Source organism: Arvicola amphibius, chromosome 12 (assembly GCF_903992535.2).
Source record: "Arvicola amphibius chromosome 12, mArvAmp1.2, whole genome shotgun sequence".
NCBI lineage: Eukaryota > Metazoa > Chordata > Mammalia > Rodentia > Cricetidae > Arvicola > Arvicola amphibius.
Genome location: NC_052058.2, coordinates 3,840,361 through 3,982,713, shown reverse-complemented (window position 1 = coordinate 3,982,713; position 142,353 = coordinate 3,840,361). Strand labels below are relative to the sequence as shown.

General features: G+C 47.4%; 5 protein-coding genes across 7 annotated transcripts; 2 read left to right on the top strand and 3 right to left on the bottom strand.

Moving 5' to 3' along the window:
• Nucleotides 1–32,988: 32,988 nt before the first annotated feature.
• Nenf (neudesin neurotrophic factor) lies at nt 32,989–42,125 on the bottom strand. The gene is made up of 4 exons (XM_038349467.1): nt 41,929–42,125; nt 37,315–37,375; nt 35,762–35,865; nt 32,989–33,525 (listed from the first exon to the last, which is right to left on the bottom strand). The coding sequence occupies exons 1-4, from the start codon at nt 42,100–42,102 to the stop codon at nt 33,349–33,351; spliced, it is 516 nt and encodes a 171-aa protein (XP_038205395.1). The 5' UTR covers nt 42,103–42,125; the 3' UTR covers nt 32,989–33,348.
• Nucleotides 42,126–49,333: 7,208 nt separating this feature from the next.
• Pacc1 (proton activated chloride channel 1) lies at nt 49,334–73,673 on the top strand. 2 transcript variants are annotated; one of them, XM_038349258.1, is made up of 8 exons: nt 49,334–49,466; nt 51,601–51,697; nt 63,340–63,549; nt 64,930–65,081; nt 68,348–68,490; nt 70,042–70,186; nt 71,109–71,216; nt 72,225–73,673. In XM_038349258.1, exons 1-8 carry the CDS (start codon nt 49,431–49,433, stop codon nt 72,384–72,386), a joined length of 1,053 nt encoding a protein of 350 aa, XP_038205186.1. In that variant the 5' UTR covers nt 49,334–49,430; the 3' UTR covers nt 72,387–73,673. The 2 variants fall into 2 exon arrangements, with proteins under 2 accessions (XP_038205186.1, XP_038205187.1); XM_038349259.1 differs by lacking the exons at nt 70,042–70,186; nt 72,225–73,673 and having other exon boundaries at nt 71,109–71,220.
• Nucleotides 73,674–74,471: 798 nt separating this feature from the next.
• Nucleotides 74,472–122,806, bottom strand: Ppp2r5a (protein phosphatase 2 regulatory subunit B'alpha). Its single transcript, XM_038348498.1, has 13 exons — nt 122,487–122,806; nt 96,209–96,405; nt 92,593–92,694; nt 84,271–84,363; nt 81,251–81,381; nt 80,209–80,268; nt 79,525–79,633; nt 78,803–78,856; nt 77,633–77,683; nt 77,163–77,282; nt 76,951–77,078; nt 76,418–76,519; nt 74,472–75,432 (listed from the first exon to the last, which is right to left on the bottom strand). Exons 1-13 carry the CDS (start codon nt 122,665–122,667, stop codon nt 75,297–75,299), a joined length of 1,464 nt encoding a protein of 487 aa, XP_038204426.1. The 5' UTR covers nt 122,668–122,806; the 3' UTR covers nt 74,472–75,296.
• On the top strand, nt 108,016–108,477 carry LOC119827045 (PCNA-associated factor-like). 2 transcript variants are annotated; one of them, XM_038348499.1, is made up of 2 exons: nt 108,016–108,142; nt 108,306–108,477. In XM_038348499.1, the coding sequence occupies exons 1-2, from the start codon at nt 108,016–108,018 to the stop codon at nt 108,368–108,370; spliced, it is 192 nt and encodes a 63-aa protein (XP_038204427.1). In that variant the 3' UTR covers nt 108,371–108,477. The 2 variants fall into 2 exon arrangements, with proteins under 2 accessions (XP_038204427.1, XP_041911936.1); XM_042056002.1 differs by having other exon boundaries at nt 108,016–108,477.
• LOC119827046 (small nuclear ribonucleoprotein F) lies at nt 114,313–114,653 on the bottom strand. The gene has a single exon (XM_038348500.1). The coding sequence runs from the start codon at nt 114,616–114,618 to the stop codon at nt 114,358–114,360; it is 261 nt and encodes an 86-aa protein (XP_038204428.1). The 5' UTR covers nt 114,619–114,653; the 3' UTR covers nt 114,313–114,357.
• Nucleotides 122,807–142,353: the final 19,547 nt, after the last annotated feature.

The window sequence follows — 142,353 nt, the reverse complement described above, 5'->3', positions numbered from 1 at the left end:
AAGCTTGGTCTGTACTTAGTATCAAATCAGGAAGTAAGAGGCGTGAGTGGTGGCTCAGCTTCTCTGGGGTGGCTGCATGAGTCTCTTGTCACACACAGGGTTAGGCCAGAGCAAGTTCCCTGGAAATGGCCCTGCAGAACCATCCTAGGCTTAGAAGCAAGAGCTGAGACTTCCTGTTCTCTTTCTCCCATCAGTCAGAGGTGCCAGTGAGAGTGGAAGGCACTGGGCAAGTCAGGGCAGACGGGACTCAGAGGCTCGGGCACCAGCCACGGCCGTGGGCATGCTGGGGAACTGCCTGTGCCGGTGACATGGGACGGACGTCCCCTTTGGGGTTCCCCTCAGGCTGCTCCAGTGAAAGGCCTTAAAAGCTGAGAAGATGAAAACATTCAGGAGAGCAAGGGTCATATCCACTTAGAAATGATGGTTTGACAAATGCACGGACAGAGGGTGATGGGAAGTGGCCTGGTTGATAACAGAGTCTATAAGACCTCTGCTATGGTTTGACTGTCCCCACCAAAGCCTCATGTCACAATATCCACTGTCAGGTATTTAGAGGGACCATGTGGTGCAGTGTCGTGAAAGCTTGGTCCTTAGTAGGTTGTCCCGTCCATGGGTTCATGTCTTTGTCAGCTTTTTCTACCTACAAGAAAGAAGGGCTTATTTGGGTTCACAGTTTCAGAGACTTGGTCCCATCACCTTTGGGGCTATTATGAGCCAGAGCATCATGGGTAGTGTATGTTGGAGCAAAGCTGCTCACCTCATGGCAGTTGGGAAGCAGAGAGCTCAGAAGGGCTGGGGTGCTAATGCCCCCATGAGAACATGCCCAATGCCCATAGTAACCACATGACCTCCACATTGGGTCCCACCGCTTAAAGTGATATAGGAGGGTCTTGTATCTATTTGTTGCTTTTATTGGTTAACTAATAAAGAAAACTGCTTGGCCTGATAGGTCAAAACATAGGTAGGCAAGGAAGACAGAACAGAATTGTGGGAGGAAGAAAGCAGAGACAGGCAGACGCCATGAATCTCCAGCCCAAGACGGACGTAGGTTAAGATCTTTCCTGGTAAGCCACAGCCTCGTGGTGCTACACAGATTTAATGGAAATGGGTTAATCAAGATGTGAGCGTTATCCAATAAGAGGCTAGAGCTAATGGGCCAGGCAGTGTTTAAATGAATACAGTTTCTGTGTAATCATTTCGGGTAAAGCTAGCCGGGCGACAGGAAGCAGCACACTGCTCCTTTTTACAACATTAAAGGGTCCTCAGAAGATGGAGCAGGGCCGATGGTGAGCTTTCCAGCCTTCAGAGCTGTGAGCTAAATGAACCTCTCTTCCTTATGAAATGCCCAGACTCTGGTGTCCTGCCACGGCAGCAGAAGACATGACGAAGCTCACAAGACTTGCCAGTGGGCCTGCCATAGAATGAGAGAAGAGAGGTTGTGGTGGTGACTTCTGAGATTTGGGTGACCAACCCAGTAACCAACAATGTCTTATTATAGTGAGAGGTGAAGTGGGATGCAGAGTACGTTGAAGGCGGAGACAGGGTCAGCCTCCATGCAGCTGGGTTCATGAGACGAGGCCCAGACAAGGCGGCACTGCAGGCCAACACAGGACGTACTCTGGGAAGTGACTCTGGGAAGACTGAGACCCGGAGCTTTGATTTCGGACCAGGCCGAGTAGTTGTTAGTCAGCACAAGCTCAAGTCACCGGAGAGAATGTGCCTCCATAGGACCAGGGTATAGGCAAACCCGTAGGGCACTTTCTTATTAGTGACTGATGGGGGAGGGCCATCCCTGGCCTGCTGGTCCTGGGTTCTATAAGGAAGAAGGCTGAGCAAGCCATGGGAAACAAGCCAGTAAGCAGCTCCCCTCCATGGCCTCTACATCCTGCCCCCAGGTTCCTGCACTTGTTGAGTTCCTGTCCTGACTTCCTTCAGTGGACAGTGGTGTGGAAGCGTGAACCTAACAGACCCTTTCCTCTCGAAGCTGCCCTTGGCATGGTTTCCATCTCAGCAGTAGTGACCCTGAGCAGGACACGGAGCCAGGCGAATGCTGCGTGGACGGCGCAGACAGTTCCCAGACACTCTTCATCATCTTCCCCAGCACTGGCGTGAAGACAGTCATCAATACCAGGAAACCAGCACGAGCTACTGACACCACTGCAGCTCTGCCAGACTGCCCCCTGACGCCCAGGTCTGTGGTCCGAGATCCCCCACAGCTGGCTCTTCAGAGACCTTCGTTCTTCTGAAAGGTGCTTACTGGGTTGCTCACGTGTAGAACACCCTTACATTTGGCTGGTATCTGATCATGCTGGACCCTTGCCTGGAACATCATAGCGGATGCTGATCCTTCCAGAATCTCATGGCGATGGGCCATGAGGTCCATGTGTTAGATTACTGCTATGGTAACTCTGGTCACCTGGGTCAGGTGCTGTCTGCCAGGCTTTCCACTGTAAAGTCAGCACCGTCCCCCTTGCCGTGTTAAGCGTCTCATGAGGAGACACTGACATTCTGCAAACATCCTGTTTCTCATCGTATTTCCTCCCACGGATGTTTGTTTCCATTGGTGCCTCTTACTTAAAATAACAGTTGCTGTGCTTGTCAAGCAGCGCGTTTGTTTGTTTCCACCATGCTGACACTATACAGACAGGAGCATCTGTCCCTTCTCACTCGCTGTTCATTCATTCATTCATATGCTCATTCATACGCTCATTCATTCATTCACATACAGTTACCCCCGATGTCTCCAGGAGAGATGGCTGCCGCCAGGACCCATTAAGCATGCTAACGTTCCTAGAGACTCCAAGTCTCTTATCTGAGATGGTTTGCCATTTGAATATAACCTATGCCTCCGTTCCTCAGAGCCTCTCCAGCACACTTAGAATGCCTAACACAGTGCAGCTGCTGCACAGAGAGTTGTTGAATATGTTGCTTAGGGAATGAGAGAAAAACAGTTTAGTAAATATGGGATTTTTGAGGTAATTTTGGTCTGCAATTGGTAGAACCCACAGAGAGAGGCTGGCGCTGCTTCCCTATCAGCAATGTGACTTATTTTATCCCCACTGCTATGTGTATTGTGATAATGTTTTTGTTGTTGTTCAAACTTATTCCTGTCCATGTTCACAGAGGCTCCAGTCTATGGCTGGTTGGCCCCATTGTTTTGGGGCCATGGCCAGGGACACAGTGTGGCGGGATCAGCTGGAAGGCCTTTCAGTTCTTGCCTAGAACCGGAAAGAAAGGAGAGGAGAAAGGAACTTGAGTTCCCAGTATCCCCCATGCCTCCAGCAACTGGAAGACAGCTAGGTCCTGCCTCTAAAAAGCTCTCTTCCAATGGTGCCATTCTAGGGAGCAAGCTTTGCCACAGTTAGGAGGCACTTACCCTATGATTACATTAAATGATTGCATTAAATAACTAATTTCTTCATCTCCTATATTACAGAAAACCTGGTGTGGGTGGGCCAGGGCTTGTGTGGTGGTCCTCTCTACCTTGTATTTAGTTTCCCAGGCTCCTCTGTCCTTCCATGCTTAGGATGTGGTATGCCTTATGTTTTCAGGGTTGCCTTATGGTCACCGCATGGCCACCATGACTCCAAACATCGTACTCTCATTCCAGACTGGAAAGGGGGGACAGTAGGGGCGAAGGTGCTCGTCAGCTGAGCGACATCGGCTTTCATCTCTGACTCCACCAGTCATCTCGAGCATCCTCCCTGCAAGTGAGTCTTCAAAATGTAGGTTCTTAGCTGGAGCATTGCTCCCTAAAGTAAACAGTGGGGCCCCTAACAAAGGAAAGGATGGGTGGTTATGGGGGTGGCTGTGCTTGAGGTGGGACAGTGGGGCTCCAGCACAGTTGAGATAACACACAGAGGAAGGGAGGCTCTGGGAAGCTCTCGGTGTTCTCAGAACACTGCCACGGCCGGTCTGGGTCTCCTCATAGAACAGTCTCCAATTGCTCAGGTGGGAATTTTAAACAGGGAGGGCTTACTTAAGGATTCATTATGAAAATAATCTGTTTTATAATTTTAAAAAGTCACATATTCCGTGAAAAATGGAAGTGGACATTTTCAGAGTTGAGAGCCTTTTTACTGCACCCCGGGTGCAGGGCAAGGAAGGGCACCAGAGGATGGGGCCACTGCTTAGAATCGCCCCTTAGGCGATCTCCGAGGATGCCGGCCATCTGGGAAGCTCAGGTGGATAGAGGAAGATGTGTGAGGAACAGGCTGCTGCTCTGAGTCCTGGGGACATCCCTGCCCAGGGCTGGTGGTCTGCAGCAAAACTCTGGGTGTCCTTACCCAAGGGCCCATCAGTGAGAAAGGACCATGTGTCCTCAGCCCCCACCACACACAGGACTGTCCTGAGAGTGGGCCGAGGGGGTAGGGTGTTGGCCTGGCAGCAGCTGTGGCTGAGCACCCCCTTTGGGCAGAAACTGGGACTGCATGCAGAGGGACTAAGGGTTGGATGCATCTCCCCTCATTCCAGTTGAGTTGTCTGCGGCCTGGTATGACTGAGGACAGCCATGAATGTGACCCAACGCCAAACCATGGACTTACTTAAAACCTTAGGAGGGACTTTTGCTATCCTTTCTGTGACTTAACTGTGTAGTTCTGCGTGCAAACCTTGTAGATGACATCACATGACAGGGTCCAAAGGTTGGCCGCTCCTGGACGGTCCCCATCTGAAAACTGATCTGACTGATCCCACCTTACAAGGTGTATGCAAAGAGACTCTGGGTCCTGACACAGCAGCATAGCTGATAGCTGATGTGGTGATACGGGCCTGTATTGCCAGCACTCAGGACGATGAGCCGGAGGATTGCTGTGAATTCAAGGCCAGTCTAAACTATGTGGGGAGTTTAAGGCCTTATCACAAGACAGACCCTGTCTCAAAATACAAAACAAACAAAAACCAGCATATAACTCCCTCCCTGCTACACTAATTCCACTTATTTAATTATTGTTTGTGGTAGATAATGATGTTACTACAGTGGTGAATCCCAGTACAGAGAAAGTGGGTTGGTGGGGAAGAGGCTGGGCAAAGTCATTTCTGTTTTGAGGTAAAATGGAGCCGTCCTTGACCTCGGGTGATGCTTAGAGCGGTTGAATGTGAAATGCAGGGACCTGGACCCAGTGCTGTCTGGTCAGGTGCAGAGCTGCAGACCCTGCCCTCACTGATACGGCGAACACACAGCTGAGAGCCAGCAAATTGGGTCAGCTGGGACAGGAGCTTGCTGCTAGGCCCGGTGACTTGAGTTCAAGCCAAGGGACTCACGTGGAGGAAAAAGATGCAACTCTTACAAGTTGTCCTCCTGCTTTCATGTGTGTGTGTGTGCGCACACACACGTATAAACGTGTACATACATGCACACACATGATTTTTTAAATTAAAGAAGGAAAGCTAAGCTCCAGCTGATCTACTGGAAGTGTCACATGGGAGTTCCTAGACACCTGAAAATTTACTTTTTAAATTTACGCCAGGTGTGGTAATACAAGCCTTTTTTATTCCAGCATTCTAGAGTCAGAGGCGGGAGGATCTCTGTGTCCAGCCCAGCTTGATTCTAAATGAATTCCTGTGAATTTGATGCACAGTGAGTCTGAAGCCAGCCTGGTCTACACAGTAAGACCCTGTCTCAATACTAATAACAACAATAACAAGAACAGTGCTTTCTACATGTTAGCTCCGGAGGGGAGGTGTTTCCAAGCGTGCCATCCCATCTCTGCCTTCTTGTGGTGTTTCCCTGGCATCATCTCTTCTCCCCACGCCTACGTCCTTGGCGCCATCTTGGTTTTGTGTTTGTTTTATTTTGTTTTTCCAGGTTTTTCCCTCACCTTCAGGTGTCTATGTTAAGATTTCCTGGCCCTTTGTGAGTCCTTCCTTGAAGAGCTCTCACCTCACAACCTCTTTCTTATTTTATTTTGTCTTGGTTTGGTTTGGGTTTTTGAGACAGGCATCTCACTATATGCCCTGGTTGTCCTGGAACTCACTATGTAGACCAGGCTGGCCTTGAACTCACGGAGATCTGCCTGCCTCTGCCTCCCGAGTGCTGGGATAAAGGTGTGTGCTACTATGCCCGGTGTCTTACTGCTGCTCTGGGGTTGAGACTGGACACAGAAGCTTCAGCCCATCTCAGGAGCGAAGGGAACTGTCACACAGTCACTCCACTTCTCTTTCAAAACCGCCATGTCATTTTCTCAACAACCCTGGCAGACAGAAATTTCCATCTCTATTTATAAACCAGTAGACTTGTTATAAATTTATATTTGTAAACTGTTTATAAATTTCTGAGGCTCAGAGAGTTTGGACAACTTGTCTAAAACCACACAGCTAGGTAGTGGCAGCCGAAGCAAAGGGAGGCCCACCTCCTGGAGGCCTGATTCTGATCTCAGGGCCTGTTTTGAATCTTTGCTCCAAAGCAAAAACTTTGGGGAGGGGAAAGGTCCCATCACATGAGTGAAAGATTTCATCACACAGTCCTGTCTGTGTTTGGCTCTCTGGGAGGAACCTGGCTCAGTGGAGAGCACCTCCCCTCATATGACTGGGGCACACAAGCCAGGTCATGTGATTACCTTTGCCCATGAGCAAGCATTTCTCTGCATGACATCATACTGCCATTGCTGGTTGCCCAGGTGTTTCACGGCCTCCCAGGGCCTACCCGGAAGTTGCGTCATTTCTGCTGCTTGGCTTCTAAGTTGTTTGTCTTTGGTTAATAGTAAAACTGGAATGGGGTCTGGAAAAGTTGTCAAGGCAACCAGACAGCAAACACACTTGCAGTGGCCCTCGGGTGAGTCATTTCATAGGCCCGCGGAAGGCCAGGGTTGGGCCAATGAGCAGAAAACCCCCGCACTGATAGAAGAGACCACGGCTGGCACAGTGACTTCCCCAGGCACCTGAATTGAGCACTTGACCCGATTCACTATGTGGCCTCCTCATAGCCTCCTGAGAAGGAGCAGGCAAGGAGCCCATTCTCCAAGCCACAGGTCAGAGCTTGAGGCCTGGTGGGCTTGTGAAAGGTTAATTCCTCCATGTCCCTGGAGGGTCTTAAACCTTGTGTGCCCAGAATTCGCTAGAGGGCTCAAGAGGACACAGCTTGGTGAGCCCCACAGCACCTGAGTTTACCATCTGATAGGTCTGAGGTGGGGTCAGAGAAGTCTCATGCCTAGCAACTTCTCAGGTAATGTAACCCACGGAGCTCAGCTTCTCCACTCCTGTCTGTGTGAGCACAGGCACTTGTGATGGGTGGGACGAGGGGAGGAGTTGTTCTTGACTCTAGGACTCTCTCTTTCAGTCTATTCACTGAGTGTGAACTCAGGCAAGATCCAGCCTCCCTCTGAATTTCACCATTGCATGAACAGAAATGAATGCTTCCAACAAGCTGCTCAGTTTGTGAGCATTATTCTCTGTCTAAGACCCCCCCCCCAAGGCTGCAGGAGCCTCCCTGGCCCATCTCCCTGTTCACACTGGGCCTTCAACCATACTCACCCGTGGTATTTCTCAACACCCCTTGTTCTCTCTGGCAATGACCTCCCCATCATGCAACACATACTACAACAACAACAACAACAACAACAATAATACTATAAAAAAAACTAAGCGTGCTGGAGCTGGGGAGATGGCTTAGTGCACGCAGGAGAGCCAGAGTCTGGATCTCCAGCACCCACACAAACGTAATCCCAGCACTCAGAAGATGGAAATGGGGAATTCTTCCATCAGTCTGGAAGCTAGAGTGGCTGCGTCAGTGAGCTCTGAGCTCCAGCGAGCTTCAGTATATACGATAGAACCCAGTCGAGGAAGACAGCCAACATGAACCTCCTCTGGCCCCCACACATGCACACACCATGTTACATATGCATATATATGCAAAGAAACTGTGTAGAATCATTGACTATGAAGTGCCATAAACTCACTGCAGCACAAGTGCAGTGCAGATTTGCATCACTGGACTCATGGGGAAGGAGGGCAGAGCCGTCCTGCAGTCAGAGAGGACTCCAGTCTGAGGCCACCTGCTGAGTAGCAGGAGGGGTTGTCACTAGCCAGAAGTCTGTGAATACATGCGGAGGGGTTGAGAGGAGGGAAGGGAAGGGGAGGGGAGGGGAGGGGAGGGAATATCTAGAAGGTGGCTGCAGTGGTCACAGCAAGAGGGCCAGGATGGTGGCTGTGAGAATAGATGGGGAAGCCCCTGTAAGTTGCTACCTGCTGTTCCTCCTACACTGGCAGCGGTCTGGACATAGGAATGACTTTAAATATGAAATGATGCTGATATTTTAAGGAAGAGGAGGTATTTGGTGAGTGTGTGGGGTCAGGGGTTTGGATATGCACCTGTTTAATTAGAGGAAGCTAGGACATCCGTGAGAAGCTGCTGTAGAACACTGCACAGTTTATTGTGCATTGGAGCACTCCATTGTGTAATAAATGTGCACGTTTGTTACTTACCAGTTAATAGTGATTAAAAGATGCCCAAGCCATTGCCTTCGCAGAATTATATCAGAAAGCATGATGAGATTTTGGTTTTATATGTGTGAATGATTTCCTGCATGCATGTTAGGAGTTAGGGGTGATTGTGAGTCTCCGTGTGGGCGCTGGGAGCTGAACCCAGGTCCTCTGTAAGAGCAGCCGGTCCTCCTAACCATTGAGCTGTCTCTCCAGCCCCAAGATGATTAGTTTTAAATGTCAACTTGACCAACCTAGAACCACCTAAAAGATAGTCTCAGTGAGGGATGGTCTAGGTCAGGCCAGCCTGTGGGTCTAGGTCGGGCTAGCCTGTGGGTTGAGATCAGGTTGGCCTGTGGGTCTAGGTCAGGCTGGCCTGTGGGTTGAGATCAGGTTGGCCTGTGGGTCTAGGTCAGGCTGGCCTGTGGGTTGAGATCAGGTTGGCCTGTGGGTCTAAGTCAGGCTGGCCTATGGGTTTAGATCAGGCTGGCCTGTGGGTCTAGGTCAGGCTGGCCTGTGGGTCTAGGTCAGGCTGGCCTGTGGGTCTAGGTCAGGCTGGCCTGGGCAGTGTCTGTGAGAGACTGTCTTGATTGTTATTTGAGGCAGGAAGATCTGCCCTGAATATGGGAGGCACCATTTTGTAGGCTGGCCCCTGTACCATGTGTGAAGGAGAACTATCCAGGAGTGGTCTGGAGGGGCTGGAGAGATGACTCAGCAGGTAGAGATTGTCTGCTCTTCCAGAGGACCTGGGAACCGGCCTTGAATGGCACAGAGACACACGTGCAGACAAAGCACTTATACTGCCACCGTAGTAAGAACTTAGAAAGTGAGCAGCGGTAGGCATTGCTTCCCTCTGCTCTGCACTGTATGCGGACTCCTGCCATGATTTCCCCAGATTGATGGATTGTCACCTGCTGTCATCCAGATAAACATTTTTCCCTTACCTGCTTTTGGTCAGGATCTCGTCACAGCCACAGAGACGAAGCTATAACAAGAGTGGGGGTGAAGACTTAGGACCAGAGGCCATGACGAGGGCAGCCCTCACTGTCACCCTGTAATCCCATAGCCCCACGTGTGCCACACTCAGTTCAGGCTTGTTGGGGAATGGAGAGTTCTGATTCACCACACAGAACTCTGCCACCTCCCAGAAGGCGCATCAGCTCTGCCCTGGCTTCCCTGGCTCCCTGACAGGACTTTCCATGCGTGCCCTGCCTTGGCAGGTCAGGGGCATCCTGAGCATGGGCTTCCTTCCCACTCTACACAGACTCCAGGACAGGATCCACACAAGCTGCAGATGCACACATGGGATACTCAACGTCCCCTGGATGGGATTCTTAAGGTCCCGTTTCTTGTAAGGAATCCCATTCCTTCCTGGTGGAGTGTGGGTGAGCTCTGACCTGCAGACTGTGACCCCTGTCCTTCTGAGTTTACAACAGATCTGGCTATTCACCTAGCCTGCTCCAAGCAGGTGAGATGCCTGGGATTCTGGGTAATGGGGCAGGGAAAGAGCCCTGTGATCCAGACCTGCCCAAGCCCACCTGTCCAAAGGCTCCGTGTTGCCCAGTGTTTTCCAGTTCCCATGGTGACCAAAGCACAGGGCAGGATTTGTTATTGTTTCTGGAAGAAAAGGGAAGGGCCGAGTTTGAGGACTGACGTCCATCTGACAGTAGGCAGCTGAGTCACTCTGCCATGGTCTGGCGCCTTCATGGAATCACTTCCCCATGGTCTAAGACTCCCTCTGGCTTCCCCTCCTTAGCAAGAGCTAGTCCTCTGTCCATACTGGCTAACCACACATACCAGTGGTGTACTAAGCACTACCCTCAGCACTATGGGTGGCTGGCAGGGTGGGGAAGGACATAGTGACAGGCCCACCATTCTGCTTCCGGGGAGTAAGAACTGGTGGGCTGGGCCAGGCTCTGTCCTTGCAGCACCCGTGGTTTCCAGGGGCTCCTGTCACGCCTGCCTGACCTTGGCCACCCCATTCAGCCTCACTCTTCATTTTCCAGCACGTGTCCTGCCCCAGAAGACCAGGGGCCACCTCCAAATTCCACTGACACTTGAATGTGACACTAAGTTTCTCACATAGCGTTTTCCCCTGGGTGGCAGGACATGTTCAGAGCCTGAATGAAGAGGCCTCGCTGCACAGACATGGAAGACAGTAGAATCAGAGATGCCACAGCTCAACAAGGGGTGGCCGCAGGGAAATCAGTGAAGCAGAACACTCTGGGTTGTTGCTGGAGCCCATGGTGCACAGCTACTTCCCAGCTCCACTGACTGTAGCTCCCAGGCTGAACTGACCTCCGGCTTTCTCTACCAGAGAGGTTCTGACAGGTAAATACAGATTCTCTATTAGTTCATGCTCACTGTGAGTGGTCAAGTCAACTCTGGTATATACACCGGGATCCAGTGAGACTGTACATCTAACCAACAGGGTTTCTGAGCCTACAATGTAGAAAAATCGCCTTGGGGATTAGTGACTGCAGAAGGACCCACCCCTGCTGATACCTTCCAGGAAAGTCCAGATAGGATACCAAGGGAGCCACATCCTACAACAGCTTTGCAGAGGGACCCAGGCAGTTCTCCATGCTGACTTCTCCCATATGCTTTGCCCACCACCCCACAGAGTTGGTCCCAAAGAGCCTCCCTCACTGTGGGTGAAGACCAAAAAGGTGCTCATAGAATTGGTTCTGTGGGTGAGATGTGTTTGTGTGTAAACACTACAAAGAATAAAGTAATAGGTATCAAAAGGCCATGAAGGGTGGGCGCATGTTAGTTCACTAGTCTCTGGGATGCGTGTGGTGTGGTGTGTGTGTGGTGTGGTGTGTGTGTGGTGTGTATTGTATATGTGCTATATGTATATACACAATAATATTCATGCCACATGGATAATATAAGATTTTATTTTAATTGTTATTGTATATGTATGCGTACTATATATGTGCAGTGCCCAAGGAGGCCAGAAAAGCATGGCTGCGAGCTGACATTTAAGTTTTGAGGCTCAAACTGGGGTGCTCTGAAAGTGCAATATGTGCTCGACTACTGGGCTGTCCCCATGCCTCTAGTGACACAGTGTAATCAGAGCATTTAGGATGAATGTCAAATACCTGTGAATGGGACTTAATAGCTCTCTAAGGCCGGAAGGCAAGCAGACTGCTAGATTCCAGAGTCAGAGTGCTGTGGAGGGAGTTTTGACAATCAGCTGTCAACACAATACAATACAATACAACACAACAACAACACAACAACCTAAGCACCCAGTGAGTCCCACTAGGCTACCCATATCTAAACCCAAAGAAGGCCCAGTGTGCCAGAGTCAAGGCCTGGGGGAAAAGCATCTACCTCACAACTGGTACCCAGCATGCCATGGAAGAGACACAGTGCTTCCCAACAAGAGTCTTGGTTAGTGACACTTGAGATGCAGAGGCAGGAGGATCTCTGTGAGTTTGAGGCCAATCTGGTCTGCATACTGAGTTCCAGGACAACCAGGGCTGTGTAGAGAGAGACCCTGTCTCAAACAAAACAAAATGAAACACCTGTACCTCAGGGACACAGGTGACACTGTCACTGTTGGGAGTTTTCGATGCCCCCAGGCCAGCATCAGGATGGCACCATGTGCTCTACACGCTCCTTTGACAAAGCTGAAGTCAACTTCACCAGTTGTGCTGGTCTGCCAGGATGTGGGCTGAGGGTCAGAGCACAGTGACAGAGGGGCCTGTGTGGGTGGAAGGAACAAAGAAGCCTGTGGTCACAACACCCACACACAGTTGCCTGGGCTCCTCGGGACAAAGGGCAGAGTTCTAATTTGGGCTCCCAGTAGGAGCAAGAGAAACCATGTTCTTGTTTTCTGCACTTGTGGTAGGTTTGTCACCCCTGGAAGTGGGGCTGTTGTTCTGGGTTCCCATGAGACTTGTCTCTAACCTCATGTCCACAGCCCACACGACTGACCACTCAGCCCATCATAGCTTGGTCACATGCACACTCCCTAACTCAGTGTCACCATGATTCTGACACTATGGCTAGATCCCAACATGTGCTATCTCCCTCATGAGGCAGCCTCACAGCTGGGATGGAAAGTCCACGGTGCTCCCTGCGAGCCAGGTCCATTCGCAGAGGGGATGGAAGTCCATGGTACTGCCTGACAGCCAAGCCCAGTTCTCAAAACAGACTCTCTGAAAGGACATTAATGTCCTCTAATAATTAAAAAGGACTGAGGGTACAATAACCAGCATTTGTGAGCAGAGAAATTATTTTAATCTTCCTGTTTCCTTGGGAGGCAGCCCCACCCCTGCCTTGGGCTCCTCCAGGTTCCTTACTTCATCTAGGTGTTTATTTGGGAGTTGCTGAGGTGGACAGCAAGTGCCCTTTGAACTTCCTCCTTCAGACTCTCAACCTCTCTCTGCCACATCACTGGTTGGGATTGGGAAGGAGCCTAGAAGACCTTGCTGAAGGTGGCTCCTGGTCCTTGCTCTCTCCTTCACCAACACAGAGAGCTCCCTATCATCCCCGGATCAGGGACTTGGCTCACCAGCTCGTAAGAAAAAGAAAAGACAGTGGAGGCAAGCCGAGTGGAGTGGTGCTGGCCGCTGTGCCTGGTGCACAAACAGTGACTGGTCGAGGGGTCAACCGGCTCTGCGGAGCTGCACCCACCTTTGATGCTTTCCGCTCTGCCTGAAGCATCAGCTCCCTTCCTCCCACCTCGGAACCCTCCACCACCTGTGATCTGTGCTGACTCGCCATCTCCTCCACAAATTGAGAGGGACAGTCCCCCTGGAGAACAGACGGTCTTTTGGGGAGGGGGACATCAGTCTTTCTAGGCAGTGGCTTTCCTCATGGTCTGCAGCACATTGTTCGGCCCCTCCCACTTCCTCTGGATGAACCTGAGTGTTCCTGCTTGTCTTGAGACACCTTGAGCCGCTCCAAGTCATGATGTAGAACGTGAAACCACACATCTCCCCATCACGTCGTACATGCACTTAGCGTGTCTGGCGAGGCACCCACTGTGTTAGCTTGCAAATGTTCTTCACCTCATGGTCCTTGTTGTGGGCCACGGAAATGGATAACACAGGGCCATTGCTGCTGCTCTCTGATGGCATCTGTGACAGGAAGCTTGCACACTTTAAAAATAGATTTTATTTATTTATGTGTATTCATTTTGCTAGCATGCATGTATGTTTACCATGTATGCTATATGTAACATTAAGTACCCTGGGAGTTCAGAAAAGAGCATCAGATCTCCCTGGACTGGAATTACTGATGGCTGGAGCCTCCATGTGGGAACTGGGAACTAAACCAAGATCTCTGTAAGAGCAACACTGCCCTTAACTGCTCAAACATCTCTCCATCCCCAACTCCACTGCTTTTGGCACTAAAAACCTTTAGTCCAAGAAAATCTCACCTAAGCACCAATGAAAATCAGAGAAAATAAGCAATCTCAAAATGGTTTAGTTAATCAATAAAAATGCAAATAAAGAAAAAATGAGAGCTGAGGAGGTTGCTCAGTTGGTAAAGTGAGTGAGGACCTGGGTTAGATCCCCAGAACCCATATTAAAAAAAAAAAGCCGGGTATGGCAGCAAGAGCCTGTAATCCGGCACTGGGGAAAGTGGGAGTAGGTGGTGGATTCTGGGGCTCCCTGGCCAGGCAGCCTAATGGACTCAGCATTTCCAGACAATGAGAGACCCTGTCTCAATAAAGCAAAGTGAATGACTCCGCTGGCCTCCACATACATTTGTGCAATATATGTGTGCATGTGTGTGTGCGCGTATACACACACACACACACACACACACACCACAAAAGGAAAAGTAGGTTTCTTTCTTTACAGATTAAAGCCAAACATGAGGGTCTAATGCAACCCTCCACATCAGCTCTTTGTTCTACAGTTCAGTTTTTCCAGTACTGGGGACTGAACACGGACTCTTGCACAGGAGGCAGGCACTCTACCACAGAGCTGCATCCTCAGTCCCCTTTGCTTTTTTAAAATTTTATTTTTTTTGTTTATGGATGTTTTGTCTGTGCATGCATATGTTCAGTGCCTGAGGTGGTTGGATCCCCCAGAGCTGGAGTTACAGGCTGCTGTAACTCTCCCAGCATGGGTGCTGGGAACTGAACTCAGGTTCTCTGTAAGAGCAGCAAGTGCTCTGAACATTTGAGCCATCTCTGCAGCCCACCCCCAGCCCCGCCTCAGTCCCACCCTAGTCCTCTTTTTACTGCAGACTTTGAGACCAACTTTCACCAAGATTCCCAGGTAACTTTGTACTTGACAATCCTCCTGCCTCAACATCTGGAGTAGCTGGAATTACAGGTCTGTACCACCAGTATTAGCTTAATTTTGTCATGTGTTAGGGAGACTCTCGCGGGCTAAGTGTCAAACACAGATCCTTTCACCCCATCTTCACTGAAGTCTTCCAAAAGACTTGCCCTGTGGGGACTCCCTGTGGAGACTCCCTGTGGTTGGCTTTCTTTTCCCTTCCTGCTCCAGCCTTCTTCTGGGTGACAACATCCAGACAATTCACCCTGTTCCTGCTGGGTCGATCCTGGTGGCCCCAGGGACCAATGCTGGGCAGAGACCACACCTCCCTGTCTCTACTCCTCCCTCTCAGAAAGCAATGACCGCTGAGGGCCAGGCGGCTTCCTGACATGTGAGCTCCCCAATGCGGTCCAACAAGAGCTCACTGCAGAGGACACAGGAGAGCCTCAAGAAGGGACATGTGTTGACTTTCGTCTGCTCCCGTTTGGGTCCCCCTGTGTGGGGTGTTCCCAAGGGCACCTTCTTACAGGAAGCAGGTGGTCCTCTTGGTCCCATGTGGGTCCCAGGCTTAACCCAGGGCTTATGTTTCAAGCATTGGCTCTGGCCCCAGCTTCCTCCAGCGTGGGACCGAGAGTCCAATAATCAGTATTGTCACAACAGCGATGACGTGTGTGACCTAACCAAAGAGAGTGGCTGCGAAGTTCCCAGATGCCTGGCCTCCAACCAGTGTTATTAAATATGATGCATAGAAGGACATTATTTAGGATTGAGTTTGTACATAACACCCAGCAAACCAGAGCAAAATGGAGCTGGGGTGAGCCACACAACTGAACAGAAACTGAGAAGCAGAGAAGCCCCCACCCCCAACAGACCAGATTGTCCCAACAGCAGGAGGGTGGCAGCAGCTCACCAGAGAGAGAGTCCCTCTGAGCTGGCACCAAGTAGCCTGTTCTGCTTTCCCTGGACTGATTTAAGCAGTTGCTTGGCTGTTGCTCTGTGTCCTTGTTCCTGCTCGGGCTGTGTTACAAAGCCCGATGTTAAATTGCGTGGTCTCTGTTTGGGCAGGATGCTGCCAGGTTGGTGAATCGCCAATGAAAGTCAGTTAGGTCTGTCAAGTACATTGGTTGGGATTTTGTTTGTTTAACTAGTGCCCTGGTTAGTGAAGCAACCCACGTGAGAAAGGTGGGGACTTATGACATCATCAGGTGATGTCACCACAAAGCTGTCTGATCCTGTGTTGCTTCCTGAACATGTAGATTCATGCATCTGTTCTTCTAGAGCAGTGGTCCCCAGCCTTACTAGTGCTGCAACCCTTTAACATAGTTCCTCATGTTGTGGTGACCCCAACTATAACATTATTTTGTTGCTACTTCATAACTGTAGTTTTGCTACCATTATGAATTGCAATATAAATATCTGGTATGCAAGATATTTGATGTGTGACCCCCGAGAAACAGTCGTTAGACCCACAGGTTGAGAACCTTTGTCTAGGGTCATAGCTGGCAGTTCCTAGATGTGTATCGTGGCCTAACAAGAAGAACAAAATGAAAACTGTTAATGTCACCAGTTTCTAGCTCACCGCTAGGGTCAGAAACTTTCCAGGAGGTGGCTACTTGATCACCCAAGCCCTGAAAGGAGGAAATAGCAAAGGAGAGCCCTGCGCCAGCCCAAAGTATCATACTTGTGTTGAGTTAGGCCACTGAGGTGTTGGGGTTCTTCATTACTGCAGCATAGCTCTCCAACCCTGACTAATAACCCTGCATGAACCCAGATCTCCAGAATTTCCATGCGGCCTGAGCTGAGGTGTTTTCCTGTCATTCCTTCCTGTGATTTAGATGTATGCTGGGCGTGGGGAACCATTCTGCCTCCCATGTGGATCTGAAGACCAGCTCTGAACTGCCTCATAGGGGAGGCTGTGGTGAGCAGAATGGTTCCCTCCAGAAAGACCTGGAATCACTGAGGGGATGGGATCTCCGTAGATGTGACTAAGTTAAGACCCCTAAGGCAGAACATTAGCCTGGATCAGCTATGTGGGCCTTAGTGACAAGTGTATTTCTAAGTGTGAAGCAGAGAGGTGACTTAAAGGCAGAGCAGTTTAGCCTAGCAAGCCTGAGGCCTTGGGTTTAGTCCTCGGTCATACACATGAGTGACCCAGAGGCCACTGTGCCCGGGAGAAGACCCTATGAATACAGAGGGTCTGGAGGGACCTAGCCCAAGAAGAGCATCCTCAGCCTCCAGAGGAGTTCCTGGAAATGGAAGGAAGCCAGCGGCCCCCAAAGATGCTGTTTCAGTTGGTGTAGCCCTATGAGACCTTGATTTCAGACTTTTGGCTCCCGAAAGCATGGGAGGATAGTTTCTGTCATGACCCTCCAGGAACCCCCACCTTCCAGAGAGCAGCAGGAGCTGAGGTAGAGGGGAGCCCCTGAACATGGGGTGCAGACTTTGGGAGGGATGCGTGATTGTGAGTAGCTGTCTGGAAGAAACCAAATCATAATGTAGGAGAGGGACAGGGTAGAGCATCTAGAGAAACACTGGGCATTCAGACACCAGGAGGGAGACCTGGCCACTACTCCAGCCTCAAACAGTAGCAGATCTGGGAGCCAGTGGAGCTGCAGTTTGAAGGGTGCATGGCTCACGAGCATAACATTGAAAACCAGACTGACATTACTTAATATTGGTAGTCGTACAGGGTGGTAACTTGAAATAAGAGTCCATAGTTTCAACATGGCCCAACAGAGTAATTCTCATTTGTATTTATGATTTGACCACACCCACAAATACACATGGGAATGCTTGCATAGACAGCCATGTGTGTGTGTGTGTGTGTGTGTGTGTGGTGTGCACATGCAGATTTAAGCAAAGAAAGAAAAATATGAGAAAGTTATGAGTGGATTCATAAGTTTGTTTTATGAGTTTCTATCGGAGATGCAACATTGCTTAATAAACAAGATCCTGAAAACACAGACAGTGGGGTTAATCTGAGAATGTGGAAGGAGGGAGAAGAGAGATAAAAACGAGGGTTCAAGAAGAAGTGGGACCAGCTCTGTGCACAACACCAGAAGCGTGGGAAAGCAGCACGTAGGAAGGCACCACAGAGCTTCACAATGGGGCCCCCTGCTGGGCAGGGGTGGTCAGCAAAGCATCAGGGTAAAGCAAGGTCAAGCATGGGACCCCACCTTTCTGAGGATGTGGGAATTGGTCCCGGAGAGCGACGGCAGACGCTCAGGACAGGTGGGCTTCGCTCTAGGGAGTGTGGAGTGTGCAGCAGCCCTTGGGAGTTAGGCAAAGGTGTTAAATCCTGAAGGTAGGGCCAGTGTGTACTTGAGCAAAGCCTTCCCTCTGTGGGACCCGGACTGGAGCGAGCAGGAATGGTGGTCGGGAAGCTAGGTCTTGCCTGAACAGTGGGACGGGGAGAACACACCTACGATGTGTTTTGTTCTTTCATTTATTTCCCCAGATCTGTCATTGTGAGGCTGTGCTCTGGCCCCAGACAGTGAGCCACGTGGGAGGAGACTACTGACCTGCCCAAGTGTTGGCACCCAAAATCTTGATGGTCATTTGGACAGATCTGCGACATTGGGCTTTGTGGCACTCCTGTGAGAGGCCTGAGGACACTTTGCTAGCTAGGAATTTGCCCTCAGATAACCTTTGCCAACCACTCGCTTAACCACATTGCTCTTTTCCTGGCAGCTGCAGGAGGTGCAGTTGTACCAGCCAGGATCTCGGGGTGGGAGTGAAGAGCAGTGGACTGGCTGTGAAGACATTCTCTTGCATTGAGAAAGTGTGTGTCTTGGCAGAAATAGGATGCAGACCATGATGGGTCTTAAGGGTCACTTGCTGGGCATGGCTCAGCCTAGAGACCCTTTGACTTTGGGAGGGAGTGTTTGAGTTCCACCTTGCTGTCTGTGGCGTGGGGTCCTGTACTAGTCAGCAGCTCTGGGTCTCAACACTGGCTCCCCCTTCTGTACCCCTGGGTTAGTTTCTCGGCTTGTTGCTGTCCAGACTACCCGAAGAAAGTGATATAAGCTTAGGAAGCAAGACTCTGTCACAGTGTTTAAGAAAAGATCAATCCATCATGGTGGGAAGGCAGGATGGACAGAGCAGGAGGCAGCCAGTCACATTACACCAACAGTCAGGGTGCCAAGAGAGGAGAGCTGTACTCAGCTCACTTTCCCAGGGCCTCAGCCTATGACATGGTGCCCCCCACTCATGGTGTCTTCACTCCACTGTTGATTAACTCAGGACACACACACATCGCTGCATCCAGAGGCATGTCTCCCGGGCGATTCTAATTGTCTCCCAGGGGATTCTAATTGTCTCCCAGGGGATTCTAATTGTCTCCTACATAATTCTAAATGTCTCCTGGGTGATTCTAAATATCTCCTAGGTGATTCTCATTGTCTCCTGGGTGATTCTCAGTGTGTCCTAGGTTGTTTCTTAAAGTCTCCTAGGTGATTCTTAATGTCTCCTAGATAATTCTAATTGTTTCCTAGGTGATTCTAAATATCTCCTAGGTGATTCTCAGTTTCACCTAGGTGATTCTAACTGTCTCCTGGGTGGTCCTAATTGTCTCCTGGGTGATTCTTAGTGTCTCCTAGGTTGTTTCTTAATGTCTCCTAGGTGATTCTTAATGTTTCCCAGGTAATTCTAATTGTTTCCTAGGTGATTCTAAATATCTCCTAGGTAATTCTCAGTGTCTCCTGGGTGATTCTCATTGTGTCCTGGGTTGTTTCTTAATGTCTCCTAGGTGATTCATAATATCTCCTAGGTGATTCTTAATGTCTCCTAGGTAATTCTAATTGTTTCCTAGGTGAGTCTTACTGTCTCCCAGGTGATTCTAATTGTCTCCTAGGTGATTACAAATCCAGCAAGGTTGACAATGAAGATTAAGCTTTACGAGCCCACCCTTGTCACCTTGATACCAAGCATTTCTTTACATCAGAGAAGTTACTTCCTAGTTGCCACTCTGGGCTTTAACCTACATCACCAGCCATGGCTGGAGCTTCGCTGTGTGAGCACATTTCTTGTTGAACTAGCATATTGATTAGTTAACCACTGACAAATAGACAGATGTGGTTCATGCCTTTAGTCCCAGGACTCAGGAAGCAGAGGCAGGCAGATCTCTGAGTTCAAGGACAGCCTGGTCTACAGAATGAGTTCCAGGACAGCAAGCACTACACAGAGAAACCTTTTCTTGAAAAACAAAAACAAACAAAAAACCACTAAAGACTAAACACTATTGTGCATTATGATAGTATTATAAATGATTATCAGTTACTTTCTGTTGCTGTGACAAAACACCATGGCAGGGCAACTCATAGAGGCAGAGTTTGCTTAGGCTTACGGTTCCAGAGGGATAGAGCCCATCATGGCGGGAAGTATGGTGGCAAGCAGCATGCATGGCAGCAGGATCAGGAAGTGGCGCGATCACATCTTCCACAGTAAATACAGAAGCGCATGCTGCGAGGGAGGCTATCAACTCAACACCTGCTGCCAGTGAGGTGCTCCTCCAGCAAGCCTCTACTGCCCAAAGGCTCCACAGTCTCCCTAGTCAGCTCCACAACTGGGGACCAAGCATCCAAGCACCTGAGCCTAGGGCACCTTTCTCATTCAAACCACCACATGTCACATGTCACATGTCACACACAGAGACCACATGCACCACGCATATTAATATATACACAACCACATATACATATCACACACCACACACACATATGCATACACTCACACACACACGCACATACAGGCACAGCAGTTGCAATCAGGAACAGACTGGGTTCTTCATCTATCATAGCTCTCCCTCAGGAATAAAGTCCCCCAGGACAGAATGTGCGCCCTCTCCATTGGTCCTTATGTGGACCAGGTACCCACAGACCCTCGGGGTGGTGTGGCAAATACTGGGGCTCTGAACAAAGGGTCTTCTCTTATTTAATTGAGACTCTTTTGGCCTTTCAACACCTTTAGGGGCCAGGAAGCAGGACAGTGAGCAGGTACCAACACGACTGAATAGACCTACAGGCAGCAACATTTCCCTTCAGCTTCCCAATACTCCTTATAACAGTAGATCTGTAACTTACACTTTGTTCAGAGAATCATGACAGAATTTATATGAGCAGTCCACACAGCCAGTGTTGAACAGAGGAACTGGGAAGAGCCGGCATAGGAAGGGAGGCTGCAGGCCGTGCCCTGAACACCACCTCGGGGACCTGGAGTCCCAATTTCCCAGACCTCAGGTAGCATCAAAACCAGACCCAGGCAGTGGCCAGCAATATGATGGATCCGAGCCTGACAGGTGACACCCCGAATGCAGGAGAAACATATTGGTAAGTTGAAACAGCGTCTGGTAAACTGGCTTTGGTTGCACACGCAGCTCTGTAACCCCAGTGCTCCATAAACGAAGGCCAGATAGAGATACATTATGGCTTTGAGACCAGTCTGGCTACACAGTGACACCTAGCTCAAAAAGCTAAAGGCTAGAGGCTGGAGAGAGGCTCTGTAGTTGAGAAAACATATTGCTCTTGAAGAGGACAATAGTTCCATTCCCAGCACCCGATAGGTGGGTCACAGCCAACTGTGGCTTCTGCGGTCCCCTGCATACACACGCGCACATAACCACATGCAAATACATAATTAAAAACACAATATGCTTTTAATCCCAGCACTTGGGAGGCAGAAGCAGGCTGATATATGTGAGTTTGAGGCCAGCCTGGTCTACAGAGTGAGTTCTGAGACAGTCAATGATGATGATGATGATGATGATGATGATGATGATGATGATGATAATAACAGTAATAATAATAAATATAATGGGCTGGAGAGATTGCTCAGTGATTAAGAGCACTAACTGTTCTTCCAGAGGTTCTGAGTTCAATTTCCAGCAACCACATGGTGGTTTATAACCACCTGTAATAAGATCTGGTGCCCTCTTCTGGCCTGCAGGAACACAGGAAGAACACTATATAGTATACATAATAAATAAATCTTTTTAAAAAATAATTCTTTTTAAAATCCTGACACTAGAGAAATTAATAAATAAAAGGTGTGGTGGCACCCAAATCAGTTCTTCTCTTTTATACTTTTCTTAATTAACCCGCAGTTTTACATAAAGAGGTTTTCTGCTTATAATCAGATCACTGCAGGGAACCAGAGTTTTGTTCACCCAGCAGCTGCTGCTGCCCGAGGTGGCCTTTGGTCTCATGAGACCAGAGACCTCTCTTGATGCTAATCTCACAAGGTTGCCTCCAGCCCTCTCAGCTCAGGCCTCTCTCTGACAACCACAGCTGCCCTCCCCGTCCTTCGAGGGTTTTCCAGAAACTCTTTGCCACAGTTCCTTGGCAGGAGAGTATGGCATCACATGGCCAGTGACTGGTGCCTTCTGACTCATGGAATGGAAAGAAACGACACACAGAAACACACAGGGCCTCTGTTGCCAGCCAGGGTGACCACATGGAGTGGGAGGTGATTCATCCGAGCCTGGCATGGGCACTCGCGTACAATCGCCTGGAGCTGAGCAGCTCAGTGACACATGGGGTATCTCTGTCCCAGGGCAGATCCAGCCCCTCCTAGGAGACACAAGGGGCCCTCTGCCTCTGCCTCAGCTGACAGGTGACTGGGGAGGTTCTAGAGCAGCGCTGGACACAGAGGCAATCAGGGTGGGAGAATTTGGAGAAGAGGTTGAGCGTGGCCGAGCTCCTCTGCTCTAAACTCTCCATGCCACACTCGGAGGCTCCCACATAGAGGAGACCATGTATCTCGCCATCTCGGAACAGGAAAGCTGCTTACAGTCCTTACCAAGGCCAAGTTCAGAGGGGCAGAGCACCCAGGACAAGCACAACTGTAGTTCATGGCACCAGCAGGCAGCGACAGGGCCAACAAATTTATTTTATAGATTAGAAAATCTTACCCAGAAATGTAAAGTAGATTGTTCCAGGTGGCACAGCCACTAGTGAGAAGTCTCAGCTGTTGTCTGGTTCATCTCGGCTGTAAGCATTTGTCTACAATACTCCATCCGAGCCCTGTGCGACCCTTCATACCCCCGTCTGTCCACTTTACTCCATCCGAGCCCTGGGCCGCCCTTCGCATCCCCTTTGCATTTGTGATCTCACTTCATCTCAGAGCAGCAATGCAGGGAGGATGTTAGTGTTCCCACATTAATAAAACCAAGAAAGAAAGCGAGGCTCAGAGTGTGCTGGCTAGTGTTGGGTTGTGAGGCTAGCGTTCAACAGCTGAAGCCATCTCTCAGCCCTGTGGTAGTCTAATTGTCAAAATGATTCAAGCTGGACTAACTTGGGAAGAGAGTCTCAGTAGAGGATTATCTGGATCTGGTTGATCTTTCGGGGATTGTCTTGATTACCTTAGTGGAGGTGAAAGCCCCACCTACCATGGGAACCCTCAGCAGGTCATCCTGGACTGTATAAGAATAGAGCCAAGCTGAGCAGTAGTCTGTGTGAATTCATTCTCTTCATGGCTGTGACTGGCTACTTCACCTTCCTGCCTTGGCCTTCCCACAGGGATGGTCTGTAGCCTGGAGTTGAGAATTAAGACAAGCCCTTCCCCGAAGTAGTTTTTGGTCAGGGTTTCTAATCACAGCGGCAGAATGAAACACAAAGAGGTTAGATATTTGCCAAGGTCACACGGATAGTCTTCCAGGTCGGTCTGCTGGCTAAGTCCAGTCCCTATTGTGTCCATGGCATCTGTGTTTATGCTGCTTCTGGGAACTTTTCTAAGTTGGATCCCCATGGTTTGCTGATGTGGGATTTCCTCTGTATGCTGTGAATACCACTGGTTAATAAAGAAGCTTTCTTGGGCCGGTGCAGGGCAGAAGACAGACGGGGAAAACTACACTGAATGCTGAGAGAAAGAAGACAGAGTCAGGGAAGCCATGCAGCCTCTGCTGGGGACAGATGCACTGGAACCTTGCTGGTAAGCCACAGCCATGTGGCCATACACAGATTAATAGAAATGAATTAACCAAAGGTATAAGAGCTAGCTAGCAATATGCTTAAGTGATTGGCCAAGCAGTGATTTAAATGATATAGTTTCTGTGTGATGATTTTGTGGTCTGGGCAGCTGGGAACAAACAAGTGGTCTTCTGCCAACAGATTGGATCGTTTAGTGTTTTATTAGCTGCATATGATATCAGCGTGCACCCTGCACATGTGGAAGGCATGGGTCAGTGTGTGCCCTGCACATGTGGATGGGCATGGATCAGTGTACACTCTGCACATGTGGGCAGGCATGGATCAGCATGTGCTCTGCACATGTGAATGGGCGTAGATCAGCGTGCACCCTGCACATGTGGAAGGCATGGGTCAGTGTGTGTCCTGCACATGCGGACGGGTGTGGATCAGTGTGCACCTTGCACACATGGACAGGTGTGGATCAGCGTGATCCCTGCACATGCGGACGGGCATGGATCAGTATGCACTGATGGGGTAGCTGACCAATCCCTTGTCTGAGGGGCATGACCCCTCTGGGGCACAAAATACCTTTAAAAGATCCGTGTTTTGGTTGTTTGCTCTCTTGATTCCCTGCTCTTCGCTGGAACTCTGGCTCTATAAGTTTCTCCCATTTTCTCCTTTTATTAAAGCTGAGTATTTCATATAAGGCTAGTTTGGTTATTTCCCATTGCCGGCCGACCACTCCCGCTACAGTGCGCCCTGCACACGTGGACAGCGTGGATCAGCATGCGCGCCTGCACGTGTGGACTGGCATGGACCACTGTGTGCTCTGCTTCCTTTGCTTTAGTTCTTTCAAAACATCCGTCCACACTGTGTGTGTGTGTGTGTGTGTGTGTGCGCGCGCGCGCGCGCGCGCGCGCGCGCGCGCACGCGGTGGCGCATGCCGTAGTGTAAGTGTGTGGAGGTCAGAGGATGAAGTTCAGGAGACGACCCTCATCGTCCACCCTGTTTTGAGGCAGACTCTCTCTGTACCGCCAGGTGACTTTCCTGTCCCTGCTTGCATCTCGCCACAGGAGCACTGGGTCGACAGGTGCGTGTCACTGCACCTGGCACTTCAGGTGGGTTCTGTGGCCTGAACTTGAGTCACCAGTGCTCAAGCCTTTGCCCGCTGAGCGGTCTCCCTGTTTCAGCCATGATAGCAGAAATATGGATCTGTTCTGCCATCTACTGAACATCCTGGTTTGTGGCTTTTGTGCCTTTTGCTGATTTTGCTGCTTAAAATGTCTACCAGGTATAGCATTCCTCACATAAGAAACAGGTATGACATGTCATATGGAAGAATCCCAAGTGCGAGGTGAGCTCCGTTCGGGCATAATCTCAAGTTCAGTGTTGATGGATCAACAGCATGCAGTAAATAAGGTGCCTTCAGACAGAAGCATGTGTCAAAGGCCACATGTCGGTGGGAAAGTTGTGTCCAGAGGCTTGTGGGGACCTCGCCTGTGTCCTCCTGAGAGCAATGTTTCCATTGTCACAGCAGATTAATAACTGTGACTATAGTCAGCACGCAGAGACCGCCCTGGACCTGGCGGGTAAGAATCACCCCTCTTTGGCTCCTGGTTTCACAGGTGATGCTGAGGCTGGCCCTGGAGGACCCCTGCGTGCCACACCTCAGAGTAGTTAGGCCGAGCCTGCAGGGTAGAGATCTTAGAACATGACTGGGCTCTGTGAGACAATTGTGCTGTGAGGTTCTGCTGTGAGCACAGGGCCAGCAGCGTTAGGGACCTGGAAACCCTGTGTGTCTTTGAACAAGTCACCTAACCTCAAGAGCCTCAGTTTCCCTACCTATCTCATAAGGCAGCAGTGTGCACTGTGGGCTGTTGCTTGGATATCCAGGCATGTCTGTGTATGGGGACCGTAGAGCTCCGCGGGTACCAGAGACTGACTCATGTATCTCATGAGAAAGAGCTCCCCACGAGAGAGACAGCAGGTGGATTTGATACGGGGCAGCAGGCACCTACCCTAGGAGGGGCTGGAGGAGGAAGGATGTGGAAGGCCACTTGGTGTTGACCTCTGATCTGGAACGTGTAGGTTTGTGCCTCAGGACACTCCAGGAAAAGCTTGCTCAAGAATCTTGTTGAGACCTAAGAATTTTGAAAGACCACACGGCATAGGAAGTGACATCTGGCCCGTGGGACAGGCCTGAGAGGAGAGCCTCTTGTGGTCACACTGCCTGGCAGCGTCCCGGCCCACACCTCAGCTCTGGAGGGCAATATGACCACTGCAGGTGCCACCTCAAACAGTGGGGTGAGGCGGGTTGAACACTTACCGAGACACCCTCAAGGGACCCAGGAACCCTGCGTGGAGGCTGCAGCTGGTACCCACTGAGGAAGATGGTTTGTACCGCCCCCCCCCCATTCGTCCCCCACCTGCTCAGATAGAACTGTTCAGAGGTCAAGTCCCTGATTCTTGAGATTGGCAGAGCTAGTCTCTACCAAGCAATTTGAAAATGGTGCAGGAGGAGCCAGCCCAACAGGATGCTTTACACCAGTCCTCTCGGTCACACCGCGGCAGAGCAGCAAGCACCGTGGACCAACCAGGATCTGGCAGGTGTGCACGTCAGAGCACACTCTGCAGGGCTCTGGTGAATACCTGGGACGGGAAGAAGCATGCTTGAGGTGGTCTCCTCTCTCACGAGTTTACACACTTTGTAAGCCAGCTAGTGCACACTCCCAGCCAGGCTTCCCTGAAATATGACCCCCTGTAATATAAACCCAACAGAACTGTATTCCAGTCAGTGTCTCTTTGGGCTTTGGATGGAGAAACTGGGATTTTTCTCCCTTATTCATAAAAGGCAAGATATGGAAACAACCCAAACGTCTGTCCACAGGTGATAGATGAAGAAAACGTGGCATTCAAGCACAATGGAATATTATTGAGCCTTTAGAAGAAGTGGGGGCTCCTGTCGGTTGCAAAGCACGGAAGGAGAAGCCTGAAGGCTTCATGAAAGGAGAGACGGGGAGAGATGGCCACTGTGTGAGGCCACACATATGAGGTACCTGCAGTAGTTAAACCTTAGAAACAGAGAGCACACTGGTGGGTGCCCGGGGTTAGGATGGAAAGTGGAAACAAATAGGAAAAGTATTTTTGTTACAAAAAAGAGGCAGGTGCTGGGAGATTTGCGGTACAGTATAATGCCTCCCGTGAACAACATGGTGTGTGCCGGGTGCCATGATGCACACCTGCAATCCCGGCACTACAGGTGTGGAGGTGGAGAGGCAGGAATTCAAGGTCACCGTTGGCTACCTGTTGAGTTCAAGGCCAGCCTGGGCTACATGAGACCTTGTATCAGAAATCAAAACAACATGGCATCATGATGTTCTTTATGCTGATGGTTCCCCCTCGGTGCTTCATACACAGAGACCCGCCAAAGGCCATGAACATATTTGGGGAACAACAAATGGATTGTGGGAATGGTGTCATAGGTGGGGTGGTTAGTACCGTCAACACGACAGGTCACAGATCTCTGGGCATTTCTGTGGGGTAGCTGAGGTGCAAGGATACCCTAAAATGTGACTGTGTTGGTGACTCCCCAAACATAGGAACCCAGGTCCTATCTCTGCACACGGAACCTTCTCTGTGCCTTGACTCTTCACTGAGGAAATGGAGACAGTGTCAGCCTCGCAGGGTCCTCAGGACCAAAGTCAACCATGTATGTCAGGCTGGCCCAGGCTGGCCCGGAGTCACTCGTGAGTCAGCTGAGCTATTACTGTAGTTGCTATCTCACTGCTGACGTGGGCAGTACGTCAGCCTCCTGACCCAGGATCTGCTGTTCTTTCCAACACGTCACTCTGAGACCGCGCACTCCCGTGCCTCTGCGGCCAGATGGCGACCAGTAAAGCCACCAACCACCCTTGGGACCCTTTCATCAGACCTGTGGAGCAGGGACCAGCACCTGAGAGCCAAGAGCAGATTTAGTCCTGGGAACAAGGATCCGGCAGTGCGGCGGCGTCCGGGTCCTTTGCCGAGCCACCCGGCTGCTCCTGTTAACAGTTCATTTTGGAAATACTGAGAACCAAAAATAGAACCTCTCCAGCTTAATCCTCCTGGCTTTGAAGACAGTTGCTGGGGCGACTGCAGCCCGGCCACCAGAGGGCACTGTTGCCTGTGCAGGTGCTGGACCTGGGCTATAGCGGGCCATAGCAGGCCCTGGTGGCCGGCAGTTTCCCTGGGAAAACCTAGAGCAGAAGTGACTGCCACCCCAGCTTCCCGGTTCCGTGCTGTGGCCCCTCCTGGTCCTAGGAAAACCACTCAGCAACTCAGCCCACTGCTCTCCCCGCTCTTGGCCGGACTGATCCTGTATTTTCTTGTCCTAGATTCTTCCAGGATCCACCCCAGGACCTAGCCCAGGCCTAACTGCCTAGTAAGTGTGAAATACACATCTAGGTGCAAAAGAGTGTAGTTAACGAATTGTGAGCAGCATCCAAGAATGGTGTTAACAGTTTTTAAACATCCAATTATCTTCAATGAGCCCAGCAGCATCTCATCTAGAAGACAGAAGATGCCCATGAGCCTATCGGAGAGCGTCTTTCACGGGCCTATCAGAGAGCGGCTTTCATGAGCCTATCAGGGAGCAGCTTTCAAGGGCAGAGACAGCAGAGGAAGGAAACAAGCTGCTGGTCCCAGGCAGGTCATTTTTAAACTTCTTTTCCTTCTAGGGAATCTTTGCCTAGTGAGGTTCGTCTGTTGTCTCTCTCCGGCTTCTGTGAGGGGCAGATCTTAGGGTTCCGTCTGGTGATGTGGACTTAGCATTTGGGGCTCCGTTTTGGATTGTCCTGTTGGGACCCCAGCCCAGGGGCTCAGTACAAGTTAATGGGCTTCCCTGTATTTTAGTTAATTTAAAAAACACTTAGCTGTTTTTGTGTACGTGTATATGATACACGTTTGTGTATGAGGTCATGTGTGCCTCAGGTCAGAGGGGAGCCTTGGGCACTGTTTCTCAACCTTGTTTTTGAGGCAGGGTCTCTCTTCTCTGCCACTGTTCAGCGGACTCCAGGCCAGCTTGAACATGAACTTCCAGACTTTTCTGTCTCTGTCTCCCATTCGGAAGAAGGAGAGCAAGAATTACAGACATGTGCCATGTCCAGCTTCTTACAGGGATTCCAGGGGTCAGGGATCCAACTTAGGTCGTCAGGTTTGCCAGCAGGTGCTGTTCCCTTATGAGCCACCTCCCAGCTCCATATTTTATTTGATGAAGAGAAGCTTTTAAAGGGGAGCATGTTGACCCAGAGGAGGCTATGACTGAGTGTAAGGAAAAAACTATGGGTAAATAGAAGGGGAGAAGACAAGACAGGTTTGGGCAGGGAGACATTGCGTGAGTTTTGGGGTCACTTAGCTCAGAGGACACTATCCACTTACCATAATATTGTTGACTTAAGGGTTAAACTAAGGAGGTGGGAGTGTCTGCCCAGAATCCAGAGCCTCTGCCACCGCCCCCTCCTCCACCCAAGCCGTATCCTCACTGCCGTTGCCCTGAACTTGGACTCCATAGGAGGACTCCATCTTTGTACAGCAGATAAGGAGACGCAGCCCGTGTTGCTCGCACTGGCGGCTCAAGCACCGGCCGTCTACCGAGCTGCAGACTCGGACAAGCATATCAGTGAGTGGTGCAGAGCCAGAGCAGAACCGGAGATTTCAGGGGTATTTATGGCTATATCACCCTAGATTTGCCTAATCTCGTCAGAGGAGTAAGAGATAACCAGAGCCAAGACACGCAGGGAGCTTCTCATTCCAGGAGGTGGCGTGTGAGACCAGAGCCACAGCGAGCCAGCGGCTCCAGAGGAGCCAAAGACGCATTGTGTTCCATGTGTACGTACCCAGGGTTAACTCCAGGCTCTGCCTCGAACCAGCTTGGCTCTCAGCTGCTGGCTTCCTTCCCGCAGGTGGTATGAGAGTTCTGCTTTCTGGCCACAGTTGCTACCCTCCGCCTCCTCTTCTGGTAACTGCCGTGGTTCACAACCTACCCCCCCCACATACTCCCCAGGACCTCCAGCACCCTAGGTGACACCCCACACCCTCTACACATTCTAGACAGGAGCAAGGCAAGAACCAGGCTGTGTGCCCTGCTGAATGGCAGGGAGGGCCTAGAGCCAGGGGACTGAAGATTGAGCCAAGACTAAAGCATCATGAGACTTGGGCTGCAAGATGGAGTTGCTGACTGCTAACATCCTTCTGACACTCAGGTAGGTCTCCGGACACCAGGGCAGCTAGAAGTGACCCTCGGTGACCCCACAGGGAGGGGACAATGTGGCAACCCCAGGAATGACGGATGATCTGGCTCCAGGGAGTCTCCTCCCACCCGTTTCCCCTCTGGGCTCCAGAGCAGGTGGTCTGAGGCCAGAAGAGGCAGCCCAGCTGGCTTCCTGGGCAGCCAAGATCACCAGCAAGGGCACTGTTTGTTTTCCTCTCAGAATGCCCAGGCTGGTTACCACTTGCCGCTGTGGTTGCCTGGGGAACTCTTGCTATTTTCATGCAGGCTCCGGATGATGAGCTGTGGAAACACTCTGGCAAGGTTGTTCTGGGAGGTGATACCCAAGTAGGCTCTGCCAGAGAGGAAGAGAGGAGGCTCGGCATTCACACACGGAGCGTGGTGGAGAGGGTGGCTGGGGAAGGCTGTGCCCAGAGAGAAGAGAACCAGCTCATTCATTCCCACTTTCCCTTCTGTTCATAGCATCAAACACTCAGGGTTCTGGGCTTTGTGCTAGGTGGTATGGATATGACAAACCAAGTGAGGGTGTCCAGCCCCGTGAGAAGCTGGAAAGAAGAGACGAATGCAGCACTGCCAGAGTGTACGTTCAATCCCGGGCCAAGTGGGAGCCAGACCAGAACTGAGTCAGCAGGGAGGCTTTGGGGAGAAGTGTGCTGGGGCCACTGAAACTGTTTCTGTCCCACCCAGTCCCGTAGTCGTTCAGTCCCAAAGAAACACACAGAGGTCTACATTAATTATAAACGGGTTGGCCTATTAGCTCAGGCTTCTTATTAACTCTTTCTTACATCGTACATTAACCCATTATTCTTGTCTGTGCTAGCCACGTGTCTCGGTACCTAATATCAGTGAGGCATTCTCACTTGCCTCCTCTGCTGCTGGGGTGATGACTACAGACTGAATCTTTCCTCTTCCCAGAATCCTCCTGTTCTTGTTGCCCCGCCTATATTTCCTGCCTGGTTGTATCACCTATACTTCCTGCCTGGCTACTGGTCAATCAGTGTTTTATTAAAATACAATTGACAGGGTACAGACCATTGTCCCACAGCCTGAAACAGTTGGGATGAGGCCCCGGGTAGCAAAAATGCAGCTCAGGCCATTCTCCGGAGAGAGGCCAGTTTTCCCACTGCCCATGGGATGCAGGGAGGGTCCATAGAGCAACCAAGAGCCCTGAAGTTGCAGAGCCCTCCACCGGGAAAGCCAGGCTAGGGTTCGGGCTCAGGCTGGCACTTGCTGCCCATCTGCACTTCCTCCAAATCCCAGTCTGCTGCCCCAACACTGGGCATGCGCTTAAATGCCTTCTGCCTGCCCGTGGCCATACCACTGCTGAAAGATGCCTGCTGGCCTGGAAGGTGGGGCTGGCATGCAGCAGAAGGGGACAAATATGGAGAAATGTAGCCCTCACAGGTGTCAGGAGCCAGCTGGGCACAACACACATCTGTCTCCCCCTAGTCCCCAGCCAACCTTGTAGCTGTTTTTGCCCTCATCATACACAGTAAGAAACCAAAGCTCCAAGACACTAACTAGCCTCTCCAGAGCTGAAGCGATGAAGTCAGGATTCAAACACAGGTGTGACTCTGAAACCCATCCCTAAAGGCCATACACATCAGCTACATGCCAGTGCTGAAGAGCCCAGGACAGAAAGGTACTGCCTCATGAAAACCTAAAGAGGTAACGTGACAGGGAACCACAGAGGGCACACACACACAGTCACACAGAGACACATGCAAACACACGCATACAGTCTTAGAGACATGCAGACACACATAGACATAAGCAGACACACAGAAACAGATGCACACACACACATACAGTCTTAGAGACATGCACACACACAGACACAGGCAGACACACACAGAGACACATGCACACACAAACGTACTCGTATAGACATTCAATCACTATTGGACTCACTTGTGTGTTTTTGAGGCAGAGTTTTTCTGTGTAGACCTGGCTGTCCTAGAACTCACTCTGTCTCAAACTCAGAGATCCACCTGTCCCTGCCTCCCGAGTGCTGGGATTAAAGTGTGTGCCATCACACCAGGCTGGACTTATTTTATAAAGACTTCTATTTATTGGCGCACGCCTTTAATACCAGCACTCAGGAGGCAGAGGCAGGCAGACCTCTGAGTTCGAGGCCAGCCTGGTCTACAAGAGCTAGTTCCAGGACAGGCTCTAGAAACTACAGGGAAAACCTGTCTCAAAAAAAAAGACTTCTATTTATTTTTATCTTCCATGTGTCTGAGTGTTTGCTTTGATGTGTTTGTGTGCTCTGTGTGCATGCCCAGTGCCGTGGAGCCAAGAGAGGGAATCAGATCCACTGAACTGGAGTCACAGATGGTTTGAGCCATGTGACACGGGTGCTGGACACTGAACTCGGGTCCTCTGCAACAGCAAGTCCTCTTAACTGCTAAGGTGTCTCTCCAGCCCTGTTCTTATTGGCTAACCCTTACATATTAATTTAACCCATCTCTATTAATCTGTGTATGGCCATGTGTCAGTCAGTGGCTTACCGGGTAAAGTTCTGGCATCTGTCTCTGGCGGGGCTACACTTTCTTTCTCCCAGCATTCAGCTTAATTTTTCCTGCCTAGGTCTGTTCCCCTATAGCTCTGCTATAGGCCCAAAGCAGTTCCTTTATTAACCAATGATATTCAAAGCATACAGAGGGGAATCCAAAACCATCTCTATTTAATTATACATTACATTTTTAAATGAGCTACACAAACACAATACCTTAGTCAAGAGCAGAAATACATATACACAGTATAACAAAATTGACCTTAAATTTGTATCAATAAACCAAGATCCATACCAATGCAAAGTGTCCAACTCTACAGCATGCTGGTGCCCGTGTCGCCAGCAGGGACGATACCCTCAGGAGCGGGGTTTCCTCCTGGGCCTGATAGACAGTGTGAGATGTGGCCGCCAGCATTCTGCCGTGCTGGACTCCAGATGCCTTACCACATCTTTGACCATGGTCAGGCCCCACAGAAACTCATTTCCCATCATCCCTCCACCAGTTCTGCTTTGTTCCCACTGCTGCTTCCATGGTCCTCACCTCCCGGCCTCTTGTCAGACAGACAAGGACAGCAGGAACATGAGAGGAACCCCACGCCTAAGCCCTGCAAGCTGGACATATGAAGTGCAGGGACAGAGTTCTTTTGCAGCAATGATGTGTTTATTTATTCTTAGCCTTACTACAAAGTACACATGGTTGTGGCAGGGAACTTGGGGAGCACAGAACCGAATGAAGACGCAGTGAAGGTCCCTTACAGCCCCACCGCCCAGATAGCAATGCTGACCTGTAGTTCCAGCTAGGAGTAGCACCATGGATGCTGTGCAAGCAGGGACACTCAGGCAGGCACAGCCCCGACCAAGGACATTACAAAGTAGTCTCCCATATAAGATCAGCTTTATTCAAATGCAGGGGTCCCAGAGGCTCCCCCGGCTTGTTCCATGGGATATTTAACCCCGCCCCCCCCACCTCACCCTAGAACAGCCCTTTGCAGCTAGACATCAGAACTCATCCTTTATGTCAAAATGGGGCTGGTCTTCAGGCTTGAAGTCCAGGTTGGGGCTGCCGTCCTCGTTGAGAATGCGGCGCGCTGTGTAGCCAACAATGGGGTATTTGGCCTTGTACACCCTGGTGAAGACGTCATCTAGGGCCTCCAGTTCCTTGGCTGTGAGACCCGTCTGGGGGAAAGAAATGGGAGATGGACGTGAGAAAATTGAATTTGGCTACATTGTATCTGGCACTTCCCTCTCTCTGCCCTGCAGTACCTGCCCAAGCCCCAAAAGCAAGAGAAAAACACACTTTAAAAAAAAACATTTTAGGAGCGAGCAAGAACACAGTTCTCACCATCACAGATTCTGTGGTTGTGTTTCTTGCATTTGGGGAATTGCTGGGGTCTGCACATCTGTGGTGCAGGGAATGAGGCTCACCCTGGAAACCACCTTTGTGTTCACAGTGCCCCCGCTTGACAGAAATATATGGAAAAACCATCTTGGATCAAGTAATGGACAATGGACTTTTAAAGTATTTTTGCAGAGGGTAAGTGAGGGTGTTTACAGGATGTGAGGGCAGCATTGTATGCAGGAGGTGCACAGAGTGTGCAGGGTTTATAGTGCAGGGTGTAGATGCAAAGTGTATGTACAGAGGTGTGCTGTGGGACAATAGTCTTGTACTGTTTTAATAAAACGCCTATTGGCCAGTAGCCAGGCAGGAAGTAGAGGTGGGGTGACCAGGCAGGAAGTAGAGGCGGGACGACCAGAATTGGAGAATTCTGGGAAGAGGAAAAATGCAGTCTGCAGTCAGAGGCAGGGGAAGCAAGATGAGAACGCCTCACTGAAAAAGGTACCAAGCCACATGGCTAACATAGACAAGAATTATAGGTTACTGTAAGATGTAAGAATTAATTAATAAGAAGCCTGAGCTAATAGGCCAACCAGTTTATAATTAATATAGACCTCTGTGTGTTTTTGGGGACTGAATGGCTGCAGGATCAGGCGGGCAGAAACTTTTGCAAACAGAGGTGGAGTGCAGGGAGTGTGTGCGGGAGTATGCAGGGAGTGTGTACAGGGAGTGTGTGCTGGGAGTGTGTGCAGGGGAGTGTGTGCTGGGAGTGACTGCTGGAAGTGTGTGCAGGGGAGTGTATGCCAGGAGTATGTGCAGGGGAGTGTGTGCCGGGAGTGTGTGCACTGAGTGTGTACAGGGGAAGAACACAGGGGAGCAATGGCTTCATCAGCTTTGCCTGTCAACTGATAGAGGAATTATCATCCACAGGACACCCAGTCTTGGGTGGGTAGCCTCTGTCTCCCTCTCTGTACTATTACACATTTGAGTACACCGTCTGCTGTAATTTGGATGGAGAGTGTCACTTTATGAAAGGTCCCCAGCAATGGTTTGATCTCCAGGATGGAGCTGGGAGGTGATAGAGCCTTTAAGGGGTGGGGCCTACCGAGAGGTGCTTACATTGAAGAATTATGGGACACTGGCCACTTCCCCTCTCTTCTGCTTCCTCATGAGGAGTATGGGTTTTCTCTGCCACATGCCCTAGCCATGACTTGGCTATAACCAGACCCATTTTAAAAATGCTGTTTCCTTCTACACAAAGCATCCACTAAGCTATGGCAGCTCCTACAACTAAGACTTGGAGGTGGGGTATAGATGGGGTGCAGACCACAGGGGTACCAAGCTTCTGGGCAGGCAGGGGACATGCAGTGAAGTCTGCCAGGTTGGATGACAAGTCCACACAGAGTTTGGACTTAAGTCTGCAAGCGGAAAGGAGCCATGGGAGCTCCTAAGTAGGGGTGACCCAGTAAGATGGTGAATTTTAAGAAAGTGTTTGGCCACCATACAACATAAGCTAGTTAATGGGCTTATTAGGAAGTTTGGGGGGCTAAGGGTCTTATCCAGTGGCAGAGCACTTGCCTTACATGTGGGGGGCCTGGGTTCAAATCCAAAGAAATAAAACAACTTTGTTTAACCGAGAGACTTAAACAAAAAACTAAAATCAGGGGCTGGAGGGATGACCCAGCAGTGGTTAACAGCATTGGCTGCTCATCCAGAGGACCTGGGTTCAATTCCCAGCCCCCACATGGCAGCTCACAGCTGTCTGCTCCAGTTCCAGGGGATCTGACTCCCTCACACAGACATGCATGCAGGGAAAACACCATACACAGAAAATATAAGTAAACACATTATTTAAAAAAATTAGCTGGGTTTAGTGGTGTCAATCTTTAATCTCAGCCGTTGGGAGGCAGAGGGAGTCTGGTGAGTTTGAGGCCAGCCTGGTCTACATAGAGAGTTGCAGCCCAGATGGTGCTACACAGTGAGACCCCATCTTAAGAAAACAACAAACAATAGCCAAGAACGAAGCCCACGGCATGGGAGCGGAGCAGTGCATTCTGACAACACTCATCAGCTTACAGTGTCGTGAGTGAGGTCCGCAGGATCCAGTGACATCTTGGCCACTGCTCTGGTGGAGTCTTTCCCAGTCAAGGCATTGTAGGAGGCTCCTCGCCCATAAAACTCTGCAGGGGGTGGAGGGGGAGAGAGTGGGTGCGTGGAGAGCAGCCAGGACCTACTTGGGAGTTCTACAGGCTTCCCTCATCCTCAGAAAGGGCTGTAGTACTGAGAAGGAACACAGCAGGGCAGATGGAAGGCCTGAGTCCACATGGTACTCCACCAACCCAGAATGGTGCTCCATGAATCTAGAATGGTGCTCCACCAACCCCGAATGGTACTCCACCAATCTAGAATGGTGGTCCAGTAACCCAGAACGGTGCTCCACTAATTCAGAATGCTGCTCCACCAACCCAGAATGGTGCTCCACCAACCCAGAATGGTGCTCCACTAATTCAAAATGGTGCTCCACCAATCCAGAATGGTGCTCCACCAATTCAGAATGGTGCTCCACTAATCCAGAACATGAGGGAGACATACCACGACTGAGTGGTAGTTTGCAGAAAACACACAATGCAATCTCTTTGAAAGTTAAAATGCATGTCACACCTAATGATGCAGGCCTGCAATCACAGCTAAGAAGGAGGCTGACACAGGATTGCACGTTCAAGGCTAACCTGCACCCACCCCAGAGTAAGTATTTTAAAAAGGAGGAGGGGTTTGGTGTGTGGCTCAATGGTAGACTGATTGTCTACTGGTCTACCTTTATTGTTCTTAAACTATGACAAAGTATGACTTTATCATACATAAAGTCCTGGGTTCAATCGTGTGTGTGTGTTATGTATGTTGTGTATATGGTGTGTGCATATGGTGTGTTTGTCTCTATGTATGTATGTATGTATGTATGTATCTATCTATCATCTATCTCTGTGTGTATCTGTGTATGGAGATGTATACACAAATACAGACAAGAAGATCCTCTGGTCTCAAATGCCTCAGGAAGCCAAGTCCCCTACTATGTGGACTTACAGGATGATTCATGAAACCCACCTCCTGGGGCTGGAGAGATGGCTCAGTGGTTAAGAGCACTGGCTCTTGTCCAGGACCCAGGTTCAGTTCCCAGCACCCAGATGATGGCTCACAACCACCTGTAACTCAGTTCCAGGGATCCAATGTCCTCTTCTGGCTTCTGTGAGCACTGGATGCACATGCTACTCAGACACACATGCAGGCAAAACACCCATATGTAAAATAAAAATTAAAAAAATTATTTAAAAATCAAGCCCCTCAGGAAGCAGTGTTCTATTGCCTTCTAGAACAGAACTCTCAGCTAAGGGGCATGTTTCTGCCTTCAGCTATAGTGCTCATAGGTTTGAACTGGATTCCACAGCCTTCAAACAGGAACTGGTATGGCCAGGAAGTACTAAGTAGATAAGACCTCTTTTGGTGAAACACTGTCGGGTTAGCTCCATCCTGGCCTTTCAGAGGGAAGGGAAAGGCTTTGCCTGATAAGACCCCTTGCCTCGTTCCTCCAGGCACCTGCTCCAGCCCTGTGTTCCCCAGAAAGAGCCACTTACCCTTTCCAGAGCTGACATCAAACACCACTCCCTTCACCGCCAAGTAGATGGGCTGATCCTCCTGGAAAGCAGGGGAGAGGCGTGAGGGGCAGGGGAGAAACACTGGCTCTCTCTAACAGGTAGCTAGGAGTGCTTGCCACAAGCTGGGTCAGGAAAGGTGGTGAGCTGCAAGGCTTGGTCCTGGCAGGCTCACCACCTCTCAGACAATGTCATACCCACCCATTCACCAAAGCTGGATGATTTCAGTCAGAACATAATCCCATCACCAATAAACACACATGAGTTTAAACATGCCACTTTTTATTTTGCTTCTTTTAAAAAAAGGATTTATTTGAGCCTGGAGAGATGATGATGAGGATGATGATGATGATGATGATGATGATGATGGTTACAGCTAGAAAAGGCGGCGGGTCATCACAGCACCAGCCTGTGACGTAATTGCTTCCTATCGGCTGCTTTTCTGTTGCCATGGCAATACCATGTATTAGTTTATCTGGGCTTATGGTTCCAGAGGGGTCCTATTGCGGTTTTAGGTAGCCTGGCTTCCCAATAGTCAGGACACCTTTCCTCCAGGGCTGAGCTGTCCCATTGCAGCTCCAGCCTCCAGAGCTGACCTATTGAGGCTCTACACACCCCTCCCAGAGCTGTTCTATTGCCGCTCTACCCCTCCAGAGCTGACCTATTGCAGTTCTAAGTATTTCCTGGCTTCCCAATAAGTCAGGATATCCCAATACCACTACTGTACCACATTCCCCTACAGAGGAAGACATGTTCTTCTACATGTGGGAAGCAACATTGGAATGCCTTTTCCAGTTATTGCTTTGGTCAGAACTCACAAAAGGATTGAACATCATTTTGGTGGCTGTCACTCGAGAGAGATGACGACAAACTGGAAGAGCCTAATCTAAGTTTTAAGATTTGCAAACTCGCAAGCTAGGCAATAGCTCAGTCTGTTAAGCGCCTGGCGCTGATGTGAGCGAGGTCCAGAGTTCGAACCCCGGGCTCATATGATAAAAAAAAAAAGATTTGTAAACTCAAGAAGAATCAGATAACCAAGAAGGAAGACTGGTGTTTTCCTAATGGAAATGTATTTTAAATGTAATTCCAGCTAGGTGTAGGTGTGCCACCTTAAATTCCAGCATCCAAGAGGCAGAGGCAGGTGATCTCTGTGAGTTTGAGGCCAACCTGGTCTACAGAGTGAGTTCCTGGCCAGCCATGGTGGGCTGGCTAGTTTTATGTCAACTTGACATAAGCTAAGGACATTTTGGAGGAGGAAAGCTCAACTGAAAACTATCTACGTAAGACTGGCTATAGGCTGGCTAGCGGTTCATATTCTTGATTGACGTGGGAGGGCCCAGCCCACTGTGGCGGAGCCTGGGGTATAAGAAAGCAGGCTGAGCAAGCTGTAAGGAGCAACCCAGTAAGCCCCACCCCTCTGTGACTTTTGCTTCCATTCTTGCCCCCAGGTTCCTGCTCTGCTTGAGTTCCTACCCTGACCTCCTCCAGCAGCAGAGTGTGAAGTGGAAGAGTAAGAGGAAATAAACCCTCTGGCCATTGTGCTGCATCATAGCAATAGAAACCCTACATACAGGGCCAGATAGCAAGACCTTGTCTCAAAAACTAGAACAATGAAAATTAATTCCAAAATTGCTTACAGGGACTTTGACTTTAAAGCTGGAAGGAGTCTAGAAGATGCTCAAACACACTCGTTATGGTTGAGACTGTTAGTTGTGCGTGTCTGTGTGTCTGTCTGTCTGTGTGTCAGAGAGAGAGGGAGAGAGAGCACGAGAGCTCTCTAGGCTAGCCCTGAACCCGGTTCTCCTGAGGGTTGGGGTTCCAGGCTTGCCCCACACACCCTGCTGAGTAAGGCTGTTTGGTCCCAAGGATAAGATGTGATAAGGAGGAGTAACTCAGAGGGGAAGGCAGGACCACAGGGAGATTTGGAGCACAAGGTTCCTCCTGCCCTCTCTGTCCACCAGAGGGCATCCTTAGCCCGGAGAGAACTTGCCTGGATGTAGGGGGACAGTGAGTAGGGACCCAAAGTTGCTCAAGAGCCAGGGCTCCAGAAAAACATGCATGGCAGGAAGGGACGGGAGCTTTCACTGTCCTTTATCTGAGACATGCGGTGGCCTCACCATCTGGCATTTCTGCCTGTCTCTGGCCAAGCAGAGGTCAATGGCAAGTGCCTCAGGGGCCGTGGAAGCATTGGGCAGAGAGGAAGTGAGTAGACTGTGGGCATAGCTGGTCAGAGTACCCGCACCTCACCATCCTCTGGGCCCAAGTCAGGGCTGAGCCAGACCAGCTCCTCAACACTCCTCTTTAGAGGGAACCTGCTGTGGGTGGGTTTTTTTTTTTTTTTTTTTTTTGAAAACTGCCTTCCTGTAGTACTGCAGGCATTTGTTACCCATGACCTAGCTGAGGGTCACAGAAGAGGGATTTACCAACAAACTAAAAGGGATAGAAGAAAATAATAGAAAGTGGAAGGAAACACAAGTGGCTGGTCTGAGGTTGCCTTCAGCGCTCTCGGTTAACCGTCAAACAAGCTCTATGGCAGGTGGCTTTACACACAGGAAGTCATCGTAGATAATCTGGGTGGGTGTGACCTGGTCCAGCCCACAGAAAGGTCACGAGGTTCCCTGAGGAAAAAGGCATGCTCCCTAGCCGGGCATGGTGGTGCCTGCCTGAGATCAGTGTGAGTTCTTCGGCCACCCTGGCCTGCATAGTGAGTCCAGGACAGCCAGAACTACATAGTAAGACCCTGTCTCAACAGACCCTTCCAGGGAGAAAGGAAGGGAGGGAGGGAGGGAGGGAGGGAGGGAGAGAGAGAGAGAGAGAGAGAGAGAGAGAGAGAGAGAGAGAGAGAGAGAGAGGAAAGACATAAGGAAGGATGGACTTGCTGGAGAATTCCAGCCTCCTTCCTGGTTCAGCTGCCTGATTAGCCAGCCCCACCATCTGAAACCGTTGTAATAATATCTCCTCCCCGATGCCAATACCATTCTGTTGAAAATATGGCAGCTGTGAGGCTTAGTGACTTGGCCTAAATCACAAGCCCAGGTACCATGTAAAGGTTTAAGTTTTAGCATGACCAAATAACGTACCACACAAACCACGATGCTACTGGGGGTGGTGGGGATAATTCCTCAGGACCCATGGCATAGACCAGAGCCATTTCTGGCACCCCACAGCTCCGCTAACTACCCAGGGCACTCCTCTGCCTCTGCTCCCAGCAACTCCTTCCCTGGCTCCTCCCACCTCATGCTATGGCTCTCCACCCTTAAGTCTCAATCCACAGTATGATTAATATGAAACCTAGGGTCTTAGTCCTTCTCCCGTAGTCCCTGGGTGTGCCCTTCCTTGGAATGTGCTGGGGGGGGAGGCTCAAGAACCCCCATACATGGATGAACGCAAACTCTGTAGAGGGCAGTTCACAGATATTAAAGACGAATCCACTCCTGGGTTCTTTACGCTATCTCTTCCCCTTGAATATACCCTTTCCCTGGCAGCAAACAATCATGAGCCAGTCGTCTGCCCACTAGAAACCCTGGGTTCTTCCCCAGCTACACTGGGTGCTCCCATGCGTGGTGCTCCCATGCGTGATGCTCCCATGCATAGTGCTCCACGAAAAGCCCACTGCACACCCCGTGCAAGTTGTGAGGCATCCCGGTGGATAGGGAGGAATACAACGCCTTGCTAAGTGTTCTCTGCACGTGTGAGCATCTGCACCAAGAGCTTTAACACCATCTGCCCCACCACCACCACCATCATGTTCCTATCCTTGTCCTCATGGACCCATGGGTCTAAACCAGTGGTTCTCAATCTTCCTAATGTTGTAACCTTTAATACAGTTCCTCATGTTGTGGTGATCCCCAACCATAAAATTATTTTGTTGCTATTTCATAACTCTAATTTTGCTATCATTATGAATCGTAATGTAAATATCTATGTTTTCCGATAGTCTTAGGGGACCCCTGTGAAAGGCTCTGCGACCCACAGGTTGAGAACTGCTGTCCTAAATTGTCATCCATAAGGACCCCTGCATATTCGGTCTGTGTAAAGCCAGCTAAAACAGAGGTACTAGGGAGCACAGCCCAGAGAGACTGAGCAAAGCAACACAGGTCCCTCCCTCCAGAGCCACTGAGCGCTTCAGTTTCCCTGGCAGTAAAGGCAGGGGACAACGCATGGCTTCCTCCCTACCTAAAGCTGCCGCCCCTATGGGGGAGCGTTGTTCCCCCTCTGCATTCATCCCCACGAGCCCAGACACTAAATGGGGTCTAATGGGAGGGCTCCAGAAGGCCTAGGACTCCGGAGCAGGAAAAGGAAGGGCTTAAAAGGGCTGGACCATCCTGGCCCGCCCCAGTCTCCCTAGCCCAGGGAGCGCGCTCTGGCTGGCCACTGCACAAACCATAGGCCGTATGGCCCCAGGCCACACTCACACTAAAATCTAGAAGGGTCTGAGGTCTGTACTCAAACCACGGCGACAAGGCGGGGCAAGGGAAGCGCGGGGTGGGGCATAAGGGCAGCGCCGGGCCTCCACCAAGGACCAAGGGCCTCGCGCGGGTCCCCTGCCACCAGCTGGGGCCTGGGGACAGCAGCCGGCCCAGGCTCGCCGCCTACCTCCTCGCCGCTGTAGCGGGCCAGCTCCTCCTCCGTGAAGAGCCGCACCGGGGGCCCGCGCTCTGCGGGGCGCGGCGTCTGCCCAGCGCGGGCTGTGGCCACCGGAGTCAGAGCCAGCACCAGGGCGAGCGCCGCCAGCGGCCGCAGCCGCCACCCAGGCGCGGGGCGCGCCATGGACCGCCTGGAGCCGGCGGGAGGACGGCGGGGCGGAGCACAGTCAGCAACTAGGGAGGAGCCCAGTAAAACAGGACCCGGCCTTATTAATTACTCTCTCAGAGAATAAATCCTACTCTGTAGGCTGTAATATTCTTGAACTGGCGGTGATCCTCCTGCCTCAGTCTCCAGAAAACTGGGATTCCAGGCTAGTGGCACCAAGCCCAGATAGCTTGCTTACTTTTCTGTCCGTCCTTCCTTCCCTCCCTCCTTCCTTTCTATGGCTCCCTTCCTCTTTTCTTTTTTTCTCCCTCCCCTCCTCTCCTCTCTTCTCTTCTCTCTCCTCTTTACAGGTTTTTATCTGTAGTTTCGGTAGTATTAAGGCTGACCTTGCAGGGATCCTCCTAGCCTGGCCCTTTTGTGTTGCAACTAATTCATTTGTGACCTTGAAGAGATCTCTCAGGCCAAACACAACTTGACACATCTCTGTCCTCTTGCACTCTGTCTGCTCCAGCCCCTTCTCTTTCTGCAGGTCTCTGTGTCAGGACCCTCTTGAAATTGAAAGATCCTTCCTGGATGTTTGCTGACCACACCTAGCTGCCAACTTCCCAGAGAGGCTAAGGATCAGTTTGTAATTGAATAGCATGTCCACCAGGAACACTGGAGTGAACCTGTACCCACACTCTCCAGATGCCCCAAGTGCCCTCTGTAGACCATGCTGGCCTTGAACTCACAGAGATCCACTGGCCTCTGCCTCCTGAGTGCTGGGATTAAAGGAGTGGGCCACCACTGCCAGGCTGACTCATTTCTAAAAACACTTGGAAGGAATAGTTATCTGTAGAGAAAGTAGAAACTGGAGCCGGAGAGATGGCTCAGTGTTTGAGAGCACGGCTGCTCTTCTAGAGGGCCTGGGCTCAATTCCCAGCACTTACATGGCAGCTCACAACCATCAGTAATTCCAGTCCCAGGGGACCTGACTTTCTGATCTCTGTGGGCAGCAGGCACAAATGTGGTGCACGGACACACGTGCAGACAAAACATCCATACACATAAAATAAATAAAATAAGAAATAGAAACTATTTTCCTCTGCTTTCTACTAGTACTTATGTCTTAATCGTGTCTAACAGTAAAACAGAGGGTCAGATGCAGGTCGCTGGACACACACGTGGCTGAAGAGGATGTGACAACAACCCTGGAAACAACCCCGAGGACACCAGCCACGGGAAGGAAGGAGGTGGCGGTCAGTAGGAGATTCTAGTGCTGTGGGTCACCTGGCTGGAACAAGAGACACAAGATGCCTTTGGAATAGGGTTGGAGTCTCAGGAGAGGAGCTGGAGATTACCATCCGCATTCTCTCCCCTTCTCTGGACCTGCCAGTCTCAGGCAGCACTTCCTGGACTGAATTCAGTGGAAACCCTGATCTAAATGCTTCCTGATGTCTCATTTATCCCCCGAGGGTAAAATGCCTCACCAATATCTCATCAATACCCTAGGCTTCCTTTTTCCACAATCAAGCTGGCAATCAAAATTAACCATCACAAATAGGCACCAATAGTTTCATATCACACATGAGGTAACTGAGGTACAGGGAGGTTAAATGAACTACCAAGACTACAGGGTTGGTCAGAGCAGAGCCAAGACAGAACGGCGCGTGGGGCACCTGGTTCCCGTTTTCACTAGCTGCCATCTGCTGTCTCTGGTGGACACTGAGCGGAGGAGTGGCACAGACAACTGGGCAAGCAAACCGAGGCCTCGGAGAGCAGGCATTTGGGAGTGGGTTTGTTTCCTAGGGCCGCTAGGCTGACAGACCACAAACTGATGATTTACAGGGATGCTCAGTCTTTTTGGCCTTGTAACATGATGATGTCATCCACAACATTCATCTTTGGGAACTATGCAATCAAGTTACAAAAAAATCTCATATCTTAAGTTTGTGATTTTGTCTTGGGCTGAGTTCATAGCTGTACCGGGGCACATGGTCCAGGGATGGAATGGAGACCTGCAGCCATCATGTGGGTGACTGGAGCCACTTTGGCTCCCTGGGCTGTGTCCCTCCAGGCTGCTCTGTCCTGTGTGTGGTAGTTTCAGTGAGGATGCCTCCCATATGCCCATATATTTGAATGCTTTGTCCCCAGTTGTGGGGACCGTTTGGAAAGGATTAGGAAGCATGACCTTGTTGGAGGAAAGGTGTGTCACTGGGGGTGGCTTTGAGGTTTCAGAAGATTTATGGAATTCTTAGAGCTTTCTCTCTGTCGCATGGTTGCTGATCAAGCAATATGTGAGCCTCACTCCACCATCGTGGACTCTAACCTCTGAAACGAAAAGCAAATTAACTGCCTCCTTTTATAAGCTGCCTTGCTCGTGGCGTTGTATCGCAGCAATAGGAGCGCCAATAAGATACTTCCATTTTTTCATCAGGACATGGGGCCTATTGGATAGGGCCCATCCCATTCTACGTATGTCCAGCAAAGTCACATTCTGAGGCACTTCTGAGCATTAAGAGGGGACATAAATTTATTACAAGACTCTAGGATAGAGAAAATAATTGAAGCCACGGCACAGGAGATGGCCACTTCCCTGGCCTTTAGGGAACCAGAGGAATGGAGATGGAGAAGCTAGTTTTGAAGATGGTTACCTTATGGAGCCAGGAGGAGGAGCCAGAGCACAAGACTGGTAATAAAGAGGGTAGCATCAAGGGGTCCTCCAAGGCAGGGGAAAAGTGTGCCCTCAGGAAAGGAGTTTGGGGTGCAGTGCAGCAGAGAGAACAAAGGTGAGAAGCAGGAGGGTTGGTGAGACGGCTCAGTGGTGCTCTCCTTGCCTTGACAGCCTTACTACCTGAGTCCAGTCCTGGAGTCGCGGTGGAAGGAGCAAGCAGACACTAAAGGGTTGTCTTCTGACATCCGTGGACACACCGTGGCATGCACACACACCACCTACCATCTCACACATGCCTACTAATGATACATCAAGCAAACAGGAAGAGACATGAGGAAACAGGCACCTGGTTTGACAAAACAGAAGTCACACTCTTTTGAAGCATGACTGCTCAGGAGGGTGGGAGAAGAGACCTTGGGGACATCAAGGGCTGAAACCCCATTTTATGGTCCCTCTGCACTGGCACAGCAGATCCACAGGAATAGGAGCACTGGGTTGTTGCGGGAGCTCCTTCCGCTCCTTCTCTTTAAAGAGAGACCACGCCCCAATGGGCTGGTATCTCAGCGGCTATTGGCTGAAGGAGCGGAAGGAGCTCCTGCAACACTGGGTGTCTCAGTCATTTCTGGATCCAGTGTGGGCATGGTGCGTTGTGTTTGTTAAACTGGGTTGACTCTCACATTAGCCAGTATTCACTTCAAACGAGTCATTGTACAGTCTGGCTGGGTTAAATTTACCTGGTTTCTTTCAGCTGTAAAACCCTTGTGTGATACATTCCGTCAGCTACCCTTTATTGATACAGTAAGAAATGTCATTAGTTGCTTGTATTTTTGTTAATGTCCTACTTAGGTTTCTATTGCTGTCGTAAAATATGACCAAAGGTAACTCGGGGAGGAAAAGGTTTATTTCACTTTACAACTTCTAAATCCATCGTCTAGGGAAGTCGGCACAGGAGCTGATACAGAGGCCACGGAGGAGGCTGCTTGCTCCTTGTGGCTTGATCAACCTGCTTTCCTAGAGAAACCAGGACCACCAGTGCAGGGCAGCAGTGCCCAAATGAGCCAGGCCCTCCCACGCCCCTCATCAATCAAGAAAATGCAACACAGGTTTGCCCACAGGCCCATCTGGGGGGGCCAGGTATTTGGCTGAAGTTCCCTCCTCCAAAATGACTCCAGCTTGTGTCAAATTGACATAAAAACCAATGAGCGCTGTAGTTCTTCAAGCCAGTATTTTATTAATAAACTTAACCTATATTTGCTGAGCCCCTACACTGTATTAGGTGCCATACACACTGTCTAGAGCTGCTTCTCGGGCTTTGGCTGTGAGCAAGAGTGCACTGTCTACATATCGGCCCATTTAATAGACATAGGGCAGGGGAGGGTGACGTAAGACAAACAAGAAACCCACCCCTCCCTGGTACAGGCAGGCGTTGAGGATGGCTAAGCTTTTATCAAAGATCTGCTGATTTCTTAAGTATTCCTTCTGATGGTCATTTCTGGTGTATATATACATAAAAACAAAGGCATTAATGGGGTGGGGTGAGGGATGCCATAACCAGACCAGGGTGGGCTGTCCTGGCTGTCCTAGGCAGAAAGATCGCCAGTTAGACTACCTTACGGCAGCACCAGCCATTCTGAACAACCTTAGAAACCTATCCAGCTATTGCAACCCATTGCTTTGGCTCTTGAAGGTACAACCTCAGCCAGGGTTGTTTCCCAGGCAGTCACAAACTACTCGTTGTCACAAGCCTGTGGAGCTCTAGGTAACCGACAAACATTTCCACTTAGGCCAGATGAAGGGCCTCCCACCTGGTGACCTAGCAGGGTGATACATGATTGGTGAAAATGCAAACCCTCATTTGCATGTGAAGTTTTCTGTGATTGGTGCCACCCTGTTGTAGATTATTTTAAGGTGTGTTACATTTGTTTATGCTCTGGAACATTGTTTAATGATGTAAAGATGTGTTGCTTTTGTTTATGTTGCATTTGTTTAACTCTGTGAAGCTGTGACTCTTTGCCTGTCTAAAACACCTGATGGGCTAATAAAGCACTGAATGGCCAATAGCAAGGCAGAAGCAAGGATAGGCGGGGCTGGCAGGTAGAGAGGATAAACAGAGGAGGAGGGGACACTGGGGATCAGCCAGCCACCTAGTAAGTGTGAAAGATGCAGAAGTGAGAAAAGGAAAAAAGCCTGGAGGTAAAAGGTAGATGGGATAATTTAACATAAGAAAAGCTGGATAGAAACAAGCCAGGCTAAGGCTGGGCATTTATAAGAAAGAATAAGACTCCGTGTGTGATTTATTTGGGAGATGGGTGGCAGGCCCCCAAAAGAGTCAAAAAAGAGTTAAAAACCAATGACAATCTTTTGGTGTTCCAACGTGAGGGTAGAGTAAAAGAAAGCTCAACAACGCGCGACACCCCTTCTCTGACTATATAAACAGACTGTTCGGTCACACAGTGGGAGGACCCCCTCCCACAGTGTGCTGCCTCCCTTGGCGTCCCAACATTACGTCCAATAAGCAGCTTATCTTAGTGAAAACAAGAGAGCAGCAACAGCCAAAGCTGAGTAGTCAGAAGGCTGAGCTGCAAAAGCAGTGAGAGGCAGCTGCTTGGCAGTGAAAGAAGGCACTGGACAGCCGGAGTGGCCAGCACAGGGACAAGGATGACGGAAGGCGTGAGTGGGAGCCAGGCTAGAGAAAGCAGGCCTGCAAAGGGAAACACTTGGACCTGGTTACTGGAATGTAGTGAAACTTCATTATATTTTAATAAAGACTGCCTGAAGATCAGAGTCAAACAACCCCACTGGTCAGTCTTAAAGGTGGCACACACCTTTAATCCCAGCAGCTACACTAGTTAACTATAGAGGCTGGCCGGTAGTGGTGCATGCCCTTAATCCTAGCACTGGAGAGGAATATAAGACTGGAGGAGACAGCTCTCGAGCACAGTCTCATTCTGGGGATCCATGGAGGCAGGGTTGCCATTTTGGTCTGAGGTAGAGATAAGAGCCAGTGGCTTGCTACTTTGCTTTTCTGATCTTTCGGTTGAACCCCAGTATCTGTCCCTGGGTTTTTATTATTCGTGCTGCACTGGAATACTTTAAGGTGCTGTCAGACCTTGAGGGCCAAGGGTCTCAGACTCCCTAGGTTCAAGAGCTGGAATACCGGCTGCTGCCAAGGCTTGGGATCCCTGCCTTCCTGTGCCTAATAAGAGTTGTAACATTGTAGAGCGTAGGGTCCTGGTACCTAGGTGTAAGTAAGAGCTACAGGTATGTGTAACAGGGCCCTATAGCTAAGGATCCTGTTACCGGAGGCCTGGGTGGGAGCTGTAACACTAGAGGGCGCCACTTGCTACGGCTCTCGCTAGTCTGGGGCACTACTGGCTGCGCTGCTGTAGAGATACAAGACCTTCCAAAGAGGAGAACCTACAGAGATCCAGGATGCTCTGGCGTGGTTGGTGCCTCTAGGCTTGCCACTGAGGGGAAGGAGTCAAATGCCATGAGTAGGCTGGGGGCGGGGCTGCCAGGCTGCAGGGGGCAGGGGACACAGAGCAATGCTCCCTGAGATTTAATAAGCAGCCTCTGCTTCACAGCTGAGTGGCTCTAGGCAGTGAGGATGTGGTTCTCAACTCCTCCCAGTTACAGCACAAACATTCCATTCTCCCCCATTTAGAGCTTGTGGCTCAAGGTTGAACAGGTATGTGGGTATCTCTTACAAGGTACTGTGAAACTACACATAGTGGCCATAGTGGTAGACAAAAGGAAGGCTCAGAACATGGCAAAAATCGTGCTGAGGGGCAAAGTCCGACTTCCGAGTGTGCAACTTGAGAATGAAGGAGCCCGCTGAAGAGAACCTGGGTTTGGTTCCCAGCACTACATAGGAGGCTGGCATGTGTGTGATGCTCCTTTCTGACCTCCCTTGGCATCTGCACACAGGAGGTACAGTTGTACGTTCAGACACACACACTAAATACATAAATCTTTTTTAAAAAAATTTAAAGATGATACGAAGGAGAAAGGTATAATCCTAGGACTTGGGAAGCTGAGACAGTTACTGCCTATGAATTCGAAGCCAGCTTGATCTACAAAGTGAGAGGTTGTCTCTCCCTCCCCCGCCCCTCGGAATTTTGTTAGTCTTGTCCCAGATGCAGTAAGGTCTTGATCACCACTCTCCCTATCCTTTCTGATACAAGGTATCCCCAGTACCTCAATTTCATAATCTGTAAGAAAAACGTTCCCATTGCAGGATGCCTGGAATGATCAAGACATAAGTGCACGGAGAACTTGGTAACGCAAGGCTCTCCGGACATTTATTCCCATTATAAACCACAAGGCCAAGTTTCCTCTTCCCGTTACTGTGCACTCCGACCCAGCTGACCTGGACCCCGTGCCACGCTGCACTCAGGCACTCGGTTCCTCTGCCTGACAAAGAGAGGAAGTGTAGGACTCGTGCTTGCCTGTCTGGCAGGAGGTAGAGACCCACTGATTCTTCTCGTAGCCTCTCCCCGGCACACGGAACTACATCTCCCAGCGTCGCCCGCGCGGGCCCGGCGGCAGCAGGAGGCGCGCATGCGCTGAGCGCCGCCACGCCTGGTCTCCGGCCGTAGACGCGAGCGGGTCTGACTTAGAGGAACGGGCACCTCTCGGAGCGCACGCCTCCGCCGCGTCGCGGTCCCGGGTGAGCCGCCGCGGGTTTAGTGCCATGATCCGACAGGACCTCTCCACATCCTACCAGGAGGTGCGAGCCAGGCGGGCGGGGGGGGGGCGGGCAGGGCATCGCGACCCCCGCGCAGGTGGATGATTGGCACTCCGTGGCGGGCGTGCGGGCTCTGCAGCAGGTGGAGCCGCTGCGTGGTCCCCGCACGCGAGATGACCGGGCCTCTGGCCTCGGGCTGAGGGAAAAGCGCGTAGCCGGCCGCTCCTTCGCGGCTCGCCGCTGCCTCCACAGCCCCACGAGCCCTGCAGCTCTTTGTCTGTCGCCCGAGCCTCGGGCTTCCCCTTGTAGAACCGCGCTCGCTCCGTGTCCCTGTGTTCCTCTGGCTTGGGGCTGCCCCGGCCCTGCCCTGGGTGTCTCCCCGCGGCGCGGCATCCTAGGCCGTCTGCCACCACTCTCCAGGTTTGCTCGAGGCGGTACCACCGCCCCACACCGTTAGACCTTATCCAACCGGAACAGCCCAAGCTTCTCAGCAGGTTTCCACAGCCCAGCAGCTGGTCTTTGTAACCATTTCCACCCACGGAGGCTCACGGTCTCCACACGAGTTGGCAGAGTGCTGAGCTCAGCGCCCGGTTGAATTAGTGACCCCGAGTGAATAACAGGATGTTATCAACTCCTGTTTCTGGGGAGTTTTTTTTTTTTTGGGGGGGGGGTGTCTTGGTTTCCGAGGACCGCGGCTCAGTCACACATGGCCTGTATCTCCTTACTTAGCAGGGCTTCTAAGATAATTTGTTGAAGTCCAGGCTGCTGCCCTGCTTGCCGAGCAAGGCCACAGGTGGAATCGGGTGTTCACTGGAGTCATGCCCAATGAGTAGAAGGCTCTAGAAGGGTCCCCTCACTTTACCATCTTCAGGTGTGTTTTGAACTTCCAGGAAGACTGCCTAGAGATTGGCCCGCATCTTTCTTGCCTGGATTGTTTTGAGAGTGGACCTGACTCTGGGTGTCTGCTGAGGAGAGGTTCTGGCGCTCCAGGATGGGACATTCTGAGAATGCCGGGACAGGCAAAGGCTGCTGTGTGTCAGGCTCCTGAGGAGTTCCAGTCTTCCGGGGACCACTGTCTCTCTTGAGACTTTTTTTCCTTAAATCATCTGGGATGAATTAGAAAGCTCCCTGAGGACTGGGGATGTTCGTAGCTGAGTTGGTGCAGCTTGGAGTGCTTAATCCCAGCACTTAGTAGGGGGACGCAGAAAAGTAGAAATTCAGGGTCATTCTCCAGTGTGGGGAGTTTGAAGCCAGCCTGGGTTACATGAGACCTTGTCTCAGAGGAGGGAAAAAGGTACATTGTAACTTTACTTGATAAAAGCATGAGCCTGGGACGCTATCCTCCTCCCAGTTGGATGGAATCCTTCCAAACTGACTTCATCTGCCTCCTTCCTAAAGTGATAGGACGCTTACTCTAATCTCTGCTTTCTCAGTGCCAAGATCTCCTGCCTCTGACGGGTCAGGTGGGAACACTGATGAGGTTGTGGTTGCCTGGTACCCGGCTGCCAATGAATGCTTGTTACCTGGGCATCCTTCCTGTGTTCTGCTGTTTGTACCCACATCTGTGGGCTTCAGTGCCCTCACACGGCTCTGGCACCAGCTTTGCTGTTCTCATATCTCTCTGAGCAGACTCTAAGCCAGCCACATTTCCTCTTCCTCTGGGAAGTGGTTAGGACCACGGGCTTTGGACTCCTTCATTGACTGGCTCTGTGGCTGTGGGTGGGCGTTTCCCAGGAGATGTGTGACGCCCGTACTTGTCTTGTTTGTAAATGGAGATAGTCACTCAGGTGTATTCCACAAAAACAAGGTTGTGCTGGGCCCCAAATCTAGCCTGGTGAATGTCTTTGAAGATGCCCTCAGGGGGGCACATGCTGCACAGGGCCATGTGAAGATGGGGGCTGTGGTTAGACACCAGGCTCAGCTACAAGCAGAGAATGCCAGGGGTTGCTGGCTATCACCAGAAGCTAGGAGACAGGCTGGGAACTTGTCTCCTTCACAGCTCGGAGGGAGCCAGCCTTGGACTGTGAGAAAACACAGTGACATCGGTCTCACACATCCTGTGTCATGTGGTCTTTGTGCATGTGTGACAGTTATGTGGATGGCAGCTTCTGCTTTTTGGCCTCGAAAAGGCAAGGCTGCCCCAGCTGAGCTGCGTTTTCCCTTCCTTCTCCTTTAGCTCAGCGAGGAGTTGGACCAGGTTGTTGAGAACTCGGAGCAGGCAGACGAGCGAGACAAGGAGCCAGTCCAAGTCCAAGGTCCAGGGGTCCTGTCAGGTAAGTGGGTTTAGGGTGCTGGACCGTGGGCTGTGTGCCGCTGCTACCTCCGCTGCTGGAGGCCCAGTCCAGGCACCTTGCCAGCGATGGCAGTGGCAGCCTCCTCTCCCCTCCCCGTGTACGCAGTGTGGGACCTCAAGGTCTGTTCCAGTTCTAAAGTGCTACATATTTAATCAGCCTCCGGATGGGAGGCTGTGCCTGTTCAAGGTCTGCTTTTTTGAGAGTGGGTTTGAACTAGTTCCTGAGGCCAGGCCAGCCCTTCTCCATGACTGATGTCCTGATCACGTCTCAGAAACCTGGAGGAGAAGGGCTCCTTGCAGGGCTCTCTGTTGCGCTAGCTGGTGGGTGAGCTCACCCAGGCTTGGCCTGTTTCACAGTCTCCTTGGCCTAACTCCTTCGCTTCCATCCGTATCCCAGAGATTCCTTGACGGAGGCCTATATGTCCTAAAGCCCATCTGCCCAGCAGAGGCCACCTTTGCTGTTACAGTCCTCTTTCTGAAATTCTCAGCCATCTTTATAAAAGGCTTGTCTTTATGTATGTACGTGTCTGTGTGAGTGTATGCCACATGTCTGTGAGCATGCCCGTGGGGACTAGAGGAGGGCATCAAAGTCCCTGGAGCTGGAGTTGAGGTGGATGCTGGGAAGGGGGACCTGGGTCCTCTGTGAGAGCATTGAGTGCTCTTAACCACTGAGCCACCTCTTCAATCACTCCCTTTAAAATTTACTTATTGTGGGGGCACATGATATGTATGTTAGGGTGTGAAGGCATGGTGTGTGCGTGGAGGTCAGAGACACGGGCTTCTGTGGTTGTGCTCAGATTGCCAGGCTTGTGAGGTGAGTTGATGCTACCCTTCCTCTCCTGGCTAATGCCTAATCATTCCTCGGCTCCCGCTGACAGGATCACGTCCCATCCTCCCATACTGTCCCTGTCCTCTGACTCCTGTTCCCTGCAGTGTTGCTGCTGCAGAGGAGGTTCATTCCTTTGTCACCTGGTGAGGGCAGGCACGTCTGTTCTCCTTAGCCTTGGCTGGTCAGTGTGGGTGAGTGGACGGAGCCCTGCCTGGGCCAGCTCCTTGGGTGAGCTGGGGAGGTGGGGTAGGTGAGTGGACGGAACCCTGCCTAGTTCTAGCTCCTCAGGCGGGGTGGGTGAGTGAGGTCAGTGGACGGAGCCCCTGCTTGGTTCCAGCTTCTTGGGTGGGTGCAGGGGAGGTGAGTTCTGTTCTTTTGGTTCCTCTGTCTGGGGAGAGGAAGTTCTATGATTCTGCTTACTGCTCACTCCAAGGAAGGAGGCAAAGCGGCTGCTGTTTCCCACTGTTCTTCCACCAGGCTCTGCCGTCCCCCTCAGCCTCCCCACCCCCACACCACATTGAATTCTCACAAGAACTCCAAAAGGTGGTGTCCTCATTTCATAGATGAGGACTGCAAGCTCAGGCCGCATGGAGCATGACCCCTAACTCACTGGTGCCTTATTTTTTTAAATGTTTATTTTCTGTGAGAGAGGGTGAGGGGTGAGCATTGTGGAAGTCAGGACTTCTGGGAGTCGGATCTTCCACTGTGTGGGCGCCAGGAATCGAACTCAGTCTGTTGGGCTTGCAAGCGTCTTTGTTCACGAAGCCATCTTGCTGGTCTGGCTTGTCAGTATTTGTGAGGTTCACTGTGGGGCAGTTCACGGGTACTTTCTGTGATGGCTCACCATGGCAATTAGCGCGTTGTCCCATACATTTATTACTTTGTGGTAAGGGCATTGAAAACCCCTTGTTATCTTGAAATATGCAGCACCCCATTGCTAACCGGAAGTCCCTGCTGTGCACAGCACAGCACCGGGACACACCGCTCCTGTCTGCTGTGTCTGACAACTTGTGGGCTCACCTCTCACATGCTCCCCTCCCTGTGTCTGGCACCCACTGTTCTCTCTCCTCTGCTGAGGTCAGCTGTTGCAGAGTCGGTGTGAATGAGCTTGCGTGACGTTCGCCTTTCCGGGCCTGTGTCTGTTCTCAGGTCCATCCACGTCACAACAAACGAAGATTCAAACTTCCTGTTTAGATAAAGTCTTGTGTAGCCCAGGCTGGCCTTGAACTCTCTGAGGATGGCGGTAATTTTTAGTCCTACCCTGACCGAGATATTGGTTTATCTGCATAAGTATATGGATTGTCTTCTCTGTGGTTCTCTTCTGATTGTCATTTACTCCAGGAGCAGGGAACTGTGAGAAGGCCAGTGAGCTTCTAGATTGTTATCTTGTAACCATCTACTCAGAGGAGAGTGACCAAACAGCCTGTGGCCCAGTTTCCCTTGCTCTCCTCACCCTTTCCAGCCTCTCAGGATCAGCCTTGTACGATCAATTCCTAAATTTCTGAGCCTCCAGACTTGGCTTGCCACAGATCCAAGCCACTCCTGTCTCACTGTGCCTTTTCTGAGACAGGGTCTCTCCTCACTGTGCAGGCAAGGCTGCCAGCGAGTCCTCAGAGAGATGCCATCTTGGTGTCTCTGGCTCTGGGATGATAAGCATGACCCACCGGACGTGACCTTTTCACATTTACAGTCCTGGGGATTGGGCTTAGACACACCTGCTTGGTTGACTGAGCCATCATCCCAGCCCTGGACCTTTAGATTGGTTCCAGTTCTTGGTGTCTCTGACTCAGTCTGCAGCAGATACATACACCCTGATTTCGTCTTCTCTAGGCTCGTCGGCGTATTGCTGGATCACATGTATTTTAATATTTTCATGTTTTTATTTTTCTGAGACAATGTCTGCTGAATCTCAGCCTGTCCTTGTTATTCAGGGGAGGGTGGCCTTGGCTCTCCATTCTCCTGCTGCACCTCCTGAGTGCTGGGGTCACAGTTGTGACCAGTGACATCCCCAGCCCTGCGTTTTTTTCCTTGGCTTCTATTCTATTTACATGTTCTCTGATCTCTGTTGACTCTTTTCCTAACTTTGGAATTTGTTCTTTTAATTTTTTAAAAAGAAATTCATTGTTTCATTAACGTAAAGTTCTATTTTATTTATGTGAATGTACATGTGTCTGTGTGAGGATGTGCACATGTATGTGGGTGCCTGAGAAACCTGGAAGGGGCTGTTGGATCCTCTGAGCTGGAGTTACAAGTGGTTGTCTGCCCCTCCCCCCCCCCCATGTGGATGCTGGAACTCAGAGTTATCCTCTGCAAGGCCAACAAGTGCGCTTAATTGCTGAGCCATCCCCCGAGACTCTGGATTTGATTCCTTATTTTTCTGGTTCCTTGAGGGGCAGCATTAAGTTGCTTATTTGGGCCAGGCAGTGATGGTGCACACCTTTGATCCCAGCACTCAGGAGGCAGACACAGGACAGGCTCCAAAGCTACAGAGAAAACCAGTCTTCAAAAACAAATAAAAATCCCCAAATTGCTTATTTGAGATTTTTCTTAATATAAGCATGTTTTTAGATTTATTATTTTTGGGGAGGGAGTTGAGACAGAGTCTCTCTGTGTAGTTTTAGTTGTCCGGAACTCGCTCTGTAGACCAGGCTGGCCTTGAACTCACAGAGATCTGCCTGCCTCTGCCTCCCAAGTGCTGGGATTAAAGGCGTGTGCCATCACATGCCAGCTCTATTAATTACTTATATTTGTGTATATATGTGAGAAGCTGCCCATGGAAGCCAGAAGAGGGTGTTGGATGCCCTGAAGCTGGAGTGATAGGCAGTTGTGAGCCCCTTGAAGAGAGTGCTGGGAATTGAACTTGGGTCCTCTGGAACAGCAAGTGCTTGTAACTTGTGAGCCACTCTGAGCCCTTGTCTCTATTACTGTGTTTGTGAGTATATGCGCTGGTGCGTGTATGTAGGCCAGAAGAGGGCATTGCATATCCTTCTCTGTGAATGTATGCACTTGTGCATGTATGTAGGCCAGAAGAGGGCATTGCATTTCCTCTGTGTATGCGCTGGTGCATGTGTGTAGGCTAGAAAAGGGATTGCATATCCTCCTCTGTGAGTGTATGTGCTTGTACACGTATGTAGGTCAGAAGAGGGCATTGCATACCCTCCTCTACCACTCACCCTCTGTCATCTGTTTCTGTGAGGCAGGGGCTCCCCGGAGTCCAGAACTCATGTTTCTTGGCTTAGGCCAGAAGGTAGCAAGCCCCAGCAATCCTGCACCCTTGGTCCCTCAGTCTGACTTCCTCCATGGGAACAGGCCCTGGCCCTCATGATAGACAAGTGCCAGCTTCTCTGAGCCCCAGGTTCTGTGTTGATGTCGATATTTGCTGTTGGGAGCTCCTTGTTGACCCGGGTCACACGTCCAGGCTGGCCTTGAGGTCTCCTGGTTGCTCGGGTTACAGAATTGGCACCACACTTGACTCCACCTGATTTTTATGCTTCCCACTTGAAATTTGCAGGGGACTGAGTGTGTTTCCCGGCACCCATGTCTGGCCACTCACAATCACCTGGGAGCCGCCGCCGCCGCCTTCTGGGCTTCATAGGCACCTTACCACAGCATCTCACACACCCCAAAAGGAAAAGGTTTAAATTTTGGAAGCTGGTACTTTGTGTCACAGTAATAGAGTATTTTGAATTCAGTCATGAATTTACCCCTCCTAAAGAGTTAACTGGTGTGTGTTCCTGATATAATATTTTCCCCATGCTTCCGACTGTAACAGTTCTATTCAACCCTCTTTCTTACTAGGCCAGTGATAAGGAACCCTCCAGCTTACCCTTCTCCCATTTCTGAGAAGCTCCGTCACTGAGGGGGTTGTTCTTGGCTGGGGTGCTTTCTCCCTGCCCGGTGTCCCCTGGGAAATCAGTGATTATACCTTCCTCGCCCCCTTTCTGGCTTTAAATGCCTGTCTTCTCCCTCCCCCTCCCCCCTCTTCTCCCTCCCCTCCCTCCTCTTCTCCCTCCCCTCCCTCCTCTTCTCCCTCCCCTTTCCCCTTCTTTTCTCTCCCCCTCCCCCCTCTTCTTCCTCTTCTCTCTCTTCTCCCTTTTTATCTGTCCTTTCATCCTTCATCCATCCTCTTTTCTTGAGATGTGATCTCCCTCTAGTCCAGGCTGGCCTTGGTCTTGTGATCCCCACCTCGGCCTCTGCAGGCTGGGATGATAGGCTTGCACCTCTGCTCCTGGCTCCAGTTCTCCTTGTCTCTGTCTCTGGACAGCTTCTTAGAATGTCTGAAAGGGAGCTCTTTGCAGTGACTGGAACTTGAGTCCACACCTTACTCGATGGCTGTTAGCTGTTACTTCATAACTAATGCTCTCTGTGCCTTCCTTCATCGCCTCCTCTTCTGCGGAGTCTGTGTGTGGCTCTTTTCTTGGTGGCTTTCCATGGATGCTGCGGCTTTCCCTGCACTTCTGCTCTGTCTACACTCTGTCTACAGCTGGCTTATTTCGGTGACCTGACTTCAAGTCTAGAAATTCTGCTATTGCTGTTGCAGATATTAGTTGTATTTTTGATTCATTGGCATCTTGATTTCTTTTTTTTTCTTTCCTTTTTTGGTGTTTTTTTGAGATAGTTTCTCAGTATAACCCTGGCTGTCCAGGAACTCTCCCTGTAGAACAGCCTGGACTCAAACTCTGAGTTCTGCCTGCCTCTGCCTCCCAAGTGCTGGAATTAAAGGTGTGTGCCACCATGCCTGACTTCATCTCTCCCTTTCCTCCCTCCCCCCTCAGATTTATATCTTTTATGTATATGGGTGCTGTAACATCTGCACGCCAGAAGAGGGCTCCAGATCCCATTATATATGGTTGTGAGTCGCTTCTGGTTGCTGGGAATTGAGCTCAGGACTGGAGGAGCAGCCAGTGCTCTTAGCTACGGAGGCAGCACCATCTCTCATTTCTTACTGGCTAAGTCTTTCCTCCAGAGCACGCGGCCGCTCTGGTGTCGTTAAGGAATTCCTTGCTCCCTGTCACTGTGTTTTCTTAATTGTTACTTGGAATTCCTTTCTTTGCATTCCACTGCGTCTCTGGAGAATTACTGTGCTTTGTAGTGCCATTTCTTGCTCTTCGGGCCCCCCATGCTGTTGGGTGTGTTTTCAATACATGCACACACTATGTCTTTTACCTGTGTCTGCCCCACTGCTCTTCCCGGCCTAGACTGACCACTGATGTGCTTGTCAGATTGACTGTTTAATCCCACATCAGATCATGAGGGGCTTGTTTTGTGAATCTACTTCACACAGCGCCAGGTTGTCTAGTTCCATCAGCTTCTGCAAATAGATAAATGTCATTTTTCTTTGTGTGTGGGATAGGTGTGTGCGTGTTCATGTGTGAGCTTGTGCATGTTTATGCACACGGGTGTACATGAGGTCCGCGGTGAATTAATCCAATGAAATGGCGGAAATGGCACTGCTCAGATTGAGTCTGGGTCCTTCCTCCTCGGGGAGACCTCTGCAAGTGGCCTCAGGGCCTGCAGATCTGTTTCTCGGGTGACTCTAAATGTAGACAGATAAGGAGCGCACTGACCTCCTGGAAGATCCTTCACCATCGGATAGGATGACTGTAACGTCAGGTACCGCCTTGAGTGTTTGAACTCTTGAGTTTTCGTCTGGCTGATCTGTCCCTGATGAGGGTGAGCGTTGAGGTTGTGTTTGCTCGGGGTCCTGCTCCCCTTCAGGTGTGGCAGCGGTTTGTTTTATGGGCTTGAGAAGAGGCACATGTAAACTCAAAGTCATTGTCTTCTGGGGGAATTCTGGTCACTGTGTGGTAGCTTTCTTTGTCTTATAATCCTTGCCTTTGAAGTCTCTCTTGTCCATTGCAATCATGGCCACTCCTTAGGTTTTCCACGGTTCAGGTTTCTGTTTGCTTAGAATGTCATTTTCCATTCTTTTGGTTTAAGCCTGTATGCCTTTATTTGTGAAGTCACACGCTATATATAATTCAGCTTTATTTAAGGCTTATTAATTTTTTTTATTTTTTAGTGTGTGTGAATGTATCCATGGGAATGACTAGGAGTAACAGGCAGTTCTGAGGCACCATAGGTTGCTGGGAATGAAACCCAGACCCTCAGCGAGAGCAGTAAGTGCTCTGCCTGCCAGGCCATCTTTCCAGACCGCAGTGCACCCGCCTGTACCTTTGGGTTTGTATATTTAGGTCAGCATCGCTGCTGTGGCCGAGGACCCTTCCCAGCCTTTGTGGTTCTTCTGCTGTTTTCAGCACCCGTCCTTCCTCTGCTCTGGCTGCTGTGGTCCGGTGCTTTCTCCCTGCACTGGTAGTTTTGCTCTTCCAGGGGGATTTATCTTTCTTGTGGCTGTAGGGCTTTCTGCTGGTTAATCTTGATTGTTGATGGCTTTGAGAAGCCCCATCCTTCTGGGTGTCTGAGACAGGCTTCCCTAGAGAGGAATGAGTAGGGAAGACCCACTCTGGATGTGAACGACACGTGTCAGCAGCCCACGTGAGCACAGGGGAATGAAGGAAGCCTCAGCACAGGTGCCCTCTCTCTGGTGAGCTGCAGCTCTGCTCTACACAGCGGGCGGCAGCCTCAGACAGTGATCCAGTCAGTCGTCTCGCTTGGGCATCTGCCATAGTGACATGAAGCCGGCCAACACAGGGTACTCTGAGCTTCTGGAAGGCATCTGTGAACATGGATTCTTTCAGGTTTTGTCCTACAAGGCCTTTATTTCTCCAACATTCTTGAAGGGTAGAGCTCATCACTGAGTATAATATAATAACTCTTAGCTGCAGGGTTTCCACCAAGGAGTCTGCTGTTGGTCTAATGGGGATGTCCCTAACGTGACTTTTGTGTTGCAGATTTTACAGCTTTCTCTTGTACTTCAGGCAGTTTCATTATAGCATGCCATGGTTAAATCTCTTCCAGTCATGTCTGCACCGTAACATGCCCGTGGTGGAGATGTCTCCTAGTCATGTCTGTCTGGGCTTCTAAAGCCTTTGTACCTCAGTGTCCACGACTTTCCTGAGATGAGTAAAGTTTTCTCCTGTTTCCTTGAATAGGTTTCTGTTCCCCTAACATTCCCCCCCCCCCCCCCCCGCGAGGCCTCCCGCTGCCCCCAGGTTTCCCTCTCACATCGTCTTCCGGTTTTCACCCAACAGTTTAATCGCATCTTAAATCACTGACCCAGGCGTCTTATCCGCCTGGGTTTCTTTGGGACATCTTGCTAATAATTACATTCTTTAGGGAGCATAATGTAACCTTGAGTTTTCATCTTTTTGGTTCAGTGTTAAGATTGGTGTGCAGTGGACCAGATACTTCTGCCATACCTGGTGGCCCCCATAGCGGTTGGCCTTCTCTTGAAAGTGCACCTCAGCCTGTTGGTTTGTTGTGGGATGTTGGCTTTGATTGTCGCCGGGCAGCGCGGTGGCCTCCCATGGCTTCCTTAGCTTGTGCTAAGGAGTTCAGGACAGTGAGGAGGGAGCAGGCAGCCGAGACTGCAGAGTCTGGCTGACTTGGGCCTGCAGCACCAGGAGCACTGACAGAAAATACTCTTTCATTTTCTGAACGGAAGGAGCAGGCGTGTGACCTGTTGAGAGTGGGAGCTGACGTGAAGTTTGGGGTTCCCGGCTGCTCACAGCTCTGAGAGCCTTGCTTGGCAGGAAGCGATGACTTCGCTGTTGCAGGAGAATATTGTGGGGAGCACTCGGGGAGCGGTTCCTGTTGCTGAAGAAGCAGGACCTGCTTCTCTTTGCTCCCCTTGGTGGTGACGATGGCAGGAGTGGATGCCGCAGAGCCACAGCTGCCAACAAGGAGAAAAATGCCGGACACAAAATGGAGGTCGAAGGGACAGCACTATGGAGCAGGCACACCCTTCCCTCCTGCCCAGTGCTCGGTGGCTCAGGAGCTGGCTTGTCTGAGCTTTCATCTCCATTGGACGCTTGTCTTCCTTGACAGGGTCGTGTTTTCTTTTCTTTTTACCTTTAAATATGTGTGTGTCTGTCTGTGTGTGTATGCACGCGTGCACACACATACGTGCCATGGTTCACATGTAGAAGTCAGAACAACTTCCAGAAGTTGTTCTTTCCTTCTGTCACGTGGATCTGGGATGGATCCCATGCTGTTCAGCTTGGTCCCGAGTGCTTTACCTGCTGAGCCATCTTTGCCAGTCCCTACGCCACATTTTTTTAAAAATTTCTTTCCATGTCTAGTAGTTAACATCTTTTATTATTTTGTATGTATTAGTGTTGCCTGTTGTGTATAGGCGTGTATACTACATGTGTGTCTGGTGTCTTTGGAGGTCAGAAGAGGGTACTGCAGTTACAGATGATTGTGAACCACCCTGTGGGTGCTAGGAATTTGAACCCGGGTCCTCTGTAGGAGTAGCCAGTGCTGTTAACTACTGAGCCGTCTCTATAGCCCCTCATGTCTAGTAATTTTTAATGGAACACTGGTGTATTAGGTATGTTCTTCTAGGTGAAGAGAACTAATAGACTGTACACGTGTGTCTGTGTGTGCTTGTGTCTGTGTGCGTATGCATGTGTGTCTGTGTGCATGTGTGTCTGTGTGTGTCTTGTGTGCTTGTGTCTGTGTGTATGCATGTGTGTCTCTGTGTGCTTGTGTCTGTGTATGCATGTATGTGGCGTGTGTACCAAAGAGCACCTGCCAGACTGGCTTCCGTGACGAAGTCTGGCAGTGTCTGTCTGTGTGCAGGAGAGGCAGAGAACCTGGTAGCCACATAGTCACAGAGCTTGGCGCAGGAGCCTGGACGCTTTCTGGAGAGCTGCTGGCCTCTCTAGGTGGAAGGCCTGGGAAGCTGGAGTTAGGCCTCGGCAGAGGCTGGCAGAACTCACTCAGGAAGCAGCCAAGCCGGCAGGGCACGCTGCTGTCTCCTGGGGACACTTCAGACTGCGGGTCCTCCCGGCTCTCTGGAAAGCCGGTGTCCAGAGGTATGTGTCTCCTGCGCTGGGGGAGACCAGCCAGCACTGCTGAAGGTTCTGGGCGCTGCCATGGCTCTGAATTACTTTTGTCTCTGCGGGTAGGTACCGCGGAGAGGAGGAAGCTCTGCGGCCCTGTCTTTTCATGCTGGCAGCTGGGAATCAACCATTTCTCTTCCTACATCAGCTCCACTTTCCCCAGTCCTCGGATGTCCAGCCAATGACCTGCACAGAATTAGGGATCTCCCCTCTCTGGGACTCCCCTACTTCCAGGTTTTCCCCTTCACTTGAGCCCTGAACTCTGTCACCCTGAACCATGTCATTAGGAGGTTGGTTTGAACCTTCAGGCAAACAGGGAACTCTGCATCTCAGTGATCATTCTTTTTCTTTTTAAAAAATACTATTTATTTTTAAAAACTATCTTTTCTCATTTTACATACAATCCCAGTTTCCACTCCCTCCACTTTCCTCCCCACCCCCATCTACTACCCAGAGAGGGTAAGACTTCCCATGGGGAGTCAACAAAGTCTAGCACATTGCTTTGAGGAATGACCAAGGCCTTCCCACACTATATCTAGACTGAGCAAGGAATCCCTTCAAAGAGAATGAGTTATCTTGATTGAGAGAGCCATGGGGCTAGCAAGCAACCTGGCACTAGAGAAATTCCCTGGAATCTATAAGGATGACCCCAGCTAAGACCCTAAGCAATAGTGGAGAGGGTGCCTGAACTGGCCTTGCCCTGTAGTCAGATTGATGACTATCTTAAATGTTACCATAGAACCTTCATCCAGCAACTGATGGAAACAGAGGCAGAGACCCACAGCGGAGCACTGGGCTGAGCTCCCAAAGTCCAGTCAAAGGGTGGGAGGAGCGAGAATATGAGCAAAGAGGTCAAGACCATGATGGGGACACCCACTGAAACAGCTTACTTGAACTAATAACTCCAGCTGAAAAAGGAAGGAACCAGCGTAGGTCCAAACTAGTCCCTCTGACTGTGGGTGACAGTTGTATAGCTGGGGCAGACTGTGGGGCCACTGGCAGTGGGGCCAGGATTTATCCCTGCTGCTTGTACTGCCTTTTCGTTACCCATTCTCTTTGGAGGGATACCTTGCTCATGGGCCATTCTTACCTCTAGAGGTCGAGTCCCTCCATTGTCAGCCTGCGTTCTTTAATGTCTTCATTAAATTTAATACACTGCTCAGATCTTATGGTCGTCATCTGAGGCAGGTGACGTGCCGCACCACTCGGTCCCCGTTGGAAGCCACAGCCACAGAGACAGCTGACCTTTCCCTCAGAACTGTGGTGTGGAATGAAGGGAAGGTGAACCAGGCTGCTGTAGCAAGCACCGTCTTTGGTGGCTCTTACCAGGAACCCACACCAGGCGCCTGTATCTGAGGTCAAGGCGCTGCAGTGCTGGCGTCTGGGCAGGAAGCTCCTTAAGGAAGGAGGGGCTTATTTGGCTCACGGTTTGAGAGGACACAGTCTTAGATGTGGTAGCAGTGACAGGTGGTTGCTGGTTGTATGGCATCGGCATCACATAGCAGAGGGGCACTCATGTCCTTGCTCAGCATGGAGACCCCAGTCAGATTAGCCACCAAGGGAAGGTTTCCTTGGGAAAGGGGATTTCTAAGTGAGCAGGGTAGAGTTGGTTATGAACTTCAGAATAGGCCTGGGAGTGGCAGATATGAGCAGTTCAGGACTGAGAGATGGGAAAGGTGTTAAGCTGGGGAGGGAGAGCATTTGGGCCTGACTAAGACTGCTGGTGACGTTGGTGGCTGTGGGGAGGTGTGGAGGAGAGGTGAGGGCTCCGGGAAGGGGGGCAGACCACTGCTGGCCGCTCTGGTGACCCTGCTGTCCTGCCAGCAGGTGTCGACAGCGAGTCTGCCTCCAGCAGCATCCGCTTCAGCAAGGCCTGCCTGAAGAACGTCTTCTCGGTCCTGCTCATCTTCATCTACCTGCTGCTCATGGCTGTGGCTGTCTTCCTGGTCTACCAGACCATCACGGACTTCCGAGAAAAGCTCAAGCACCCTGTCATGTCTGTGTCTTACAAGGAGGTGGACCGCTACGACGCTCCAGGTGGGGCCTGCTGGGCTGGGCACTGGGGCTCTGCTTAGCAAACACTGCCTCCCTTAGCCAATTCTGTGTTCCCAGCCCAGGCAGAGGGGAGCAAGACGGAGTTTAGTTGTAGGCATCTGAGAGCTAGTGCCGGGCGGTGGGGCACCGAGTGGGGGGGGGGGGGGGGGACACTGGAGCACGAGGTGGGCAGCACAGGCTTGTCGGGGGAGGAGCGGCCCCTGGGTGTATACAGGAGGCAGTGGGCCGCTTAGGAGAGAGGCAAGAACTCCTGCTAGAGCCAAGACCAGGGAATAGGGCAGCGTATTAGCTACTTTTCTGTTACTGTAACAGAACAGCAAGGCCCAAAGTAACTTAAAAAAAGAAAGCATTTAATTGTCTTACAGTTTCAGAGGGTTAGAGGCCGCCATGGTGGAGCAGAGGCATGGCCGCAGGAACAGCTGGGATCTCACAGCTGGAATGGAAAGCAGGCAGAGAGCACACTGGGAACAAAACCTCAAGCCTGCCCTAGTGACATACCCGCCTCCAACGAGGCCACACCTCCTTAGTCCTTCCCAAACAGTTCCAACAACTGGGGCCCAGGTGTTCAAACATAGGAGCCCATGGGAATGTTCTCATTCAAGGTGCCGCAGGCAGTGAGCCGCCAGGCTGCAACAGGGCTCAGGAAGGTGGTGGGATGTGGAGGCGGGTACACACATCATGTAGGGCCTAGCCCAGAGGGCTCCAGGCCCCTCTCTACCTTTCTCTGCATGGTGGGATGACTCATCCCTGAGGATGGTTGTCTGGCTGGCTGGCTCTGTATAGTGGCACTAGAGAAGGAATGTGGGCTCACACCCTGCCTGCCATGAGTGTGCCACCTGCTCTGGCCCCAGTGACACCAGGACATCCTGCCCACAGGCTGGAGCCAGAGCTCCCAGATGTCACCCTGCTGCCGGGCTGATCATTTCTTCTCGCCCTGGCTTTGCTGGTCTGGGCTCCTTGTGGGTTTTTCCTCACAGCGTGTGCTCCCACCCTCAGCTCTTCCTCAATACTGTGTGTCATCAGTAGGGTTTCTGCTCTGAAGTCCTGGCCTAGGAGCCTGAGTTGAGAGCACACAGGACATTCTGTGGTGTGTGCTCTTGAAACTCCAGCAGAGCAGAAGAGTGGGCTCTAGGGAGCCCCCCAGCCAGAACCTTTGCAGCACCAGGCAGGCGGGGCCTGCGAGGCAGCTGTGTGCCGTGAGGTGAGGGGTGACCGAGGTGCCGAGTGCCCTCCATTGGGGTACAGCTGTGTTTCCACCCCCTTTTCTGCTCCCATCTTGGCGCTGTCCCAAGGAGGCAGGCATGAGACACTGGCAGGCCCAGGACTGTGGCTTCTGACACTTGCGGTTTCTGTTTGTTCCAGGGATCGCCCTATACCCCGGTCAGGCCCAGCTGCTCAGCTGTAGGCACCACTATGAGGTCATCCCACCTCTTGCCAGCCCTGGCCAGCCAGGAGACAGGAACTGCACCACCCAGAGGATCAATTACACCCATCCCTTCTCCAATCACACCATGGTAATGCCTGTCTCTGGGTTGTGTCTCGTTAGCCACACCGCTAAGGATATGGCCTTCCTTCTCTTACAGCCTGTTCGCATGGGCCCATGGTCCTGCCTGGTGGGAGGGTGGCGGGCTGCAGATGGGTCTGCCTGTGGTTAGCAGTCCCCCTGGAAATACGGGGTTCCAGGAACTGTCCCATGCCTGTGGATGGGGTCTAGGAATTCATATTTTGAGAATGTGAAGATGGTGTACTGGTGGTGGGGATTGCTGACTCCCTGTGTCACACAGCAGAGCTCGGCTGGTGGCCATGCAGGGTTCTTGGGCAGGGGTGTGGCTTTGCGTTGTTGTATCCTGGCTTTTTTCCTCCTCCAAGAGGGGCTGAATTGATGGGGCCATCTGAGAGCTTCCCATCAGAACAGAAGCTTCCTAGGCACAGGACATCGGTGACTGGTGATTTGGATGAGAACGGCCCCCATAGGCCCTTTATTTGAGTGCTTGGTTCCTAGTTAGTGGAACCAATTGGGAAGGATTGGAAGGTGTAGCCTTGGAGGAGGTGTGTCACTGGGGGTGGGCTTCAAGGTTTCAAAAGCTCATGCCAGGCCCAGTGGCCCTCTCTCCATGCCTGCTTTCTGTGGACCAGGATGTAGCTCTTAGCTGCATATCCAGTACCATGCCTACTTGCATGGTGCCATGCTCCCTGCCATAGGGATAGTGGACTAAGCCTCTGAAGCTGTAAGCGAGCCCCCAGCTTTCCTTTTTATAAGAGTTGCCTTGGTCATGCTGTCTCTTCACAGCAGAAGTGACCGAGACAGACACTGAGCGTGGTGATGGAGAGGACCAGCACTGTGCAGCTGAGCCTCTCGGCAAGGCGATGGTGGGTGCCAGGGGGGCCGAGTATGTGAGATGTGGCTAGGGACAGAAGCAAAGGAGTGAGTGTGTCCTGCTGTGGGGTCCGTCCTGCGTCCTTCGGGTGAGAGGAACCACCAAGAATCTAGCTGATTAGTCTCCAGGCCACCCCCTAAAGCCTGATGAAATGATTTCTACTCTACGAAAAGCAGGAGAGGACAGATAGGGCATGAGGACAGCCCTGCAGACTGGTAGACCAGAAGGCCGGAGGAGCTCGTGTACAGTGCAGATCACTGTTTGGAACTGGTTGATGGAGCTGGCTGAGCAGAGAAGGCTCACAACCCAGGACAGGACAGGCAGTGCATGCCTCTGGCCTCCAGTTCAGCATGGCTGAATGACTGGGTTTGGAGCATGGCTGACGGCTGTGACTCCAGGGCTTTGTCCTCTCTGGTTGCAGAGATGCTAGGGAAGGTGTTTCTCTGGGTGCCAGGCCTCAGAACAACCTCTGCACAGGCTGAGGGAAGACGGAACTCCTGCAGGAGCCTCAGGCGCTCCTTGCCCACGGTTGCAGAGGGCTCCCATGGGTAGAGAGTGTTGGCAAACGGATGTGAGCACCAGGGAGACACCTACCCGTACTCGGCATCTGAATCCTGTATCCCTGAGAATGGGCAGCTGGTGTCACTGGGCGTGTCCATGAAGCCAACATGAAATAGAGACCTGAATCCAGTCCAGAAGAGGGGACTGCATCTGGACTCCCGACTCTCCTCTTTCCCTCTGAGATGCATGATGGCACAGGGTGCAGCTGTGCCCATTCGGGGACCCCTTCCTCTCCTCCATGGACTGGCACACTTCCTAGGAGGCAGCTGCTCACACTCAAGACTGTTGTATTGCTGTAGGAGTTCTTAATTTAAATATGAAATAAGGGGCCAAAAGTCAGGGTGTTTCCATGGGAAGGAAGTTAGATGCAGTTGCCCCCACCAGTTCTGAGGGACAGTTGGTTTTCTTCATCAGCTCCTTCCAGCCACAAGCTGTGAACCTCAGAGAAGTTTCCTCCTCCTTGGCTACCTGCTTGCTGAGCAAAACCCAGCGTGTGATGGGGTAATGAGGAGACTGGTGTGGGGTGGGCACCCAGGAGGCCGCTGCAGGAGGATCTTGCTTGAGCCCTGTTGAGCCTGAGCATCACACCGAGACTCGATCTCAGAAAAGGAACATGATGTGCCAGTGTCCGTGTTCACACGGCTCTGCCACTCTGGTGACAGCCAGCCAGGGCCTGTGTGGCATGGGCCTACTGGAAGGTTCATAGCTGCTCTGCGGCCGTGGTGATGCCACCAGGGCCTGCGTTTCCACTGCGCTGTACAGGCAGCTCCTTCCTGCTGCTCTCTGGTTGCTGCAGCCTCAACTACAGGCTGATTCTGCATTGCTGGACGCTTCTGTGGTCACATCAGTGTGTAAATGCGCTTCTTGATGGAGCAGCCTGACTGGCAGGCAGGGTCACACGGACGCTGCCGCGTCCTGGAATTGCCCAGCAGTGTTGCTGTCTGCTGTTGTCCTGTCCATGTAGTCACGGTCAGTTTCTGAGCACATGCCTGTCCCCTGGAAGGTGAGAGCTGAGGGAAGGGGAAGTGGTCTTGGGTTACTCTGTCAGTTCGGTTCTGGCTCTGTGAGCCATCCTGGGGAGTTTAGTTGGACATTACAGGCTAATTTGTTTAGAAGAGAGGCGAGCACATAGGAAGAGACAGGATATGGGAAGGATAACGTGGGAGGAACTGGCCCAGACCGAAGACACTCACTGCACAGGATGATGTTCTTGGCAGCACAGCTCTGGCTCAGGGACAGACCAGCCATTCCTGCATTCAGGACAGGAGCGGTCCAGGGTACAGGAAGGCAGGATGGTTGGGAGCCAGTTGCCTACGATGCCACATAAAACTAAAGCCAGGCATATGCAGTATGCACATGTAAGATTTAAGACATGACAGGCTATACTGGGGAGTGCTGAGGTATTGGCATTCCTTAGTAAGCCAACCCAGAAGGCATAAGAGAAAGACGAACAGCCTTCGTTCACTGTATTGAATCAAACTCCCATGTAGTAGATGACATCAGGAACAAGCTTAACTGGGGCACACCAACACATGACAGGCAAGAGAAAACACCCTCACCCAGTAAAGGTGTTCCATAGTGTGGACAGCCTGTGAAAAGGGACGTGTGTCCCACTCAGCTGGGATCTGGGTGCTGTGAAGTCGCCCTGGCCAGCTTGCATCCTCGGGCTGGAGGGCTTGGCGACAGTTTCTGGAGGCTGCTGGGTGGCCTGCTGTGGGTTTGTTAGGCAGTGCTTGTGGCTGAAGCCTCTGCGGGCCTGGGGGAGCACTGAGGGAGCCTGCGTGAGCACTGGGGGAGCACAGCTCCAAGCACTAAGCCTCTGGCTTCTGTTTCCCCCACAGCAGTCAGCCCTGATTGTCCAGGGGCCACAGGAAGTGAAGAAGCGGGAGCTGGTGTTCCTCCAGTTCCGCCTGAACCAGAGCAGCGAGGACTTCAGTGCCATTGACTACCTCCTCTTCTCCTCCTTCCAGGAGTTCATGCAAAGGTGGCTGCCCCACGTCCACAGGGCCCGTCTCCTGCCGTGCACATGTCATGCTGAACATGTAGGGTGAAGGTGGGGAACGGGAGTGGGCCGGCTCAGGATAGGAGCTACCCCCAACCTGGTGGCCCGTTAAGCAGATGTGCACAAGGGTGCAGAGTTGCTTGCCCTCCGCATGCAGTACTGAGCTCAGTCGGCCTGGGCTGCCGAGTGGAGGGAGCTGCCTTCCAGATGGTCCCTGCCCACTGACAGCTCCTGTTTTCAAACACTGGGGGTAGTTTACTGCCATCTCTGGGGCCTAAAACACTTAGTAGGAAATAGGATTATTCCTGTGTGTCCCTACCTAGTCTTGATCAGCTAAGGCTCCATTTCTATGATGTAGGAAGATACATCACAGTGGCGGGGAGGTGACTGCCCATCTGAAGATAAAGTCACTTGCTGCCTCTGCTGGCCTTCAGTATCTTCTAGCCAGCACCTTCTCTGCTTATAGCCTGCTGTCCTGCGTCCTGGAAGCCGTCAGAGGCCTGTCACCCTTTCATAAGGGTCCTGAGCCTAGCACTGCCGCTTCTGGGTTTTTACTCTCTGAAAGTTTGGTCATTCTCACCCCCACCAAAACCCTTATTCCCCCCAGTGAGTGTCTACCTTCACGCCCTTTCCTATGTAAACTGTTTTCAACTAGAATTGACTACAAGAACGTGGTTGGGACCATAGTGACTACACTGTTGAAAGAAACGACAGCTTCCCTCCCAGCAACCAATAACTTATCCTCCAAGATGAAGTGCTGACAGGCCCAGTCCTGTGCAGATAAGCAGCTATGGGGAGGGCAGTAGCTGTCGTGTCCAGAGAGGACATCTTGATCACATTCCTCCTGTCCCCTCCTCTGCAGTGTCCAGTGTTCCCTGATATTCGGCGGGAGGGTGGCGGCGGGAGGGTGGCGGCGATGTTACAACCGTCCCTTTGAGGACCAAGCACTGTTTTTGAGGCAGGGCATTACTCTGTAGCCCAGACTGTCCTGGAACTCAGAACCCTCCTGCCTCAGCCTCCCTAGTGCTAGGATGATAGTGTATACCACTCTGCACCCGCTCACTTGTGTGTTGCTTCTGCTGCTTGCACAGCTCCCATGGGATGCTCTTCCATCGCGGGGCCTCTCGAAGGGAGGTTGAATTCACTGAGTGTGGCTTGCCGTACTTTAGCCATATTTCAGGGAGCCTCTGGAAACCCAGGTGTGGGTGACCGAGCTGGTGGGGCAGAGGCTGTGAGAGGGAACCAGTGTGCCCACGGTGGAGGTGCAGTGGGGGCAGGGATTGTGCTGCTACCTCCTACTCTGGAACTGTTTGGAAATCAAATGGAAGTATAACCATGTTGGGCATTGCTTTTGATGCTAACTGAATAACAACCCTGGTAAGGCAGCCAGATTCTGGAGAGGGAGAGGGAATCCATAGTATCAGATTGTACCAGAAAAGAAACCAGCATCACACAGGACTAGAGTTGGCTTTGGCCACATTGGGTTCCAGCTGTCAGGCCTGGATTAACCTGGACCTTCCTTCTCTCCCCAAGCTCAGACAAGGCGGGCTTCATGCAGGCTTGTGAGAGCGCCTACTCCAGCTGGAAGTTCTCAGGAGGCTTCCGCACCTGGGTCAAGATGTCACTGGTGAAGACCAAAGAGGAGGATGGGCGAGAAGCTGTTGAGTTCCGGCAAGAGGTTGTGGTCGTTTCCTTGACGTATATATATGATGACTTCCACGCTTGGATCTGTGGTGGAGGGAGACTTTGAGGGGAAGGGTCTTTTGGGTGGGGTCATAGGATGAGGATATCTTTAGTAGCCCTTGTGAAGGCTTCATGTGCTAAAGGCAGTCCACAGCAGCTTGCTTGTTCCCCCACAAAACCATCTCGGTGCCTGTAGGCATGGGAAGGACTTTCTGTGCCAGGAATTGTGGTGGATAAAAGGGACCAGGCACAATGGGGTGTGATGACCTGTTAGGATGCAGGAAATGAGCTGGGTGTCAGGGCAGGAAGATTGCTGCTACTGTCAGATGCCTGCCCAGTCCCACAGGGCTTGGGTGTCCTCAGTCACCGCACTCCTGGGCAGCCCTGTAATTAATCTTCCTGCGGCCAGTGTGAGCATCAGGTCAGAGATGGCCCTGTGCTTTGGTGCTTGTCTTCCCAGCATTGTTCACACAGCTTCTTTCATAGTTGACTGGCTGATCTTATCATGTGTGTCTGCTAAGTGTGTATAGAGCTGCCTCGTCATATGGAATGGGGGCTACACTTTGTCCCCGTAGACATCAAGGGTTAGACTGCTTATCTCAAGTATTTTGAAATTTGGAACTTTTGAATTTGTCTTCTGTAGTAGATTGCGTGTGGTTTAACTGTGACTCTTGGCACCTGATGGCAGGTTTTGGTGACAGGTTCAGAACACTGCCAGGCTCTGCAGACTTTCTGCAGTCCTGTCAAGTCCCAGCTGTCTTGTACCAGTGAGCAGGTCTTGTGCACGAAGCTTGCTTTCCCTCTCCAGAAGATGCCATTAGGAGAGCCAAGGGCTACGTCCCCTCCCGCTCTTACCTCCCCGGGTCCAGGAAATGCAGGGCCCAGAAGTGCTAATTCTCCATCTGTCCCACCCCTAGACTAGCGTGGTTAATTATATTGACCAGAGACCAGCTGCCGAGAAGAGTACACAGTTGTTCTTTGTGGTCTTCGAATGGAAAGATCCCTTCATCCAGAAGGTCCAGGATGTAAGTACTGCCAAGAGTGGTCCTTCCTCACCTATCACAAGATGTCCCGAGATGGTCTTGGTGACAGGGAAGCGAGTCCAAAGCTCGGGTCTCAGGATGGAGTTTGTGAGATGGATACATTTTGCTGACACCCATGATCCTAAAGATTGGCCCAGGCAGTGTGCGAGGGCCGAGGGCTGGAGGCTAAGACAGCTGGGGTGTAAGGTGCGCTGATGCCCTTCACCCTGAGCCACCTGCCACAAGAAGCTTGTTCTGGTCCGAGTAGAGCCCTTGAACCTTGCGTCACAGCAGTCCTGAAGGCAGAGGTGTGGCCACCGGGCATGTGAGAACAGGGGTTCATCCTGTCTCAGACCACACCACTGAACCAGGCTGACCAGTGCTTTTTTTAAGCCACACACGGGAATTCCAGAATGTACGTACTGTAAATTTGGTGAGGGAGAAGACACCGTTGGAAGAGCGCTTGTCTAGCACACACAAGGCCGAGCCCGTGCATCAGCACTGCACAGGGATGAGAGTATTTGATGGGAACCAGCTATTGCTTTAAATCGTTGCTAGACAGTAAACAGCTGTCATGGGGCTCTGTCGGATAAACAACTTTGGCGAAAGAAAGGTTTTTGGCTGAGTGGCTGGAGAAAGTGCTGAGCTGGAAGGATGATTAAGTCCAGATCGGACAACATCCCAGCAGGGGAAGCAGAGGTCTCGTGGCAGAATGTGGGGATGCAGCTGGAAACAGGTAACGGGGGTGGAAAGACTTTAGGGACATCTGAGTCACTTGTAGGACCAAGCCACTAAATTAAAGCTCAGTCCAAGTGTCTTACACAGTTTTGAGAGGGAATGTCCTCCGAGTTGCGTACTTCATTATGTGGAGGGAGGGGCTCATAGTTCCCTCCAGACCAGCTGTCCACATTAAGCCTGAATGAGCGGAGGCACGTGTCTGTGGGTCCAAAATCCAAGAGACAGAGTCAAGGTTGATGCAACCCGACACCCCCTTTTGTTTCTGTTCCCCAGATAATCACGGCCAACCCTTGGAACACCATCGCACTCCTCTGTGGGGCTTTCCTCGCATTATTTAAAGCAGCAGAGTTTGCCAAACTAAGTGTGAAGTGGATGATCAAAATCAGGAAGCGATACCTCAAGAGAAGAGGCCAGGCAGCAAACCACATCAGCTGAGGTCGCCGGGCCAGCACTCCGGACTGACGGAAGCCTTATCCTCCCGTTGACAACCGAGCCACCAGCAATCCTGTACTCACTTGAAGGGACCTTGCAGGGAAGGGCGGTCTTTCCAACTGGATGGTCAAACCTGGCCCAGAAGGAGGCTGTTCTGAGCCCACAGGCAAACATCCAATGAATAACCTGAAACTTATTTAAGTACTTAAATTATTAACAGACATTGTACCGCGCTGTCTAGTGCCTTGGAGGAGGGGGTTTGTGGAAAGCAGCTTCTTTCTATCTGCCCATTAAGTAGTTAAAGCTCCAGGTTAAGAGGCTCCCTCTTTAGATTTTTTTTTTTTTTTTTGTAAAGTGTAGAGATACATCCTGTATACACACTTCCTCCTGACCTTTTGATACCACCTACTGTTGTTACTTAAGAACAGTAACGGAGCTTAGGTGAGACTTTTTTTTTTTTTTGGTTTTTCGAGACAGGGTTTCTCTGCAGCTTTAGAGCCTGTCCTGGAGCTAGCTCTTGTAGACCAGGCTGGTCTCGAACTCACAGAGATCCGTCTGCCTCCCGAGGAGACTTTTTTTTTTTAATGTAGTCCTGGCAGAACTCCCTGTGTAGATCAGGCCTGCCTCTACCTTCCCACTGCTGGGAAGCAAAGCCTCTAATCCTGCTCCCAGCCTTACGTGAGACTTGAAAGGCTACTAGACACTAGTGGTTAATTTCTGATGGACCAAGCTGACAAAGGTGTCAGCTTGGTGGCCACTGCTGGAAGCACTGGCACAGATGTGTACAGTAGGCGCCTGCTTAGTGTATCTCGATTTCATTAACAGGTAAATAAAGTTGGGCTAATACAAGGAATGAGTGTGAGTAAACCAACAGGCACCAGTACTGGACTTGCGCGTGCCGTGACCGCCAGACCCCAATGGCGGCATGAGTCTGGACTGACCCCTGAGGTACGTCACCACTGCTTCCAGGTAAGCTGGATATCTATGGCAGATGGCCAGACAGATGGACACACTGCACTACGAATGAGCTGCTCAGTAGGCCACGGTGTCCTTCAGAAACGCTCGCCTAAAGGGGTGACCAAAGGCTTTGACAAATAGCACTTATATAAACCCAGACCCCATCTTTTCCAAATGGTGTGGGAATATGGTAACATTCAAAGAATTCACAATTAGGCTTTGGGAAATCTGAAGGGAACTGTTCATGTGTAGAAGGAGGGCATTTTTGACTCCAAATTTAGCAGCAAGAAACTGTTTTGGCTGAATCCCTAGAAATAAACTTGTATAATGAAATATTCACCGCTATCTTTCTGTTTCATAGATGTACAAGAATTTAGATTTTAGACTAAAGTTTTCTTATAAAATACCATTATAGTGCAAATGCGAAGCATAAACATATCAACAAGATTAAAAATAAATGTGAAAGGCTTCCTGTCCAGGGCCATGAGTACAGCTAAGTGCAGTCAGGTGTGCACTTAGCATGGGGAGCCCTGGTCGCAAACCTCTGTAATGAAATCTGCCCTGGTGACCACAGGCGCTTTACTTTCCTGTATTGGGAAAAGCTGGGCTATGACATTTGCTTCAGGTAAGTAGGAAGTATTTTTGCTTACTGACTGAGTAAAAACTCACCTGTCACTTTCTGGAAAGGCGACCCAGTGTTTTGTGGTGGGGTTGTGCCTAGCTGTGAGCAGACTGGCCAGCAAAATCCACTGTTTGAAAATGGATCAAAAATCACAAGCCGTTGTACTGCAGGAAGGCTTTTCCCCAGTTGCTATCACAGCAGCAAGAACCTATGCTCATTTTTAACTGGTGTTCAGTTGAAACCATGTTACAGTCTCCTAGCCCCTCACAGCCCTGCTGCTATTGTAGATTGAGTCGTCCCCCCACACCTGTTTTAATTAAAACTAGCTTTAATGTTAAACTTGTTCTAGGGCACAGAGGGATACGAAGGTTGGGATTTTATAAAAGATTCTTTAAGTTGGTTATATTTTGAAAAATATATAGCTAGATTAATTCATGGATCATAAGCGTCCTAATTTTAACTAGAATACCTCTCCCAGATCTCTCCCAGAGATAAAAGAGCAGATGACATAAGGCAAAATACAAACATAGACTTTATTAAATGCTGCTCAATCCCCAGTGAAGGTCTTTCATTATAAAACAGTTCCGTACAACAGCAAGGCAAGAGGTTGGAATGGTACTGATAACATGTGAGAAATACTTGACCAGGTGAGAACGTACATGGCCTCTACAGTCAATGCACTTCCTTTAAATAAAGCCAGGCAGTGAGAGCTAGCAGTCTGCATCACCCCGCAGGCAGGCCGCACTGGGAAGGCCCCGCCTCCAGCCTTGGAGAGGAGAGGAATGAAGGAGAGGTGAGCCTAGGGTCCACCCACCGATGCTACTTTGTTGCACTCTGGGGTGCTGTTGCTGAAGGGGGTATTTGAGAACATAATTTTGGTTTGGTTTACTTTCCCTCAGCTTTAATACTTTGTGCTTCAGAAGCCTGGAAACGTAGGTGTTGCAGACCCCAGAGTACGGCAGTATCTTTAAGGAGGTTGGGCTTTTATCCCGCCATCTCTCTGAGAGAGGGAAGGACACCACCTCCGTTTATCTTACAGAAGTGCTTTCCCTAGATGAAAGCACAGAGGACGACTTGCTCTGTGTGCAGTGCGATTCCCACCACTCCCACAATCAATCACCTCACTCGTAACACAGACGGTAAGTGACAATCGATGATTAGACAGGTTACAATATACTGTGGCCATGATCAGCACAGGGCTATGTTTAGTCCGACTTCTTTCACTTATGCTCGCCAGGAAAAACTGGCCTCCTATTATACTGATGAGGTTGCTTTGAAGTTTTGTATATCCCAGAAGAGTGTACAAAAGGCCGGCCCAGCAGAGGGCGCTGCTCTTATTTGGCACTTGTATTGCAGCCGAGGAGACCGTGCATGTTGTATGCGCTGTTCTGCTTCTCAAGCGCCTTCTTTAGCTTCAGCTCTTCTAGTTTTTTCCATAATTCTTCACGTTCCAATTCTTTCTTTTTCTCTCTGAGGAGAAACCAACAGTTTTCATCAGAAGCTCAAGATAGTGAAGAATGTGGAACAGGTTGTTTTGTGACCCTCCCACGTGGCTGTAGACGTATGTGACCACACATGGGATTAATTTACCATTGTCACTAGAGCGGCTCTGGGTCAAAATAACCCTCGGGCCCCTCTTTCCAGACCCACAGAATGGCAATCCCCTACCCACCCATCAGATTATGGTTAATTTGGGTACAGGCCATATACATGTAACATGGGATTTCATTTCCACAGCTCATTTTAAAGAAGTTGGTGTCTTACACCAACAGTCACACGACCAGTGTACAGTCTCCTACACACCTCTTTCTGGGCTCAGACTGTACTTATTTCTATCCTAACTTTGTGGGGGGGTTTGCTTGTTTGACAGAGGGTCTCGAGTATACAATCCTGTCCTCAGTCACAGAGATCCCTGCCTATACCGCCCGAGTCCTGGGATTAAAGGCGGGACCCACTATGCCCTGGTAAACTATTGAGAAGAATGCATTCAGTAAATTATTGGAGGGCTGGATCTTTACGTAAGTGAAACAGCAGGTGGGAGCCCTGATGGATTGGTGGAGTAGTCACTGCCCACCTTAGATCAGGAGGATGCTCCTGAAATACAGCACAGGAACACCAGGTGAGGGTCCCCTAAGCCAGAGCCATGACAGTGTGCTCAGTACCACTTGCTGATAATCCACAGCACTGGAACCGCAGGCTGTCAGGGAAGCCAGTGTGGACACACGCTTGTAAATTACAGTGTACGTGCAACTAGCTTAAGGTTCAGCAGAGATCAACAGAAGACCCGATCTAACCACAAGAGGGAGTCATACCAGGCTTAATAAATTTATAAAAACATTCCTTTGCCAGCAACAGTTTTAGTGCTCAGGTTTCACCTTGCAGTGCCTAGTGTATGCCCCACAGACCCGACAGCTATGAGAACTGCCTAACACTGAGTCACAAGTGTACCAAGTACCTCTGTCTCTCGGCTTTGTAGGAACTGGTAAGGTCATCAAAAAGCTTGCCGTTCATCTCCATCAGGGTTTTCAGCACGTTGTACACGAGCGCTACGATGGTCCTGGGGAGAAGCCGGTTCTGGTTAGAGGCCAGCGGCCGGGGATGCTACACCTCTAGCTAGTTCTGGTTAGGGGCCGGCGGCTGGGAGGTGCTGCACCTCTCTCTGATCACACAAGCCAGAGGTGCGAGTATGATCCGATTGCTAAGCTTACATCTGTCTCATCTGAAACCCTGGGTAGCAAGGTAAAAATGTCACACGTGTTAGACTGTACAGTCTTCAGATCCTAGCTTGGGGAGGCCAGGAACAAGTTCAGCCACATATTTCCACAGGACAACCAGACCATTTGCTGAGGAACATCCACGTACAACTTGAATATCTAAAACTGTGACATCAGCCTGCAGTACAGGTTTCAAATGATTAAAAAAGAGCCATAACTTGAGTTCAAGGCCAGGGCTATTTAGAGTATATGTTAAATTAAAAAGCAAACTTACTGATTCCAGTGTTCTTTGGAAATTTTATACAAACTGGCAAACATAATTGGCAGAATTTTATCAATATTCTCTTCAATCAAACTAAGAATATATTCATTATTCCAGAAGTACAGTGCTCTTTCTGCAACCTACAAAAGAGACCAGAAACATTAGAGTTCACAGGGGAAAGGATGGCACAAAATCAGAATGTCACTGCGGAAGGAGGCTGATACCTGGAAGTGAGAACTGGAAACACACTTGGATATCTGCTTAAAAAGGGGCTCTTCAATTTTTTTGAATTGTGTTGGCTCAATGACGTCTAAGATTTCTTCAATTTCTCCTAAAAACATCACCTAGGTTAAAAAAAAACTGTTAAAAATTTTACTCTGTTCTACAGAGCTAGTTCCAGGACAGGCTCTAAAGCTACACAGAGAAACCCTGTCTTGAAAAACCCAAATAAATAAGTATACGTACATACATGTATGTATATATACACATACATATATCTGTATATGTATGTGTATATATACATCTACATATTTACAACACATGACACTAATCTAGAGGCTCAACGACAAGGGGCATCTGCATGTGAGGCAGTGGGCACAGCTCAGAGCTGTGCTCACCTCCCTGCTCCTCCCACTCTGGAGCAGTCAAGATTGCGGAGTGTGATTAAGATGCATTGTATTTTTATTAAACCCACCTCTTTCTGACTGCATGTTTTTGGCCAAAATTTCAGCAGTCCTCTGATAACCTACAAGAAACAACCAACCAAGTTTAGAATGAACAGTCACGTGTGGTGTGGTGCTTCTCTATGATCCTAGGACCTGGAACACAGACAGCCTGCTGGCCTCCACTCGCTAACGTCAGGATACTTATTCTGAAGTAAAGCACTCAGGACATGAGAATTCCTACTCGGCTTTGCACCTCGGCTGATTGAGCAAATACATATGAGGGCCTGGGGCATGAAACTGGGCACACATGAGCAGATGGAGTCCCTGGTTCTCATGTGTAAGTGACCAATGCCAACAGAAGAAAATGAGGTGAAGGGGGTATTTTTTTCAGGACTGTATAGATAGCCAAGAATGACCTTGGGTTTCTGATCTTCGGTCTCTGCCTTCCATTGCGAGGGCCCTGTGCATGCTAGGCCGGCACTCTGTCAACTGAGCTCAAGCCTCAGCTCTTTAGAGATAACAGAAAAGTACACACTTTAAAAGCCAGGAGTCCTAAATTATTTCTTGGATGACAAGATCAAGGTACAATAAAATTATATTAAAAGGCCATATACTTTAACACAGTTAAAGAAATTTTACTAATCCAGTAGTGCACAATACAGAAACTAGGAATGCAAGGGTTCCACTCAAAAGGAAAAACAACTGTACAGCCTTAAAAACTCTCCATGGCCTTTATTCACACCACACTGCATTTACTGTGCACCAGTGTGAATGGAGTCATCTCAGATTAGTGCTTGTAGTTCCATGTGTGCCAGAGCTTCTAATTCTGATTTATCATTAAAATTTGTTTTCAGCTGTAGTACTATATGGAACTACTTTTTAAATAAAAGATGAATACCATACATACACATTTTTAAGCACCCCTTGGGTTAAGCCTAAAATAGTTGAATCTAATACTTCAGGGATGGCTCTGGTATCCAGTGTTTTCATGGTAAAACGTGGCTGAGAAAGCAGATTCCAGTGAGGATGACTGACAGTCTCTGGATCCTGCCACACACCTTAACTGTTAGTAAACTCAGTTCCTCATGAGATGCTCCCTTCCCGGCCTCCCGGAAGTCGCTCCTCCTGTGACAGCTGATACAGGGCTGGGCTGAAATGCCACAGATAGACAAGTGCAGAGGAGGGAACTGAACACTTACAGGCTCTGTCAGTGTTGTGTCTTTCTCCAGGAACTGCACGACACAGTACGCCAGCTAAAGGGCAAAGACAAGTTTAAGAGACGTCAGAAAAGTAGCATTTAGGGAGATGGGATATTTCACATTACACAAAATGTCACTTCAGTTTTTAGTTGCAGTATGAGATGAATATATTCATAATTGTATAACTTAAAAGTTCTAAGTTCAACAGATGTTAGCTCTAGACTTAGTTAACTTTACAGTGCATACCTATGAATATGAATGTACATATCTATGAATATGAAATATACAGACTATTATCCTCTAGGGCAGTGATTGTCAACCTGTAGACCTTGACCCTTTTGGGAGCTGCATATCATATATTACGATTCATAACAGTACCAACAATTTTATGGTTGGGGTCGCCACAACATGAGGAACTGCATTAAAGGTTCACAGTGTCAGGAAGGTTGAGACCACTGCTCTAAGGTTGACAGTCACCAAGACCTTTCTAACTTGCCGTCAGAGTTTGGTGTGTAAGACTCACTCAGGGTCATGTTGCTGAGTAGTTAGGTCCTGGACCCGAGTATAAGTAACTTCTCTGTCTAGCTTACAGCTGCACCAGTAGTACGGAAACAAACTGACAAGTTTGCCAAAGCAAATTCCTTACAAGACACAAAACGGTATCTCAAATCTTCGCCTCTATACTAAAGAGTCACTTCATCTGCAACTTTCCTGAGACTTACCTGAGCGTGAAACAAAGCCAGTCCTTTCGCAGTATGCATAGGAATAAGAACCTTCATTAGGAACTGCTTATGCTCAGCTTTCAGTGGCAATGCAAAGCCATTGATGATGCTGGAGAAAGAAAGGCAGGAAGGGTTAAGCAGTCGCTTTGGTTCCAGAAGTTACACTACCTACACCTAAGGAGAGCATCTGCTTAGTGCTGGAGCTGTCGGCAGAGGCTGCTGCGCTCCGCTCCTGCAGGCACTGCCATCCAATCCAGTGTCCTCTACGCTGTCCTCAGCTCTGCAGTCACTCTCCTATCTCAGTGCTGCTAGAATTTCCAGCATGCAGTTTCTCCTACGCTTCTGAATAATCTGGAATTCTACGTGGTGAACAGGAAATGTGTAAATGAACCCAAAAAGAACAGCCCATCAACATCTGGGTAAGAATTCTTGTAGTGAACACTTGATGAAAACATCATCTCTTCCCAGCCGGAGCCTGAAAACAGCTGTGGCATCCATCACAGTTCCAAAGGCAGAGGCTGTGTGGACCCAAGGCCCTGAAACCGTCTTCCGCTCTGTTGTTGGGGGCTGAACCCAGGACTTCCAGCATTGTGTTCAAATCTAAAAACTCCAGCTGTTTGGTACGTAAAACGTTTACTCGTTTTCTTAATTCTTAAAATCCAACAGCCCCCCCCCCCACCTTACCTTCCTAATATTTCAAGGAGCTCAGCCACACCATTGAAATGTTCTGTTTCATATATAAACCTGAATTTGGAATAAAGATAGATGTAATAAATGTAAACATCAGGAAACAGGCAAAAAGGTGAAGAAACCAAGCCAGGGCTGCAGGGACAGGTTTTTTCTGAACTGTTTAGCCCCGAGGTGTTTTGTTCACACTGCTCTTAGATACTGCGTAGCCAGTCTTGACCTTTTGATCTATTTCCTCTGCTACAACTTGAGAACGACAGTCTCATTTCATCTGGGTTATATTTAATATATAAGGAAGGGGGATGCTCATATGACAGTCCTAAGTAGGAAACCATTACTCACTTGAAGGTCAAGGAAAAGGGGTCCACTTTTTCAACTGGTCAGAATTCTTCTGGAGTGTAAATGACATAGGCTATCAGGCCTGCCTTGAAGGCAAATAAAGCAGGAGGTGTGGGTGATGGGGAGACTGTCACCTCTCACCTCCAGTGCTAGCCCAATTCCTCGTCTCCGGTGAACTGAGACAAGGAGAATAAACCTGAACCACAGGCAGTAATAGGAAGCAAATGCTCCACAAGTATTTAAATCATAGACTCATATGAATTTTTTAGTTTTTTTTTTCTCTGTAGCTTTGGAGCCTGTCCTGGAACTCACTCTGTAGACCAGGCTGGCCCAATTCACAGAGATCTGCCTGCCTCTGCCTCCCAAGTGCTGGGATTAAAGGCGTGCGCCACCAATGCCCAGTAAGATTTTAATTTAAAGAAAGCACTTTTACAGGCATTGGCTTGATAGTGATTGTTTTAAAAAATTAAAAACCTCAGAAAAAGATTTTCAGCGAATTCTTTCATCTATCAAACACTGTCCTCATGACCACTGCCGACCCCAGAAAAAGACACGTGCCTCTAAAATGTTAAGTGAACCTCAAGATGGGTAGGAATGACCGAGAGCCTTCAGCTAGGTCAGGTTTCAGATCAAAATTAACGTAAAGGGCTTGGTTAAAGGAATGGCACAAGGGGAAGAATACTCTAAAGGATGAATTTACCTGAGGAAAATGTTGTTAATTTGCTTTCTGATGAACGCTCTCAGCCCAAGAAACTTCCCATAGATGCGATGCAGAACTGTCTTGAGGAAGTCACGCTCTCTCGGGTCTTCACTATCAAAAAGCTCCAGGAGCTTTAAAAAAAATCTGACAAATTACTTTAAAAAAATAATCGAGCTAAAACCGCTCTTTTTTTCTAATTTTGATTGCAAGATTGCCTATGAAATCTTTAACATTCTCCCTAAATATTCTGCCTTATCAGATTTTACCAATGAAGATGAGGAGTATTTTCACCAAATTCGTCTTTATTCTTTTGGTCATTTTAAAGAATATAAACACTTTATAAAAATAAGATTTTTTTTACCCTTGCAAGTGACTTTAAAGTTCTTTCCTAATGTAATTTTTAGTGATAAAAAACATTAAACATCTCTCAAATTATGATAGTAAAAGTCCATATTTCTGATTTTGGTTTATTTGATTATGTTCCAAGTAGACTTATCTCTAAGGGAGAAATACTAAGCTTGTGAGTTCTTGTTAGCTAGACATATTTTGAATATTATAACTAAATAAACCTCATTAGAAATATCATATTCATATCAGGAAACCTGGTTTTTCTGGTTGTTACCCTCAAAGTATTTTTTAAGAGTAATTCAAAGTCAAAGGGCCTAAGTCAGCAGTTCTCAACCTGCAGGTTGAGACCCCTTGAAGTCTCGTGTCAGACTACTGCATACTAAATATTTAATTATGAGCCATAACAGCAGCAACACGACAGTTATGAGGCAGTGGTGAGGTAATGTTATGGCTGGGAGGCAGCACCACACGAGAAGCTGTGTTAAAGGGTTGCAGCGTTAGGAAGGCTGAGAACCACTGCTGTGGTTCAAACCCAGACTCTGCCATTTCCTAGCTGTGGGCTTGCTCTTTACAATAAGCTTAACGTTTATGACGTTCAAATGATAGGTTCTGTGCCCCCCCTCCAAACAATTACATCTTAGTTTTCTTTGGAGAAAGGACATAAATTTAAATTATACAGGGTCCCTCAACACCAGACTTTAACAAATCTCTCCTATTCTGAGTGTTAAAACTCCTAAAAGGTTAGAATTGTCAGAGTGATTTACAGAAGCAACCCTAATGCCCCAGTGGCAGCTGATGTGGGATCCCCTCTGTATGCTGGGATTACCATTGGTTAATAAAGACCCTGTCTTAGGCCTGTGGTAGGGTAGAGTAGAGCTAGGCAGGGAAAACTAAACTGAATGCTGGGACAAAGGAGGCGGAGTCAGGGAGGAGCCACGGAGCTGCTGCTGGAAACTTTGCTGGTAGGCCACGACCTTGTGATGCACAGATTAATGGAGATGGGTTAAACTGAGATGTAAGAGTTAGCAAATTAAAAAAAAAAAAAGAGTTAGCAAATAAGAAGCTAGAGCTAATGGGCCAAGCAGTGATTTAAATATGGTTTCTGTGCGATTATTTTGGGAGTCTGGGCAACCAGAAAATGAAAAAGCAGCCTCCTTACAAAAAGCACATGGAACTGTTGGAACCAGGCTGTTGCCTTGGCTTCCCAGACAGTTTAGGATTTGGTGTAGAGGTAGAGAATGGCTCCCGCCATGCCAGGCTTTCCCTGCACACCCCAGAAAAGCCCGGGAGCATTCTGGGTACCTAGAGCACCAGGCTGAAGCAGCAAGGTCCCCTCAGCCTGCTGTCATCTGAAACAAAGTTTGATGTGCATGTGGCTTCACTAGGTGCTGAGTGCATTCTACATGAGAACCATACCAAAAAATGATGTGCCTTCCTCCGCAATAGCCCCAAAGACCCCGCTGCCATCTGACTGATGTGCTCACAGCTGAAGCACTATGATAAGTGTTACAGTATGATAACTGTAAGCGCACCTAATCTTGTGTGCATTGTGAAGAGTGATCGAGGGCTAGGCAGGTGGTGGGGTTTACCATCCCTGAGCCAGGAACAGTTCTAAATAAACATCTGGACACCCGACGGTGGTCTGCAAGGCCCTTGTAATGGAGTTGAGTTGCACCTTCACCATCAAATCCCTAACAAGGCTGACATACTGACAGTGACTTTAAAAGAGACAATGGACAGAGAAATTCTTGGGTCACTTCAGTTCTGTTTAGGGTCAGACAATTTCAAATGATTAAAAGAGACTGTTAAATTGTCTAAACGCTCTTGCCAATAAAAACAAACGAAAATATTCTTAGAAATTAGTTATAGAGGTAATGCCAGTTTCAAAACACCAAGAAGTCACTCCGCGTCTTAGTGTCCTCCTCTCCTCACGGCCCCATCTTATTTTCCCTGTGGCACTAGGAGAGGGACGGCGACCGATGTTGAATGTCCAGAGCTCAAACTCAGTGATGGGCCCCACCCTGGCAGCTCAGCAGTTAAAACACAGCAAGTTCAAAGGCTTACAGTTTTTGAACAGAAATTTCTTTTTTCTTTTTTTTTTTTTTTTTTTTTTTTTTGTTTTTTCGAGACAGGGTTTCCCTGTAGTTTCTAGAGCCTGTCCTGGAACTTGCTCTTGTAGACCAGGCTGGCCTCGAACTCACAGAGATCCGCCTGCCTCTGCCTCCCTAGTGCTGGGATTAAAGGCGTGCGCCACCACCGCCCGGCAGAAATTTCTTTAAACAGAAATTTCGCCCTCGGATTAAATGGTCACCCCAAACTTTTGAGGAGCTGCAGAAGAAAGCTCAGTTTGACTGACTTCATTGGGCACTCGCTCACCCTTGATACAAACTCTTCTGAAAGCTACTTTAAAAGTGTGACCTGTGCAGGTCAGAAGACCACCCGATCCCCGAGCTGGAGTTACCAGGCTTTTGGGAGGGGCCTGACACTGGGAGGAGACAGCACTGAGCCTCGGGAAAGCAGGAAGGGCTTTGACCCAAGTCCTCTTGCCAACCCCTCAAAGCCTCTTTTGTTTGTCAAGAACAATTACTAAGTACTTTTATTCACATTTTGAATGACTACTCTTGATAAGCAAGGGCTAAGATAAGAAGATTTGAGATCTAAGAGTCCCTTACCTGTTGTACAAACTTCTGATCAATGTATCGCTTTGCAATGCTAGGCTGGAAATCAGGGCTCTCCAAGAATCTCAAAAAGAATTCATACACCAACTGCAAGAAAGTAAAAAGCAAAATGATGCCTATAAAATACTCTGAGTTACATTTCAAGTAAAAACACACCTCTCTTATTGGCTTGAGTTGGTAACTGTTTCTGAAAAACAAAGTTTTAAAAAACCTTTATCTTTATAGCTTGGCTTTTGTCCTGATTGGCTTTTATCAACTTGACACAAGCTACAGTTATCTGGAAAGAGGAAGTCAAATGATAAAAATGCCTCCATTGGATTGCCTATAGGCAGGCAAGGCTGTGAGCCATCCCACCCACCCCACCCACCCCAAGGTTTACTCTGTGGAACAATCCTAGCTGTCCTGGAACTAGCTCTTGTAGACCAGGCTCGCCTCGAACGCCATGTTCTAGATTAATGATTGACGTGAGAGGGCTCAGTCCCCTGTGCATAGGTGGCCCGGGGGTGTGTAGGTGGCCCTGGGATGTATAAGAAAGCAAATCAGTAAGCATTGTTTCTCTATGGCTTCTGCCTCAGGTCTGATCTCCAGTCCTGAAGTCTGTCCTCAGTAGACTGTGACGTGAAAGTGTAAGCCAAATAACCCTCTCCTCCCAGACTGCTCTTGGTCACGGTGATCATCACAGGGGCAGAGTCTCCCAGGGCACAGCCTGTGAGGTCTGTGGTTCTCTGCATCACTCATCAGAGTGCCCCTCAGGGATCAGGTTCATGTTCCTTCCCCCAGTGCACTACTATCTGTGTCCCCTAAACAGAGACTCGGAGAGTGGGCAGTGTGTAAAATTAACATCTCCTATAAAACTAGATAGGGGATCAGCAAGTAACAGTGCTTGCCGCCAACTGCTGACCTGGGTACAATTCCTGGTACCCATGTGGTGGAAGGTGGAAAAAAAAACTCCCACAGGTTGTCCTCTGCCCTCCACACACACACAGTAAAAGCAGAGCAGGGGGCTGAAACTGAAAGCAGTGCACCTGGAGAGTAACCACGCAAACCTACGAGCACAAGCCTGAGAAAGCAAGGTCTGATGGAGCCGACAAACAGACGCGGGCAGTCTGAGCTCGAGAAGCACGGTGCACCCTGCGCGACGGCAAAGGGCACGATGACTGCAAGTCAGTATTACAGCAGCATATTAAGGAGAAGTATGGGCATAGCTGGGCGGTGGTGGTGTGCGCCTTTAATTCCTGCACTCAGAAGTTAGAGGCAGGTGGAGCTCTGTAAATTTGAGAGTGAGTTCTGAGGCAGCCAGGATGACAATGAGAAACAAAAAGTCATAACCTAAATATCTACAAAAGGCAAGAGACTAACCTCAAGATATAACTTTAATTATAAACACAAACAATGTGCCAATTTAGCAACCTAGAAACACAAGAGAATTAGGTCCCAAAGTAAAAACCACTGAAAAAACACTTACGGTCTAAGGAGATGGCTCAATGGGTAAATCTCCTGCCCACCAGTATGAGGACTAGAATTTGGATATAAAAAGCTGGACAGGTCTGGATGGCTCAGCAGCTGGGAGCACATGCTACTTTTCAGAGGACCAAAGTTCAGTTCCTAGCACCCACATTAGGCAACTGTTAATGTTAACTCAGCTTCAGGGCATCTGTAGGCTTCTGTACTCATGTGTACATAACACACACACACACACACACACACACACAAATCTTTAAAAAATAAAAACCAACTAAACCGGTGTGGTGGTCCACTTGGAATCCCAGCACTGGGAGGTAGAAGCAGGAGGATCTCTCTGAATTCTAAGTCAGCCTGGCTACAGTGAATCCCAGGTCAACCAGGGCTTCAAAGTGAGACCCTGTGTCAAGAAAAAAAAGTGCAAATATGCCTTTACCCATTCAGATACAGGGAGCAATGTTCATTTGATTAAGAGAGGGTTACCTAATTTTTAATGTTAACTTTGCATTAAGAACATAATAAAAAGCTGGGTAGTGGCGGTGCACATTTTTAATCCCAGCACTCAGGATGTAGAGGTAGGCAGATCGCTATGAATTTGAGGCCAGCCTGGGCTACAGAGAGAGTTCTAGGATGGTTAGGGCTACACAGAGAAAACCCTGTTTCATAAAACCACAAAAGAACATAATCATGAAAGAGAATTCTGCTTTGGAGCACAAACATGATAAAACATACAAACCTGAAATGCTCTGAGAAGTTGAACTGGGAGCTCTGCTGCCAGCACAGCTTACTGGGTTCCTGGACTACACACAGTGTGAGCAAGAATAACCGTGCAGCTTAGAACACTCATCCTGCTAACCAGTGCACAGAAAACTCAGAGGGATGACCACAGTTACATGGAACAGAGTGCAGGACGCAGCTGACAGACAGCTCTGCTGCTGTAGGATCAAGTCGGCAAGAAAGCCGGTGAGGGACATGCAGCCTGAGCTCTGCATTCATTTGATCTAGAGAATATAGGAAGAAGAGCTGCTTTTATAGAAGTGCCAGTCTCCAGGGGGCTGGAGAGATGGCTCAGTGGTTAAGAATACTGATCAGAGGACCCAGGTTCAACTCCCAGCAACCATATGGCAGCTCCTCACTGTAACTCAAGTTCAGGAGATCTGACACCCTCACACCAATGCACATAAAGTTAAATAAAAAAAAAAAAGAAGCGCCAATGTGTGTCTTGGGATGGGGAAAGGGCTGGTGGTGTGGAATCAGCCTCAGCTCTTATGTAGGTCCCATACCACCACTTCCTTGAGCACTGCACCAAATAACTTTTCATAGAGATAGTATCCCTTGGGAGACATGCATGAAGTCAAGTCCCAGATTCCCACACCAATAGACATTGGTTGGACACGGTGCTGTTCATAGCTGTATATGGTTTCTTAATCGTATCATTATTTTATGTGTGGGCTGTTTTGCCTGCATGTCTGTCTATGCACCATGTGCAGCATGCAGTGCCCAAGGAGGCCAGGAGAGGGCGTCATACCTCCCTGGAACTGCAGTTATTGACAGTTTTCAGTTATGATGTCTGTGCTGGGTCCTCTGAAAGACTCTTACCTGTTGAGGCATCTTTCCAGACCCCTACTTTCTTATCCTCATCTACATAATTTCCCTGACAACAATGCACGTACAATGAATAGCCCAGATTAGCAAATACCTGCTGTCAGGAGCCAATTTAGCAGGTGATGAGAAGAAGGTTATTTAATACACGCTGAATGAGCATTACAAGCAGGTGGAAGAAACAACTGGCCTACAGGACTAACAATCGTCAAAATGCCACAGTAAGATCATGCGGCTATGCGATGAAGCTTGTTCCCAGAACTTCTGTCTACATCTGTTATTCTGCATTATTTCTTCCTGGAACTATCACATCTAAAAAGAATGTTCATTTGGTCATCATTTCTGGGTGTGCATTGTAAAACGTGGTGATTGTGTTAGGGTATAGGGTTTAGATGCACAGAACAGATGCTTGATGAGTGTTTACTAGCTATATAAAATCAGTTGATGAGACTTTCTATGCAGTTACTGAAGTTTATGTATCATATGAAGAATTATAATTTGCTTTTACGAATCTTAGAACACACTTCAGCAATGGCTTCAGCACTAACAAAATGGCAGACCTTGTGTGTCTGTTACAAGGCTGGCCTGCCACCTGTGCACGCCAAAACACACTCTACACCCTGAAGACAAGAGATATGTAAAAACAGAAGGTCATCTTGCTGTACTGCTCAGGTTTTTGTAGCCCAGGCTAGCCTTGAACTTGAAAGTTAACTGATAATGACATTGACTTCAAATGGTTTTCCTCCACCTGCTGAGGGCTGGGGTTACAGGAATCCTCACTACACCAACTGATCTGGGCTTCATACATTAGGCACACACTCTGCCCACTGAGCTACAGCCCAGCTCTGCTATGCTGCGCGGTTCTGAACATGCCTTTGCTAAGGTCGTCTAAACAAAATTATAAAGTTCTGTTCTTGCCGGGTGGGGGTGGCGCACGCCTTTAATCCCAGCACTCAGGAGGCAGAGGCAGGCAGATCTCTGTGAGTTCGAGGCCAGCCTGGTCTACAAGAGCTAGGTCCAGGACAGGCTCTAAAAAAGCTGCAGAGAAACCCTGTCTCGAAAAACCAAAAAAAAAAAAAAAAAGAAAAAGAAAAAAAAAGAAAAAAGAAAAAAAAAGTTCTGCTCTTCATCATTAAAAAAATACAGGTCCACCAGAAAACAGTCCAAATGACTGAAGAACCTGAAAATAAGACCTAGATAAGAAGCTAAAGAAGCCAGAAATATTTGGTCCAGGGAAGAAAACCTGAGAAGCAACTTTGATGAGTGTAGGTATACAAAAGGCCCTTTTCAAGGGCTATGGTGACCATGGGCTTTCCAACTTCTGTTAGCAGGAAAGTGATGTAAAGGAATTTAAAATGATTTATTCCATGAAGAATTCACAAGAGTGAGCATCTATAAATTATATCATGTAGTTTACACTGCATGTTTAGAACATTGCCTGGGCACAGTGAGCAGAAACAGAAGCTCAGTTCTCTATGACTCCTCCCTCCCTCTGGCTATCTGAGAAAGCAAAATAGATTCTGCAAAACACTGAGCTCTTTACTGTGGTCAGCCTAGATGCTCTCTCCCTCTGCTCTTTCATCTGTAGAACAAAAACACAGACACTAACAAACCCACAAGGCTCAACGCTACACAAAGAACTACAGACAACTGAGTAAAGCCGGGAGTGCTCCCACCTCTCCAGGTGATCCTCGCCAGGGAGAGCACACCAATTGGTTGTTCAGCTTAAATGGTCAGCCCTGAAACTATTGAGTACATATACTACTTGAATATATAACAGTTGATTTAAAAAGTCATCAATATGAAGAATGGGGAGGGGTAGTATATGGGAGGGTGTGGAGGGAGGAAGGGGAAAGGAGAAGTGTTACAATTAAAATACAATCTCAAAACTAAACAACAACCAAAACCATGCTGGGCATGGCAGGCATCATGCACTTGTATCGCAGCTACTGAGGAAGCTGAGACAAGAGATAACCTGAGTCCAAGAGTTCAAAACCAGCCTGGGCAACACAGCAAGCCTCCCCTGCCACACAGTGACCAGCAAAGATCATTTACAGTATCTACTCACAACTAAAAATGTCACAAATGAATCTCTGAAGCTTGTATAAAAGCACAACGGGGCCGGGCAGCAGTGGCGCACGCCTTTAATCCCAGCACTCGGGAGGCAGAGGCAGGCGGATCTCTGTGAGTTCGAGACCAGCCTGGTCTACAAAAGCTAGTTCCAGGACAGGCTCCAAAGCTAGAGAAACCCTGTCTCAAAAAACCAAAAAATAAAAAAAATAAATAAAAGCACAATGGGGGCTGGAGAGATGGCTCAGAGGTTTAGAGCACTGACTGTTCTTCCAGAGGTCCTGAGTTCAAGTCCCAGCAACCACCTGGTGGGATCTGGTGCCCTCTTCTGGCATTCGGGCATACATGCAGGCAGAACACTGTATACATAATAAATCAAACTTTAAAAAAAAGCACAATAGGAACCTTCCACCGAGCCCCTTTTTTGGCATGGTAACTTTCTATGCTCTCAACTCATCAAAGCAGATGTGCTGCGCATGAGGATGCACACCTTTAATCCCAGATCTCTGAGTTCTAGGCCAGTCCAGTCTACAGATGGAGTTCCAGGATAGCCAGAGCTACACAGAGAAACCCTGTCTCAAAAACGAACAAACAAGCAAAAAAGCCCCAAAACAAAAAAAAAACAAACAAAAAAAAAAACTAAACAAACCAAAAACTCAAGATGCTTAAATATGTGACTACAACATGCTGGACACATACAGTCACTTCAAATAATCTCAAAATATTTAATCACCAAATTTAAATGCTATATCAAATTTTAGTAACTCAAGAGTTTAAAATTTTAGACATAGAGACCACAGATGAATGAAAATTGCTTGTGTGCTTGTGCAACCTGAATGTGTCTTGTGTAAAAATCCATTTTGTAAAGTGTGTGTGTGTGTGTGTGTGTGTGTGTGTGATGCTGGTGTGAGTGTGTACATACTTGTGGAAGCCAGAAGTCATTGTTGAGTGTCATCCTCTACTGCTATCCACTTTCTAAAAAGAATACCTTAATTGCATGTATTTACATGTGTGTGTGTGTGTGTGTGTGTGTGTGTGTGTGAGTATGCCACAGTACACGGGGGTCAGAAGATAACCTGAAGGAGTCATGTGGGTCCTGGGGATCTGAACTCAGATCCTCATGCCTGCATGACAAGCTCTTTACCACAGGGTCATCAACCAACCCCAAGAGACCATTTTGTAAATTACCCCCCGGTGTGTGTGTGTGTGTGTGTGTGTGTGTGTGTGTGTACATGTGGAACGCTCAGAGAACAACTTGTGGAAGCTGGTTCTCTCTTTGCAACACAAAGGTTATGGACTGGACCAGGCTCACATGTTTTTTATCTGCTGAGCAGTCTCACGAGCCATAGAAATAGTATCCTGATAATAATTACCACCTTCTAAACCATTTTCTCTCAGGAAATTCAAATGGAGCCTCAAATTATACCAGTGAAAGATGAAAAACACATTGTTTACTTGGCTGAATTTCTTGTGTTAATTTCTATGACTATGTAAAAATATCCTGATGCAAAAATCTGTCTTTGCTTTTAAAATTTCAAAAGCTAAAAGTCTTTTCCAAAGACTATCCAACTACACATAATAAAAGAGAGTAACACCAGCTAATGAGAATTTCATGCTTTAAAAACCCTCCCATTACTAAAAACAGTACCACTAATTTTATACCAAGTACAGCAGAAAATTTTGGGTGAACTTCTGCTCAATTCTATTAAAAAGTAATTTAGAAGCCAGGCATGGGGATGCAGACCTTTAATCCCAGCACTTGGAAGGCAGAAGCAGGCAGATCCCCGTGAGTTCCAGGGGAGGCAGAAACCTACCTCAAAACACAAAACAACAGTAGATCCAGCACCTACAAACACATGCTGTTGTAAGAGACACACTTTAGAGTCAGAAATAAAGAGGTTAAAGCAAAAAGGACAGAGAATGTAAGCCATGTAAATAAATAGCAGCTAAAACCTGGAACAGCTGCACTAATACCTAACTTCAAAATAGCGACAAAGGGCATTTCGTAACAATAAGGGCCATCCACAAGGAAAATACAGTCATAAACATAAACTTATATGCACCTATCAACCAGGTCCCAAAACACACGACATAAAACCTCACAGAAATGCCTAGACAATTCAGCATCTGGAGACTCAATACCTTTCTTTCAATGAACAGATCAGTGAGGTAACAGACTATAAACCAGCTAGGCCCAGCATCACACAGCCCCGACAGGTCTAAGTTCACATGTAATGTTCTCCAGGACATACTGTACACCGCCATGAACTCTACAAGAACTAAAATCATATAATGAAATAAACAATGGAATAAAATCATGTGAGAAATTAAAAAATAGTTATAGATGAATAAAAACAAAACCAAACATCTTATGGGAAATGAATGTTCAAACAAAATTTATATATGAATGTATTAACAGCTCTGGTTGTAACAGCCTGTGGTAGTTTGAATGTAACTGTATCCCATAAGCTCATAAGGAGTGAGTGCTATTAGGAGGTGTGGCTTTGTTGAAGGAAGTGTGCCACTGATATGAGGCAGGCTTTGGGGTCTCTTTTGCTTAAGCCTCCCTCAGTTTAACACTGAGTCCACTTCCTGCTACCTCTTTAGCACCAAGTCTGCCGGCACGCTGCCATGATCCACCATGCTAATGATGGACGGAACCTCTGAAATTGAGCTACCACCTCCATTAAATGTTTTCCTTTATAAGAGATGTTGTGGTCACGGTGTCTCTTTACAACAATAGTAACCCTAAGGCACATCCAAAAGGGTAAAAAGACCTTTAACACCAAATAACTGACAAATGGATTTAAAAGAACAGTATACATCCATAAAGCAGAATATTATTCAGCCATAAGTAGTGACCTATGCTACAACACGAATGAGCCTTGAATACTACGTTAAGTAAAAGAACCCAGACATGAAAAGCCATGCATCATGAGTCTGCATATGAAATGACCAAATGGGGAAGTATAACTACAGACAGAAAACAGAATTGTTTGGAGACAGATTCTTATTATGTAGCTCAAACTGGTCTTGAACACATGATCTTCCTGCCTCAGCCTCCCAAGATTACAGACCCATGACAAGACATAGAGTTTAAAAGTCAAATATTTTTAAATAAATGCCCAGAATCAGCAGAAAATTGAAATGCAAACATTATTAATACAAACTTATAATCCATACCTGTATGTGAGGCCAAGAGGCCTCAAGTGTGGGCTCGTCCTCCTCTGGATCAAAATCTGGATTATCACTTGGAGGAAGCGTACGGAAGATGTTAGCACTGATCTGAAAAGAAATTAAGTTTGGATTCATGTTCTTTGCTGTATATAACTGAATTTTAAGTGAAAAATAACACCATTTTTTACAGAAAAAATGTACTGCTATAAATTCAGTTCCTACCTATAAATCTCTTCAAGATAGAGAGGGAGGCGTTTCTCCTTCTCTGGGATAGCTATCCTCCTTAGGCCTCAAGCAGCTGGTGACTAAGCATTACCTCGACACACGTCCACTACCAGCTGCTCTTTCAAAGTTTGCTTAAAATGAAAGCGGATCGGGGACGAGAAGAGAGGGAGTCAAGTATCACCCCCTTCATCTATCTGAATCTGACCGCTCTGCATTCCTCCTGCATTCTCTCGCAGCCATGTTCTGCACCTATAACAGAACCTTCCCTGTTACTGCAGTTACGTGACTCCAACGATGTTTCCACTCTCGGTATTTTAATATTTTTGAGATCTGAGGCTTTAAAAACCACAAACTACTCAGAAATAAGGACATGCACTGAGATTCATTTTAGAGTCTGGGTGATATGGTATTCATAATTTCCTCCTTTGCACCATCAGTACCAGCCAGGACTAGGTCACCATACCCATCCTTCCCTCTCCAGCAAAGACTGCACTGTGGTCCCAATCCACAATTCTTTTCATTTTTGGAACTCGCTCTGTAGACCAGGCTGGTCTTAAACTCTCAGAGATCGGCCTGACTCTGCCTCCAGATTTCTAGGATTAAAGGTGTGCACCACCACATACTCATTTCTTTTAAGAATGATGGACAGACAACACCAGACAGTTTAGTGTTTAAGACTGAGCTAGTGTGGGGATGACTATAGTGAGGGGAGGACTATAATGGGGGGACTACAGTGAGAGGGGACTACAGTGAGAGGGGACCATAGTGAGGGGGGACCATAGTGAGGGGGGACCACAGTGAGGGGGGACCACAGTGAGGGGGGACCACAGTGAGGGGGGACTACAGTGAGGGGGGACTACAGTGAGGGGGGACTACAGTGAGGGGGGACTACAGTAGTGAGGGAGGACCACAGTGAGGGGGGACCACAGTGAGGGGGGACCACAGTGAGGGGGGACCACAGTAGTGAGGGGATGACTATTTGGAACAAACTACCTGGGGTAAGAAGGTAATATAAGCAATGTACAAGTAACTTTCCATCTATTTATAAAAAGTGGCATCCAGGACAGGCATCATTACCATAACCCTAGAAACCAGGAGGCAACTATCTAGAACTTTGTAAGTTACAACTCGAAACCATTTTTTTTTTGTTGTTTATTTATTTATTGGAGACAGTTTCTCTGTGTAGCCCTGGCTGTCCTGGGACTTGGTCTGTAGACCAGGCTGGCCTCAAACTCAGAGATCCTCCTGCCTCTCCTGAGTGCTAGGATTAAAGGCACACACGACCATGCCCAGCTCTAAAAACCAAATTTAAAGGTAAAACCAGGAATAGTCTGAAGGGCATCAACTTCACAAATAGCAGGACATCTCATGATTGTCACTGGTAAATTAAATGTTAACCTTGCAGCCACCAATAAAATAACCTGTAATAAATACTCAGAAGTCTGTTAAAGGTTGACCAAGTGGCCCAACTCCTACCTAGAAACTAGCACCAGAAATTAAACAAAAACAATGAAACATATACAACTTTTCACTTGAGTAATGAAATTAAATCCCAGTATAATATATAGAAAATTATAGAAGTCTGACTCAAATATTTGAGTATTTTCATTATCTACCAACTTTATAATAAGGTATCTTCCATTGGAATTTCAAAATTCTCTCAATAAAAAACACTGGAAATCAGCTAACAGAAGAAAATCATCTTTACTCTTAAAATTTTAATAATGAAATAAAAATAAAAATAGGACATTCATCCAGGTACGGTGGTGCACACCTTTAATTCCAACACTCAAGAGGCAGAGGCAGGAGGATCTCTGAGTTCGAGGCCAGCCTGGTCTACAGAGAGAGTTCTAGGATAGTGAGGGCTGTTGTTGAAACCCTGTCTCAAAAACCAACCAACCAACAAACCAAATAAACAAACAAAAGCAGGAAGTTCATCAATATTAAATACTTACATCCTCTTTTACTATCTGTGGGAGTTTAGGAAGCTAGTTTTATTCTGGCTAATATTCTGTCTATAGTCAATCTTTTAAAAACAAAACAAAACAAACCACTAAAGCATTAATCTCTGTTCTTAAAGTACAACACAAATTCCTAGGTTCCTTTGACAGGTATTCAACTGTGACCAAATCTCTTTCCTCCTACCCATTGTATTCTTCTCCTAGAACACGTATTGGGTTGTTTGTTCTTCTGTTTGGATACAGTTTAAATTCTGTTCTTAGTGACTCTAATCACTCTAGCACGGGACAACATGCCAGTTACAAAGGCTGAACCAATGTCCACTGCTGAAGGATGTTAAACTACTAACAGCACCTCCTGAAAGGAACCTGGCTGCAATAAAGATGGCAACAATTCACACGGGAAATTCCACAATTTATCTACCGTGCTGAGCACTCCTTGCCTAAAATGCTTGGAGCAAGAAGTGTCCTGGATTTTGGCTTACTCACCTATAAGTGCCTATAATGAGGTGCTCTGGGCATCTAACATGAAGTTCACTTGTTTCAAGAGTGCCTTACATATGATATAAAGGCAATTATAGTCGCTATTTTTATCTCACTTGTTTGGACTGCAATCCATAAAGTCAGGTGTAGAATTTTCCACTTAGGGAGTCACATCAGTGTCAAACTTTAGTGCTTTGATTTCTGGCTCCCATATTAAAGAAGCTTGATAAGATGCCTATTTATCCTTAAAGATTGTGAGCTATAATCAAGTGTTATACTCTACGAATATAAGAAAACACCCCATATAAGATTTCTTTTAAACCTGTGTTTTTCACGTGCTGTCTCTGCCCCCTTTACGATTCCCAGAGACTGCTCGCTCAGACATAATTGGTCATCTGGATAAAGGAATTCACTTTTTAAACTTAGTTTTAGTTACGTGTATGTGTTCGTGTGCAGACATGTACACCTCAGGGCAAGTGCCAGAGGCCAAAAGCACCCTCGAGCTGCAGATACGGGTACTGGGAACCAACTCCTGTAGTCCCATACAAGAACGGTATGTCTGAACCTACATCTTTCTCCCAAGTGTCTGAACTATCCAATATGGTAGCCAAGAGCCACGAGAACTACTACTTTCTCCAAGTCCCATAGTCAGGGCCCATGTCAACGAAATGGACAATCTTTCCAATGGGCGTTCCCCCCCCCCCCCTTTTTTTTTGGGAGACAGAATCTCACTATGTAGCCCGGCTGTCCTGGAACTCATTCTGTAGGGAGGCTGGCCTCCAACTCAGAGACCCATCTGCCTCTGTATCCCGAGTGCTGGGATTAATGGCATGCGTTACCAGACCTCACCCCATAGGATGTTTACAAGAACACCCTTTTAGGTATGTTAGTTACAATACATACACCTCAGATCCTTGATCTTACATAATCTGAGGAATAGAAATCTAGAGGCTTACCATTTTTACTATATCAGAATACGCTGATTCAACAATTACACCACGATTAGTTGAAACATACTCAACCAGTTCATTCAGTGTTGCTCTTTTGATTTCTTTGCTCTTCAAGTCTGAAACAGAGTCCATGAAATCAAACAGCACACAGCACTGCTGCAGCTTCTGGCAGAAGAGCTCCTGCTGCTCGTTTGAAGTGGCATCTACAAACAGAAAGAGAAACGCTCTGAACAAACCAGCCTTTACACTGCTTTTGTATCTGTTAACTATAACTCTGTAGAAGGTATCTGTATGCATACAATCCTCTAGTGATCGAGGTAGATCCATGCATCTATAATCCTATCATGTACAGATTTATACAGGGCTGTTCTCAGTGCCCACAACCAATCACTGAGGATTCTAACATAACTTTCTTTGATCACCTCGATTATTTTAGATGCTCATCATCCCTCATCTAGATTTCAGTCAGAACTTGCTAATAATGCATGACTAAGTATTCATTTCTGATTTATTATCTAAACTACTTTAAAAGTTAAAACTTTCCTAAAGGAATCAATACTATCATACTCAATAAGATTGTCAATAATTTGGAGAATGGAACCTCTGTACTGTATCATCCGCGTATACCAAGTCACCTTTCAACACAGCCATGCAGACCTTTCCACCCTGGTCAAACCACAGCCCTTGGAGTTCCTGAAGAACACAAGCTGCTACCCAGGCCCAGAATGCCCATTTCCCCACACCACTATCTGGGGACCCTACCAACTGGTTCAATTCTGACCTAAGTCTTTAATCAGGGGTCTTCCTAATAGAAGTGGCACTAAACTGATTGATGAACCCATCTTTTCTGAAGTATATTAGGCCTGTCTCTCTGCTGCAGTATTTTTTGTATCATATGACAACTATGTCTTACTAGTTTTAATGATCCTGATCTATGAAGTTCCCCCAAAGCAGGAATCAAGTGTTACCTCATTATGCCCACTGTTCTCTCTCCCTGCTCAGGATAGAGCCTGGTGCATAAAAGGCACTTAATAAACATTTGCCTTTTGCTTATGACAAAAACAAGGTACATTACATTGATTCTAAATATATTATATATATGACAAATATATTTTGTGCTAAGAACACCTCTTTGTTCTTAGCATAAAAAAATTAGAATACTTAAAGTCTGGACTTTCAGATCTGTGAACAGGGACCTTCTGAATAGCTCCTTTGCCTCCATCTCCTGAGCTACTGAGCTTAAACTTCTAAGATCATATATCTAAAACCTGATATTTAGGTTCATAATATGTAAAATTATTTCTCCATCCAAAGCAAGTACCTATTTTATATAAAGATAAGAAAAAGGTCTTCAAAAAGATTAAAATTTTGCCATAGGTATCTACATTTTGTGTTCCCACGTGTGGCTGTGTCTGAGTGTGTCTGTGTGTGTCTGAGTGTACACAGAAGGGCCAGAGGCTGACATCAGATGTCAATCAATTTCTTAATCAATTTCTTCCTTGTGTTTTGAGTCAGGATCTTTTGCTGAGTCTGGACTTGCCTATGTGCCCAGCACTCTGGCCAGCGAATCCTTGGGACCTCCTGCCTCTGCCTCCTCAGCGCTGGGACTGCCGGTGCCTGGCTTCTGTAGATTGGCAGTGGAAATTCAACTCAGGACTTCAGAGCCCATCTTGAACCATTTCCCCAGTATCCCTATACATTCTTACTGTAGCAAAGTGTAAATGTTATAAAGACTGGCATACTTTTAAAACTTCTGTCCTAAATGATGAAAATTACAAAATAAATTTTGAATTTGCTATCACAGCCATTTGCGTCTATGGCACTAACAGCTTCGGTTCTACATCCACAAACAATGCATCTACTGCTCTGTCCCAGGGTCAGCTGAGGTTTCCACCATCAGACTGGCATTCAGAATTCAGAATTCATGGACAGCTGATGGACAGCAAATAATGGTTTGACCACTGTTTTGGTAGTCAAGTTTATTTTATTCAATCACGTTTGTTTGTTTTTTGAGACAGGGTTTCTCTGTAGCTTTGGAGCCTGTCCTGGAATTTGCTCTGTAGACCCAGGCTGGTCTCAAAGATATCCACCTGTTTCTGCCTCCTAAGTGCTGGCATTAAAGGTGTCTACCACCACCACCTGGCTTATTCAATCACCTTTTATAGAACTGCTCTGAAGTGAAGAAGTTTTAAGATATCCTTTTTTTTTTTAAAGGATCATTAAACTTGCAGCCCTTCATACATAAGCTAGCTGTGCTCTGGAATGAGACTTTACTGTGGTGGAAATAAAGCGAATCTGACACACACAGCCAGCAGTCAGGCCTACTACCCTTGCTCCTTCCAAACACCAGCAGCAGAACCTGTTCCATCTCCACTGAGTCAGCAACATCTGAATGGCCTTTTTCTTAAATCTTTTGGAGTTTTTGGTCCTTAAAGTCAAATGATTAATTAATTACTAAATGACATTTCCTAACACTGGCACCAAGTTCATTAGTTTAAAAAGCTAGAGGACAAGACCCCTTTGGTTTCTGTAAACTAACAATGGTAAACTTTTCGGAATACATATCGTGTATACCCACTCGAGAAGATGAAGTCATTCTATAGACCCTTTCTCAACTCACAGAAAATCCCATAGTCCTTTCAGTTACTCCTTTATCTTCGAAAACACCCATATACTTCAAAGACGTACTTATCTTTACTAAGTAGACAATACATCTGTATTACATCTTAGTCTCGTGTGTGGTACTGGGACTGAACACAGGCATCACACACGCTAGGCAAGTGTTCTACCACTGAGCTATGTTCCTGCCCGTGTACTGCATCTTTAAAATAATTAGATCCCATTATAATGATGATCTGAGGATGATAGGTGCCACCTTCAGAGGCTGACTCAGTTCTCACAGTCTTAAAATATTCTCTGAGCTTTTTTCTCCTTGATGCAGAAGTGAACACAAATTCATGCTCTATCCACATATAATCACCATCTGCAAGCAAGACTGGGTCACTCTGCCCTCCCACTTCCACTGTGAAACACCATGTCTCCCATTCAAAACCTTAGCTAAAAGTAGTGGCTCACTCCTTCAACCCTGCGGGTGAAGGCCAGAGACCGTCTCAAAGTCAGTGAATCCCAGGCCAGCTAGGGCACACAGTGAGATCGGCCTCAAAAAACACCACCAACAAAACCCATGCCCTGAAGCTACAACGTAGCAAGAAAGTGGCAGGAAAATGGTTTGCATTCAGAAGAAATTAGTTTCAGTTCTGATCCCTTCTAATGGCAGAATACCCTCACAATGCTGGGTGGCTTCATGAACCCCAAGTATTTGTGCCAACCGTATCCTAAGCCATACACTATTTGCCTTTGCTTAGTCATTCTGATTTTAATTATCCTAAACCGCTCAAATTTTTGTTGGGGATACTTTAATAAAATTTTCTGGAACTGATGCTATTTATCTGTTTCAAATAGTGTTTTGTTTTGAAAATGCAATATCCCCACAAGCCCATGAGGTGAACCCTTGGTTGCCAGGTGGGCCAGCCTGGAGGAAGTGGGTCACTGGAGTCATGCCACTTCTGCCACAATAATGTTCTGCCCAAGGGCACGCCACTAAGAAACAAAACCAAGAACCTTCCTCCTTTATTGTATCATTTTTGCCAGAGCAATGGGAAAACGAACACACTGTTGGATATGAATCTCTGAAAACATAAACGAGCCATGAGCATATATGGAGGAGGACTTAAGAGAACAGGTTTGAGTCTGAACTGTCCCCTGGGCTCCTGTGGTCCACAGTTGCTGGTGCTGTCTCTGGGGCTGAGGATCCCTTGGGATTGGGGCCTAGAAGGCAGAGGTAGGTGACTGGGGTGGGCTTTTGAAAGTCATAGCACTCTGGCTCTGGCCTGTATTCTTCGCTTCCTGCCTGCCCTGATGCAAATGACACCTGCAGCCAATGCTCCCTCTGCTGTGCCTCCCAGCGACAGACTACAACTCTGAAGCCACCAGCACAGCGCACACTTCCTCCCTTAGACGGTTTCTGTCAGGTGCTCTGTCACAGAGAGGTGCAAAGTTTACTAGTGCAATAGAGAACTCCACTTAAACTATAAAAATAAAAGCAATCCTACATAACCCTGCAGTAGTATTTTGATCCCCACTCCCCCAGCCCCCAAATATTTTAACAAGGAGCAGTTCAGAACTACTGCATGTAGGGCACATTCAACAGTGTCGATGTCTTCGGGGAGCAGGCTATCGAAGTGCACTCATCTTCAGTAACATCCTCTGAGCTAAGCTCCCCCCCCCAAAAAAAAAATACCAACACCACCAGGGTTTCTTTGTGTAGCCTTGGCTGTCCTGGAACTCGTTCTACAGACCAGACTGGCCTAGGCCTCAGAGATCCACCTCCCTTTGCTTCTCAAGTGCTGGGATTAAAGGTGAGCATCATCATACCCGGTTGGAATATGAGTTTTTAAATGCCCGTAACTTTTCCATTTTGTTATGACTGGAACTTGATTTCACTAAAGACTTTACGACTGCTGAAAAATAAAAAGAATCATGACGAGCAGGGGGACAGACACAGCTCCGAGGAAATGAAGCATTTCCTCTTAGAGACTTATTAGTTCACCTTCAAAAACTCCCCAAAGCCCTGTTGGGTATTTTCTGGACTCTTCAAGGTTTTTACCACAAATACTCAACTTGAAGATGACCTGGCTCATACTGTAAGAAATACGTCCTACAGTGTTGTTTTTTAGAGTATGGATTGTAACTGGGTAGCAGGATCATGTTGATGGGTTATGATGAGAGTTAAGCAAACAAACCAATCAGAGGGTACCGCATGTGATTACACTGTTTTATTGCACTGTATATGGATCCCCAATTATAAAGCAAGATGTACTTCATACGTCATTCTACAGTATGTAAAATGCTACAATATCAGTGGCTAGTGTAGACAGAGACTGCACTTTGTTAATTACAATACTGTTTAGCCAATGACTCAGGTATATTTCTAGCTATCTCTTACAACTTGAATTAACACATTTCTATTATTTTATATTTTACCACGAGGCTCATGGTTTGTTACCTCTTGCTTCTTGGGTGGCTACATGGCGTCTGCCTCCTTCGGCAGCTATATGATGTCTCTTTGATTCGCCTACTCTTTATCTCTTCCAGCCTGGCTATATTCTGTCCTGCCATAAGCCAAAAGAGCTTTATTCATTAACCAATAAAAGCAACACATATACAGAAGGACCTCCCACATCAGCTGGAAGCTTTCGGCCTGCGCTGGCAGGTGCATCTATTCTGCTGAGGCATTCCTTTGCTAGTTTAGAACTCACTTCTTCAGGACTCCAACACAGGCAGGAAATCAGCCCTGTGGACTGAACAACTACCAGATTCTTGGCCTGTCCTTCAGGAGATGAGTGTTGGATTAACTGAACCACAGCCTGTAGGCCACTCCAATAAATTCCCTTCCAACGGAGATCCGTCCCATCAGCTCTGTTCCTCTAGAGAGCCCCAGTTCAAGGTAAACAAAATTCCACTGTGTGTCTGTGCTACATTCTTTGATTGACAGACAGTGTTTCGGCTACTGTGAACAGTGTAGCAGCAGTAGACATGGGTGTGCAAGTTACGTCTACGATATGCTGATTTAATAGTCCTTAGGGCACACCAACAGTAGAAGAGTGGGGTCACAGCTATCTGAGAAACCTCCACACTAGTTTCCACAGTGGCAGCACAAGTCTACTTTCCCACCGCGGTGAGGAAGGAAGGGCCTTTCTCCCACAGCCTTGCTAGTATTTGCTGTTGTTTTTGTCCTGATAGCCATCTGGCAGGAGTGAGATGGGCTCTCAAGACACTTTTAATTCGCATTTTCCTGATGGCTAAGGACACTGAGCACTTTTAAAGTACTACTGGCCTTTTTATTTCTTCTGTTGAGAACTATGTATTTGGCTTAGTCCATTTACTCACTGGATGATTCCTGTGGTTAATTTTTGCAGCTCGCTTTATCTATTTGGACAACTCTCTAGTCTGACAGCAGATGGCCAAGATTCACTTCTCCCTGTCCCGTAAACTGTCTCCTCACCCTGGGATCATTTCCTTTGCTGTAAAGAACCTTAACTTCACTTCATCACAATCTCGCCAGTTCTCAGGACTATTTCCTGGACTGCTGGCATCCTTTCCAGGAAGTCCTTGCCTGTGGTGTAGAGTAAAGGGCTGTACTCCTGGCCGTTTTGGAGTCAAGTCCTAACTACCTTAAGATCCACCCTGAGTTGATCAGCGTGCATGGCAGTCATACGCATCAGGTCCCATTCTCCTATAAGTGAAATCCAGTTTTTCTGGCACTGGTAAGGAAGCGATCTTTTCTTCAATCTCTATTCTTTACATCTTTGTCAAAAACTAACGGTAGTCGTGTTTTAGACTAGACAAGGCAAAAGGCCAAGAAATGACTGCTGGTTATTTTTTAAATAATAATAATAATAATAATAATAATAATAATAATACAACCTCAGATCCCTTGCATGAATCTTACATGGTCAATATATATATTATTCTACTTATATATTTTAGAATTCAATTTGCCAATATTTTCTTAAAGATTTTCCAGTTTGTGTCCATAAGAGACAGTGCTCTGTAATTTACTTTCTAGTAATATTTTCCTAATTCAGACTCAACCAGACACATACCTACTAATTCAGACGCAACCAAACAGACACAGACCTATTAATTCAGACTCAACCAAACAGACACACACCTATTAATTCAGACTCAACCAAACAGACACACACCTATTGAAATTTCTGCTTCTTCTTGTGTCACTTTTAGAGAACTGTTTACTTCAAGGAATTTTCCCATATCCTTTAAGATTTCAAATATAAGCACATAATTTTGTACCTGAAAGTTATGCCACCCTAGAGAAAAGGTACTAACCATTACTATAAAACAAGCTTAAACTGGAGTCAAGTCAGAAGTCATCTTCCAGCAAGACAAGGGTAAGAATTCCTCAGACCTACCTGCTTCCCCCAAATTTCAGTTTAAAACAACCATTTAGGCAAGTATGATAGTACATGCCTACAATTTAGCACTTGAGAGGCAGAGGCAGAAAGATCACCAAAGTTCAAGGCTAGCCTTGTCTACATATAGAGATTCAGGATAGTTGGAGCTATGGAGCAAGATCCTTTTTCAAAATAAGTAAAGTTTTAAGATAATAAAACACCATCTGAAGACTCTATGAATAGAACCAAGGGCAAGCAGCAAGTGAGGAAACTCCTAAGAACATCTATGAAAACTCAGGGAACGAGCTCATAGGAAAGCGCTCATCTAATCTGAGCAAGGCCTTGGATGTGAGTCCCACGCCACAAATAATTAATGAAAACTCAGTGAGTAGAACCTGAATTAAGATGGCTCTCTTCACTTAAGCACGGCAGGAACTCTCCTCAGAGACCCGGAGGCTCCCTCTACCTCAAGCTCCTGGCAGCCTTCTTCAGGTACAGACTAGACACTGGCATGTCTAGCCTGCTGTAGAGGCTCAGCTCTAACCAAGAGCAGCGGAGAGGTGAGGGTTTCCTTAGACTGCACCCTTGGGTAGTACCACTAAGAGTGTGTCCCAGTCACCCACCCCGGTCCTTTAGGCAAGCTAAAAGGACCTTATGCTACTGCCTACAGGTCACCCTTAAGAAACCTAGCTCTTCCTTCCCACGGCACCCTCAGTTTACAGGTGCTCTCAGAAAGAGCAGGGCTAGGATAGAGGGAACAGTAGAGATCTCCAGATTCACCGAGGCACAGTTCATTTTCAGGAGGGACCTGTAAAAAGAGGGGTAGCTTGGAGGAACCATACAAGAACAAGATCACTGACATAGATCCCTTAGAGCCTGAATTGAATTGGCTTTGCTAAAAAAAACAATGAGCAGTCAGGTGAAAAAGATGGGACGTAAGAGGTGGGGTACTGTCAGAAGAAAAGCCTATCAAAACTACTGTCTCCCAGGACGATGTGAGCACAACCAAAGCAATGTCTCTCTGAAGAACAGTATCAGAGGCTGAAAATTGGGAGACCTCGCCCAGCCACTAAACAAGCAATGATAACAACCCCGGAACTGAGGCCAGTACCCAATACATATTTTAAATGCCGTTCACGCCCTTCTTCCACTTCTCCGGCTCTGCCTGGAAAAGTACAGGCTACAGGTTAACAAGAAGGAAAGAATAACAAGGGGACAGCATAACTTGACTGCCTGTCAGAGTGTACAAGGGATTTAAGGAAGTATGGTTTCTCAGTAGCCACTATTCAAAGGAAACCACGACTAAGAAGTGTCACGGCAATGTCATGTCCGAGAGAGAATACCAATAAAGAGGAAAAACACCAATAAAAAGAGAATGGAAATTACAGACTTGAGAAGTCTATCAAAACAAAAACTTCACTAGAGAGACTCACCAGAAACTGAAAGCCGTATCTAGAGATATATCCAATCTTGAAGAACTGGAACAAGGGCTGGAGAGACGGCTCAAGGGTTAGAGACTAGCTGCTCTTGCAGAGGACCTGGGTTTGAGTCCCAGCACCCACACGATTTATAACCATTCATGACTCCTGTCCTAGGGAAGCCAGGATCTCTTCTAACCAAACACACAGGCATGTAGGCAAAACATTCACATATAAAATTAAACAAACCTAATTTTTAAAAATAGAAGTGGACAGCACTATTATAGTACTCTATAGAACTATTCAAATGTTCTATAGAGCACTATCATGATATTAAAGTGTTCAGAATGGAGGTACTGGAAGGAGAGGAAAAGGAGCAGAAAAAACATTTGAGAAAACAGTGACCAAAGCTGTGTAAATGTAGTTCTAACCTAGCATAGGAAACAGTGACCAAAGCACTGGCTGGTTATGAATGCACACACAACAAACAAACAAATGAAGGATAAAATCAAGGAGACCCATAAACTGTACACTCAGTGCAGTGAAAGTACTTAAAATTAAACAAGGACGAAATCTTGAAAACAAGATAAAACAGTTAATTTACAGGAGCTAAAATTGACAGGTGAATTATCAACCAAGAAAACAGAGACCAGAATACAGACTCACACTCAAAGGTTCAAAGAAAATGCTGGATCAAAAATCCTATGCCTAACAAAGCTAATTTTAAAAGAAAGAAAAAAAAAGACATTATCAGACAAAAAACTGAGTGATGGAAATATTCTAAAGCTGACTCTAAAGGTGGCATACATCTGTGAATACATTAAAACCTACTCAACTGTGGAGACGGGGGGGGGGGGGGGGGGGGCTTCTAGGGTGTAGATCTTATGAGTCTCACATCTCCAAAGCTGGCCTCAAATTAATTGCGTTGCTGAGGATGACCTTGAACTCCTGATTCTCCAACCTTTAACCTCCAGGAACTGGGATCACAAGCACATTGCACCAGTCTGTTTATGCGGCCCTGGTTATGTGAACCTAGGCTGTGCACGCTAAGCAAGCATTCTACCAGCTGAGCTCCATCTTCAGCCCTGTAAATTTTTCCTAATAAGGCTGTTCCTAAAATATAGTCCAGTCTCTCAAACACTTTCCTGTCGAATACCTGACATTACTAAGGGACAATAACAGTTTAATGATTGACTGTGGTGATGTCTCTGACCAAGTCAAATTAATTTCAGTCCACCAAACATAGAGAACACACGCTTAGATTTCTTTTATCTTTGTAATATTAAATTGGATTCAGTGAAAAAAAAAATCTGTAGGGACTCATAAATAAGAACTCCAAAACCAAGAAATAAAGATATAGTAAAAATGCATGGGCTACGTAGGATTGGTTTGTAGAACAGTTTGCCAAACCGTTAAAACTTAGTGAAGTTGGGTGTGTTGGCACATGCCTTTAATCCCAGCACAAAAGAGGCAGAAGCAGGTAAATCTCTGAGTTCAAGGCCAGCCTGGTCTACACAGTGAGTTCCAGGACAGCCAGAACAAATGGTGAGACTCTGTCTCAAAAAAAAAAAAAAATTACTACAGTGACATGATTTAGAATTGGCCCTATAATATGGTATTGCCGGTACTGTCTCAAGAGCATCTCAGCAGAAAATCTAGTCGATATTCTAACTCACATGGTTTCAAACACCAAGTTGAAGAACACAAGTTTTGTGGGTTTTTTAACCATCAAATTACTGGGTATGAATTTTGCAGACATTGCATGTATTAGCTATCGGTAACAGTGGAGCTGGAGAGAACTGCACCTTCTCCAGGCTGCACTGCATAGCGAGAGCAGTGTGGTGGAACCTGTGGCCCTTTTCTCGGCTCTTGCGGCCTACAGATGTCAGCCCACGCATCTCTCTGTGCTTGTGGATGGGTGTGGTGATCCACTAGGTGTCAGAGTTCCTTCTGAGAGCTTTATGGGATGGACAATAAGGACAGCCTCAAAGAATCTGTATGTGGGATCTTCACCAGCCTGGTAGTAATTCAGAGCTCTCAAAGGCCCACGGTGGCACTCAGCTCTCATCAGACTGAAGGAGCTGGGCAAACTCTGCACATGACATAACCTTGCTTGGTTCTGTATCCCAGCCCACAAGCTTTATCTGGCTGGGTGGGGTTTGGAGCCCTGTGTAGCACAGAAGAGACTGCTTCTTCACAGCTCCTGGATGCATTTGTACATGCCCATCCTGGCCCACCTGATGGCTGCTGCCAGCAGAAGGGGAACTGATATTTGGGAAGCCCATCTTAAAGCTCACTTCTTTACCATCTTCTTTACAGTGTGAGAAACCCAGGTACAATCAAGTTATTTCAGGTTTTTCATTTGTTAGTGCTGTATTTAATAACAAATATTTGAAAAGATAAGCATCATTTGTAATAAGATAATTTTGCAAACCATATCCCCAGGTACTGCTGCTCGTTTATTTGAAATCTAAACTAACATCTCATATAGGATTCATGCTACAAATTATAGAACAAGCGCAGTATCCTAGCAACCCAGCACCACCATTCAGTGGTATGCTGAGGGTGTGGTCCAGAATTCTAATTTAAGAGACAGTCACAGGATACAGAACTGTCGCTTTTTTAGCAATACCCGAGAACACTAAAACAAAGAGCCTGAGCTAGCTTTTATCTTGAACTAGAGAGCAGGCTAAGGCAAAGGAGCAAGGGAAATACTTGTATTTTAACAAATGACTCTGCACTATGACTTAGTCAAGAGTCTGTGATTTCATTACAATTGAAAATGGTGAGAAAAATGTAGGATATCACACTTTAGGAAACTGTAACATGCACACTGTCGGTCTGGTATATCTAAGTGTATGTTAATCAAAATCACTGGACTACTGTCTAAAACTTAACAACAGCTTTAATTACCATTCAAAGAAAATCGTATCCACAACTACTGTTATAGAAGTATACTGATTAGTTTTTATTCCAAAAAAAAAAAAAATAACTGTAAACTGGGTAAAGTGGCACATGCCCATAATCTCAGTATTTTGAAGGCGTAGGCAGGAGAATGGAGAACTCCAGGCTAGCCTGGGGTATACAACCCCATCAAGAAAGGGAGGAGAGCCGGGCGGTGGTGGCGCACACCTTTAATCCCAGCACTCGGGAGGCAGAGGCAGGCGGATCTCTGAGTTCGAGGCCAGCCTGGTCTACAAGAGCTAGTTCCAGGACAGGCTCTAAAAAAGCTGCAGAGAAACCCTGTCTCGAAAAAACCAAAAAAAAAAAATAAAAATAAAAAGGGAAGAGAGAGGAGGAAGGAGGAGGGAAGTTAACTGCTTATTATTTTTTGAATTTCAAATAAACTTCCGGGGGTTCTTGTTCAGTTAAGACATCCGCAGTTGGGGCGTTGGTGCGAATTGTCTCTTCCTGTGTGAACATGGTGCGGACCAAAGCAAACTACGTCCCGGGAGCCTACAGAAAAGTGGTGGCTTCTCGAGCCCCCAGGAAGGTGCTTGGCTCCTCTACCTTTGTCACCAGTTCTTCATCGTGTTCGTCGAGAAAAGCTGAAAATAAGTATGCAGGAGGGAATCTAGTTTGTGTGCGTCCAACTCCAAAGTGGCAAAAAGGCATTGGAGAATTCTTCAGGCTGTCTCCTAAAGATCCTGAAAAAGAGAACCAGGTTCCTGAGGAAGCAGGATGCAGTGGCTTAGGAACATCGAAAAGAAAAGCATGTCCTTTGCAACCTGATCACCCAGATGACGAAAATGAATAGAACTTACTCATCTGAATAATGTCTTCAGTTTACTTAGGTATTCTGGGATGTAAATTTGGGTAGATGTGTTTGTTTATTTGACTTGTTGACTACGCATTCATGTAGCCATTCAAAACAACTGGCTGTAAAAAGGGAGGATTTTTTTTATAATTTGTAAATTATAATTGCATACTCGAATTTATAATGTAATAAGATGCTTCTTTTACCTGTTAAGTTTCTTGCTAAAATCAACATTGCATGATGTTCTAGTTACTAATCTACCATCTTTGAGATTTGCTTAGATCTTTGTACTAATACCATATTATGGACACTTCGTTATTGAAATAGTGCCAAATTGTTATGGCTTGTTTGCTTTAAAAACTCAACTTAGTCTTTTTCACATTAAAAAAATCAGTATTAACTGGAAAAAAAATATCACTTCCGCTAAGACAGCCAGAACAAGGAAGGAAGATGAGCTACTAGGTGTGTGACAGAGTCCTTTGGCTGTGGACGTGATGGTGCGGGAATAAATGGAAAACGTGTGCCATCTCCTTGATCTCACTTGACTACAAACCTGCTATTCACAAAACAACAGCATGTGGGACTTTTAGGAACAAGAAACGTTAGAAAGACCTTTAGGAATGGGGTGGGAGGCTGTGAGGAACTCTATCTCATGCTGATGTCCACACAGCTCTTAAGAGGCCCCTGCTCCTGCGTGCAGAAGGAAGGTGCTCAGCCTACATCAGCACCGCAGTTCCGCACCCACTCCACTTCCTTCACCATCGCAGACTGGCTCTGGGTGACGGCCAGGAGTGGAAGTCTCAGGATACTTCATTGATTTTCTAGGGAAATGATGACTTTAGCTGGACTTTCCAATAGAACTATGTATAAACTCCTAAAACAAGACTTAGTACTCAGAATAGTTGCTGCCTCTCATTTAATAGTCAGCACTACAAAAAAAATAAGATTTTTTTTTTTTAAAAAAAACCCTATTTCTGAGCCAGAGAGATAGCTCAGCAGGTAAAGACACCTGCTAAGTCTGACAACTTGAGGTGGATCCCCAGAATCAACACAGAAGAAGGGCCAACTCTCACAAGTTGCTCTCTGACCTCCATATGTGTTCCAAGGCATGCCTGTGTGAGTGCACACATATGCAAACAAACATATAATAAATAAAAAATTTAAAAAAGAAGCCCTTTTAGCCTGTGTAATTTATCTATTTTTTAACATTTATTTCTTTTAGACTGGGTATGAGATCTCAGAGTGTGGAGCAGGAGTGGGAATCAGAGGACACTCCAAATGCAGGTCACTAGGTTTGACATCCAGCACCTTTTGCCTGCTGAGCCATCTCAACAGCCCTAGTATATGGAATTTATAACTAAGGTTTCAAAATGACCCAACTCAGAATTTCTAGAAATAAATACTTTATTCAGAATTAATCCAAATGGTTATTTTTCCTTTCAGAAAAATCATGCGGTTTTTAATATTCTAAGAAGTTAAAGCATGGGGTGAACAACCTACAGTTACACTGCTCCCACTGACATTAAATTTGAGGTTTATTCTGAATGGGGAATGTTTTTTAACAATCTACAAGCTCTTAAAAAATAAATAAAGACACAAAGAAACAAGGTAGTTAAGAATATTTCTCACTGTGTACTCTTTAAATGAGTTTATTTCAGAAAACAATGAAAACCGAGACTCAATTATGACTCACACCGAGTATTATATCCTAAATTAGTCACTACTGTTGTAGAAAGAAAAACACATTCCAAATGTGTGCAGGGTCATCCAGGTGATCACACTACACCAGCCATCAGCTACATGATGTACTGACCCCACTGTGGCTGTCCTCTGGCTGGGTCAGCTAAGGAAAGCGGAGCTATTTTCCCCTCTCCTACTGCAAGACCAGAACTTCCCAGGAAGGGAACAGGACTTCAGAAGAACCAACTGAGAAGCACTTCCCGGTTACACCTGCTACTCTGGCTGAACTTTACATTCGAGCTAAGGCTTGTTCCCTAACCGCAGGCACAAACGCATCTGGAATACTACTTAAAGAGATGATACATAACTGTCCAATTTTATCTCCTCTAGAAACTTCGGGAGACTAAAATTAGTGAAGCGTTTGATGAATTTTCCTAATTAGGTCTCTATGCAAATCTCAGTTTTCTAGTCTTACTATTTCCAGTTTTAAAATTGGGGGAAACTACCAGGAAAGACAGTGCTATGCTAATGTGGCCACAGTGCAAGGAAATTCCAAACGCTTATTAAAGACAGCAAAGGAGAGGGAGAGTAGGTGCAGCATCCAGTTCTGGAACAGATCGCCGTAACTGGAGTGGCTGGAGGCTCCGATTACAATCTACCTGCCACAAATGTGCTGCACCAACAGTTATCCCATATCAGGACTCATTCATAAAGCCAATGTTCCCAACTACTTTTAGAACAAGCTTTAGGCTATTTAAGGGCAGTGAAGACAATGTTAGATAGAAATGGACCACTTGTCCAGCACCTAGGAAATCAGCAGCTTTCTCAGAAAGTTCCCAACCACAGTCTTTCCCTTGCACTGAAGGGAACGATTATACCTTAATGCAGTCAACATACATCCTCAGTTTAACATTACAGAGAAGGAATTAACCAACTGAGAAGATCAAACTGTAAATGACCGGCATAGAACACAACCTAATCTAGGGTTTGGTTATCTACAAAATGGTAAAAATGTTGGTGTAGCTACACAGTACCCAGTTAAAGTGTGGTCCGAATGATGGCACCCGTAGGCTCACAGGTTGGAATACCAGGTCCCCAGATGGTGGAACTGTCTGAGGTTTGGGACGTGTGCCACTGGGGGTGGCCTTTGAGGTTCAAAAGCCCATGCCAATCCTAGAGAGTGTTCTCTTTCTTTTCTCTACTTCCCTCTCCCTCCCTGCTCTGCCTCCTACTTGCAATTAAGATATAAGCTCTCAGCTACTGCTCCAGCAACATGCCTGTAAGCAAGGCAGAAGTCATGTTTGTGCTAGCCTGAGTATCAAAGTGTGAAGCAAGTCACTAGTCAGCCATAGAGGCCAGGCAGTGGTGGCTCACAACTTTAATCCCAGCACTAGAGAGGTGGAGACAGGAAGTGATATGGCTGGGTGGAAGAGAGGAGCTCAGTATTCAGTCTGAGGACTTGTGGAGACAGAAGACCCCATTGGGTCTGAGGATTTCACAGAAGTAAGAACTAGTGGCTGGCTGCTCTGATCAGCTTTAACTCCCTAGTATCTGACTCCAGGTTTTATTATTAAGACCAACTAGAAATTGTGCAACAGGTAATGAAGCCTTAATTCTCTGAAACTGTAAACTCCCGATAAGCTCTTTCTTCTATAAGTTTGCTATGTTCATGGTATCTCTTTATAGAAACAAAAATAACCAAGACAGTTACTAGACATTACAAAATATATAATTTATATAAATATATAATATAAAATGTATATTAAAATGTTAACTATAACATGATAGAAAATGTTTTTCTTTAGATGACTTTACTATTTCTCTCAGTAAACAATATGGCAGGCTCTAAATGCTGTGCAGGAAGACACATGTTGACAGATTTCATCCTGCACCACGAGTATTACAAATCCAGTCATGGACAAGTCCTTCACAGCAAAATCCGGGAGTCTTAGCAGGCTCCTGAAGGTAGCTGCGTTAGTCACAGAACTATCCAAACGGGCACTGTTGGACTCGCACACAGGGCAGGTAAGAGGAGTCAGTGGCAAAGGCTCTTGCCTCCAAGCCCGCTGACTTGCATTCCATCCTGAGGACACACATGGTGGAAAGAATCAACTCTCCCAAGTTGTCCTCTGACCTTCTTCACACATGCATGAATATGTGCACACACAGAGAAATATGCGTAACAAAAAAATCTAAAGGTCTTTTTGATATTTAGAACTGCATTTCTAAAAGCACCCCAAATTTATAGTTTACAAAATAAAACTGACCTTCCCTCCCTACTTGGTTCCTTTCCCAGCACTGTCCTCAGTGGCAGCGCAGGACAAAACACACCTCGGGATGACCAGTTCTTCCTTTTCTACCTCTTCCTTCAAACAACTAACAAGCCCTACCTATGATGTACACTTCAAATAAGCCTCTTTGCACTTCTGTATTAACCGTTCTGGATGTGGCTATATCATGTCTTAGCTAGCCTTAAAAACAAACCTCCTGACTGGCCCCCTTCCCTTCTTAAAACCTTGCTCTGTTCTAATCCATTCTCCCTTCTGCAGCTATAATACTTATTTTTTAAGATTTTTTTAATGCACATGGGTGTTTTGCCTGCATCTATGTCTATCCACCACATGTGTGCCCGGTGCCTGTGGAGGCCAGAAGATCCTCTGGAAGTGGAGTTAAGAACTGTTGTTAGCTGCTGTGTGGGAGCTGGGATATGAGCCCAGGTCCCGTGCAATAGCAGCCTGTGATCTTAAGCACTGAACCATCTCTCTAGCCAATATTTAAATGAATAAATAAATATACAAAAACATAGAAAGACACACATCTATATCTGCCAGACTTTCTAAAACAGTTATTCTTACTTACTGACTGTGCTTATACAATTTCTACTTCATCTTTACCCAACAGGTATCTCAAGTCTATCAACCCTCTGAAATGACCCCCAAAAATAACCAACGACACCAGAAGCAAGATTACCAAAAGCATGAAAACTTTTAATTTTTACTTGACTCACCCACTTTTCTGTTGCTATATGCTCTACCTACCCACTTACTAAGCCTCTCCTTGGTCTCTCTCGCCTCTAGATGTTGGTATGCTCTGGTCTCTTCTCACTCTACAGATTTCTACTGAGAGGCTGCTTCAACTCCCATTGCTTTAAATGCCACTGACAAGCTGAAGACTCCTAGACTACTATCATAGTGTACATGTAGTCAGCTCTAGGCCCAGATTAACTTTCCAACAGGCCACTTTAACTTCCCACAGAAGAACGATTGCTTTTTTAAGCCTAGCACGGGGGACTCACACCTGTAATTTCAGCACTTAGAAGGCTGAAGCAGAGCACCATGAATTTAGGCTAGCCTGCACTATAGTGTGATCCCATCTCAAAACAAAAACAAGATTTTTAAAAAGCACTAACTACCAACAAAACAATAAAAATGTTATTTTTCTTCTCACAAATCTGCTTTATCTCTCAGTAAACTGTTTTAGCTGGTAAGGTGTGCATACATGTAATGTCATTGCTCAGATGGCTAAGTAAGGCAGGGTTGTTGAATCTGAGGTTAGCCTGGGCTACCTACAAACTGCTATCATATACCTACTAGCTGTTCAAATAAAAACTGTATCATTCTTGACTTCCTTTTGCCAAGTCCTCTGTCTGAGCTACTACCCCATCTCCATTTAGGAAGGCTATTTTTGTATTTCATGTCCAGATTACAATTAGAATCCTTATTCCCGTCTCCCAGAATCCCCAGTAGATATAAAGGCAGTATAGTACCTGTACCCGTTCTTTCTTTTCTGGTTTTTCAAGACAGGGTTTCTCTGCAGCTTTGGAGCGTCCTGAACAGCTCTTGTAGACCAGGCTGGCCTTGCATTCACAAGGCCTCCTGCCTCTGCCTCCCGAGCGCTGGGATTAAAGTGCTGGGATTGAAGGCCTGCGTTGCCACCTCAGGTTCTGTACCATTCTTTAACATAACATTGAAAGTGAGTCCTAACTGCTGTTCCCTTGTCTTCTCTAAGCACACAAAAGCTGACAATCCTCAAATGCACTGTATTCAATTGTGGGTCACACATCCTGTCCAATGGATGGGTCATAAACGTCATCTGTCTTAGCCTAACACCTAGCTGTTTGGTCTCAGTTGATCCCTTACTCTAGGCAGGTTTCCTTTTTCTCTCCTTCCATAATAAACCTAGGCCAGGACTCTTCCACAATTCCCTGACAGGTCAATACTTAGCAAACTCATTGAAACTTCTTTTTTTTTTTTTTTTTTGAAAAAAAAAAAACAACCCAAATCTTTATTGTATAGAAATACATATATATAAAAAACCTCAAAGATGCTATTCTCTCATTTCCCCATCTTCCTCCTCCTCTTCAACGCCTCGGATATAAAGGACATTATTACACCTTATTAGAACTTCACCCAGATGTCCAGACAATGCACCATCTATGTATTCTTCTGTATTTGCAAGCTGCATGTTCATGTAGCCATCGACAGAGACCAGGTAGCCCTTGTATTCCATCCCCCACTTGAGTTTCACCATCACTGGTTTGCCTGTCAGTCCATTGAGAAAAGGCTTGGGATTGAGGGGCAAACTCATCGCGAACACCCGCGAGCGTTACACCCCGCTCGCCGCCGACCCCGCCGCTGCAAGCCCCTCGTGCGTGACCGGAGAAGCCGCCGCCAACCCGGACCGCGCAGCGCTCGGAGAAATGCTCATTGAAACTTCTTAAAGTATATATTCTTTACCCACTATAACACACTAAATACGATTAATTTCAAAAGAAAAAGCATTTATTGTTTTATTTACCTAAGTAACACTTTAATCTCCACAATGGTGTGTAAATTTTAAGTACCATGGAAACCAGAGGGAGAAAAATAATTGTACTAGATTTTTTTTTTTTAAAGCAAAGTTCATATCAGGCAAGAAAACTCTTTTCAAAGAAGGTAGTGGTAAGGGTAATTCTTATCGGACACATAGTTCTGCAAAAGTTTTATCTTATTTTACTTAGAACTTCAACAGCTGTTTATCTTTACAAGTCTATCTGAAAAATTATGTCTTAAAAACTCACCCAGCTCTGCTAACTTCAGGGTTATAAAAAAAATCTGTCATATTTTGCACTTTTATCAATTGTGAGGAAATAACTAACAATGACTTCAAATACTCCTTGGCTTCTGATAACTATAATTCTAGAACATCCTTTATCAGAAGAAGCATACATCTGGCGAGGGGCTCTTGTTTTGACATTTGATATTCCTGAACTTCAAGTTCTAAGCCTGGTTATTAAAAAGTTCTTATTTCAGGCACCTAGTCACTGCCTATACTATTTTTATTCATATAAGATTCATTGATTTTTATGTGAGGAGTGTTTGACTGCATGTGTGTATGTGCACCATGTGCACAGCTAGTGCTCTGGAATTACAGACAGTTGTGAGCTGCCATGTGGGTCCTTTACAAGAGCAGCCGGAGCTCTCAACCACCGCACCCTCTGCAGCCCCCCTCTATACTGTTTTACTCCCAAACTCGCCTCCCTGTTTTCAGAGACTCTCTCTGGTGAGATAACCAGAATGAGAGTGAAATCGGCTCCCAAAGGAGGCTCCAGAGAAGGACTCCTGAGGCCTCCTGCTCAGCACCTCACAGTGGGCTGGAGGGGAAGCAGCTTAGCTATTCCAGGACTGTGATCCCAAGGAATCTTTAGCATTCAGTATCCAAGTCAGAGACAGGTTCTCTCAGGTCATGTAAACCTACAAACTACAATACAACAGGCACGAACAAATAAAACCCAGTAAGTTTGTTTAAGGAAATGTGAATCAAAATGACAGGATTTCTAAAATTCTTCATTACTCACTCAAAAAGCTCATATAAACAAATTCCTTCAGGGAAGAGTTCAAAAAGATACACATGAAAAATAGTTCTGTAACTACTTATTAGTCAATGATCCTGCTCAGACAAGCAGAGTCTGTTTTACATAAACCCAGCCTGTCACGTCAAACATTCAGCAATTAGGTTTCTTGTTACGTAATAACGCACTAAAAGTAATTATACATTTTAAGTCTATTTCTTTTATTTCCTTCAAGGACATCCTCATAAATTAAGGCTGCACCTCGAATTTAGAAATTAATATAAACTAGCTGGGCATGCCAGTGCAGGGGCACAGTAATGCAGGGGCAAGTTAGTGCAGGCCTGTAATCCCATCACTTGGGAGGAAGGAGGGTCAGGGGCTCAAGTCCACTCTGGGTCTGTGTTCAGTCCAGGCAACACCATGAGAGCCTAGCGCGCACGCGTGCACACACACACACACACACACACACACACACACACACAAGATAAAAAGAAAAAAATTAGTATAAGCTATCTCACTTTATCCAATTTTAAGCACATGTAAGTCCATATCTGAGTCAACCCTGTATTACTTCTCCACACAACTATACACACTGCTTTCCTGGAACAATCGGCGTCACACAGCTCACACTATGTTGAAATGCAAGAGCAAACACCTTTGTTTTAATCTAGTAATTACTCTGCTACTTCAGCAGCACATGTACTAAAACAAAAGCCAAGCCAAACCCGTATTTACTCTTCACTATCAAAGCACTAAGAAATCAGAATTCATGTACTTAGCCTGAACTGCTTTAGGCATAAATATGTTAAAACAAAAGGCAAATAAGAAAGCATGAATCTCTGACAGTCAATACCTAATATTCTGGGGAAAGCACTGTCAGTGCAGGAAGGTAGGTGACTAAGGTAACCAAGGCGAATTTCACCAACATAGCGACTGTGTCTACACGACATTTAGTATACTGCATTTGGTACTATGAGGTATTTTGGGGGGTGGGAGATAATGACATTCACTTTTGCAAAACAAAATTTACCATTTCATCCTAAGGAACATTCACCTAGAACAAACCAATAAATGCTAGGGTTATTCAATGCGGTCAGCAGAAAGGCCAAAGACAAATTAGGAAAATGGATTAGAAGTGGCTCTAGACCCTCGCTGATACCTTTCACACACGATTAAGTTAAACATCAATATGAAAACTCTTGCAGGGCAGTGATGGTGCATGCCTTTAATCCCAGCACTCGGGGGGCTGAGACAGGCGGATCTCTGTGAGTTCGAAGTCAGCCTGGTCTACAAGAGCAAGTTCCAGGACAGGCCCCAAAACTTCACAGAGAAACCCTGCTTCGAAAAACAAACAAACAAAAACAAAACAAAAAACCCATGAAAACTCTCTGAAAGAAAATACTTGGCACAAAATAAATATAAGGCATGATCCAAACAGTTAAATTCAACATACAGGTCCACTATGCAGTCTTGGTTGGACTGTAATTTGCTATATAGACCAAGATGGCCTCAAACTCCCAGAGATCAGTTTGACTCCAGAGAGGTGGGACTAAAGGTGTACACCACCATTACATTTTATTCAATATACTCAGTATACAGAAGACATCAGTTTGATACACCAAAGTGACTGCCATTATCACCTGTGATTCTGAAAAATTGGGTTAAAGCTAGGCCAACCTCTACCACGTTCTCAATTCTTGCCTACTCAAATCTCAGCTCTTAAAAAAATAAAATAAAGGTCTGATTACCTGGCACTGAATGACAATAGTTGGGCTTTCATTTAGGTACATAAATAAATAAAACAAGATCTAAAAGAATCACCTCATCATACGAAAACTCCAGACGCTAACAGTCTCCCCTTCAGAAGAGCAGCTGATCACCGGCCATAGGGGGCAGCAGAGCTAAGAGAGTGAACTGTGAGCACCAGAAGGTGAAGGGAGGGCAGAAAAATTAATGGGCTGAGTAAGGAGACCTGAGGATCAGAGGGAAAGACAAAGCTTCAATTAATGAATTAAACCAGCAGACACCTGATACTATGAGACTTGGCCCTGACTCCTAACTGCATCTGAGAATCACCCTGGGAGTTTTAAAAAATAAACATGCCAGGATTCCACCTTAGACCAGTTAATGCTGATGGAAGAATGAGGGCCAGGTGTGGGTTCAAGTTTTCCAAGTGTGTAAGAGGACTACCATGCTCTCATACATAAAAACAAAGGTAAACTAGGCCCTGCCCCAGATGCTACAATGTTAAAAGCTAAATTGGAAAGCAAAACAAAGCACAACAAATCTACTATTTCCCAAATGTATTGTTTTGTAGCTAAACTTTTGTCTCTAAAACTCAAAGGAGCCTAAAGAACAACTTTCACAGTACCTTTATCAACGAGACTGTTATTCTTACAAGTGAAAGCTGTAAGTTCACAGGGTCAAAGAGCTAGCCTCAAGCAGCTGTGAGTCACCACTGAAGCGAGAAGACAATTCAAATCTGCTATTTACAGGACAGTGCTCTGCCCCAATGGTATCACCAATTTGCTAGATATATTTTCCTGGATTATCACTTTACTCAATTAGATGCTTCCAAAAATAATCAATAATTAAATTAAGAAAGACAACCAAAAAAATGAGAAGAGAGATATGATCCTAAATAAGAATTCTGAAGATGTTAGCCTTCAAGGAGGAAAGATTTCCTCATGTGAGTACTAGAACTAGACACTATATTTAGCAATTCCTCTAAGTATATCCTTAAAAAGTAAAAAGAAAAATTAATTATGTCTTCTAAGAGGGACATGACAACAGTCAGAAAACAGCCCTAAAATAACATTGGAAGCCACTGAAAATACTTAACTTACTCAGATGAATTTCAACTTTAACTTAGTGTTTTCCTAATTACAAAAGTTTTGTGTTTGGATGGAACAATAATTTGTGAATATCCAGTTAAAAGTTAAACAAGTAGTAGTAGCGAATCCCTCCCCAAATCAGGACAACTAGAAAACAAATTAAGTTATAATTAACTCAGAAGACCACATACCTCGACAAAACAAGCACACACATTCCCCTTACTGCTAAGCAAGCTCCTTCAAACAGCAGCAACTCTGGCCTCAGTTCTTCAGAGGTCAACAGTGAAACTGAACGATTCTCGGGAAGTTCTCTACCTCATCTTTTTTTTATTCATATTTGTATGACAGTATGTCTGTGTACCACTTATGTGCTGTGTCCTCACAGGCCAGAGGAGGGCACTGGATCCTCTGAAACTTCACAATTACGTGAGTGCTGGGATCAGAATCTAGGTCCTCGGGAAAAAGCCAGTGCTCTCAAATGTTGTACCATCTCTCCAGCCCCTCTCTACCTCAAGAGTTCAATCTCAAAATCAGTTTCTGTTCCTTGCTGTTTACTGACTATTCTAGAAAAAACACAATCTGTATAATCATAACGACTAGATCCTTTTTCTTGGTAAAAACTTATGGCTCCAGGCTGGAGAGATGACTCCTGGAATAAAAGCATTCTGCTCCCGGAGACCCCGGTTCAGTTCCAGGAGGATCTACCACCTCTGGCTGCAGACACCTGTACTCACATGCACATAATGAAAGTAATATTCTGGGAAAGTTTATGTTTGAGTATTACTAGTAATTCTTCATTTAAAATATTTTAATTTGGGGCTGGAGAGATGGCTCAGCGGTTAAGAGCATTGCTTGCTATTCCAAAGGTCCTGAGTTCAATTCCCAGCAACCACATGGTTGCTCACAACCATCTGTAATAAGGTCTGGTGCCCTCTTCTGGCTTGCAGGCATATATTGTATACCTAATAAATAAATAAATATTTAAAAAATAAAAACACAACCTTTAAAAAAATATTTTAATTTGGATTTCAAACACAAAAGGGATGAGAGCTAGCATTCTTTACTTACATTATTTCACTTAATCCTTCCAATCCTGGGAGACAGTGTTATTCCCACTTTACAGATAAGGAAAATAATTCAGATCAAAAACTAACTTTTCACCTTGAACTAACCCCCATGGACCTAACTTTCTCAACCATACTACTTCAAGTTTGTGTAAAATGAATTTACGCCAAAACCACTGACATTTGACCAGAGTCCCCCAGTCAGATGAAGCACCATCCTGATAATCCGGCCTAAAACTATCCTTTCTAAGCCTCAATATTCTCCTAACTAAAGTTACTAGTATCAACCAAAGAAAGATATTTGTGAAAAGACACCCAACCCTAGACTGTCAATAACAGCCTAGCAGCACTGCCATGGTAGGTCTGAAAAGGCAGAAAATGAGGGTTAATGATACACCATTTTGGGCTGTTCCAGTTGTCATGGACAACACTGGTTTGTGTTGTTTTTCTGAAGATAATCATTTGAAATACTAAGCTCTTATACACATGTAAGGAATCAGCTGTTTTACCAGGCCAGAAATTTAAACCAAAACAGACTAAACACACTGAATGTGTTTTAAAAGCAAATTTCCTAATGGTTCATGATCATCAAGTTACAGGTGAAAAAATTACATCCTACATGAACGTAAGTTCCAAGGCCAGAAAAATGATTCCCATTTAGTGCTCCTAATTTTATTTTCTAGCACCTAGCTCTCAGGGGAACTCACTATTTTGAACATTTTCAACATTAAAAAATCATGCAACCCACTCACCTACATGATTCTGCAAAAATAAACTGAAAAGGTTGAGTTGTTTTGCTATTCCTTACTCCCAGTCTGCTTTTAAGAAAACAACTTGGCACCTGTCCAGCCCAGATCCGCATGGACAAAGTGTAGAGTAAGCAGGTTGATATAAATACTTGAAACATCTCGGATGCCCACGATATCTGAATCACTCCACAGTACGACTGTATTTCAGAGCAGGAAGAACTAACTCTTTCATACTAAAGGGTTTTCTGGTGTTGTTTTTGTTAAACCCACAAATGGGGGAAAAATACTACTGACAGAAAAAAACATACAATACTGTGGTATCAAGGGCACCGACAAAGAAACAAGTAAAAACTCAACTTCTCAAAGCATTTTAACAACTTGAGCGAAAGTAGGTTTTTTTCTGTTTGAGGGTTTTATTTTCAAGTGAAGATGTATCTCCTCAACTGGATCTGCATGAGTTTACCATGAATAATACCTTGAGCAATAGTACATATGCAAATATCTAAAATCAACCTAGAGTTTCAATTTTCTTTTTTCCACTACTGACCAAATTCTGTACATAAAAACAACTATGGAACCCACAGTTTTCTGAAACAAACACCATCTAACTTAGAATATGATTCCTGATTCTATAAACCTGTGTCGGCTTTAAAAATAAAGCCTATTAAAACTGCATCTCTTGAGACTAGCCAGATGTTTAAAATTCAATTATTAGGTAAGAACAGTAAGTACAACATTAAGAACAAGAATAACTCACTTGAGCGGATTAAATATAAAAGAAAAATGCGAGTATCAAGATTTCAAACTAAAAATAACACGATAAATTAATGAAAAATAATCAGAGTATAAAATAGGCTTTAACGAAGTATAAAAACTTAAAACCTCTGAGTAGTAATTCAATATCCTAACAGGTAGTACTGAATTATAACAATTGCTGCACTCCGCTGACCATGCCATGCCAATGTGTTAACAATAAATGAGATACACACTGAACACACATAAACTCTTCCACAAATCCGTCTGAGCCTAGCTGTGGTATGTCCTTGATTCAGAAGCACTCCAAGAGGGAGATGGAGGGTCTTGAAGGGGGTTCCAAAGCTAGTCAACTGTTGACTTGATCTGGGATTTTCTTTATCCGCCTTGCCAAACTATGTCAGGATTCACAGATCCAAAGACAAATCAGAACCAGATTGGCCTTGAAAGGGTTGCTGGATCTCTGTCAAACGAACTGAAAAATCTGCTGATCATTTATCTATTTAGGCATGAGCCTTTAATTTCTTGGCCTTGTAAATCATTCTCTAGATTTCTATCAGGTTTGCAAGAATGTCTTAAGTATCTAGGAATATAATTATCTTTCCATATGACATCTAGACGTAAAATTATTAAATCGAAAGCCAGTAACTCTCAAAGAATAAGCAAGAACACCAGGAAACAACTTCGTGAAAAGCCTCCAAACATACTGGGGAAAGCAGGCGAGCCAAAAGAAGTGCCAAGCACTCCTGCGAGGCATTAGGCATGGACACCAATTTCAATTACTGTACAAAACCTTGCAAAGTCCTTGGAAGCACAGCCCCGAGAACCAAGTTCCCGTTCCACTCCAAAGAAATACTCGTTCCTTCAGAACGACAATCGAGGTCTTTTAAGGGATGACACTTAAGCCTACAGACACAGTATGGAAGATACGTCACTTGGTCGCGGTTTTAGGCGTCTTCTTTATAGTTACGTCTAAAGGCCAGCTAACTCGGGGGCAGTTGTTCGGACCCTGGATCCGGCGACCGAGGGACAAGTACAGAAAGTGACGAACTAGCTCAGCGTGGAGGAGAGCCAGGTCTGAGGCTCGGCAAAGTGGGGGTGAAGGGGTCGGAGAACCGGACAAGGAAAGGGAGCGCTGGTACCTGGGGGACCCTGGGGTCGCCACGGCAGGGCAGGTGGGCAACCCGGGAGAGGGGCACCAGGGGCGGCCCGCCGCGCGCTTTACCTTTGAGCTGGGGCAGGGGGTGCAGCTCCGCCTGGCTGCCCTGGCTGCGGAACTGCGACGAGCCCTGCGAGCGCTTCTGCCTCTGCGCCTTGCGCACCGATTTCCGGGTGAAGCCGTCCACTTTCTCCGAGGCCGAGATGGCGGCGCAGGGAACTGGCGCGGGCGGCGACGGCGACGACATCTCCGCGACCCCGGCGGCGCCCGGCACCTCTCGCCGCGGCTGGTCCGGGAAATGGGCGAGGGACGGGCGCGCAGAGCCTGCGCCCCTGCGCCCCGGGCTCCGGCCGCGCCGCCCTCGCGCTCCGCGAGCTGCTCCCCGCCCGACAGCGCCTCACGGCCGCATCCCCGCGCCGCGCGGCCGCCTCCCGGGGCTGGCGGAGGGGAGGGCTGGGGCGCGCGGGCCGCTCAAGTTGCTGACGCCCGGCGCCGAGGGCGGGCGGAGGCGAGCCCGAAGTTTGGACGGCTGGGGCGAGCTAGCGCGCCTCGCGTCCCCTGAGCGCACCGAGTCCCGGAGGCTCCTCAGCGGCCGCTGCCCGCGCCGTCCGCCCGGCCGGGAGCCTCCTCCCGGGGCGCTTCCATCGCGGGTCCGCGCGAGCCGCCGACGAGCGCTCGCCTCTCCTGTCAACGCCGACCCCTCATCGCCCGGGGCGGCCACCGGCGCCCCGACCCCAGCGGCGTCGCCCTCGCTCTCCCCCGCGCGCCCGCCGACCGCCCACGGAGCACGCTGGGCGAGCGACTGCTACAACTTGAGAGGGCGGCTGGTACGGGCGACCTGGGAGCGGGCGGGGAGGGGGGCCCGGGGCGCGTGCGTGCGCGCTCGCGCGGCCCGGGGGAGGGCTCGCGGGGGGTGGAGGGCGGAGTCTGACTGACAACTTCCGCGGGGTCCCACGAAGCCTCCCGAGGCTCAGGAGGGGGTCGGGGCGGGACAGCATGCCAGTTCCCTCAGCCAATCGCAGGGCTCAGCGGCAGGACGGGGAGGCAGGGGGCGGGGCCTCCGCGATGTGATCCGTAGTCCGAAGCGGGGTGGGAGGGAGGGGCTCCGTGACAGACGCGGGTGCCAGCCAATCGCAAGTGAAGACAGGGAGCGGGGTGCCTTGTGCGTCACAACTGTAATGACTGCTCTCGGGGTTTGGGGGCAGAGGGGAAATGGGGGCGCCACGGTCGGGCCTCGCGCACCCGGATCGTCCTCCAGGCAGCGGGTGAGAGAGAGCCGAAGAGCGTCCTCCCGCCCCTGGGCGCCCAAGAACGCCGAGTGTTGCGTCAGTGGCTCGGGGCGGGGCAAAGGCCGTGTCAGAGCAAATGAGTTCGTCCAATCGGAACGCGGGGCTGGGTTCCTGGGCGGGCCTTCGTCCTCCCGGGTCCTCCCCTGTCTTCAACCTCCTCAGCCGTGGTTGGGGAGTCTACGTTTGTAGCTCCCGGGGTTTCGGCGCCGCGGTTCGCTGAGCGCTGCTCTCGCGTGGGGTTTGGGCAAGGTCGACTCTACCACTTCAAAGAACTCTGCAAGTCCACGCCCTCTGAAAAGTTTTCCGTTTCGAACTTAGCCCAGTTTAACCCCTTCTGCTGAGGACCTTCTGTCATCTGCAGTCAAGTTCAGATTCGCTGATGCGGGGGGTCTTGGGATCTCGGCCTTGGAGATTTCGACTGCGTTTTAAATTTAAAGCCAAGAACTGTTCATGTTAACTTTTGTACCGTGCTTTCCATATGAGGCTTCGACAGTGACCTCCAACCTCCTCAGTCTCCCCTGCAAGCGCCACACCCTTTGCTTTTGACCTAATAAAAACTGTTGAAGTAGACTGACCTAATGCGTGAGGAGGTCGAGAGTTATGTACAGGTTGAGTTCTAGCCCTACACTCAAAACATTTACCTGAACAAATTATATAACCAGCCAACAATAGGAGTGGATAAAGACAATGTGGCGTATATACAAATTTTTTCACCATAAGGAACGAAGTTATATCATTTGTAGGAAAAAGATCGAACTGGAGATAAGGCAGTCTCATAAAGATAAATATATCCTGTTTCCTCTTGTTTGTGGGTCCTAGATTTTACATAGATACATTAAATCATGTATGCATTTGCAACTTGAAAGTAGACATGAAGTTGTCTGCGGGAATAAAATGGGTTAATAAATTAATAAATGGGAGGGGAATAAGTTTGATGCACAAGAAATACTTGTATGAAGTTTCTAATGTGAAATTAAGTATTAAACAAACAGGGTATATACAATTTTCCCGATCAAGGAGGCTCATCAGCAACTAAAAGACCTTTTCATCCAGTCTTGCACCAGGTTAAGCTGACTCTTCTTTAAGGTTTAAAATGTCTTTAACAATTTGCAAAATGAATCACCCATCATAATTCAGGGTTTTAAGATGACTGCCAGAGGATCTTTCAAGAGGAGATATATGTGTGCATGTGTGTACATGTGTATTTATACATATGTAGAGAGAGCGAAATTATACAATTAGATCATTTCTCCCCTCCCTCCAAACCCTCACCTGTACCACCCTTCTTGCTCGCTTTCAAATTCATAGCCTTTTTCTTGAATTGTTGCTACACACACCCATTCCTAAATATACAAGCACAACCTGCTCAGTCCATTCGGCCCTGGATCACCACTTAGTGTGGTCTTCCCTAGAGACTGTTTCTCCAGCTCTCAGCATCCCTTAGCTACCTATGCTTCTTGGTTCTTATGGACCAGTACCCACACAGCAGAGCCCAAATCCAGCATTCCACAGAATGACCTTGCTTTCTTAACACTTAGTGCTACCCCACCTTCTTGAAATGATCCGCCTCATCTCCGCTTGTTGAAATGTGTCTTTTCTTCAAAGCCCAGCTAGACAGCTACTTTCTGTGAAGCTTTTCACAATAATCTGCCCCCCCCCCCACAGGGGAGGGGAATGCCTTTCTTCTTAGAGTTGCAATTGTATGTCTTATCCATATTCATCACAGGACCTGTTGCCCCAAACTCCTCTGAAGAGTTGGAAGCACCCAGAAAGCAGGAACTGGGTTACTTTATTGCTCCTAGCCACTCCTGAAATAGATAGCAGTATAGAGCAGCAGCATCTTCAGCTCCCAAGCGCGGTTACCGGAGTCCCTGCGTCAGAGTCCCTGCGTCAGAGTCCTCGAGGTGATTATTTAAAATGCAGGCTCCTGGACCTCTCATCTGATGCACTATATCAATATGGAGAAAAGGTTAGAAATCTTTTTTTAATAAGCTCTCTATTGTTGTGTACACAGAAGTCTGAAATCACAATTCTCTAGTCACCTAAATATTATTTTTAAAAAGTATAGAGTTCTGAAGGTGTAGCTCAGAGGTAGAATACTTGTTAGCGTACACGAGGCCCTGGGTTCAGTACCTAGCACCACCCCCAAATGAGAGTAAATGTCTACAAAGCAGAGTAGTGATATTTATAACAAAGACAGTGTATATAAGAATACACACGTACACACACACACACGAAAAAAGGTGTTGCAGAATATTTGTTTACACTGTGAAGATGTGGTTTTGCCAAGGTCCTTCTGAATGGTTTAATAAAGAGCTGAATGGGTCAATAGCTAGGCAGGAAGAGGTTAGGTGGGACTTGCAGGGACAGAGAGGACTCTGGGAAGAAGAAAGGCAGAGTCTCCAGCCAAATGCAGAGTAAGCAGGTTGGGCAGTAGGGAGATGTGGTGACCAACCATGTGCCAGAACGTGGATTTAAAAACATGGGTTAATTAAGTTATAAGAACTAGTTAGGAACAAGCCTAAGGGAAAGCCAAACTTTAATAATAATTTACCATGTCATTATTTGTGAGCTGGGGGTTTTCACCAAAAAGTTCGTCTACAGTAAAGACTAATGGACTCCTAGCAATTCAGTTAGGATGAGCACAAGTGTTTGGGTGTTGTCTGAAGTGGAACCTGGGGAAGAAGTTTTTGAAGTTTGAAAGAAAAGGTTAATCAAAACCTGAAAGAGAAAAAAACAAGGATTCAAAGTTCATGTTAGCTTTTTGGGGAGGATAAAACGCAGTGTGACCCTGTCTCAGAGCAAAGACCCAACTTAGTATTTTTTTAAATTTTATTTATTTTTTATTTTATGTGCATTGGTGTTTTGCCTGCATGTATGTTTGTGTAGGGATGTCAGATCTTGGAGTTACAGGCAGTTATGAGTTGCCATGTAGTGCTGGGAATTGAACCCCAATCCTTTAGAAGAGCAGCATGTACTCTTAACCACTGAGCCATTTGTCCGGCCCCCAACTTAATATCTTTTTACAACCCACTAAGTCCAGTTATTGCTGACCTGTGTGCACAGATATGGGGCTATCTACTGCAGCGTGGGAACCCTAGCAGTGAACTGGCCCAACTTTAAATGACATTAATGGCATGAGCCTATCATATCGCTTACCTTCTCAAAGTCTTATCTTCCACATTCATACATGGGTAGGAAGGAAAAGTGCACGACCTGGAAGGGTTGGCATGGTTTTAAATATGACACCTGAGGGCAACACTTGATAAAATGAACCTTCTACAGGCAGCTCTTTTTTTTTTTTTTTTTTTTTTTTTTTTTTTTTTTTTTTTTTTTGGTTTTTCGAGACAGGGTTTCTCTGTGGCTTTGGAGCCTGTCCTGGAACTAGCTCTTGTAGACCAGGCTGGTCTCGAACTCACAGAGATCCGCCTGCCTCTGCCTCCCGAGTGCTGGGATTAAAGGCGTGCGCCACCACCGCCCGGCAGGCAGCTCTTTTACACACAGATATTTGTCAAAAATCTATTTTCCATCCTCTGTCTTGAATTAAGTATTTGGGCTCTAGACAGAAATGTGGTCACTATGAGCCATCTATATGGTAGCAAACACCTGTAAACCTAGTCCCTGGGAGGCAAAGGAAGAATGCAGCTGAAAGTTCCAGGCTACGTTGGTCCGTAGTCAGTTCCTAGCCCTCCAGGATTACAGAGTATGACCCTGTCTCAAACAAAACAAAACTGACTTATCAAAGATTTGCTATGTGCAAGAAGAGCTTTCAACTATTAAGTTGCCGTGTAAGCTGTTAAAAGGTATAGAAATTTGATCTTGCAAAAATAACCTAAGATGGCTTTGAACTTGTAACCCCCCTACTTCTGTCTCCCAGAGCAATAGAATTAAAGACATACACCATTGCCCCCAGCCACTTTTCTAGGTTTTCAAGGACTAAAATTCCACATGGTTTATCTGGGTGCTTTGTAAGTGTCAGCATGTGTTGACATGATTGGAATTCCTGAGACTTCAGACAGAGATGCTAGCAGGGCAAGGTGAGAAGTCCCAGCTTTCAGGTGGTACCACTTTTCTCTTTTGAATTATAAACTTTTCATGAAGCTTATCATTTCAACTCAGTTTGCTGTGAGCTACTGTTTTGGTCAACCAGAACTTTCCACAAGGCCAACGACAATCAAAATGGTTAGATTGGAGATCTGTTTGGGGCAAGGAGTACCAGGGACCTGCAGGTGGATTAAATGGCAGCAAAGGTATCCATATGCCTGAGGATCCTGCCGTGTTATGATCACCTGACTGTATCTTCATAGCTAGGAAGCCTGTGCTCCATCAGTATGGGCTGAGAGCATCAGCGTCGGCTAGCGCTTGCTCTACCCCATCTTGGACCTATGTAGACGAGGAATCAGACAGAATTGTAAAGTTCATGTCATGAACCACTGTCCTTGTGAGAGCAACTAAAACACCTGAGCTTGGCAAACTCCCCATGCTACAACAATAAAATAATACTTGCATTTACTAGGACTTAAACAAATAACAAAAGAAGCCTGTCGGGCCGGTGCATGCTGTCGTCTCAGCACTTGGTAAGTAGGGACAGGAGGATCAGGAGTCTAAGGCCAGGCTTGGATATATAACAAGTTTGAGGGCAGCCTGGGCAACATGAGACTCTGCCTCAAAAAACAAAAACAGAAGGAAAAAAGTAAATAAAAAGCAGCAAACAAAAGAAGCACAGTCACAACAACAAAACAAATGAACAAAAATTCACCACAGATGTTCTTCATGGTATTGTGGGAAAATATCTCATTTGGTTTGGGAAGAAGGAGTCAGAGGAAATTTAACAGAAACCATGTTTGAAAAACTGAGACTTGAAGAAAACAAACTTTCGAGACGACCATCGAAAAAGAAAATCTTGCTGTTTTAGAAATTAGTTCCCTGACATTTCTCCATCACTATAAAGATTTACATAGTTTGCATAACATCCAGGCAAAAATTAAAATTCCAAAGCCATAGGAAAATACCTTACGCCACATCTTGCTTCAGAATTTGACCTGGAGAAAGAAGGGAGAGGTGGGCTTTGTCACGTGACTGTCCTCTGGCCATGTGATGAAAAGCAGTGATACAAAAGCCTGCGTGTCCCCTTGGCGCTGATATGCAGCTCCTACGTAAGTCTGAGGGCGGCCTTCCTCTTACCTGAAGAAGCGTCTGGTAGCTTGAGGCTGCTGCAGTTCTCACACACACAGCTGCTGGGTGCCAGCCGTCAGTCTTCTCTCCTTGGCTGGCTTGTCTTCAGTAGTGCTGTCGACAGTTGGACAAAATAATAATGGAAATGTGAGGGGGTTTTCAGGAATTATTGAGTTAGAAATAATCAGTCATTTTCAGAGCCTCTATTTTGGCTTCCATAGCAAAAGCCATTGGTTTTTCAGAGCCCTGTGAATGAGAAGAAGCAGGCAGATCTCTGTGGGCTCCAGGACAACCTGGACTATGTAGCAAGTTCTCGGCCAACCAGAGCTACATAGTCTCAAAAACAAAGACAAAAGGCAAAAAAAAAAAAAAAAAACAAACAAAAAACAAAGTCTCAGCAGCACCACCAACAGAATGTATGAATCCAGGTGCCATCCGGTTCCTAAAACCCTATCATTTAGGAGGCTGAGGCAGGGAGGTTGGAGATCTGAGGCCAGCCTGGACTATGCAGCAAGACCTAACTGAAAGGAAAGAGAAGGAAGGAAGGAAGGAAGGAAGGAAGGAAGGAAGGAAGGAAGGGGAGGGGAGGGGAGGGGAGGGGAGGGGAGGGGAGGGGAGGGGAGGGAAGAAGGGAAGGGAAGGGAAGGGAAGGGAAGGGAAGGGAAGGGAAGGGAAGGGAAGGGAAGGGAAGGGAAGGGAAGGGAAGGGAAGGGAAGGGAAGGGAAGGGAGGAGTCTCTATGGGTCTGTAAGCATGTATGAATATAATCTCCATCACACACATCACACTACCAGTGTGTCAGATCCCTAATATGAAGAACTTGGCAGACAGTAAATGAGGTGGCGCTTTTCTTACAGCCTTTCTCACTCCTCCGAGCCCCTTGGTCATTTCTGTCATATTCAGGATCTTTTCTTTTCAGACAGGGTCCCACCCCACAGGCTTGCCCCTTCTGAAACTTAACTCTCAGCAATCCTACTGCCTTAGCCTCCTGAGTTCTAGAATTACAGGCACGAGGCCCCTGCATCAGTATCTTTTTTATTATAGTATTCTGGTGTGGTCTGTCTTTCTCATCAAAAACTCAGGGTTGAGACTGAAGGCTCCGTTCGTGCTGAGCAGAAGCCTTGACCAAAGATGACAACAGGATGGACTGATGTTTGCTACCATAGACCTTTGCTCTTGCCTAGAAAGGTGGTCGGTGTTTTCATTTATTCAGACTTATCCATTAATCACATACAACTGCTTTGCCCTGTCGGGTGTTTGGAGAACATCAGTAGATGAGACAAAACTCATCAGTGGAGGTGAAAATTCATGTCAATTAAAGCCCACCTGGAAACTCAGTGTGCTGACAGGGGAGCCAATAGGGCAGACTTTGCTAGGGACAGTTCAGGTTCCTGCACTGAAGTCCTATCTCCCAGGACTCTCTTAGTCCAGGATAGTGGGCCTTTATATGAACAAAACAGATTTATTAAAGGCCTCCAGTGTGCTAGACAATGCTAGCGCACGCCTTAAATTCTGACACTTGGGAGGCTGAGGCAGGTGGATCTCTGTGAGTTCGAGGCCAACCTGGTCTTACAGAGCGAGTTTCAGAACAGGCTCCAAAGCTACACAGAGGAATCCTGTCTCACAGAGAAACCCTGTCTTGAAAAAAACCATAGGAAAGCATTGTGGTCTTTGCCCTAAGGGAGCATTCATTCTAGAGGAGGCTGGATCTAGAAGAGACAGAATCTCCTTCAGGACATTATTTGATGAGCATCACGCCATAGAGACAGGTGCTCATGATCCTGGAAGTAACCCCAATTAAACTGACCGGTTTACCACATTAAACTTTCATGAAATAATTTCTTTGGTCTTACATTACCCTCTCTGTCTGGAATGAATAGAAATCAAATCCCCGGGAAAAGCCACAAGCGGGGAGACATAAAACCCCAAAGCTCACGGTAGTGGCCTTCTATTGTCCAGATAGGAGTAGATATGAAGGAGGTGTGTAGATTCTGCAGCTCCCAGGTGAGGAGGGGAGGGGAGGCTCTGGATGAAGGCATGGGATCACCAAGGAGCTAGAAGTTAGCAGAGCAAAGGAAGGAAATTGTTCTAGGCATGGGGAGCAAGGTGCAGGAGGTGAGAACCCTGAGAAGAGGTGGTTCAGGAGCCTGGGGGCAGGCACTGTTCTGAGCACTGCAGATGGCAGGAGGGGGAGCCTGTGAGGGGATCTAGTGTATTCTGGAAAAACTACATTGTTGGCAAAGTAGAGGGTAAACTGATTACAGAGGGCAGAGTGGGACCAGGAGACCAGAAGAAAAGGAGGAGGAGCCTGGATCTGCTTCCGAGATGGGAGACAGAGCTCAGATTCAGACATAAGGGTATACATATACAGTACATCAAACACAAAATACAGGAGATGACTTGATGGCTTATTTGATGTGCATGGGGCTGGGGACAAAGAGGGAAGGGTGACCCCCCCCCAGGTGTCTAGATTAAGTGGAAGGGGTTGGGGGGTGGTGACATATAGCTAGGCACTTTAGATCTGTGAGACATGTAGTAAGTAGCAGGTCAGTGAAGTCTGGCCGGAAAGAGATGTAGGCTGGAGAAGGCTTGGGAGGGTACACAGAATAAATGGAGCACAAAGGGTACCGCTTGCTGTGCTGGGCAGAGAGTTGGAGTGTGTGGAATGAGAAGGGGTAACAGCGAGGATGCCTCTGGGGCGATCAGGTTTGCAGATGCTAGGAGACAATCTGATGACAGAGTCGATCTTGGACCTAACCTGAGATCAGGCAGGAGGAGCTGATGGAAGATGCCGGGTCGGAAGCGGTGTTCTCAGAACAGCAGATTGGGGAAGCAGAAGCCAAAGGAGCTGGTTGGAGGTGACTGCAGGTGTCCATGAAGCAAGAGCTGGGCTGTGTGGTGCTAAGCAGTGTGTATAAGAGCACCCAGGGGGGTTTTCATGTTATCATCCCTAGCTCCCCCAAGTCAGCTAAAATCATGAGGTAGAGGAGGCAAACTGAGCTTTGGGAAGATAAATAAATCTCCTAATACAATCCTTTCCCCAATCCCTAAGCAATGAGTGATTTAAGCTAAATGTGGCTTTGGGAGCAGACGTTGGAAGCTGCAGCAGAAGAAATGCTAGGGTGTTTTGATTACAGATGGGATTCGAGGGCCAGGGTTGTAGATCAGTAGTAGACAGTCACTTGCCGAGTGTGTGCAAGGCCTGGATCCAATAGCACCACAGCCACCTGAAAAGAGAACCAAGTCAATGCAAACAGTAAGTTCAAGGCCAGCTTGGGAAGAGCTCAAGCAACAGAAGACTGGGGGTGTAGCTCAGTTGTAGAGCGCTAGGCCAACATGTGTGTACGTGTGAGATGACAGGTTTAGTGTGTGTACACACACACTCATGCACACAAACACACACACACTCTCTAGGTCTGTAGGGTTGGGAACTGTCAAGTCAGAAGAATTACAAATGATGTCAAGGTTTTGTAATCAAGAGATTTGGACCCTTTACCAAAAGGACAGAAGCTGAGCCAGTTCTATTTTGGCAGGGGGTGAGGAGAATGTCAGAGGAAGGAAGAAAAGGAAGCAAAGATGAGTCCAAGGTTAGCAGTGTTGAGTTACTAAAGTTTTTTAAGGTCACTGGAGCTGGCGGGCTTGACCCTTACTTTTAAAGAGGGGTGATGACATGTATATTAATTGGGGAAAGAAGATGACTGGACCAGGCTGACAGCCTGAAGTAGTCCAGAGCAAAGGAGAAAGTTATACAAACACAAGCTTCTTTCTCTTCCAGGAAAAAAAAAGTATCATGACAGAAGCAAAGCTCATGGCCTGTCATGTGCCTCGGGGTTCTCTGGGACTGAGGGTACATCAGGGCTGTGTGGAGGGGACCCTAAAGCCCATGACAACCCTGATACTCCTGCACCAGTGGGCTGGAAGTCAGGAATACAGCGGCTTACACTACTCACAGGTTGAGAGCCACTGTGGACATGCTCTATGTATGCAAGTGTGTCCACTATACAGGTGTGTGTCCACTACACAAGTGTGTGTCCAGTACACAACGCACACACTATCGTCTGCCTTGTATTTATTCCTAACCACCTTCCACTTGGAACTCTGAAAGTCTGCACAATGCCTTTCCAGAGCAAGTGTGAAGTCTTTCTTACCTGCCCATCGAGCGCTGTCTCCCAGTTTCAGGCAAGGCCTATGTAAAATGTAAACAGCTTCCCAGAGTCTTGATTTAGCTATGCCCTGGCCCCAGGCCTTTGTCTTGACTCTCACACACTGAGTTACAACTGTCTTTCCCAGCTTCTCCAGGTCACTGATCCAGGTTGAGAGAGGAGCGTGACCTCTTGCTCATGCAAGATGCAGTTTATTCTGTGCCCAGGCAGAACAAGGCTGAACTCTGTATTTCAACACGAATTGTTCTGAGTTTGGTAGAGAAAGTGCTACATCAATTCGAGGATTGCAGATCGCCCCTTTTCCTCCTAGACCTTAGGGGGAGCAAAGGTGAGGAGGAAACAGCTCATGGTCCAGGGGTTTACAATTTTATGGGCTTGGGAAAGGCAAGCACACAGAGAATCACAGGGTAATCCAAGAAGATAAGGGATGTATAAAAAATCAGTCAGAGCTGGAAGAGGAAGAGGTGTATTCTGATTGGGGGATAAGAAAATGAGTGGCAGGGAACGCCTAGCCAGTCTCCACTGAGGTCCGTGGGAAGTCAGTGGGTAAACAAAACAGCAAGAGGAAGAACAAGAGCAGGAACAGGTGGCTGAGAAGGTGTGAGCCCTGGCTGGGGCTTGGGAGGAGAATAAGCAATAAAGTCAGGTTTATTAAAGGAGGGTAAAGGAACTTGGACTTGGAATGTCAAGGTGAGAACTTTTTACATCGCTGTTTGGGTGCTGAGGAACTAGTGGGGAGCTTGGAGCAGGGTAGGCCCGGTTACGCCTGGATCTAAGAGGCCTGTGCTGTTAAATTTTGTCAACTTGACTCAAGCTTCTTGGGTCATCTGGGAAGAGGGAGCTTTGGTTGAGAAATGTCTCCATCAGATAGGCCTATGGTATGTCTGTGGGGTATTTTCCTGGGTAACGTTTGGGAGGTGAGGAGAAACCACTGTGGGCAGCAATATCCCTGGGCTGGTGGTCTTGGGTTGTACAAGAAGCAGGCTGAGCAAGCCGTGGGGAGCAAGCAAGCCATGGTCTCTGATTCAGTTCCTGCCTTCAGGTTCCTGCCCTGCTTAAGTTCCTGATTGGATTCCTTCAGTGATAGACAGCTATCTGGATGTGTAAGCCAAAAACCTCTTTCCTTCCCAGGTCACTTTAGGTGATGGTCTTTCTTACAGCGGCAATAGGACGTGAACTAAAACAAAGTTTAATTCTGCAACTGTTCACCGGGAAAAAGTCAGAGAGAGGAGAACAAAGGCAGAGAGAAATTTTGGACATATTGGTCTTAACATGTTAGCCCAATCTCTGAGTGAATGTACTCACTAAGACTTGGAAAGAGGGCCTGCCTGTCAGGAGTTATAGTCTGTGCCGCCTTGGCTTCCCCATCTCCAAGCAGGGATAAGCAGGCTTACTTCAGGTTGTTTTGGGAACAGACACAAAGCTTTAGAAAAGACAGCACAGCGCCTGACTCACAATGGGCAGGAGGCAGGGTCTGTAAGGATGCTGTGGCTACATCAGAGGCAGCTACCCTGTTCCTTCTTCCACTAGCCCTTTTACTCTCTCTGGAATTCCTCCTCAAGGCCAATAAACAAAAACACGTGGCAAACACGTGCTGCCGCCACAGCTGCTTTTCCCTGCAATGACCGAGGCCCAACATAGAAACAACAGTTAACTTCCCCACACAGCCACGCTCCAGGGTGGACACTCAGCCTCTGGGAAATGAAATTCTGCTGAATGTCTTATTTTTGTCTTCTTTCTTCAGGCAGGGGCTTCATAAAAGTGATAATCTTGGATTCATTAATGAATGGAGTTAAAATATATAAAGAATTATGTATTGTTTATGAATCCTTGGAAAGTATAAGTATGTATGTATATATGCATACAATTCATACCCAGAAAACTTTATAGTCCATGTATCCACACTGTAAACACAGTGTACACACACACACACACACACACACACACACACGCACGCACACTTTATGAGGATTCAGATCCAATGAGATGGTTCAGTGGGTGAAGGTGCTTGTTCCAACCCTGGAGACTTGAGTTTGATCCCTGGGACCCAAGTACAGATGGAGGAGGGAACTGGCTCCACAGGCTCGCCCCTTAACCGCACATGTGTGTGGCATGTGCACACTGATGATAGCAATAAGTAATGTTTTAAAACACACTGGGTTCAATAGGGAAAGTAAACCCCATCTGTAATGCTACACTTGTTTTTCTTCTGTCTGGGTGCTTTTCTCTACGTAGTTTGTGTGCAGGGAATGACATACTGATATATGTATGCAATTTTAGATTTTGGAGAGAAAAAAGTCAGGTCCTCTATTTTTGACATGGCGAGCTTGAGCTGACATCTGGGTTCTGTCAAAGAGGGAAACCAGAGAGGGAAGACTCCTTTGCCGCCTACATGGGATCTAGCCAGAAGACAGACTGCCAACCCTCAGACACCAGAGGAGGAATCCCCACAAACAAAAGAGAGGGATACCGGAAGATCGTCTCCAGTGCCTCCCTGGAGGAAGTGCAGTACAGAAATCGTGACAGGGAACTAGCAGCAGAGGAAGGGCTGGCGGGACAGATGGGTCCCTGAAACAAAGACAAGGGAAGTTCGGTTCTTTAGATTTCTGGGGAGAAAAAAAAACACAGAGGAGGAAGGGAGAGACTGTGTGGTGGCAGAGAAGACAACAGGCTGTCAGAAGAGGACCTGTTGTCACTCCATTTGCGCAGAGACTTCCAGACAAATGCTCACACAACCGGGCTCCTCAGCTCACCAGGAAACAACAAACTAGGGGGGACATACATGGGACAGGGAGGGAAATGAGGGGCCCGCACAGTACCTCTGGGGCTCTGCCTGGATGTGTTTTCCAGACCACGGAGGAAGTCCAGGTGGACACAACAGTCACACATCAACATTTGAACATTGGAACACATCAACATTGGAAGGCACGGTGACGTCACAACCTGCGACCCAAGTCAGGTCCTGTCACCTGTTCTCAATAAGCCAATTAAGAGCCAAATTCAAAGTGAGAAGCTGGAAAAGGGGATCCATTCAATGTGGCCACATTAACAAGAGAAACCAAAAGGCTCAGTAACCGCCCCCCTCACCCCTGCACCTCCAAGTCCATCTTCTGGATCCTGAAGTGAGACCAACGTTTAGGGCCAAGGATTTGTAGGTCTAAGCAGTCCTGGTCAAGGTGTGGCCCCACCCACCCCTGATCCATCATTGTTTGGGCTCGGGTCTCACCAGTAAGGCAGGCTGACGAGTTACATCTGTGTGGCGTCTCTCTCTCTCTCTCTCTCTCTCTCTCTCTCTCTCTCTCTCTCTCTCTCTCTCTCTCTCTCTCTCTCTCTCTCTCTCTGGGAGATAGGTACCTGCTTCTTTTCCCAGCGTGAGATTCCTGGGGAAGCTCCCATTTCTTTGGGATTGATTGTTTGAACAGTCTTGTAGTCGGACTGAGAAACCCAAGTGCCTCTTTAGAATCTCCCCATTCCACCCAGGCCTGCTCCAGAGGCGTTTGTGAGGCAGAGTACATACTAGAGACTGGGAAAGAGCTTCCTGGTAACTAAACAAAGCTTCACGCTTCACACGGTGCAATCCCAACGACTGGTCAAAGAAACCCCCTGGAAACTGAGAGCGGAACAGTTGCCCCGCTTGGAATGCCCAGAAACATTTCAGTTCCAACAAGACAGAATGAGCAGACCTCGCTGGTCCTTTAGAGAACAGAACCCTGGGGCCTTCAAGAGAGACTCTGGAATAGCCTGCCGCTTACCACATCCTTCTGCAGAGGGATTAAAAGGATTGAAGTAAAGGCTGTAGATACTCATGAAAATGTCTCCTAGAAGCCAAGGCTTCTTTCCTGAGACCCAGTAGGGACAGAAGAAGGCACTCTGGACTTGGGAACTGGATTTGAATCATGGCTCTGAGTCTGCTGCCAAGAGACAGCCTGGGGCTATGTGGTCTGCTACCTAAGTTAGTAGCCTCCAACCAAACATGGCTATTCAGCATGTAAAATGTCGTTAGCCTAAATGAATTTTCAATTTAATCAGTTATTTATTTTGATACAGAGATTTTTTTTGTTCCTCCTCTTTTCTTTGTTCTTGAGACAACCCTGACTGTCCTGGAACTCACTCTGTAGAGCAGGCTGGCCCCCAACTCACAGAGATCGGCTGCCTCTGCCTCCTAAATTTTGGGATTTAAAGGCATGTATTACAGAGATTTTCTGTATTTTAGGTTGGCTTGGAACTCATTACAGCACCCAGGCTAGCTTTAGATTCTTGCTTCAACCTTCAAGTACAAGTTTGTATCACCATACCTACCTGTACATTTTATTAAATTTTAGTTATTATTTATTAATTTGGGGTTGGTGGGCATGCAGGTGCCACCGTGCACACATGGAGGCCAGAGGACAGCTTTCAGGACTTGGATATATGGGTTTCGGGGACTGAACTCAAGTTGGTAGGCTTGGTGCCAAGCCCCTTTACATACTGACCTCAAATCATTTCTCCTTCATCCTATTGTGGAAAGGGTTAGAAATGGCAGCATGTGCTAGGTACTTGAATATACTTGGTGTTTTGAGACAGGGTTTCTCTGTAGCTTTGGAACCTGTCCTGGAACTCACTCTGTAGACCAGGCTGACCTCAAGCTCACAGAGATCCTCCTGCCTGATGTAGGTGGGTCTTCTATCTATCTGTTGTTTCACTGGTTAATTAATAAAGAAAACTGCTTGGCCTGACAGGTCAGAACATAGGTAGGCAGGGAAGACAGAACAGAATGCTGGGAGGAAGAAGGCAGTGAGGCAGACGCCATAGCTCTCCTCTCCAAGATGGACGCAGGTTAGAATCTTCCCCGTAAGCCACCACCTCGTGGTGTTACACACATTAATAAAAATGGGTTAATCAAGATGTGAGAGTTAGCCAGTAAGAGGCTCGAGCTAATGGGCCAAGCAATGTTTAAAAGAATACAGTTTGTGTGTTCTTATTTCGGGTGTAAAGCTAGCCGTGCAGGAGCTGGGCAGGATGAGAAGCAGGCCTGCTCACCTCCTCCATCTACACCTGCCTCTGCCTCCTGAGTGCTTAGATTAAAGGCATGTACCACCACCACTGCCTGACTAGACACATTTCCCTTTTTTTGAAATTAATAAATGTAATCTTTATTTTTATATGTCAAAAAAGCAAACAAAATGGCCTAGCTATTTGGTTATACATTATTCTAGTTCTTCGTGTTTATTTAGGATTTCAGTCAAATAAAAATCTTGTCGAACAACAGCACATTTAAATCATTGGGCTGATTTGCAAGAAAAAAAATGAGCATTGACTTCCTCGATTCCTTATGAATATAATTTTAATGTTCACCATGCTAGGCAATGGATCTCTTGATATTATTCCCCTTTGCTGCTATTTTCCAATTCTTCAAGAAAATAACTCTCATGGGCACCCAACCATCCCAGCTTCTAGTGATGAAAGGGCATTAAAATTTATGTTAAAATAATGTCATGAAGTTTTGAGTTTTCTTTTTCTCCTTATTTTTAGTATTTTGCCTCATGAAAATAATTTGTATTGTCTGATGGGTGTCCTCTTTTAAAATTAACTCTCTTTAGTAAGCCCACAGAGGAAATCACCACTAGACACGTTTTCTAACTTCCATTAGTGGCTTGAGTGATTTTTTTTTTACACATCAGTACAAGGCTTTAATATGTTTCTCTGAATATTTGATGCGATAATGCAAGTGATAGGGATATCTGGATCAGCCAAAATTGGTAATAAAACTGAAATATTTTAATTTGAAATATGGTATAATAAGTTATGGTCCAAGCTCACACAATAATCATGAAAAAATTGTAATGTTTAAAATGAAGGACTATTCCTGACACAGAAATCAGCATGGATGCAGAAGCTAGGCGTGGGTGACTATTCTGTCAAACCTCATGTTGCGGGAGATGGTCAGTAGGTAAGAGCACTTACTCTTCTTCCAGGGGACTCTCATTCAGTTCCCACAACCTCATTGGGCAGCTCATAACCAGGTGCAATTCTAGCTCCAGGGTAGCTGACACCCCTTCTGGTCTCCAAGGACATCTACAATACATAGACAGAATTCCAAAGATACATGCATGTATCTATACACACATAGACAAAATTCAAAAGATACATGCATGTATCTATACACACGTAGACAAAATTCAAAAGATACATGCATGTATCTATACACACGTAGACAGAATTCAAAAGATACATGCAGGTATCTATACATACATACACAGAATTCAAAAGATACATGCGGCCGGGCGGTGGTGGCGCACGCCTTTAATCCCAGCACTCGGGAGGCAGAGGCAGGTGGATCTCTGAGTTCGAGGCCAGCCTGGTCTACAAGAGCTAGCTCCAGGACAGGCTCTAGAAACTACAGGGAAACCCTGTCTTGAAAAACAAAACAAAACAAAACAAAAAACAAAAGATACATGCATGTATTTATACACATGTACACAGAATTCAAGATACATGCATGTATATACACATGTAGACATAATTCCAAAGATACATGCATGTATCTATAAACACATAGACAGAATTTCAAAGATACATGCATGTATCTATACACACATAGACAGAATTCCAAAGATATATGCACATATCTATACACACGTAGACAGGTATCTATATACACGTACACAGAATTCAAAAGATACATGCATGTATTTATACACATGTACACAGAATTCAAAAGATACATGCATGTATCTATATACACATAGAAGTCAAAAGAAACCTTTTTTTTAAAAAAATTGTGACACTTGTACTTGATCCCTGGGACCTATGTGGGACTCCTGTAATGTGCCTTCTGTTCTCCACACAGGGCACAGTAGCACAAGAGGGTGCCACCCCACTAACGAAATTCATGTTGATGTTTAATTGCTCTGTGACGGTGTGGAAGGACCTCTGAGATGGTCACAATAGTAAGATCGCTGTCTTGTGTGTTGATCTGTTACAAAAGCAAGATGCCTCCTCTCTTTTCCTCCTCATTTCTCTCTTCCTCTTCCCCTCTCTCTGAAAGAATCAAACAGGTGAAATCTGTATGGCATGTTACTCAATCACCAGGCAAGCTCCTGCCGTCCTGTTGCTGCTCTTCTAGAGGAGGATGGTCCTGCTGACTGACAGGTGAGATGGTCCTGCTGACTGACTGACAGGTGAGGATTGCCCTGCTGACTGACTGACAGGTGAAGATGGTCCTGCTGACTGACTGACAGGTAAGATGGTCCTGCTGACTGACAGGTGAAGATCGTCCCGCTGACTGACTGACAGGTGAGATGGTCCTGCTGACTGACAGGTAAGGATTGTCCTGCTGTCTGACTGACGGGTGAGGTGGTCCTGCTGACTGACAGGTGAGGATTGTCCTGCTGTCTGACTGACAGGTGAGGATTGTCCTGCTGTCTGACAGGTAAGGATGGTTCTCTGATATTGTCAGCACTCTCTTGTTCCCACCTGCTGTCTGTCTCGCCAGTCAGTTTCCTCTATTCATAAAACCTTCGTCTGTTATAACACAGAGAGAAGAACAGCCTCTTGGATTTCTCAGTTTACAGAACTCTGAGGGAAAAAAAATCTCCTTTATAAATTACTTTGTCTGTTGTGTTCTGTTATAGCAACAGGAAAGAGGCTATGAAAATGCTGTTGTGTAAAACAAATGACTTGGAGTGAGCCACGTGTGGCGTGCACACCTGCAGTCCTAGCTCTTGAGTAGTAGAAGCAGGAGGATCAGAAGTCTAGGCCAGCCTGGGCTACACAGGCTGTCTCAGACACTGTCAGTGGAAAGACAGAAATTCTAAAAATACTTTCTCTCAACAGTTAAACGAGAATCAATATTAGTTACCTGAAATAGGAATTAGATGTTCAATAAAAATTTTAAACAATTCTTACCAGGACCTAGCTCGTATTGTTGGTCTATAAGGTGAGTTGAATTCTCACACCCAAAAGAGAACCACTTTTTTGGGAGAGATAGCCAAAGACATTACCATCTTCATCATGGAAATTCTGTTGGAACAGAAAGGAAAAGATCTAAAGGACGTTTAACAACTCGTGGAAGCTCAACACAGTCGTTAGGGCAACAGTTTTGGAAGTTCCTCAAAAATAATTAAAAGCAGAACTACCATATGGTCCAACAATCCTTCTTCTGGGTATCGGTCCAAGGAGATGAAATCAGTACCTGGAAGAGACGTTTAGACCCTGCTTTTCCCAGCATCGTTTACGATAGCTGAGACAGGAAAACAGCCTAACGCCTGCTGGCAGGTGGATAGATAAGAAATGTGAGATAGACAGATATAGAAAGATGTACATTTATATCTATATGATTCAGCCTTATAAAGAAGGAAACCCATTCCCTGCAACATGGCTACGCCTGGAAGACACCATGCTAAGAGAGGTAAGCCTGAAGTTCTGGAACAAATGCTGCACCCACTCTCTAACGTGTGACAGCGAAGGAGTTAGAGGAGCAAGGTGGTCCCTAGAGATGGGGAGTATGGGAAATGGGGAGATGCCACCTTTATTCGCAAAATGAAGATCTAGTTCACCGTGTGGAGGTCTAGAGAGCCGTTGTTAACATAATGCTTCTGGGGCTGGGGTTCTTCCTCAGCGGTAGAATGCTTGCCTAGCAAGAGCAATGCCCGGGGTTCAGTCCCAGACCAAAACAATAAAATCAGAATGTATGAATTACTGATACTGTATAATGTATTATATCGTAAGTATTCCCACCGCTCATTAAAGGGCACCTGAGGTGGTCGCTGTGACATACTTGGTTTTATTTAGTAACCATGCCACAACATTCATCAAATGTATACATCTTAAATATGCACAGCTTTTGTCAGGTATTCCTCGATAAAGCTGGAAGGAAAAAAACAACAAAAGATCTTCAATAAGCAGCCAAACAATTGCCCTTGAACACAAAGTCTCCCTCATAGCATCAAATTCTGATCGATTCAAAATCCTGTCAGCTACAGGGAAAGTCACGTGATATAAGAAGGACTTTTTTCTGCTACAGAGAAAGTCGTGTGACATAAGGAAGACAGCCAACCGATATTTGGGGTAGACTCATCTCATAGGACTTTCAAAGTCATTTTCTTTAAAGTACTGTCATTATGTAGAATATTGAATTCATTTATGTAGACACTTGTGAGTTTTACATCTGTCAAAGTCCTCTGCCAGAGAAGACAAGCATGACTTTTGTCACAGAGAAGGGTGCTGGAGACAGTAGAGCAAGGACTGGATTGCCTGTGGTATTTGCTTGCTTGCTTGGCTTCAGTGTACAGGCTCGGCCTTCTCATATTCCAGACAAGTGCTCTAC

What these genes read in the sequence shown, in the direction of transcription:
- Pacc1 (XM_038349258.1), top strand. Translation starts at nt 49,431, where the DNA reads ATGATCCGACAGGACCTCTCCACATCCTACCAGGAG. An exon ending in GGACCGCTACGACGCTCCAG is followed by an intron (nt 63,550 to 64,929) that starts GTGGGGCCTGCT and finishes TGTTTGTTCCAG; the next exon opens with GGATCGCCCTATACCCCGGT. An exon ending in CTGTTGAGTTCCGGCAAGAG is followed by an intron (nt 70,187 to 71,108) that starts GTTGTGGTCGTT and finishes TCCCACCCCTAG; the next exon opens with ACTAGCGTGGTTAATTATAT.
- LOC119827046 (XM_038348500.1), bottom strand. Translation starts at nt 114,618, where the DNA reads ATGAGTTTGCCCCTCAATCCCAAGCCTTTTCTCAATGGACTGACAGGC.
- Nenf (XM_038349467.1), bottom strand. Translation starts at nt 42,102, where the DNA reads ATGGCGCGCCCCGCGCCTGGGTGGCGGCTGCGGCCGCTGGCGGCGCTC. An exon ending in CCCGCTACAGCGGCGAGGAG is followed by an intron (nt 37,376 to 41,928) that starts GTAGGCGGCGAG and finishes CCTGCTTTCCAG; the next exon opens with GAGGATCAGCCCATCTACTT. An exon ending in CGGACCTCACTCACGACACT is followed by an intron (nt 33,526 to 35,761) that starts GTAAGCTGATGA and finishes TCTTTCCCCCAG; the next exon opens with ACGGGTCTCACAGCCAAGGA.
- LOC119827045 (XM_042056002.1), top strand. Translation starts at nt 108,016, where the DNA reads ATGGTGCGGACCAAAGCAAACTACGTCCCGGGAGCCTACAGAAAAGTG.
- Ppp2r5a (XM_038348498.1), bottom strand. Translation starts at nt 122,667, where the DNA reads ATGTCGTCGCCGTCGCCGCCCGCGCCAGTTCCCTGCGCCGCCATCTCG. An exon ending in CTCCTTGAAATATTAGGAAG is followed by an intron (nt 79,634 to 80,208) that starts GTAAGGTGGGGG and finishes TTCTTTCTCCAG; the next exon opens with CATCATCAATGGCTTTGCAT. An exon ending in TCCAAAGAACACTGGAATCA is followed by an intron (nt 76,520 to 76,950) that starts GTAAGTTTGCTT and finishes GCTTCTCCCCAG; the next exon opens with GACCATCGTAGCGCTCGTGT.